Source organism: Nymphaea colorata, chromosome 9 (genome assembly GCF_008831285.2).
Source record: "Nymphaea colorata isolate Beijing-Zhang1983 chromosome 9, ASM883128v2, whole genome shotgun sequence".
Classification (NCBI taxonomy): Eukaryota; Viridiplantae; Streptophyta; class Magnoliopsida; order Nymphaeales; family Nymphaeaceae; genus Nymphaea; species Nymphaea colorata.
The window spans coordinates 909,082-1,053,260 of record NC_045146.1 but is presented as its reverse complement, the minus strand read 5'-3'; the positions used below and the strand labels follow the sequence as shown (position 1 = coordinate 1,053,260).

The following is a 144,179-nucleotide window of genomic DNA, read 5'->3' as shown; positions in this document are numbered from 1 at the left end:
GTGGTTGCCATTGTGGTAGGAGATTCACAATCAAATCTATAATTCATCAAGCTCAAGATATTTGGTCGAACTTAAAGGAACCACACTTGAGATTTTTATTCTGCTTTCTACATATTTGTGAAAGTCAAATCAAATTAGATCAAAAGGGAGATGCTTGATCTTAATTTGATGGTTCTGAAATCTTGATCCGGAGATTAGATAAGAGTATATTAATGGTAATCAAATGCTCTCTAATGTGGATTTATAAAGGGAACCTTTTTCCTTAGCCCATTGAGGGGAAGGGAGACCCTTTCACAAATATTTTGATGCTGTTTGGCAACTAAAAAACTGTTTCATAAATCTATTATAAAGACGGATTCACATAACACTATGGTACGGTCTTTCATGTATCTGCCTTAATCTTTAAGGCGAATTTATGAAACAATTCATTACTTTTCCACCAAATGTTTGGCCAGACGATGCATATTTTGGTGTTAATTCCGTGCTATTAAAACATATCTTCCTCAGATCGTCTTAAAATCCTGAGGACGTCAAAACCTCAACGTGTAACTACATCTCAGCATCATCCTGTAACAAAGTTTGGCAAATATCAAGTTTCTGACACATACATTTGGCGTTATTTAGTAAAAGTTTGCCAAACATTATCTTGCATGCATGCACAAATAAGGGAAGAGAGAGAAAGAGGGATAGCTATATATATATATATATATATATATATCTATAGAGAGAGAGAGAGAGAGAGAGAGAGAGAGCCGATAAAATGAGAAATATATAACAAAATTTGGGGACAAGACGTTCCCTAGATACAAAAGCAATCCGCAAAAACAAAAGCAAAAGACGAAATATACAATACAATGCACAATGAGAAAGAGAGAGAGAGAGAACTTATTGATCTAAACTCCAAAAAGAAAGAAAAAAAAAAGTTGTCATGCTTAAACTGTGTCATAGCTTGATTTTACTTTAAAAAGTAAAATTTTCATTACAACCACCCGCTTAAAAGTGCAGATATAAAGAGTGCCCAAACTATCCGTGCTGAAGTGACATCATCTCAATTTAATATTACTAGTTTCTTCCACAACCTTCTGTCGCCTCTGAACTATTTAAGATTGAAAGCTACACCCGAGAGTATCAACTTTAAATAGAATGTCCTCAAACTTACATGAAAAAAAAAAGGACCTACACTTGAATCTCTTCAAGTTGAAAGGTAAGAACATTCATACTGGCTGAACCCAAGGTAAGAACATTCATACTTGAAAAATATCACTTAGGTAAATATGGTTATTAGTGAAAGCTTAACTAAGAGGAGAAAGGCAAGGGGGAGTATGTGGAGATCCCACTTCTTAGAAGAAGGCAGGAAAGCCAGAAAGATACAAATATCTAAGATTTCGAATCTGCTGAGCCAAAAATATAGTCCCAATATGCACTTTAAATGGAAGGATGAGAAAAGCTAAAATGCTAGTGACGGGAAAATTGGGTAAAAAGGAAAAGCATGTGAAGTTGGAATACTTTTCTTAAAGGATTAGAGATACTCGTGACGTGTTTGCTATTTTTTCAACCTATTTCATTACTTGAGGAGGAAGGACAACTTTATATAAATACTGATCGAGTACTTTGTCATTCATATTCAACTTGTCCATGATAGTGAACGCTCTTTTTTGAAATCTTAGATTTTAAAGTCTTAGACTCTTAATCTCAACAAGAACCTTAAATACTTATTATTTACTTGCATCTTTAATCTATAGATATCAATAAAACCGCTTCTCCTCTTACTAAAACTTCATGATTCTCAAAGATTGTGACAACTTTGTATCCATCTTTTGAATTGCAGTTTTCCATGGATTTAAATTAGTCCCCTTGTTAAGGCCCCTAGTAATAGTCGTATAGATGCATTTTAATATTTTCTGTTAGGTTTAATTGCTCACATTAGTGCATTATAAGGTTCAAGTTTTGACATGATAAAAAAAGAAAAATTCATGTTGGCTACATGGTGCTTCACTGCTCACTACCTGGCTAGAACCTGGGATTTGATTGTGCCATGCAACTCAAGCCCAAAGAAAAGTGGGAGCTGATCCCGCGGAACTCAATTTTGCCGTGGTCACGTGTAATACTATCTTTAGTTGTCTTAGAGGCTGTTTGGGAACACTAACATTGTGTTACTATCTCTTGCATCTAACCCAAAAATTTGTTAATTCATTGGACACTTTTAATTATGTTTCATGAATCTGCCCTACTTTTAAAGGCAGACACATAGAATAATACATAATGTTACTTTTCCCAAACAGCCCGTTAGGTCTCACCCATTTGTAGCAGTAGTGCTGCTTATTAACTGGTCCGGCCCCTAGTAAACATCAGCTAGACTGACAAGAACTCGAGCTCGAACCAAATGGTACCTTACAAGCACCGTCGTGTCCGCCAATCAATGTCAATGTTCTTGCAAGACACTGTAGGAACCAAGTCATAGTGACCTATGTTGTTGTATCTACTGTAACATTTGTTAAACTCGACCAAAGATCAGTAGCATCATGAAAATTTGGTGAAAGTTTGTAAGAAACTGTGGGGTCATCCATGGATAGAGAAGTCATCTTTCTTTCATCATCCCATTTGTCAGCTTGTATCCTGACTGCAGTGGGGATTCAAGCAGCACTAAAACCTCATATGAAATTTTAACCTACATGAGACATCCAAGAATGATGTTTCATAGTGGACGGATCGAAAGAAACAAGTCAACCCCTTTTTGGATCCCCTCATTTTAACTCTGGAACTTGAAAGAAGGATGAAGTTTACCCTGGTGATTTTCACTCGTGTTTGATGGGTCGTCGTACTTTAGGGCTTATCTTATTGCCTAGATAAGTAGTACCGAAAGTTGAGAAGTGTGTACCTTACAATAACAATTAAAATAGTTTGATAAAATCTTTAGGCAGGTTCTTTAAATTTAACATTGCAATATATCTACAGACTTTCTGAATTTTCTAACGAACCTAAAAGGTTTAACACCCTGAAATCTAAAACTTTAGCTTCATATGTGGGCCAAACGACATGCTCCTAGAGATATTCTCATAGAAAATCCAAAACTTTTGATGTACTTCACTAATATGCCTTAGTTGCGGTAAAATACTTACTAAAGTTAGCCCCCTGACTTTTATTATTGAAAAATAAAAAATATGCACCCTAAAAAGGTCAAACCCCTTCTCCCTTTGTCAGAAGTGATATGCCAATCAACTAAAGTGTTATTCATCAAACCATTTGTAATCTGAGGTTTAACATCCATGAGAATCGAAATGATGACCAAACTTTTACCAGTCTAACTAGCAATGCTAACACCCATCCAAGACTCTTTGAAAGGTGATAATGGCATTAAATTAATGACATAGCTTGGTTAGAGAGCACATAGTAATAGCAATTATATAGATGAAACTTAAATATATCTAAAGATTATTCATAAAACACCTTTAAATGTGTAGTATAAAGGTCAATCACAATTTTTCTTACTCCACCACTCAAGCAGGTCAATCTCAATTATGAGTCGCCCAACTTAATCAACTTTAACTCTTTCTCTCTTTCTTTATATATATATATATATATATATATATATATATATATATATATATATATATATATATATATATATATATGTGATCTTCATAAAAACGTAAATATTATAGGACTTATAAATCCAACAATTTTAACACTATCGCAACAACCCTCTTTATATAATGTTGCTTGCACAACCCGCAAACACGATTGACTGTTGCAGACCACAATGTAGAGATTCAAATTAATGCGTGCCTGTTAAGCCTTAACATGTTGATGCTAGCTGTGAGCAAATTAATGGCGTGTTGATAAGGTGAACGTCCCCATCCCGATTTCACTCTCTCCGGTTGGGTTGGGTTGGGAGGACAAAGTCATCTCCTCCCTTTGTGAGATGAGAGGACAGCTCCCCACAATTTCGGGGCCACTTGTCAATGCTTCCTCATGGGCAACTATTCGACCCCACTTTTTAGACCGGCTCTCTACCTACGGATGTTATTATATTTCATTGAGGTACGATAAATAACGTTTAATTGGATTCAGATTTACATATATATATAAATATTCGATGAGATTAAAATATAAATATAAAAATTGTATTCAGATCAGATTCGAATTTAAATTAAGATATAAATTTTCAACCAATATATGAATATCCAAAAAAATGGATGTAATTAAAGATATATTTGATCAGTTGCCCAAGTTTAAGTAGGCAGGCCGGGTAACATGCCATCCTCCTTTTCGCCTATAGCTCTACTTGGTTAAGGCCTACATCCCGACGACCGACGGCATGACATACTGTTTTTAATGAAGGTAGAATCAAACACTTGATGGCAGGTGCCAAGCGGCGGTAACTGCAAGGACATGCGGCAGTAGGGTGGTGAGTCGACGAGGGTGAGTCACAATGAGGGCTTGTTGATTCGTTGAAGGGCAGTAGTCATGGGCCCGGGAGACGACTGTATTTAGTCAGATGATACACACTACCTAGCAATCCACCCGATGCTACATGGTATGCATATTGGAAATGTAGATAATTGTAATCATATACGTATGAAATGACAGCAATGGAAAACCAATCCTCGGGTTTTATTTGTAAAGCCTCTATTCCTTGGTAAGCATCCTTGGTAATCAAAGCCCAAAGATCTATGAACCAGCTCGTGTTTAACTAGCCAAGCGGATGAACTATCCTGCATCTTCTTTTTTTCTCTTCCCCCCAACCCCACATATTTATATGAGTATTTTACATTGAGGAAGATTGATCCACCGTTTGTTAATTGTTATTCTGCACAAAACATCGGAGGCAGGCACAACAACAGGCAAGGCAGCCAGTAGGTAGAGAGGCGCACGCCAGCGACAGTGGCAGCGGTGCCTGGTAGTGTGGTGATGGCGAACGACGACCAAGCGAAGAGCCAAATACATGAACGAAAAGTTTGAACTCTAATCAAAACTGGACTTCAAAAAAATAAAAAAATAAAAAAAAATTATTGGGCATATTTGGCCCCAAACGAGCCACTGTTTGTACCCGATAGTCGGCCTGTTTTATTACCGGGCTACCGGGCCAGGCTGGGCCTAATTTTGAAGCCCAGTTCAATAGGTTTAGTACGTGGCCCAACCCCCAACCGTATCGGGTACCCGATGGCGGCTCAACCCCATGACCAGGCTTATGGACAACCACTAGATATTAAATTTTGTTCGAATTCTTATCTGACAACCAATGCACTGAAAGTTAATGGTTAGGTCTACTTTGACATAATAATAAAAAATTTCAGGTGAGTAAGAAGGTTATCCACCTCTCAGATAAGAACAAAAGTGCCCTTGGCCACTTCCCTTGTTTTATATTGTTCAATTTGCACGTAGGACCAGGGACGGAGCTAGGATTTTTTTTAGGGGGGCTCAAAGCTCAGATAAGAAAAAAAGTGCTCTCTACCGCTTCCCTTGTTCTCTGTGGTTCAATCTGCACGTAGGACTGGGGGCGGAGCTAGGATTTTTTTTAAGGGCAGGCCAAACTAAACTTGAATATAAAAAATACATTACCCAATCAAAAATTTTAAATTTTTGTAATGTAATTTTTTTTAATTAGTTAGGATCTGGGGCCATTAAATTTCAGTGCATTAAATTAATAATGTTATAATTGATGAGGCAGGGAAACAAAAAACTTGAGAAGAGGATTAACCTGGTTTGATCTCGTTTTCATTCAACAGTTTGGGTCTCCATCATCTTTTCCTAACCAATTTTAGCTGCGGATCATCCTTGCCTAGGAAAACATTTCACACCTTTTTGATTTTTAGTTCACTTCTGATGTGAAGCTTCCGGCCATTTTCCTTGAGAAAGACTACTCTGAAGTCTGTCCCACTTGACAGTAAATTTTAAAATGATGCCTAAATCTGTGATTTAAAGACCAATGCTTTAGTTTTAATATGGAAGAGATGGGATTGGTTTGCAATAAAAAATTTTATTAATTTTTTTTTAACTGAACATATAGACATATACTTTTTGGCTGGAGCACCACAGCAGGTTATATGTTAATGACCCTTAACAAAGAACCATATATTATGTGTTGTAAATTATCAAAATACCCCTACTCGTTAATGGCAGACCACTCCTCCTACAAGGACAAAAACGAAATCTGAAAACTTTTTATCATATAAAATTATTAAAATGCCTCCATTGTAAAATGTGGAATATGCATGCATGTTAACGGCACAACATGAAAATGCCTTAATCGGAGAACACTTCTACATGAAATACAAAAAAAAAAAAAGATAGGTCCTGGATGTGCTTGTTTGGAGTAATCAAGGCGAATATATGAAGAAAACAGTATGATAATCTATAAAAGGTGAGGAAACATGGCAAGGTTAATAGTTCATCAATCATAACAACTCAGCATTATCACAAATATTATTCTTGGCAAAATATTGGTGAGGTTTTTCACGAAGTTCTTTTCCTTAAAAAAAAAAATCTTGAGAAAAATCTCGATCATTTTTAAAAAATTAAAAGAATCATAAAAGTTATACAAAACCTCAAATATTCTAAAAATTACAAAATATTAAAACATTGGGAAAAAGTCATGAAAAATCACAATATTTTCGTTTTGGCGAGATTTTCAAACTCTTACAACCTTTTTCCTGATTTTTTTTTTTGTTTTATTTGATTTTTCTCATACATATCGCGAGAATATGTGAGGGCGCAACTCAGTTAGATGTAAAAATTTCCTTTTTCATTATAATATGAAGGAGACAAGAAGGAAGATGACCAACGGAATTCCTGCAGACTTCATTTTTGGACTGCCATGTGATCGTCTACAGAAACAAACTTGCAGTCAAGGGGTGGATTCAAGAGGGCCGGGGCCGGCAGGGGCCTTGTCCCCGGTTGAAAAAAAAAATTATATATGTAAATTTTAAAAATTTCATTTATTTTATATAAATTTTTGAAAAACGATATTTTAGCTTTTGTGAAAATTTTGAAACCATAATTCAACAAAAATTTCTTACATAAAGGTGATCTGATTCAAATGAGCCTGACTAAAAAGAAAACCGGTGTGAAAACAACAGGGAGACACTAAGCCCTTGGAATCCAATCCAGCTGTGAGGAACTTATTCACACGAGAAAGCCTCTGCTGGCTGCTGCTACTTCATCTGGCTAAAGGAACAGAATGAATGGACGTGTTTGACAGACTTCACAAACGCATCGCCGGAAAAAGCGCGTAAATCACGATCGGGTGCCGGAATCCGCGGCCGCGAGATCTTCGAATTTCAGAACACGAGTCAATAGTCATCCTCCTGCGTCTTGACTGCTGTCCGGACGGCTGCTTTTATTTCTTCACGAGGAGATGAGGCCGAGAACCTGTGTTCTGAGAGCCGATTTCCAAGAAACATTGGGAAAGAACTGTTTTACCGTATTGGAAAATTAAAAAGGCAATAACGAAAAGGCCAAGTGAATTTTTAAAATTTTGCTTAAAGGTGGCTTACTCTTTCCGTTGATGTTCATAGAAGAAAGACCATGGGTTCTATTTAGGTGCTCTACCGTCTGTCCATGACTGTCTATATATTACCTTGAGTTTTAACAAATGATTTTTTGCTTTAAGCTTCTGTCCCAGGGGCACTTAAGGGGGTAATATAGGCCCTTAGGTGATCAGTATTCATTTTAAGTACTAAAATTTTTTGCTTTAAACTTTTGTTTCAAGGGGACTTAAGGGGGCAATACAGGCTGGTAGATGATTTGTATTCATTTCAAGTGCTAAGAACATCAACTTCTCATGCTACAAATGAGGGATTATCGATAAGCCTGGGCATCAGGCTCAGGTACCCAACAGGTACTCGGTACCCAGTTCGATTGGGCCCAGGTTTCAAAAAATCAACCTGCCCTGGCCCAATTTATTTTTTTATATTATATTTACTTAATAATAATATATATATTATTATTTACAATATATATTTTATATTTAAAAAAATTTGTTTTAACCAGGTCGGGTCGAGCCAAGCCCAGATTCGATTTTCAGGTGTCGGGCCGGGCCAGGCTGACTCGATGCCCAAGCCTAATCACTTGTCATAAGTTGAAGTAAAGCGGAAACAACAACTTGAAGCATCGAAAGCTGACCATGTACCTTAAAAAGGACAAACGGTTGGATGGAAGCTTCGGCTCTCTATCAAGAAGGGTTCGTTCACTCATAATATTCCATGGCAAGTTTTGGGTGGCTGTAGAGTTATTAAACTTTTTTGGAAAGTGAATTATAGGTTTGTATTGAATTCATTATAAGTCTGCCTTCTGTCTATTTTCGTGAATAGTGCTCCTCTTTTCTCAAAGAAATCATGCCTTACAAGGTCTGGATACTAGTTTAGAATAATTCGTTTAGTGTTTTACAATTTCAATTTCACGTAAAAAATTGCACATGATATCAACTCTGTTTGGCTTTTTTAAAATATTAAAGGGATGTTTGATGGTTTGCAATTTTGATTTCATAATCATAATTCCTCCTCAAAGTAAAATGGAATCAATAATTTAGGTTGTAGTTTTTTAACTCCGGAAACAAAATACCATGTTTGTTTAATAATTTCAATTTCTTAAAAAGTGAATATTTTGATTCTAAAATTCTGTGATTCTTGGCATATCAAATGCCCCCAATGGAAAAACTGCAAGAACATCTTTTCACTGGCCAAACCAAACCAAGGAAGGTATGCATGGTTCCCACTGCTTACAGTTTTTGCAAAACCTTATATTTCTGGCTTCTTCCACTTTTTACTTTTCTTTTATTCTCTGTCTAAGTTTGGATAGAGAAATCATTGATCTCCCACACCACACCGTCTCATGTAATCAGGTGATTTGTTTAATCACACATCGCATGATGCACTGCATCAAGCAGTTGTGATTGGACAGAGGCATAAATGGTTGGTGGATTTCACCTCTTCAGATAATGTCTGAACCAGAATTATGCTGATATAGAGTTCCATTCTCAAGAGTAGGTAACATTTTCTCAAGAAATGTAGAGTTAAGTTATGATGCAAGACAGACTAAGATTAACAGTCTTAACCCATCAGCACTCACGACTAAGTTAAAACTAAACTTAAACTAACTAAAACTCAAGCAAAAGAATCAACAAACAAGAAGAACAAACAAACAAGAAAACTAACAAAAGCTTGCATTTCATTTCTTTTAGACCTCCGACCGAACCAACACCCCAATTATGGTTCTCCGGCGGCAGTTCAGACAGAAGTCCCTTCCTATGCAGTGGCAACTGGTTCACGGCCCGACGTCCTCCCCAAGCGTCCAGCACTTTTCGCAAGGAGATCCGGCCGAAACTCGCCCTTTCCAGCTTCAACAGTTAGATGGGTGTCTACCACAACAAATCTCTAACGACTTCATGGGTTCTGTATAACCAAGCATAACATTTCCATGAGTTCTTCCATTGATCTATCCAAAGAAGCTTTCAATCCATCCGTTTTTCTCACTGTAGCAGCAAATCATTGTCTGATATAAGATAAATGTGATTCCTGCCTTGCTAAGGTTAGCAAGGTTTGCTGCACTTGGTCTCTCATGTTCATAAGAGCCTCGCTCTGATATCAATCGATGCAAGATGGATTAAAATTAATGAGTCTTAACCCATCAGCACTCACGACTAACCTAAAACTAAACTTAAACTAGCTAAAACTCAAGCAAATGATTAAAAGAACAAAGAAAACTAACAAAAGCTCATTTCTTTTCAACTTTCAACCGTCCTTACAAAATGAACCCACGTCCCTCTATATAGAGAAAGGGATGGATTTTGGATCTGGATTCATTTGCATATTTAAAATTATCCAGATCTGAATGCTCTGCATCATGTTATTTCCTTCCCAACCATCCAATCCCACATAATTTGAAATAATTCTAACTTTCATATGCATAGGTGAAATTAACTCAAACATGTTATATGTCATAGACTCAAACAAGGAACAATGTGTTATGACTTATGAGCTAGAAATTACTAAAATGGAAGTCCCTTTCCTATGAGGGCAAAAGTGGAAGTTGAAACATGTTTACCTTGTAAAATTATCAAAATGCTCTATGTTAGAAAGCGGGAACATGCCTTCTAATGTAATAAGAGAGCCTATGTAATAACAATTTTGACGGCATAACATACAAAGTGCTTTAAAATTCTTTAAGCATTAAGCATCTGCAACAGATGTTATATGTTCTCGCCCCGAACAAGAGACCTTATGTTATGGACTGAAAATAAGCAAAATGGCATTATTGGTTAAATGGAAGACCCTCCCTCCCCCTATAAGGGTAAAAATGGAACGCTTTTTTCCTATAAAATTACAAAATACCTCTCCAATAAAAGGTGCGAGCATGTCTTCTCATGTTAGGTGCATAACATCTTGATGGTTCAATTCAGAGAAAGGGAGAGTTGCTCGGTTAATCAAAGAAGCTTCTCAGTCTAAACTTTCTTTGTCAATCATACCACATGCCATCAGTAATAGATCGAACTTGCATGGTGCCTAGCAGGGACAACGACACCATTGCAAAGAGGCACTTTCACCGACAAGTAAGATAGACTGGGCATCAGGCCGGGTACAAAATGGAAAGTTTGTCGGGTACCTGACCCGACCCCACTCTTAATCATAAGAGAGCAGAAAAATAGAAGAACAATAAGGTAACATATCACTTAAAAGACATAAATTCATTAAGCAAGTGAGGAGAGTGGCCTCGATCACACAATTTTCACTTTTTTTTTTTTTTTTAAGGGTAAGTGGAGAGGTCATTGCCCCCACCTCCCAGTGCTCGTCCTTTGAATTTTCACAGGGACTTTTTATGGTCCAGAAGTAGAGTATACTGAGACGTGACAATGTCCACTCTAAAGCACGAACCTGAGTCCTTAGAGGAGCCAAACCACATTGCCGCTCAGTTTCACTCAATTTTGATGAGTGCAAGGTCAAGAGAAATTGACTAATTGGTTTTTTACCCACTATAGGCGCAAACCTGTATCATATGAAGTAGATTATTTGTAAATAATTAACTACAAAACCAAATGGCTGTGTGATCACGCAAAACTTCATTGGGCTATTATTGAGACGGAAATGCAACCAAAAAGTCCGATGTATAAGAAATGTACTAGGGCAAGTTCTTGAGCATAGAGTCTTTGACTTACCTTTTATGATTCAAACATGTTGAATTTCTAGTGTTTGTTTGGTGGACTTCAAGACATGTCCAACTTGTCTGTCATTTGTTTCAACCACAGAAAAAACACTAAGTTCTTGTCTACTATTCTATAGTTATACCATTGGAACGAACACGTAGAACGCCTGTCATGGTCATAAAAATAGAAAATATAGGGAACGTAGATATTATGAATAAATTTTTTAAACCAAATTTGCATATTTAAACATGTCATGTAATGCAGCTTTAGTGGTCAACGCTAAATTGAGTTTAGGCCAGTAAGGAGCGGTAACGAGAATCAAAGTGAACCCATAAGCAACACAAGCTCAATAAAAAAAGATTCTGTCAAGAACTTCCAAGAACACTAAACCAAATCATAGCCGTGTGAACAATTATCCAGCAACAGCAAATCATCAACTAGCGATCATCCATCACATCCTCAGTTTGTTCCTCGCAATTCCAATACAAATTTATGTACATATGAATGCTAATATCACTACAATGTTTTTGGGCATTGTCAATGGCTCAAACCGTCGGCAAAACCATCCCCTTCAAATGGCCGTTGGCAGTTCATTTGCCGGCCGGTTCCAAGGCCATCCGCAAAAAATCTGTAGTCCGAACAATTCCCGTGTGTCAATCTATAGCGGTGAACCCAATCATCTGTAAATGTTTTTACCGGTGACCACTCTATTGCTGAGCTCATCTATGACGTCGAGAGTGATGGGATTACGGCAGCGGTCTGAGTCTACTGTTCACCAGCGGCCTCTCCAGTTTGTGTGTGAAGAGGCAGCAGCAACACCAACTGAAATGGAAAAAGAGAAAGAAAAAAAAAATAGAAGAAGAGATATGTTATTCACCGGTTTGCTTATGAGGTGCAGGCTAGGATAATCTAACCATTAGTATTAAGTTGAAATTAGTTGGGCTTTTATAGACCGCCTCCAAAGGTTTTCCGATGTCCAGCAACGGTTACAGCTAGAGAGATTTGTAGTCAGCTTTTTAATTTAATAGTTAGAGAAATTTGTGGTCAGTTTTCTAATTTAATATCGGAATTGCAAATGGATAAAAATAAAGCTCTTATCCAACAAGAAAGAGGTATCTATACACTGAAATAATCTTACACGGGCTATATAGGGCTAGTGATTTGTTCACCGCTATAAACGCTTTCGTTCTGACTTCTACATAACCTGATGTTTGCCTGCATTATGTTGTCTACGAAAATGCGACTGCTGAAAAAAAATGGTAGCGAAGGGAATAAAAAAAAAAAAAAACTACTATTCTATCAACCTGCCAGCTAACAAGTAATGAAAAAGATCAACTGTGACTTGCAAGATAAAGTCTTATGAACATGCAACAACGAAAATCTGGACGAAATCATAAAATGTGCACTATAAATGATAGGCAAGGCTTGAAGCAAATATGCACAATGTGTGTATACCAAGAAGAATGTGTTTCTATAGATTAAAGTAAATGATCATTCTTGGTTCGCAGTACTCATGTTAGATGGTGCACAAAGAAGTTGCTTACAAGAGCAAAACATAAATGAGTTGAGTTCTAAAGAATATGCATATAGAAGTCGTATCAACATTTAATCAGATTTTCATGTTCAAGTCCTTGTCAATAAACCTTTAATAGATTCAAACCTCAACCATGATGTGAAATTTATAGAAAAATGTTATTTGTTCCCATGGTCTCAACTCTCAATCAGGTGATGATCTTCATGAGAAAGAAATAGATTAATTAAAAATTTCCTAATTATTTTTCTGGTTTTCACTTATTTTCAGGTTTCGAGAAGTCTGATTTTCCATTTGTCCATAAAAATGTAATGTTTGGCAAACTTCGGTAATGTAGAAAAACAAGATTTGGTTTCATTTTTTTTTCTTTCTGTTGAAGGTGTATGAAACTTGGAATTAAATAAATTTTTCCCTCGCTCCACAATAGCATTACTCTCTCAATTATACATTAGAGTGCACGCATCGATCCTACACATTTCTTCGACAGATCACGTAGGGAAACTTTGTCCAGTTCTGCCAAATTTCTTAAAGTCGATTCGTGATCACTTCAACTGCATTGGCTAATGCGAAAAGAACTGTGGGCCAAGTTACAAGTAAAAATATTCGAATTTTATTTGTAATGGGATTCAAAAAGTATCAGACATAATTTGGATTCTATTGTTGATTAGGTTCAAAATCTTTTGGCAGATAGAATGTTTCAGGTAGATCCAATATCGATCGACCTACGAACCATCTACATCCCACAATTTCTCTGCACGGAACCGAGTCTTCAAAATAAACCGCTGCGACTCGGGAACCGTCCAATTGGTCAACCAACTGGGGTACGCCCCCGCCACCCACCCCGCTTTCTTCCTGGTATATAACCCCAGACGCCCATCGCTAGCCGGTTCTTTTGGGAGGGATGGGGAGCGAGGGAGGGAAACTCCGATCTCTTATTGAGAAGGCCACGCATTCGACCTCCCGAGAAGTGGATGTCTCCATCCTAAGGTCGATAAAGCACATGGTTCGATCCTCAGATGATAATGCCCGTGCCGCTGCTGAAGCGCTACTGGAGATCATGAAGAAAAACCACTCTCAGGTATCCCCATGAAGTAGTTTATTTTAGGGAGAAAACCTTGGTTGGTTCTTAATGTTCTGCTTAAACTCTGTTTTTGGTGAACGAAATTCATCTATGTGCGTTTTTCTTTGCCTGTATTTGGCTGTCTGCGTGGTCTTATTCATGGTTGTGAATTGAATTGGTTAAGAAGAACTTGTGGGTGGCCGCTGTTTCTTCTTTTTATTCGTAAGCTTATCTGATATTTTCATCTTGATGAAGCAAAATTCGATTGGTGGAATGGTCTTCTTTGGTTTCTGCTTGTTTTGGATGGTATGCGAATAGATTGATGGGGGAACTTGTTAACAATTTTTTTTTTTATTACTGTGAATTTTGTCTAACATTGACGAGTTTGTTTTTCATGTTTTGCTTGATTTGAACTCTTATGAATTTTTTAATTTTGCTGGAGAAATTGTTTCTTTTGCGTTATCTTTCATGATGATGGTTTTTTAGGACTTTTTTGTGGTTAATGTATTTTTATTTGACCTACTAAGTTTATCTAAAGATTTATGGCCTTCTTTCTTTTTACCATTGAGAAGATAATTAGCAAGCAAGTGAACCTGGTCAGTAGCATCTGAATTCTTATGAGCATCATTGAGGACCAAAAACTGTTATTTTGAAGCTGAAGTGGGTAATGGAACTAGAATCTTAAACTGAGGGCATTCGTGACTGGCTGGTACTTAAGCTTAGGCGTTCATGACTGACCATTACCTTGTACTAGGTGGAGTAGACGACAAGCTTCTTCAAGATTTTTGCCTTTAATCTTTTAAGTTTTGTTTTTAATCATTTTAGTTGGATGATTGGGTGATTTTTCAAATTGTAATGGTATTAAGGGATGCTTTTTTCATAAGAGTTGTTTTTTATTGGACGGATTTTGGGACTGCTTGTGAGATATTACAATGAAATGTGGAAATGATTCGAACAAGGAAACCAGTTTCTTTTCAAAATAATATGCCTTCTCAATGGAGATTTCAGTTGAATGTAGGAGTTCATGGAATCTTTACGCTGTTTACTGTTGATTCTGTTAATATTGTTGTTTTCTGTAATTTGAGGTATTCAATTTCTTGTACTTTTGCTTTCTTTGCTATAGTGAAGCGTTTTCTTGGTTTTAACGTGCACCAGCAGAAAACAACAATCCAAGACTGTTAGTACATGAAATGGTTTCGATAGAGAGTGAATCAATTGAACGAGCTTATTATTTGATGAAGTTTTGTTTAGGTACTTTTTTTTCCATATGGGAGCCTTTTCTGCAGTCTTTTGCTTCATTTTACCTATTTTTTTGGGAATAAAATCTTGAGATTGTCTGGTAAAGATGAAGCTCGACACCTGTGACATATCTGATCAAAAGAATTTATCTTCAATCATTAAATAACTGCTGAGAACTTTTACTTTGACAAGCAAGAATTGTTGCAGCTATACTCGTTTCAAAGTTTCTGCCTTTTAGATTGGAGCATAATCACAATATTGTTGCCCGCTATTTGCAGGTAAGGTATCTAGCACTTCTCATAGTAGATGAGTTATTTATGCGCTCCAAGCTCTTCAGATCCTGTGTTGTGGTTGACTTCAATCAGTTCTTGAGCTTGAGTGTGGGTTTTAGAAGAAGTTGCCCCCTTCCTCCTCCGCTAAATGTTGCTTCAACTCTCCGGGCAAAGTCCTTAGAATTTTTAGAGAAATGGAACAATTCATTTGGACTTCACTACAGACAGCTTCGGTTGGGGCTTGATTATCTGAAGAATACATTACATTTCCACTTTCCTAATGTGCGAGAAAGAGCAGCTAGATCGCAACAAGAAAGAAGGGAGAGGGAAGCAAGGTCACAGGAGATTTTAAGAACTAAATTTGAAAATTTGAGGAACAATTACTCATCGATAACTGAAGAAATACAAAGTGCAATAGTTGAGATGGAAGAATGCATGCATCTTCTTCATGTCTCAAAGGTGGAAGATGGAGATGAATTTACTGATTTTCCTCACGATACAGTTGAAGAATTTGGATCTCTCAACTTGAGAAAGATTCGACTTGATTCAATAAAAGAGGGTAAAAGGATTTGTGAAGACAGTGATAATAGACCAATTTTTGATGCTTTAAGAGAATTATACAAGGTTCTGATATTAAGGCATTTGAAGACTGTGCAAGAATGGTTATCTGTTCTTGTACGAGTTGATGGGGTGGATGCTAGGTTCAGAGATTCTGCTTTGAAGCAGTTCATTGATGTAAGAAATTGTATGCAGACAATGAAGAAGAAGTGTGAAGAACTAGGCTGTGTTCTTCCTGATGTTTCTGATGTGGAAGATGGAATTCTGTGGGAAGAGGGCAAGATAAAGGCCGATTCACCTGAGGTTGAAACTGAAACAAACAGGTTACCTGAGAACTCATATGGTAGTCCTGCTAAAGAAGACATGGTTAGAGAAGAAGCTGCTAATGTTCCCAAAGATTCTAATGATGAAACGCTGAAGGAGAAAGGGGAAACATCTGACTCCACTAGGAAGAGACTATTGGATGAAGCTCCAGTTGTAAAGTGGGGCTCGTATTTGGACAACTGGGGTACGAAGCGTGATTTCCTTGCTAATCAGAGGGGGTTGGAGGTTGAAGGTCACTGGGGTAGGGTTGACTATGATGCAACTATTCCTGCAGAGAAAATTGCAGAATTGAGTGTTCAAGCTACAGTCTACAAGGAGGAACAAGTCCAAATTCAACCATGCCTTGCTCCATTGAAGAAAGGGGGCCTTTGCCAGAGGCAGGACCTGAAAGTCTGCCCATTTCATGGACCTATTATCCCTCGAGATTCTGAAGGGAACCCCTTGGAACTTGACCAATCAAAAGGCGATCCCATCAGTGACGGAGAAGGAACATCTAGAGAAGAAAGTCCTCTGCCAGTGAACATTACACCTGAACAAATTGCACGGCAAGCAGTGAAAAATGTGAGAAAGAAAGACAAAGAAAAAGAGAGAGAAAAACAAAATCAGCAGGCCCATAAGCGTGAAAAACTTGCAAAAGTACGAGAACACAATGCAGCAGTTCTAAGAGAGTTAGCTATGGCTTCAACCTCCCAAGGATTGGGTGAATCTCTTGGAGAAGATATAGAAGGTTTCAGTCATAATGTCGCGAATCAGAAAAGCAAGAAGGAAACACTAGCTTCAATGCTGCGTAAGAAAACAACCAGAAGAGATCGTTTAGCACAGCGGCTTCTGAATTCACAAGCAACAGATGCAACTATCAGGCAGATGACTGAAGCAGATGATGTGAGTTACAGAGAAGCATACCCAAATCAGTGGTAAACCATCTTCAGGGTGATGAGGATGATGATGGTGATGTGGTTATTACACAAGAAACTCGGATGCCACGGGTGATGAAGAATGGCCCCCCTTGACAAATGTAAGGATGATAAAGTTCATGTGGTCAGCAGAAGGTTCTCAGTAAGTGATGAATGGCCAAAGACAGTGCCATTTCTGAGATGTACAGATGCACATTTTTGTTGCATGGGATGATTTATGATATGATGGCATCCTGATGACTCAGGTGCTTTATAAGCTGCAAAATTGCAAATAACAGTTCAAAATAGCAGTCTTTCTGTTCACATTAAGATACTTTGAGTTGGAAAGGAAAAGGCTAGTCAGAAGCTAAACGGAGTGAAACATATTTGATCACCACTTAGTATAAAATGCCTCGCAGAATTCTGATGCGCTCGTGCACATAAGCAGAGACATTCAGAACCATATAAAGACTTGCAGGACATTGTTCTCCCTTTCCACGTAATTGCAGTCTGTTGTGTACTATGTACTTCAGATCATCTTTCGAGTTCTGATGTCTGCTTGCATTCATATCCACTCAAGCTGGTTATGGTCTGGTGGATAGATATACATGGTCAGGAAATCATAAGAATGTTGCATGTCAAATATATGTCAGATGGAGTGATGGTTGAAATACTAGTAGAGTTGATTGATGTGCAGAGAGTAGAGATCGAACTGCCATTTGGATGCTACCATGTACAGAAAGGAGTTTCTTTTTTCCTCCTCCTTTTTGCTTTTGAATATCAGGAAAATATTACAGGATACTAGAATATGTTGGATTACCTGCTGGTTTACCAACTGAAAAAAATCCATCCCTAGACTATCTTCATCCTGAATTGGAATTATGATCCACTAACTTTCCAAATGTGCCTCTCTATCCTTCTAGGTCTCGTTCTTGGCCCCACACTCAACACATGAGGATTTGGCTTCAGCTGTCTAGATGGTCGTGTGCCATCATTGACTATTTTTGAATTGTTTTTCGCAAGATTCAACTGCATGGTTGAATTCAAAATATCCAAATTTTTTAAACTAAATAAAGAATTATGAAAATCTGGTTGAGTTTACATTTTATAATGGTTTCAGTTTAAATACTTAGCCTTCCTTGGCACTCTAGCAAAAATACACATCTGGAGACATCTTTTACAAAAGTAACCAGATGTTTATTATATTCATGCAATGGCACGAGTATTTACACTTTCATGGCGAAGATCATATGTTAATAAGTTGCAGGAAAGCCAGCCCTTTGAAGCACCTGGCTGTATTCTATGAGTGTGAGAGAGAAATAGTATATACTTTGTGCACCTTAGTAAGGAAACGTGGCTCACTTGCCCCCTCCTACCTCTTTGTATCTTGTAAGATACAGTTGTAGAAGTAGCGGCATTCTTAGGCATGGATGGTCAAATAGTTGGATTGGTGAAGGAAAACATGCATCTCCAGGTCACCAAATATTATAGGATTTACCTTTACCATTACCAAAAGGGTTAAATCTATCAATAAAAAATGATGTATGGCATCCAACAAACTCAAATATAGGCTAGTAGATCTGTAGATGGTTCAGTTTGCCCTAGAAAAGCTTCACGATTTCTTAAATTTTTATGTTACGTGCGTCATATACTGATCAATGTAGGAGTGTTTCTCATTATTGTAATTAAAAAAACTGGTTTCCAAAGATTTTAATGTCTGGCTAAAGAATGATATGAATGGAAGTTAGGTTTCTATAAAAAAGTGAAAAACTAAAAGCACGGTAGATTTTATACTAGAAATTTTGTAACTCTGCAAAGATGGGGTGAAGGGGGTGGGTCCATTTAACCGTCTCTCGTCTCTCTTTTCTTCTACAGTGCCTTTTTTTTTTATTTTGTAGTCTCTCTGCTTTGTGCATAAATAGGTGATTTTGGAGCTATTATTTTCCTCTTATATGTCTGTCTATGCAGATTCAGATTCATTTTCCTCCTTTGTAGTTTTTGTTTTTTCTCTCAGTAAGATACTTACAAAGAAATTCAAGATGCACATTTTAAGATTCGGAGTTTCACACTCCACTAAGTTTGTCAAAATCTTTGACAAATTTTCTAATGTATTGGATAAGATATTATGAACGATAAATCTATCAAAAAAAAAAAAGCTTGACAATGGCATTTCTATTTGTAGACCGTGAGTTAACAAATTATTTGAACATTTCTTTGTAATAATCACACTTTTTATCAAATCCCAAATATGTCTTACACTTTAAAACTTTCTAATGAATGCCTTATCTTTTTTTAATGAGTGTCAAGAAAGGGGCTAAAAGATAATCCATATCGTTTTAAAAATGGGGAGATATTCTTGTACATACCTGGTGCTTCTGGAGAACGTTGAATCACTCTCCCTGGTTGGAAATAAGTCATCCGACCAGTTGCTGGTAATTTAGTTCTACAGCTATCGATGCGTAAGTTGAAGCATAGTAGGGGTGACAATATCGGGACATCCAAAACAGATCCTTTATCTTAGGGGATGAGATAAAGGATTCAGCCGTGACCCTGGCGATTTGGATAGTTGGATGATACACCAATTCAATTGAATCGCTAAAAAATAAGAGTTATTAAAGAAACATATGAACAATATTTAAAAAAAATTAAGAAAATTATTAAAATATTTTGAAAGACGCTTTTGAATGAGTCACTGGTTAAAATCCGCCGACTCAGGCAGAACAGTACCGGTTTTCATCGCACCTATCTAAAATTTGCATAGAAAATGGTCCAAATTAAATAATTACAACCTAAAATGATGCACCTGAGCTATCAATTTTAAATGGTGAACTCAGTTGCCGATTCAAACCAAGGTGTTGGATGGAGGGAGAGAGAGAGAAAGGAATAGAAATGAAAATCTTTGATGCGTTTGGAATGATTAATTAATAAGAAGGGAAAAAAAAGCTAAAAATAGTATTTGAGTGCGGAGGAAAGGAAAAGGAGAAGGAAGAAAAAAAAATGATTTGCTAATGTAATTCCAATCCCTTTAAAATTTGGGAGATTGAAAAAGAATGGAAGGGGTTTCTTTTTTTTTCCTTCTTCTCCTTCCATTTCCTCTTAGTTCATTCCTTTCGCTCTCTTTCCTTCAATCCAAACAATAAATAGTAAAAGCGTTCGTTACCGAATTAGTATAAAGAGTCGATCGTTGAGTGTCCCTTCTGAACCACGCACACCTGCTTTGAAAACATAAAATTTTTGCAGCTTCCTTTTTGTAACTAAGCATCAAACTCACCATAATAGTTGACATTTAGAAACACTTTCTTCTTTTCTCTCTCTTTTTTTTTTTCGGATGAACGGGTGCAAATCTCAATTCAGTGCCTTAAAAAAACTAACATTTGTGCAATTGTGTGGGCTGATGCCTACACATGCCCATATGTAGCTTTTCGTCTGTTTTCACTGCCTCAATTTATATGAGACATTTGAGTGGTAGAGCCATAAATTTTTCATGAAAAAGGTCGAATTAAAGTTTCTAAATTTGACTGGAGCCGAAATATTATTTTTTAAAATTTTTATATAGAACAAATAATTTTTTTAAATTTACAAATAAATTTAAAAAAAAATTAAGGTGGGGCCATGGCCCATGGGCCCCCCCCCCCTGCTCCGCCCTGGAGACATTTGGGGCCACATTCTGCACCCATCAAGCTGCCTCTCAGCTTTGCAATCCATCTTTTGTTATTCACTCTCTTTTAAAAGGTTGTGTTTGTCAAAATCCACCTGGAAGTAATTCAAAATTACCTCCAAAACTGCTTTTAAGGCGTCGCCCAAGTATACCTTAAATTGGTTTTTCTCCTTCAACTCTAGATTTAAGGATGACTTGGAGGAACATGACATAGCTGATCGGACCGATGACAGACAGCCAACCAAACCATTGGTTCAATTGCTTGAGAAGTTTCATCTCTTCGACTATCGCCCTTCAGATTTGGAGAATATTTCTTGGTTGAAACCATGTTTTGGTTTTCCCCAGTCCATCACTAGGCGCTTAAATTGGATCTTGACTGGTCACCAAATCTCTCTCTCTCTCTCTCATACATACACGTGATGGAGAAACCATGACCAAGATGAGAGACACAGCCTTGTTGGTTTATTTACAATTGCTTTGGTAGTAGTATAAAACTTCAAAATGAAGTTGAAGAAGACCTTGTTGTCCGAAGGAGCGTATCACAGTTGGTCGGATTTGCTTGCACGTTTCTTGCAAGTTGTCAATTCAATTCTTGTGAGTGTTATTCTTCTGAACTGTAAATGGTAACAAACATTACAGACAACCCAGTTGATAGGTGGATTGGGTTGTAAGTCCATCCAAATCTTAAAGCAACTATGAACGCCAAAGATGGAAAAAAAGAAGGTGATTTCGACCTCTCTAATCTGCACATGGTTTGCCTCGCACTGACACATTGGGACCTTTTCCCAGCTGCTTGGGTTTCTTCTTCTCAGAAGTATTAAAAGAATTTCCTTCTACAATCATAAGGCGCACTTCCCTTCTAGTTGTTTTGGACGCAAGCAAGGTAAGGACCTCGTAAGTACCACAGCCATCTCTCTCTCTCTCTCTCTCTCTCTCTCTCTCTATATATATATATATATATATATATATATATATATATATATATATATATATATATATATATATATATATTATATATTATATATATATATGTGTGTGCACGCGCACACCATTTTGTGTTTTAGCGGGTGAAACATTTGACACTGTAGGACTTAAAATTTAAACATCCGTGCAAATTTTTTACTAGAAATGGAAAATATAAATTGAATTTTCGTTTTCCTTATTTAATAAAAACTTGAAATGACACATTTGGAAATTTTCACTGTGCAAAGAGCTTTTAACTCTACACTTAACTGCCTTTTATATATATATATATATATATATATATATATATATATTCTGATGGACATTATTTGGACAATGGTAGTTCTCGCTTTGTACTCGTTTATTGCCCCATGTATCAGATGCACCTTAACGAGTGAGATTTTCTTTCGGAGTTTAAAAAAAAAACGTTAAAATACTTATGTACAGGGATTTAGATAACTAGAAACACACCTGCTTTCCAATGAAAATGTCAGCAGCGACTCATGTTTAAGGATGTCAATGAATGATGTTTGAATTTTTTACCATAATATTTGATGCATCAAGTGTTCACAATACTTGAATTTGGATTTGAATCTGAACGAAGAAAAATATATACCATATTTGAATGCAAATCAAAATTTGACTTTTGGATTCAAATTTGAATTTGAACCCGGCTTCTAAATACAAAACCAAATCCATACAACATTATTATATTTTAGTAACCCAACTTTTAAAATGTAAGAATACTGGATATAAAAATATTTATTTTACAACTGAATCTGAATTTGATCGGATATTTATGTACAGCTGAATGTGAATAAAATCGAATTGCATGGATATTCACATATTATTCACTTAGAATATTTTTCTCTCTTTTCCAATACATGGATATTCACATATTATATATAGTGTTGAACATGAACCATGCGTAAATTAAAAAGGTTTCACATTAAACAATTTGATTTAGACAAAAAAAAAAAACCCCGATTTCAATTCCTTTCTTTCAATTTTCAACATGATCAGACAATTAGTTTTGTAAAAAGTTGACTCGAAAATGCAACTTTCAGCTGGAGGGTCTCAAACTGCTAGTACAAATATGAATCTGATTTTTATATTATATCTGAATCCGAATTTTAAACCGAATTTTGCCAATTTTCAAAATTTAATAGTGTTAAATACAGGATATTTATCTAAAAGTGAATCTGATCTGAATCCATATTCAAATCCAAATCCAATCCAATATTTATGTATATCCAAATCTGAATCGAATGGGTTGCCATTTATTAAGATCCAATTTCTTAATAAGATGATAATTTTTTTTTTCATATTTTTCGGTTGGTTTCAATGGGATACCGGATTCAAATGGTATACATTGACATTCCTATTTCCTAGCGTCTTATTTGGACAAAGGCATAAATTTTCAAAAAACGTCAAGATAATCCTTTTTCACTTTTTGTTTTTGCCTCTTTACATGAAGTTAAAAGTATCTTATTTTCAATGCGAAGTTAATTATTTTGAGTGTAATTACAAAAGGCCCACTTAAGGACCAGCTACAAGGGGGAGCATACACAACATAAAATACAATCCTAAAGAATATTCATTTATGGGCCTATTTTTTCATCAGTCTCTCGAAAAAAGGAGCATAGACCCTTTATTATGTTCGCTTCTTAAGGTCTTAGGTTGCGTTAGAACCCGAGTAAGGTATAGTGTACCCATCAAGTAAAGTGTCTTGATCACACCACTTATGGTTCAACCTTTCAAAAGAGTAGCATCTATAAGAATCGAATCGACAATACACGCGCTCGCAAGTTATGTTATGTCCCTTGACACAAATAAACTTTTTTTTTTGTTATAAACTCTCTTTTTGTTCAATATTATTGTCAATTTAGATGCTTATGTGCACCACATTTAAATACATCAAGCAAAGAGGCCGGTTCAAATCTTAATAATTTCCTTTTTCTTTGTTTCTGCAAATCTAATCTAAATCAGTTTTAATTATTTTAAAGTAGAAGAATAAAAACCAAAAACTTGTTTTGACTGTTGTTCATAACTCCCAAACTATAATACAGTTTTCTATTAAATGCAAAAATACCTGTCGATCCAAAAGGGCAACGTCGAAATGCATAAGAATACTAAATGTGTTTCAAGGGAGTTGAGGCTCTTATGGCAGTTATCTTGAAAGCGAAGCTGACGTCAAAAATGTAAAAACTCCGATAAAAGCTCCGAGGCCATTGTAAATTACGGCAAAGAGGTAGGAATTCATTGAAAATTTTCCCTGAATAAATGAAGTTTTGCTGTATTGGTATCTCCTTAAGATCACATTTCTTCCGAGTACGCAACAATTACCAGAATCGCCCTTCTCTCTCTCTCTCTCTCTCTCTCTGATCTCCGCAATGACCAAAACCACCGTGCCCCAATTATGATATCATTCTTCAACGATTCCTTTGGTTCTGCTGTCATGGTGGGGAGGAGCAAGGGAGGAGGAGGGCGAGGGCATGTTGGCTTCTCCATAACTCTAGAATAAAAAGCTCTCAGCATCTTCCTTTCCTCTTTGCTGGTGGCTTCCGTATTCCCTCTTCCTTTTTCTGTTTTCCTTCTTTCATCCTCCCTCCTCTCCATCTGTATCTCTGCCTCGCGCTGCAATCTCGAAAAGAAAGAGGATAGGAGGAGAGGAAGGGGCAGACAAAGAAGGGAAGGGCAACCCTTTATTTATGAATGGAATTCGATAACATAGAGTGCATCTCGTCCTCCGATGGGATCGACGAAGACGAGCCGTCCTTCTCGAAGCCGCATGTCCCCTCCACGATCTCCCCCGCTACGAGCGTCCATGAACTCCTGGAATGCCCAGTCTGTACCAATTCCATGTACCCACCAATTCATCAGGTACCAATTATCTGCAATACCTTCTGATTCTTGTTTCCTTGTTTGTATGTGTTAACTTGACGTACTATTTCCTGGTGTTGTTATTATTATTTTTTCTGGGTACCGGAAAGTTGTTCGTTATTGGATGCAGTGTGGCCTTATTGTTCCTTTTTTATGCCGGAAAATTGGTGATTTTTTGGTGGTTGGTGGATTTGGACGATTGATTTGTCGAAATGTTGCTTAATAATTATCCTTTCTGTGACCTATTTTTCTTTGATTGTTGACAATGGTTGGTGTTGAATGGTTCAAGTAGTCGGTGTACCCTCAGGATCCCTCTTTCTTTTGTGGATTTACATCGTTCTATCGAGTTAACTTTAGAGAAGTTTGTTTCGGGTTTTCGTTTTTTATTCTCATTTAAAGTTCTGATTTAGGTTTTGCTCCGTTCTGTGGTTTAGTGATCATATTAGTTATTAACTATCCTATTTACATTCTTGTTATTGTTCTCTTCACTTGTGTGAGGTCCAAAGCTGCTTTTGTTTCCCTATTCTTCTCAAATGTTTGTTGGGACTGGCGATCGACGACCTCTCTCTCTCTCTCTCTCTCTCTCTCTCTTCCCTTCCGGCTTCCACCTATGAATTGGTGTTAAACGCGTTTCAGTTCTCAAAACTGAGGTAGGTTTTCTTGAATTTTTTTTTCTTTTGGGTTTGGTTTTCTCCCTGTTTTATTTTGTTTTAATTTCTTTTAGTAATACTCACGGGTTTGAAGTTTATTAAACTAAATAGGGTGAGATTTCCATCTCATTGCCCGTATTCCCTTTCGAAAAATATTTGCTGTCGCTGTTCTTTCAAGTTTTTTATTGGTTAAGGTTAAGCATTGTAAGGGTTCACGTATTTGTGTCAAATTGTTAGTCTAGATCTGTATTTCTCGTGATTTTCTTTATTACCATATTATATTAATTGGTGCCTGTCCGAATAGTTGCATGGGAAAAAGGAGGGAATTCCTGCTCTTTCTGAATAAAGGTGCAGAAGAAACGTGAGGTGTTACACCTACCACCATCGCATCTGTGGAGATGCAGATGGGAAAATGGAGGGGACAAGTGATCCCTTACCTTATACCCTCATTTGACTATGTGAACCACAGATTGTGCCTGCATTTGTGCCAGACTGCTTTAACATGGGTTTTTTGTTTTGGGGTGGGGGGGTTGCGTGCGGGCGCGGTTGCATGGCTTGTTAGCCATGTTCATGTGACATACTGTAGAACTCATCTCTGGAAACCTGATGCTGATCTCTGAATGGTATAAAACATCAGTCATTTCAGAAATTGGAGGTCCTGGGTACTAATGTGGAAAATTGGGGAAAAATTAGTTTCTTGTTAGGCCCTAAATCCTAATCCTCTTGAACTGAAGTATTAAAATAGCAATTAGATATATCTTACTTTCTCGGACATTTGAGTACTTTTAGTGGTCCATATTTAAACATCTCATGTGAAATGGTTGTTCTGTAGCTACAGATTTGTGAAGACACACCTTATAAAGGAAAAAAGAAGGATTGTGGGAAACAAAATATTCAAAATAACTGCATTAATACTGCTTCCTCTGAATGTGGTGGATGTAAAGAGATTTTAGGTGCTTCAGCACTATCTCTTTCTCCTTGTTGCAAAACTGTTAAATAATCAGAGATTTTTTTTTAAAAAATTCTTATCAAATTGCTATGCTTTCGGGAGTCCTGGTGGTTCAATTTTTGCACTTCACAAGTTGTTGTTTGATAATCAAATTCTCCATGGGTGCTTTTATATGTTGTCTAAAATCGGTAATGGCGATGACCTTTTTGGTAAATCTTGTATGACAGTGGTTGTCTTGTGCAGATAACTGTACCACACTTTACATGGGCATTTCACCAGAGCTCAAGTTAGACTTTTACAATTTGTGTTTTGAACAACAATTTCAATGTTATTATAATGAGAGTTATAGTTTTAATTTTTGTCACAACGTGCCTCCTCATTGTGGTCTTACATTGCTATGAGGCTATGAGCCTTTGTCAAAATGTTGGTCATTTCATGTTCTAAATCAGTGTAGCTGAAGTTTTTTGTGTTTATTCTCTTACAAAGTTTGATAAACCTAAACTATTTTCACCTTCTATTGGACACTAGATTCGTGTGATGGCTAATGCACTTTGGTTGACATACCAAGTGTTGTATCTGCATTCCATCATGGCGTGGCAATTGGGTTGTCAACTTGCTCCACTAGATCGTGTTATCATTAAAATTATGCTTGCCAAAGCTGCTTTGCGGTTGACTTTGTAGTTGACCTTGTTATGTTCTTTTTCTTTCTGCTTTTCTATGAAACCCAGTTTGTTCCCAAGAAATGCTATAGCCCATTAAGTTATCTTGGCTTATCAAAATTGAATACCCTTTAATAAACTTCGTCAGTTACCTCAATAGATTAGCTCGTCATATGTAAAATTTTGTGATATTACATATCACATTGACCATAATTCTCTTTGTTGCCTTCATATGCACATTTTTAGGTGAATCAAGATCTGACAATCTGAAATATTTGATTCATGGCATATGCTACAATTAATTATGAAATGCATGATGCTTCTGCTATTTTTTTGTGTTTATCTGGATGTTCTGTAATACTTTGTATTCTTTTGATATTCTCTTCGTCATGGCGTTTGGAAGAGTGTTGTAAAGGAAATGGGCAGAGGAGGCAATGCAAAGGAAATATTGCCCTTATTATCAGCCTTCAGAACTTGAAGGAGTAGTTTCTTCATAATCCAGTCCATATGTTGATTTTACTCCTTTGCTATAAGGCAAACTACACATCTTTCACCGCTTCAATCAAATTTTGTGCGTTGCTTGAAAATGCATTTATAACCTAACACGGTTTCTCTTGTCCCTCAACAGTATCCTATTTCTTGTTCTAATGCATAATTTTAATGATTTAATCTCATTATCCATAGATGCAGACTACGTTTTGCCTTTTGCTACCCCACAATATGCTTAGTTCATGTGGTTTTGTGGCTGGTGTGATGTCCATTTCTTAATAAGGTCAGTTCTTTAGGACCTAACTTATTTGTGAATGCAGGTTTTACTTTATGTTTCCTTCATTTGACTGGGACAGTATGTGATTTTAATATTCAGCGTGTAGCAACATGTACAATATGTCTTGTATTCCAATCGTCCTCGAATCTACTGTTGTTGCTTATTGGAGGTAAAGGGGTTGCTTTGGCTGTGAATGGCTCTTGAGGCTTCAACAGAAGTTGACTGGGCTTCAGTAACACATGCCCTCCTCTGTGTTGACATGATCATGATATTTCATACGCCTTTTTATTGTCCAAATGTTGCTTGTTCATATAGTCAAGAAGTTTATAAAGCTTTGCTCTTAACCATGAATACCTGGAATATGCATCATGAAAGATTCTTCCTGATCTCTTCAGAGTTCAAATAAACAGTCTGTTCTTTTCCTTTGCCTCTTTGAACTCTCCTTTAAGGGTTGCTTGCATCAGAGCTTTTGTAGTACAGTGACATTGAAAAAATGGTGAGGGCATTTCTATAATAATTAATTATAGACTAGAAATCCCTTCAAAATTTTGGTTAAGATCTTGAACCTTTAGAATCAATGTTGTAAAAAAACAGTAATAGCACTGTCACTGTTTTCTCAACCAAACAGCATTGTGGCTCATATATATTGTTACGTATTGGACCTGTATTGCGCTGTTTTTTCATTTATAAAATTTAAAAATAACACGAAATATTCTAAAATGGTTTTAAAATAAAAAAATAAAAACATAAACCTTTATCAGCCTTGTATCATGTTGGCATGAGGCTGATATGATAGTTATCAGTTGATACACAGTGTTATTGGTATCAGTGTTTAGAATCTCCATGTCATTCCCTTGCTATGTGTTGTGAAAGCTAGGATCTGGCAACTTTCTTTTTCGTGACCTATCAAATATCAATATGGGCAAAACAAGCGCAAAAAAATTCTTGTGTTTTCTAGCACCTTTAATAAAAAAGCATGTATGAGGATCTACCAAGTACATTAAAGGGATTATTATTATTATCATTATTATTGTTATTATTATTATTATTATTAGAGAAATCAACAAATGACCACTCAGCGTTTAGTGTCTACAAATAATTCCCAACATTTGAGAAGTATAATAACTACAAAATAATTCACAAACACAAACTTCATGATTGAAAATGTTAAAATATACTTAAAGGACTACTTTACCATTACTAAAGATGATAATTTGTTTTTGAAAAAATTTACAAGGTACACTTTTTAAGTTGAATTCTCCTTCTCCATAATTGTACATCTCTCTCTCTGCCTTTTTTTTTTCTATAATCACATCTAAAAGAAGGGTGAAGTCATGGAGAAATCGGCCAGAATAACATGGATTGTTGGAAAACTCTTTACCTAAAAGTATTTTCTTTTCTATTGGGGTTAAAATAATTTTTAAAGTTTACATTATCGTTTTTCATTAATCAAGCTGTGTGCTTTGTGATTTATTTATGAACTTAGGTGGCTATTTGTAATTTTACAACTGTTGGGAGGTTCTTTTTGAACACATCAAAGGTTGCTTGTTTTTCTTGTAAGTTTCACTTATTATTGTTATTTTTATGATTGCTTTATTAGCTGGACCAAGGGATACCAGCATCATTATGTGCTACCAAGTTAGTGGTATTCAAAAGCCACCTTTACCAAATGAGTGAAACTTGTGTAGGCTCAATCAAGGGAAGGTTGTTTGCAAGATCTGTATAAACTAGAAAATGCCTTACCAATGTAGAGCTTGACTGCCACACAGTGATGCATTACTGGTTTGCAAGCTTCTCTTACATATTCTATAATTTTCTTCTTCTACTTATAGAAGTAGTATTAGATGCACTGTAGCAGCATTGGTATTTCCATCAGCCTATCTCACTAAACATCGTACTCATTTTGCAGCCAAGTTGCTTCTTAGTAACTGCAACATGCAATCGATACTCAACATGAAAAATATCTATTACTTACTCCAGATTCTTCAATTTAGTTCACTTACATATTTTTTGCATATTTTTATCTACATGTCATTTTGTAGAAACTCGATATATATATATATATATATATATATATATATATATATATATATATATAATGGAAAGGCATTGTTTCCATCTAGTCATGGATGAACACAAGTGCGGTTACGGGATAGGACTTGGATATGGAAGACTCAAATTTGTGCTTTTTGGGTATATTTTGCTATATTTTATTAATATAAACAGTGAGTATATGTTTGTTTGCTTTCTATAGGCACACAGGCACGTGTGTGCAGGCATGTGCGGCTGCGTCCCCACAGCTTGGGTTGAACATCCAGCCCGGCAAACCCGGAAAAAGGCTACCTGGCCAGCAGCCTGGGCCCTGCCCACTTAGTTATTGCGCTGGTCCAGCTTAGTGCAGCCCAAGCTCAGGCCTGGACCAGCGATAGTGGAAAAAAAAGGAATTGCAGATGCTGGGGGCACTGGGGTTTTCTATAACAGAAACCTGCCATTTGGGATTCCCCCCCCCCCACACACACACACACACACACACACAAGCCCTTGGTGTCATATATATATATATATATATATATATATAGAGAGAGAGAGAGAGAGAGAGAGCAACATACCTAAGGGGAATCTGGAGGTTGGATGCGTGCAGCGGTCGGTTCAGTGCCAGTGGGGCATGAGAGGAAGAGAGAACGGGGAAGGAGAGAGAGGTGACAAAAGAAAAAAGGGAGGGGGGTGGGGTGTTTAACGAATCAGGCTGGATAGGCCCCCCGATACTTTGTTTGACGGTCTCAACCCAGCTCTGGACATGCATCTGGCAAGCCAGCAGACCACAAGTGCAGCCCAGGTTACCCAACTGCCCATGGGGTACCTGGTTCAGTGCTGAGCCTTACCACAACCATGTACATATATCTGAATTTATTTATTTGTTTATGAAATTATTGTATTATAACCTGTAGCTGCACACAGACTCATGTTTATTGTTTAGGACTTTAGGTTACCCATTTTTTATGAAATTACTGTATTATACCCTGTAGCTGCACTAATTCCTGTCTCGCATTGTAAAGGATCCAACTCCAATGCATGACAAATTTGATGAAACATTTTCCTACGTGACAGACTAGAAATGCATTTTATATTTTCTAATTCTTTTTTCACTGTGAAAGGTTATGGAAAGCATAAAAAAGTTGGCTCCCATCATTTCTTTGGTAAAGCTCAATTAGTCCTCTATATTGGCTTTCTGATAAATTTTGAAAACTTGAAGGTTTCAAACATGTCTTATTTATTTCTTAAAAAAAATCCGAACTCATCACAAACAAGCTTCAAAGGTAAGGTAGCTTATCTTTAAGTCATCTTCCATAATTAACAAAATTTTTTGAAGGAAACATTCAAATGTGGTATGGACACTTTCTCCAGTTCTGTTTTATTGACAAGATAATATCTAGTTAATAATACTGTATCCATCAAGACTATCAAGAGAGGAAAAAGTAAGGGCTTGGAAAATTTTCAAATACAATGCTTGCAGGATTTACCCATCTATTGTGGGTCTTAACACAAGTTGCTTCTGCTTTCTGTCCTCTAAGAAAACAATTTTTCCTGTATAGAGAAAAAAAATGTTTTTAGTCCTAAAAATTTGGAAAAGAGAATGAAAATAGGACTGGCCTTCTGCTGATTGTTGTATTTATTGTTGTTTCCAGTGCCACAATGGGCATACGCTCTGCTCTACATGTAAATCAAGAGTCCATAATAGGTGTCCGACATGTAGACAGGAGCTTGGAGACATTCGGTGCCTAGCTTTGGAGAAGGTGGCAGAGTCACTTGAACTTCCCTGCAAGTACTACACACATGGCTGCCCAGAGATATTTCCATACTACAGCAAGCTTAAACATGAAGCTCAGTGCAACTTCAGGCCATACAACTGTCCATATGCAGGCTCTGAATGCTCTGTTGTTGGAGACATTCCCTTCCTTGTTTCTCATCTGAGAGATGATCATAAAGTTGACATGCATACTGGATGCACGTTCAATCATCGCTATGTCAAGTCCAATCCACGTGAAGTTGAAAATGCAACTTGGATGCTGACAGTAAGTTTGTTGAATTCCTACATATCAAAAAAGCAGGATCTACCCTGGTCTTTCTGCGTCTGCAAAGTCCTGACGTGCTTGTGACCATGTGAATTGCACCTGATAACCAATTCTTGCATTTTACAATGTTGTTACTGTGTGTAATGCGAACAATTTTCCTTATATCCTCTCTCTCTCTCAGGTTTTCTATTGTTTCGGACAATATTTCTGCTTGCATTTTGAAGCTTTCCAACTTGGGATGGCACCGGTATACATGGCATTCCTGCGCTTCATGGGTGATGACAACGAAGCCAGGAATTTCAGCTACAGTCTTGAGGTTGGTGCTAACGGAAGAAAGTTAACATGGGAAGGCATTCCTAGGAGTATCAGAGATAGCCACCGGAAGGTCCGGGACAGCCATGACGGTCTGATTATTCAAAGGAATATGGCACTTTTCTTCTCTGGAGGGGATCGGAAAGAACTAAAACTACGAGTCACGGGCAGGATATGGAAGGAGCAGCAGAACCAAGATGCAGGTGCATGCATACCAAATCTCTGTAGCTAAAATTTTGATGCTTATGCAGTTGGTGCCTGATCATTTATGTATTGGGATCTATGTTGGATGAACCATGTAGGGATATAAAAATGTTCCAGCAAATGCAGTCAATATGAACATGTATTTATAAGTTTTTTGTGTTTCTGAATTCCTGTGTAATAAGGTGTCCTCTGCTTATGTTGCCCCCGTTTACGTAGTTAATACTACATTCGTAACGATATTTATATATACCTCTATGATTCTGCATAACAAGATCATCTTACAACATTGATTTGGCGTGAACCACATATTCTGAATAGTGCATGTACACGGTTGTTTTGTTTGAATAGGCCAGCAGTAAAACGGGGGACATTCGCTGTGGGGACAGTGTCCAGCTTAACGGAAGTTATGTGTTCTCCTGCCAGTCATGATAATTTGGCTTTAAAATCTAAGAAAATTTCTTTAAACGTTGCTGGAGCAGGATTGTTCCCGTCAACAGAACCCATTAAAATAATATGCGATTACAATAGTTTTTTCTTGCAAACAATCCTCAAGATTGAGCTTAATAAAGATAAATGGCTTAGTGCATTAAGATCATTGGTTAACGTTTCCCATGGAGTTTAAAATGGAGACCTGAATGTTTGGCTCCAACAGATAAACAAGTCAACTTGGAACAAGAGGCTACTAATTTTGAATCCCCAATTTGCCACACAAGCTTTGACAACATAAAGGCAAGCATGATGATTAATTTAAGACATGAGATTGTGATGTGGTTAGGCAAGATTTGCTTATGCCCATAACAAGAAATCTATCGTTCTGTGTTCAGCACACTTTTCTTATAATATATTAAGGCAAACGAACATTATGGTCTTAACATCTCTTGGGAGTTCCTTTGAAGTAAGTCGAGGATTCAACTAGGCTACTAGCATTAGGTCTCTTTTTCCTTGTTTTCTTTTCAACTGTCTATCAGGATTAGATCAAACAACCTTTATCAGTGAACTGATCACCTTCAATTTTTCTATATTACAGGATTTGTGGATTTCTCCATCCAAGATTGGATAAAGAAATCTTATGGTCTCTCATAGCAAACTAATGTATCAGATGGTGTGTTTAATCACGTCTGTCCAATGCATTGTATTGAACGGTTGTGATTGGATGGAACTTCAAATGGTCGAATAATTTCAACTCATATATATATATATATATATATATATATATATATATATATATATGAGTTGAAATTATAAAAGCTTTTCCTGTTTCTTTGTAGCTCCAACGCTCCAACCCTAGGAGCGTGTACAAGTAGACGCAATTTTGGATCTTCGACGTGCTCAGGTAAAAGTCGATTCAAATCCGGCTGGTTAAGTCTAACATCTTATAACATTTCGCCTGTTGGATTTAATTAATATCCGGAGGCATTTGGTAGGCAGCTCGAATCAAGTGAATTTCAATTCGGGTTGGATATCCAACTTGAATATGAAACGTCCGCATGCTTACATTAGTGGGCTTGACTTCAGGGTACGAATGATGGTCACCACATAAGGTTCTGAATAGGTGACAGAAGAGGCCTAAAACCCCTCAGAAAAACCCTCTCATCCTTTGATCCCTTCCTCCCCCGACTCTCCTCTCCTCCGCGCCACCGTCGCCAGCGCCGGTCCCGGCTCCACCACCATGTCGGCTGTCTCCAAGCCGTTCATCCACCTCAAACCCCTTACGCGCCACCACCCGCAGCACCACCGCCAATGCCTCCATCGACTCCTTCCCATCCGTCTCCTCTCCTTTTCTACTCCAGAGGAAGCAGCGGCAGATCGCCGTCGACGCAAGCGCCGCCTCCGCATAGAGCCTCCTGCCAACTCCCTCCGCCATCATGCTCCGCGACCGCCCCCCTCCTCGAAGACCGGCCCAAACCCTAATTCACCGAAGCTCCCCGAGACCGTCTCTGCTCTCTCCGGAAACCGCCTCAACCTTCATAACAGAATTCTCGCCATGCTCCGCCTTCATCACCACGAAGACGCCGTCCTGCTCGTACGCCACTCTATCTACTCCAACTGCCGCCCCACCATCTTCACTGCCAACTCCGTGCTCGCCTATCTCCTTCGCCATGGCCGCTACGCCGACCTCCTTTCGCTCCATCGTTTCGTCACGCAGGCGGGCATCGCCGCCAACGTCGTCACCTACAATCTCCTCCTCCAGGCGTATTGCGACGTCCGCAAGGTGGATATCGCGCTCGAGACCTACACTCAGATGATAAACGATGCTCCCTTTAACCCGTCCCCCACCACCTATCGCATCCTAGTCAAGGGCCTCGTGGACAGCGACCGCGTGGAGCGCGCCGTTGAGCTTCTCAGGGAGATGCAGGAGAAAGGGTACGCCGCCGATCCCGTTGTCTACAACCTTGTCATGTCTGGTCTCGTTAAGAACGATGAGTTCGATAGATTTTTAGAGTTTTACGAAGAATTGAAGGGGAAAACCAGGGTTTTGGATGGTGGAGTTTACGGAACGCTGATGACGGCGTACTTCAAGAGGGGTATGGAAAAGGAGGCTATGGATTTGTACAATGAATTTTTGGAATTGGATTACAAGGTCAGTGCGGTTGGATACAATTCTGTGCTGGAAGCTTTGAGCAAGAACGGGAAATTGGATTCTGAAGCGATCGGGCTCTTCGATTCAATGTTGAAAATTCACGATCCTCCGAAGAGAATTTCAGTGAACTTGGGGTCATTCAATGTGATGATTGATGGGTATTGTAGCGTCGGCAGGTGTGATGAGGCAATGCAGGTCTTTAGGGGGATGGGAGATAGCAAATGTAGCCCAGATACGTTGTCATACAACAATTTGATGAACCAATTGTGCAAGAATGGCTTGATTACAGCAGCGGAAGGGTTTTACAATGAGATGCTGAGCAAGGAGACAGTTAAACCGGATGAACTGACATATGTGTTGCTTGTTGATGCTTGTTTCGGAGCTAAGAGAGTGGAGGATGCGATTGGATACTTCACGAAGATGGTGGAAGCAGAGTTGAGGCCGAATGTAGCTGCATATAATAAACTATTCACTTGGTTGTTTAAGGAATCAAAGATTGACGATGTGAAGAAATTCTTCGAGCAGATGGTGGAGAGGGAACTGAAGCCGAGTGAGGAGACTTATGATATAATGCTGAAGGGATTCAATGGGGCAGGAAACTTGGATGAGATGCTGAAGGTGGTGGCAAGAATGCTGGAAGATGGCACCGGATTATCTGGGGAGAAACTAGACTTTGTTAAGGATGTATTAAAGGCCGAGGGAAAAGAAAGTGAGTTGCAGAGGTTATACGACGAGCAGGCTGAGAAGGAGAGGTTGGCCAAGGAGCAGGCAGAAAGAGAGAAGGCAGAGAAGGAGAGGGCTGAGAGGGAGAAAGCAGAGAGGGAGAAGGCGGAGAGGGAAAGAGCAAATGAGGCCCTAGCAAGGTTGTTGCAGTCTAAAGGGAAGCCACTTGGGCAGGCAGGAGAAAATGCAGAGGTTCCAGCAGCAGAGGTCGTGCCGACTGTGCAGGCTGGAGAGGCTGGACCAGAGGGTGGTGAGACTCAGGCAGTATCAGCATCGACAAATGGTGATACGATAAACGAGCAAGCTAAGGTTAACGTGTGAACCTGTCAAACAGGTGGGTGGTTTAGTGTCATCTTGAACTAAAGGGCTGAAGATGGTGATGGATCTGAACTCTAATATGAAAACAGCTTTTTGGTAAAAAAATTCAAACTGCTTCTTTTGGCAATTTTTACGATGAAAAGTTCTATTGTTATTCATGTTGTAGGAGCGAATCCGGGTGTGCTTACCAACGCCTGGGACTTGGGAGGTTTTTGGGGATCATATGTGTTAGGAACATAGAAATCACTTCATAATGAGAACCTTATAAGATTGATGAGTGTTTAATCATCAGCCATTATACTTACTTTCTTTTTCCTTTTCTGTGTTCCTTCCCCCGTTTCATTTGGTTCTTTTACAAAATTGTATTAACATAAGATAATGATGCATGTTGGCTAAAATTGATTCTTCTTACTTTCTTTTGAAATTTGCATCGTACATATATAGGAAATTCAAATTGAGCATGCTCTGTCTTTCTTTATTGGCATTTAGAGTTTAGTATGTGACGGGGAATCTTCCTTAAATTAGGCTAAGGTAAAAATTTCCCCCAACTTAGTAAAAAATGAAACTGTATGTGCCATAAAGACAACCTGTTTTCAGTGTCTCCGAAAAGAGAAATATACTTTTGTCCCATATTTGTAAAGTTCTGAGAAGCATTCCTACAGAATGTTTCATGGCAAGTAGATGCATCATTAGGCTGAAAGACTATGATTTCTGTAATCTGGGATGGTATAACCTGATAGTTGCCATTCCTGGTTGTCTAAGATGGGCTGCCTTATGGTTCTAGTTAGCCGACACATAATCTTTAGGGGATGTTTGAAGGATCCCCCAAAACTAATTTTTGGAGGTAAAATATGATTTTGCTTCCAAAATGTCATTTCAGGCACATCTGGATGATACCAAAAATGAGTTTCGCTAGAACATGTTTTTGGCAAAACATGTTTTTCAGAAGGGAGTGAATAACCTGACACCCTCTTAGGTTATTCACAAACAAAAAGGTCCTATTATCCACACTCAAAAAGCAAGTTTTCAAAACTGATTGAAAACCAATCTTTTACGAATCTAGCTTTTTCAAAACCAATTTATTTTGAGTGCGTCATCCAAATGCCGCCTTAGTCTTTACCCTGAAAGGGTTCTCTCTGCCGATCATCTGTGAATGAATTATGGTGCTATCTGTTTTTTACATTTTTTCTGAGATGGTTTGGCTTTATAAAATAAATGGCTGTCCAGTGATGCTTGTGATCTTAGTTAGAAGGACGGACCAGAGAGAGACAGATATGCCAGCATGGTGCGTTGATCTTCCATCTCATGAGTAGCAATAAAATCATAAAAACTAACTGATCTCTGTTATCTGTTTACTTATGAAGGGGAATTGATTTTTTATTTGGGGCAGTTTGATTATTCCTGAAATACTATCTCTCTCTCTCTCTCTCTCTATATATATATATATATATATATATATATATATATATGTATATATATATATATATATATATATATATATATATATGTATATATATATATATACGTGCTTGTGCCGTATGGAGTCTATGGACATGCATGTATGTAGAAATGTAGATGATTTGGACTTCAGTGGAATACACATTGTTGAGATGGTCTCAGCTGACTTATTACAATGAAGACCGGAATGGCAGCAATAATTATCATTACAGAAAGTGTTTTAGGCAAGCAGAGTGAGGTTATTTGGCTAGTGGTGATACCTGTTTTGAACAGGGTGACGTCTTGGTGCATGGTGTAGCCAGTGAGGTAAAGCCTAGGCACGTCAATTGCTGGTTGAAACTATTGCTGTGCAGTGGTGATTCAGAAGGTTGTGGGGATTCTTTATATGATAGTATTATAGGTGTCAATGACAGCTAAACACTGAAGTCCTGGTAGCATGATGTATTTTCAAAGTTTTGTAAATGTGCAGGATGTTACTTGAAACCAGTTTTACAGTGGGATGTGTGCCCATGATGATGGTGGATGAGAGTGTCTTATAGGTTTGTACTTTTCATGGATCATCAGTTAATGATCTGGAAATATATCCATTATCCTGCAAACTGAGTAATTGATTGAGGCAATTCACGGGTGAATTGCATCTCTATTTTTCAGCAAATTGAATAGTTGGTAGGGGAACTCAAGGATGTATTGTGGACGGGACTGGTAGCATTATATCTCCAGGTATTACACAATCATGAAGTTCATTGTTGCATCGAAAAGATACTTAGGGGGTTTAACTCTTACTGCGTGAGGTTAGCTTTTATTTTTGAAGAGTAAACTTTATAGGCATTGTGGGTCGTGGTTGAATATGTTCGTAATCAACTGAATGATTTTCAAATATTATTAATTTATACTTGTTCAAGGGGTGATCTGTCTGAAACGAAAAAAAGCAAGTGATGCGTGTTGGTAACTATGGTATATACTTTTTCATCCTGAGAGGTTTCTTATGTTTGAATTACATTTCAAGGCGATCACTAACTCGCCTGTAAACAAAAGAAAAACTGTTCACCTAACTGTCATTTTCAAGAAATTTCCAGTATCATTTATAGCTCTCTTGTGTGGTTTTTTTTTTTTTCCTTTGTGGACACGCATCCCTTTTGTCCACTGCCACCTTCAGAAAGGGGAGAGCTCTTCTTTTATTTCCTATTGGGAAAGGAAAATCATGTTAGGATGGCTATGGAACTCATTTTGTGGGATCAAACCAGGTCCTTACAACTTTGTGCGTCTCAATGCTTTTCATCTCTGTTTAGGAGCTGCTTGGTTACTGCAGCTTGTCCTTTCTGTTCTGCTGGTTTTTATCTATGGCCCTTGACGCATTGCGTCCTTATTTTTTACTGTAATATATTTTTTTGGCAGTGAAGGTCGAGATCCTACCTTCCAAAAATTCCTATTAGCAGTCGAGATCTCACACACCCCTCACGCATGAGATGAGGAATTACCATGCAACCTTTGTAAGGTGACATTAGATATAGATGAATGTTATGGACTTTGGTTGTGGCATATGAGTGACATCTGGTGCAATCATAAGTTGAGAAAGCCTGTGTTTAATCGGGAATTCAGGGAAGTAAGAAAATGGTTAAAAATCTAATACCATGTCTTCAAAACTATTTGGACGCTATTTGTTACAATCCAGAATTCCTTAACGATTAGAAACCATCAAAAAGGCACCAAAGTTTTGATTCTCGAGAAACAACAAACTGTTTAGAATTAGCTGTAAGTGGTACTTGTTTATATTGACTTGCGTGTTAATTTGTTATTTATTATTGGAATATGTAGACATTTGAACTTGATAATTATGATCAATTCTTAAAGGCAAATTGATACTTTTGCTACAACTTCAATGCTAAATGTCCTTGGAGATTTTTTATTAACCACAACAAATTCTTGGCGTACTTTTTGAAGTCAACGTCAAGGTGGTTTCAACATAACAGGTGGGTTCTCAGTTATGTTGCTTGCAAATTTGGGGTTTCTCTTTGCTTGAACTGCATGCATTTTCTTTGCCGTACTATGGAGGAAACATGCCTTTGTACTCCATGCGTACCTTTGTTTGGTGTCTTGGATTTTGATCCAATTGGTCGCCACATACCGCTGTCTTTGAACCTGATGCCTTTCACGAGCAAATTAAACTTGTTTGAGGTAAAAAAGTAGGTTGTGCTTTTGCCATCCGAACATTGTAAAGAACGGCGAGCGAAGCATTCCTGCAAGGCTGGGAATGGCAAAAATATCAATATATCAAATTTGGGTCGGATATGAAAAAAAAATTGGTATCATATTATGTAATTGCATCTGATTCAAATATAAGAAATGGCAACCGATTGGATTTGGATTCAGTTCAGATAAGATTTAGTTTTAAATAATGTCATTCAATATTCTTACCTTTTGAAAATAAACTGGATTTGGTTCAAAATTCAGATTCAGATATGAATGTAAAAAATTAGATTTGGATTGTGAAACATGATTTCGGGTTCAGATTTGGATATAACCATTCTTCTTTTGTATTTGAATTTGTATCCGAAAAAGTGGATATGGTTAAGAGTATATTTAAATTCGAATTCAATCCATTGACATCCCTAATTATACCATATTCATGCCGTTTTCATGTTATTTTGAAGACACTCTTGCCCTGAGGCGGTGTGTGGAACTGTGTGGCAGGCCGCGACCGCTAGGCTAAAATGGTTCGAAGCCATTGCCTTTAGGTGGCCGGCGGAAGGGTTATAACCCCATGTGGTGCCCATCCCATGCATAAGCTGAAGGAGGACGTAAAATTGAAGAAATAAGTAAGTTGCCCTGTGTTCAAATGCCTTATGACGGGGCTGATTACTTATAGGAGACACATAACTATTATGTGCTTATGATATCTTATTTAATGTTTCTTTGGAAATAAGAACCTTTCTTTTACTCGGAAGAAGTTTCTCAGTTCTTTTGACTTATGAAAATGCTGCAGTGAACTCTAAACTGGCTTCAACTGAAGGCTTTAAACTAATTAATATAATCAAGTCTCTAAAATGCCTGTCTTTTTGGGACTGGAACAAGACCAACCAAATATTTGAAAGCAAAACAATGCCTAGGCGGTAGACATCAGGCTTCTGAAAGGCATTGCCAGTAACTCAGGAAAGTGTAGAACACCTAAAAGAATACTTTGCCATTAACTTACCAAAATCAGAGAGAAGTGTCTGACTCTGTAGATTGTATGATATCACCAGTTATTGATGAAATCAATGCACCTTATATTGCTACTTTCTCGTGACAAACTTATTGGTGAATTTAATAGTTAGCGTGGAGTCCAGTAAGAGTATCAGGCAAGAATTGCACATATATGAACAAGTTAATCAAGCACAACAGTCAACATTTTAGGACGTGAGCGTAAAAACCAAGATAAAACCACACGGACGAGTCGCAAATCGCTCGCAGTTTTCACATTCAATATTTAAGGTTTTTCATGTTGTTGATGTGTGTGGATCTGCACGCAATTTATCAAGTATAAACGTTCTCAAATGTACTAGTCTAACAGTTGTGACAATTGTATATATGTACATGTACACAAAGATGGCTTTAAATATGACACAATTGATGGGTGTTAATATGGTACTGATGCATGAAATTGAATGTTTCTAGATATAATTAGTCAAGGATGATTGGAGTAGGATACACATAAGAGTTACGGATATTACAGAATGGTAACTATTATAAAACAAATAATAATATATCAACTTTGTAAATTTACAGCTTGACATGGAGCCCCAGAAAACAGTTCAAAGTTAAGTAATTTGAACAGCCACAACACACACACGCACACACACACAAATTTGTCAATGAAAAATATTACATAGACATGCCTACAGCCCCTGCCAGTCTAACAATAGACGCACACACAAATGAAGGTGCAAAAATATCGATAATCTTGAGTCACATCGATGTCTTTTATTGATGCACATCCCATAAGATAATTAATGATGATAAATGCCAACTTTTTAAGATTTATTTGGGCATGCCTATTTTGAAATTTAATTGAAGGGTTTTTATCCAATCCAAATCAAATATATTGATGTAAGAAGTTAGTCAAATCAGACAATTCAACTATAGAGTCGCTCATCCGATGGGGTGGACATTTTACATGGTTCATCATATACTGGTTCCAAATTGGGTTTCTTAAATTCTTCCCTTTATTAAACAAAACCTTCTTCCCCTTGTCAAACAAAACTTTCTGTTTTATTCCCTTTGTCTCTGAATAATTAATTTTAATTTTTTGAATGTTTTCTTTTATTTTGCGGGAATCGACTATCAATATTATAAAAAAAAAAAAACTACTGCTAGAAAAAATGAAAAGAGGGAGAATGGAAGGGGGGATGACGGGGGTACTATTCACAAAATTATCTAAATAAATTTCAAAATTATATTTGAACAAAGGCGTATGCGGCCCTTCTTGAATAAGAAAAACTATGACATAATTGAATGAAACAATGCTCCTTGTGTCACGCCTTTATGTCTAATATCTAAGAAAAACGTCATCATTTTTTTGAATAACAACTTATAGAAGAAGAGTACCAGTACATGATCTCCAGTAAATTTAAAAAAAAGCACAAGAAATGGCAGAACCATTTGAATGACACTTGTTAGTTTTTATTAGAATTAATAAGAAGTTGTTTCACAGAGACATGTACCGTTTCCCATGTAAGTCTTTTTAAATTGGTTTACAGTTAAAGAAAATTTTGTAGGTTCAGAATTTGAGTCATAGCCTTGTGTACCCAAAGAGTGTGTGGATGCAAACTTTATTGCTTAGACGATCATAATGACCGCAAAACTTGGTCCTAAAAAAAAGGAATTAGATTGCTGCTTTTTGTAGGAAGTCCGAAGCTGGTTTCTTGGTGGACGAGAGGAAGCCTTGAAGAGGTTTACGATTTGGAAGCCCGAAAAATTTGATGAGTCCTGTGATAGTGGTAGAACACTGCCCAGTTCAGTACCTATCAAAGGGAAGACAGATCAAGGTGCCATCTCTACCAATTACCATCTCCATTATTGACGAGTAAAATTGTGCTGTGCGCAGGGGGTTAATGCAAGTTGGATCCATGAAAGGCTGCAAAAAACTTTTCAGTAAGTCGAGTGGTGCTCTTCCTTCCGAAGGGAACATGGTTACCTTGTATGAAAGGCTGCACCTCCATTTCTTCTTTTTCCCCTCTTAAATCCATCCAATTTCTCCACTGGAAAAAAAAAATCATGGTAACTTCTACAATTTTTAGATAGAAAATAGTAATAGTTGATATGAATCATAACTCCATAAGATCACAAATTTTCAGTTGAAAGATCAAACTAGAGCTGGTTGATGATGTTGCAATAATGCATGTCAATTTGCCCACAGACGTATACAATGCATGTACACTGTGCTAGTACATTGGTATGTGATTTTCGCAATAATGCATGCTTGGACACACGCACACGCACACACATTGGGTTGCTTTCTTGAAATACATGGCAGACTAGAATAGGTGTGTGAGCAAATGCGCGTTGATCATAGACTGTGCAGCCTCGAGGACCCATCATGTCATAAATGATAAGGGTCTTTCATAGGGTTTGCTGCATCTACTCACTTCTTTGGGACCTGTCACTGGCAGCATGGATGTTTCTGTCGTGTCTGAATGCAAGAACCATCCAATTTGGTGATAGAGGAAAATGAAGAAGAGTGCTTCTGGTCAATATTGTTAACAGCCCTTATGCAAAAGAGACATCTCAGTTGGTGCCTACTACTTGGAATGGGACTCAAATTGCGCAGCGACAGTGCACAGCATGTCCTTTTGGCTGTGCCCACGTGATACAGTGTCCTCAGTATATTCTTGCGATCATGGAGTTGTAAAGGGGAGAGAATATGCATGCAATGGTTGGGCTTCAGTAGCCTACTCCTTGTGTCCTTGGCCTTGCCTGCACCACCCAGCTAGGGCAGTGTCTCTGATTGATTAGTACTTAGATGAGTACTGTGTCAGAGTTGATACCTGGCCTCTTTTAAGGGTAAAATTGAAGTTGAAATGGCGCTAACATTCGAATAGCTCTTTTTTTGCCCCCCTTTTGGGGCAAGATGGGGTTAGATAGGGCTCTAGCAGATTATGCCAAAAGGGAATTACAGGCATAATGCATTCCCAGTCCAGATGAATGGTTTGAACAGCAATTTGAATGATTGGTCTAATTCTACAACAATATTTCCTTCATTTCTGGCGTAAACTTTAGATTGTGACCTATTCCCACCAGGTGTTAATACTACTATGTTATGTACACTAAATATATATAAAAAAAATTTAGAAAGCAAAGCATATTCAAGGCTAGAAAATCATTCATTTTCTCATTTATAGTCTTTACAGGGCTTTATAGACACCTGAATGAAAGAAGAAAACTAAAAGAACCAACAAATTCCTTTTTTGTGTCATTGTTTCCAACACGAGAAAACCGCACCTAGAACATGAGAATTGCAACCCTCAAGGATGCCCCAATGATATTGTAACGCGCGGCGTTTGGGCGGAACGGGTCGGGTCAGGGTCCAGACCCGGACCCTAGCCCCACGCGAGAGGAGCCCGACGCTGTCCCTCCTCCCTCGCATTCTCTTCTCCTTCGCTTTCCTCTTACCGTCTCTTCCTTACCCACGACCGGAGCTCAGGGAAGAAGGCGACGGCGATGGCGGCGGCGGCGACGGCGGCGTTGAGGTGAACCCTGTCGTCCCCTGCCTCTTCCTCTCTTCTCTTTTCTTCTCCTTCCCATTTTCTTTCCCTTCTCCCTCTCCCACTGTCTCTCGTCTCCCCTCTCCACCGAACAACCCTCCCTCTCCCACTGTCTCTCGTCTCCCCTCTCCACCGAATGACTCTCCCTCTCCCACTGTCACTCGTCTCACTCTCCACCGTCTCTCTCTTCTCTCCCGTCCTCTCCCCTCACTGCCTTCTTTTCCCCTTTTGACCGAACCCTCTCCCCATTTTCTGCTCGTTTTCTATTTTTCTCCAATCAAGCACTTTCTCTCACTGATTTTCACTATGCTATCACTGTTGGATCCGTTTTCAGCTTGGGGATTTGTCTTCCCCCTCGTAACAGCAATTAGAGAAGGCCTTGGTAGTGGCGGCATTGGAGGATTTTAGCCGTTTGGGGACCACTTGGACGCGTGAGGTGGCTGCCGGGAGGATTACAGCAGTTTAGACCTTCAATCGGGGTGAGCAAGGCGAAATTGAACCTATTTTATGATATATTTCTCTTTGGAACGCTCATAATTATTGGTTGAGCATGCTAGAGCTTTGAATTGATTATTTGGAACACATGTTAGTGATTTCGTTTTTGGGGAAAAGCTTGCGATTATGTTGGGAAGCGAAGATTCATATTTTGGATGATCATTTAAGCATGATAGATTAATTTTCGAAGCATTAGGGGAGACATGGTAGAGTTTGTGAGGTTGTGGGGAAGATTTAGGACCGTTTTAGTGAGCCTGTAGCACGCGTTTTTGTGAACGGGTGCATCTTGGAGTTAAATAGGGATAACGTACATAAGTTGGAAGTATCTTTGGGGTAGACGCCTTGATTTAAGAAAAAGGGAATTTTGAGAAAGGCGTTAGTGATAGACGGATTGATGGCTTTGAGTTTTGGCATCTATTGGCACGGCTAGGAGTGGGAAGTGACCCTATTGGAGAACTTGTGGGTCGACACTACCCGTCGACACCCTCTTGAGGCGATGACGCATGCCTCAATGACCTTGTTTTGTTTTTGTTTGAATTGTTGAGGTTTGTAGTAGGAATCTTATCATGTGTTTGTGTCTGCAGGTTCACCGGGTACGTCCCGTCGACCTTGAGTTACCGGATTCGAAGCTCGAGGCATTTTGAAGATTCTTGTGAACGCGCCATAGGTATGGCGACATTCCAGGCAAATCCCTGCCTGGGCAAGTGAATGAATGTGTGTTCCTAGGATTATGGGATCCTAGGAATTGTGATATGAATTGATTGAGTGTTCCGTGAATGAATATGTGTATGCATGTACATAAATTGATATATGATATGAATTGTTTTGAAAGGCTTATAGTAATTGTTTTGATAATGTTACGCATTGTATGTGCATGCTAGAATTGATAACTGTTTAGGACAGATGAGGCGGGGTATCGAGTCGAGTGTCTCCTCGACCCCAATTGTGCATTAGAAAGCATTCTAGAATGATAACTGCATATGACAGCTACGAGCCCACCACAGATTGAGACTACTCTCTGTGGTTTGGCTAAGTTTTCAAAGATGTGATTGTTATGATGATGAATGTGAATGTTATGTTTATTGAATACTCATTGCCGCGAGCAATGATGCAAATGTTTGCACAGTGGGTAGTTGTACCCATATTGTTATGACGGCTAGCCAAAACTGTTGTGGTTATGTGTAACCCTCGTGTGGAGGCAATTGGAGGTGTGGGTTCACTCGTGAAGTGAACCAACCTCAGGAGCTAGCCATTTAAATGTGTTTGTGCAAGTATAAGTATAAGAATGAAAGAATAAGAGATGAGAGGCCAGTGGGATGTGACTATGTATATGGGAGTTGTCCCACTTTCGCCACTGGTCTCGCCTGTTCGGAGTGCAGGCGGTGCAAGGCCCCAGGGTACTGTTGTGTGATGTGCTTGGAGCGTAGGCTCCCGCCTTCCCAACCTGGGTGTCCTAGGGAAGGCTGAGTATCTCTCCTTGGAATTCACACATCCATGGATGAGTGCTCTACCGCTGCAGCGGATAGATGGATCCGTTCTGGGCCACCACAGGGGTTGTCTCTCGGCTGTGGGCCGCCCGCGGTGTGCACGTGCCTGTGTTTGCACCCACAGGAACTGTAAATTCACTGATAGTAATGAAACTGCAATGTATGTGATTGAAATATATAGGATTGTTGTGCATGTGACTGTTGTGCTTATGAATGCAAGTGACATGTTGATGATGCCTTGCATGTGATTGAAATTATGTTATTGTAGCCATTGAGTGGCGTCTGCATGTCGTGTCTTGACACGACATAATGATAGATTGTTCTGATGTTTGTTTGTGTACTGAGCCCGACCTAAGAGGGCTTGGACTTTTCCTGGCTTGTTGCCATACTGCGAAGGCTAAGCCTTCAGTTGTTTCCTTTTTTCAGGTTTTGGTGTACCCGGGGCAGCAGGCTGAGCAGATGGCTACACTCACGTCCTACTGGGGAGGTTTTGGGTTTTGTTTTGTTCTTGTAGTGCCGGCGCGTCGGGTTTTTGGTTTTACTGATGCCTTGTTTTGATGAGGCATCGATGTTGTGATTTTGGGGCATTTTTGTCAAATGTACAATTGAATTGAAATGCTATATAATGGAAAGCTTGCCCCATTGTTTTGAATTGCTTGGCTCATTCCTTTTTGAACTATTGTGTAGTCACACCTCGATGTTGGATGTTAGAAAAAAAAAATGTTTGAGTGTCAAAAAGGTCGGGGTGTGACAGTTTTGGTATCAGAGCCATGGCAAACCCCACTATGGATGTGAGTTAAAGCCTATTTGTGAAGCCGTGTTGCCCAGGTACGCATTCATTTGATTAGATTGTTTTTGTGGTTATGCTTTTTCACGTATAAGTACGTAATGTGATTTATGTTTTGAACTTCGTGCTAATGCACGTTGTGATTTGATTTGTGAGATTAGTCATAGACTGAATTTGAGATTAAGGTTCTTGTTTGTACAGATGGAATATCATCGTAAGGGTAAGAAGCGAGCTGGGCCGTCCATAGAGGCACAGAGAGAGCCTAGTCCGGCCCATTCTGATGCGCATACCCCACGCGACGACAGTACGTCAGAGCACCAGTATGCCCAATTGGGTGGGGGTGCTCAAACCCCACTGAGGCAGACTCCACCTGTGGATCAACAGTCTATTTTGCTGACCACGTTGCAAACACTGACCTCCCTTGTGCAGTCCATGGTCAGTAACCAGAGGAGTAATGCATCTCCTTTCGGAGACACCACTGCGCCACTTAAGGAGAAGGCATCAGCGGTGTCGTTTCAACAGTTCATGGCGATGCAGCCGCCTATCTTTTCAGGAGGGTGCAGTCACGATAAGCCAAAACAGTGGATTGAGGAAGTTGAACGCATCTTTGTGCTTCTGAAGATGCCTGAGGAAGACAAAGTGAACTATGGCACTTACCTGCTGAAAGGTGATGCCATGGATTGGTGGAAATCAACTCTTGAGATCCGGTATGCAGGCCAACCGTCAATTTCTTGGAAGCAGTTTAGAGATTCCTTCCTCAACACCTACTACCCAGTGCATGCTAGAGACAAGAACATGCAAGAGTTTCTTGATCTACAGCAAAATCAAATGAGCTTGGAGGAATATATTACAAGATATCGACACTTGGAGGCGTATTGCCCACACTTCTACACTACAGACGGAGCCAGGGCAGGCAAGTTTGTGCGTGGTCTGCGGGAGGGACTGCGAACCAAAGTTTTGACGAGCAGACCTCGTGACTTGGACGAGGCAGTCACTATGGCAAGATATATAGAAGAAGACTGGGCGAGGACACAGAAGGATCACCAGAAGAAAGCAAGCCAGCATTCACAAGGTGGACGAACCCAGGTGAAGCGCCACCACTTTGCAGGCAGGACAAGGCCTTATGAGAGGCGGGATGATCGAACTTTCAGACGGAACCAACCAACCCGTAGTGAGGCCACCCAAGGGTCAGTGGCTACTCCGACTTCTCAGAGGTGCCCTACTTGTTCGCGTGTGCACCCTGGAAAGCCGTGCTATCGAGAGATCGGAGCTTGCTTACACTGTGGAAGGATGGGACACTTTATCAAGGATTGTCCCTTAAGGAAAGAAAGAGAGTTGAAGAAGCCAGAGGCCGGTCCTTCTAGCGCACGACAGACGACTGGACGTGTCTATGCTACTACCGTGGAGGAGCTTCAGGCACACGACCTTGTTGAAGGTACTTTACTTGTTGGTTCTCATATTGCTAGAGTGTTGTTTGATGCTGGGGCGACCCATTCATTTATATCTAGTCGATTTGCTACTTCACTAGAAGTGCCTGCTAGGAAGATGCCGTATGTTCTGAAAGTTGTTAGCCCTATGCATGCTCAAGAGTCGTGTAGTGGGTATCTATCTGATGTGGACGTGGAGATCCATCAACATCACTTACCTGCACAGTTGGTGATCATGAGTTTTAACGAATTTGATGTGATTTTGGGCATGGATTGGTTATATGCACATTATGCTAATATAGATTGCAGGAAGAAGCAGATACAGTTGTTGACTGATGAAATGCAACCTGTGGAGTTCCATGCTCGTAAGGCCAGTCGAACTGATAAGATAATGGTGTCTGCATTGAAAGCTAAACGATTGATAGAAAATGGAAGTGTTGCCTTCTTGGTCAATGTGTTGACCAATGAGCCAGAACCGGTGAGGTTACCGGATGTGGCAATTGTGAGTGAGTACCCTGATGTGTTTCCGGAGGAACTGTCAAGTTTGCCTCCAACACGAGAAGTGGAGTTCAAGATAGAGTTGTCACCAGGGACAGCTCCTATTTCTAAGGCACCCTATCGTATGGCACCAGCAGAGTTAGAAGAATTGAAGAAGCAATTGCAGGAGCTCTTAGACAAGGGCTTCATCTGACCTAGTGTGTCACCATGGGGAGCACCAGTGTTGTTTGTGAAGAAGAAAGATGGGACAATGCGTTTGTGTATCGACTACCGCATGTTGAATCAAATCACCATCAAGAATAAGTATCCGCTTCCTAGAATTGAAGACTTGTTTGATCAGCTTAAGGATGCAAAGGTTTTCTTCAAGATCGATCTGAGGACAGGTTATCATCAACTCTTGATACGGGAGGAAGATGTTGCTAAGACTGCATTTCGAACCAGATATGGACACTATGAATTCAAGGTCATGCCTTTTGGGTTGACCAATGCTCCCGCAGCGTTCATGGACCTCATGAATCGGGTTTTCCAAGAGTTCTTGGACCGATTTGTTATTGTTTTTGTGGATGATATTTTGGTGTACTCAGAGAGTGTGACAGAGCATAGAGATCACTTGAGAAGTGTATTGGGTCTTTTGCGCAAGCATAAGTTGTATGCCAAGTATTCAAAATGTGAATTTTGGTTAGAGAAGGTAAACTTTCTGGGTCATGTAATCTCTAAGGATGGAGTATCCGTCGATCCGGCTAAGGTGTCAGCTGTGCAGGACTGGAGGACGCCATGCAGTGTAACCGAGGTTAGAAGCTTTTTGGGATTGGCAGGATATTATCGCAGGTTCATACAAGACTTTTCGAAAATAGCTACACCAATGACTAAGCTATTGAGAAAAGGAGTGAAGTTTATTTGGAATGAAGAGTGTGAGAGGAGTTTTCAAACTCTGAAGGACAAGCTTACTGCTGCTTCTATTCTGACGCTTCCATCAGGTCATTCGGGTTTTGTACTGTACACAGATGCATCAGGAATCGGTTATGGTTGTGTGCTGATGCAAAATGGCCTTGTGGTGGCTTATGCATCAAGGCAGTTGAAGACGCACGAACAACACTATCCCACTCACGATTTGGAGTTGGGAGCAGTTGTGTTTGCACTAAAGATTTGGAGGCATTATCTCTATGGGGCAACATTTGAAGTGTTTACAGATCACAAGTCTTTGAAATATATATTCTCCCAAAGTGATCTTAATTTGAGGCAAAGAAGATGGATTGAATACCTAAAAGATTATGATTTCACGATATCATATCATCCAGGCAAGGCGAATGTGGTGGCTGATGCTTTGAGCAGGCAAGCTAAGGCAACGATGTATAGTATGTTAGCATGTTCTTGGAATTTGTTACAAGATGTGATAGCATGGCAACCTTACCTTTGTGGCGAGAACAAAGCAATGATGAGTGCCGTGATACAACACCCTTTGATAGAAGAGCTTGTATTGAAGCAAAAGGAAGATCCTGATTTTGCTAAGAACGTGGAAGAGTGTAAGAAGGTAGATGCTTTCTGGCATCAAGATGAAGAGGGTTCATTGTGGTTTCGACATAGATTGTGGGTCCCTAGAGATGAAGGGGTGAAGCGACGGTTGCTTGATGAAGCTCATAAATCTAAGTTTTCTATACACCCTGGCAGTACAAAGATATTTCAGGATATGAAGAGAAATTTTTGGTGGCCTGGAATGAAGCGTGAAATTGCAGAATATGTGGCAAAGTGCTTGGTTTGCCAACAAGTAAAAGCAGAGCATCAACGGCCCGGAGGCTTGTTGCAGAGAATCGATATCCCGGTGTGGAAATGAGAAGACATTACAATGGATTTTGTAGTTGGATTGCCTCACACCCGAAGACAGCATGATGCCATATGGGTGATTGTTGATCGACTGACGAAGTCCGCTCATTTTCTGTCTATTAGAATTAATCAGTCTTTGGAAAGTCTCGCAGAGTTATATATTGGCGAGATAGTGAGATTGCATGGTGTGCCAAGGTCTATCATTTCGGATCGAGATCCACGTTTTACCTCTAGATTTTTGGGGCATTTGCAGAAGGCTTTGGGTACCAAGCTTAAGCTAAGCACAGCGTTCCACCCCCAAACTGATGGGCAATCGGAGAGGACCATTCAGACCTTAGAGGACATGTTGCGTGCTTGTGTCTTAGAGTGGAAAGGAGAATGGGACAAACATGTGAAACTGGCAGAATTTGCATATAATAACAGTTACCACTCTAGTATTGGGATGGCACCTTTTGAGGCTTTGTATGGAAGGCCGTGCAGATCGCCAGCTTGTTGGACCGAATTGGGTGATGGAAAAATCGAAAACCCTTTAGTTTTGCAACACTATACCGACCAAGTGCAATTGATAAGGAAAAAGTTGTTGACTGCTCAGAGTAGACAGAAAAGCTATGCCGACATTCGTCGTAGAGAATTGACTTTTGAGGTGGGTGATCATGTGTTTTTGAAGATTTCCCCTACTAGAGGTGTTTTTCGTTTTGGTGTGAAGGAAAAGTTGAGCCCGAGGTTCGTAGGACCTTTTGAGATATTAGAGAAGATTGGCGAGGTGGCCTATAGATTGGCACTACCACCAGACTGGAGTCATGTTCATGACGTTTTTCATGTTTCCATGCTTCGAAAGTACGTACCAGATCCGACACATGTGATTGATTTTCAAGGTATTCAGGTGCAAGATGATCTGACAATGGAAGAAAAACCTATTAGAATTGTGGATCGAAGAGAGCAAGTACTTCGCACAAAGAGAATCCCTTTAGTGAAGGTGGAATGGCAGTACCATGGATTGAAGGAGAGCACATGGGAACTTGAGGAGGACGTGCGGAAGAGATATCCGCACTTGTTCTTGCATTGAGGTATGATCTAATTTCGAGGACGAAATTTTTTTTGTTAGGAGGGTAGGATGTAACGCGCGGCGTTTGGGCGGAACGGGTCGGGTCAGGGTCCAGACCCGGACCCTAGCCCCACGCGAGAGGAGCCCGACGCTGTCCCTCCTCCCTCGCATTCTCTTCTCCTTCGCTTTCCTCTTACCGTCTCTTCCTTACCCACGACCGGAGCTCAGGGAAGAAGGCGACGGCGATGGCGGCGGCGGCGACGACGGCGGCGTTGAGGTGAACCCTGTCGTCCCCTGCCTCTTCCTCTCTTCTCTTTTCTTCTCCTTCCCGTTTTCTTTCCCTTCTCCCTCTCCCACTGTCTCTCGTCTCCCCTCTCCACCGAACAACCCTCCCTCTCCCACTGTCTCTCGTCTCCCCTCTCCACCGAATGACTCTCCCTCTCCCACTGTCACTCGTCTCACTCTCCACCGTCTCTCTCTTCTCTCCCGTCCTCTCCCCTCACTGCCTTCTTTTCCCCTTTTGACCGAACCCTCTCCCCATTTTCTGCTCGTTTTCTATTTTTCTCCAATCAAGCACTTTCTCTCACTGATTTTCACTATGCTATCACTGTTGGATCCGTTTTCAGCTTGGGGATTTGTCTTCCCCCTCGTAACAGCAATTAGAGAAGGCCTTGGTAGTGGCGGCATTGGAGGATTTTAGCCGTTTGGGGACCACTTGGACGCGTGAGGTGGCTGCCGGGAGGATTACAGCAGTTTAGACCTTCAATCGGGGTGAGCAAGGCGAAATTGAACCTATTTTATGATATATTTCTCTTTGGAACGCTCATAATTATTGGTTGAGCATGCTAGAGCTTTGAATTGATTATTTGGAACACATGTTAGTGATTTCGTTTTTGGGGAAAAGCTTGCGATTATGTTGGGAAGCGAAGATTCATATTTTGGATGATCATTTAAGCATGATAGATTAATTTTCGAAGCATTAGGGGAGACATGGTAGAGTTTGTGAGGTTGTGGGGAAGATTTAGGACCGTTTTAGTGAGCCTGTAGCACGCGTTTTTGTGAACGGGTGCATCTTGGAGTTAAATAGGGATAACGTACATAAGTTGGAAGTATCTTTGGGGTAGACGCCTTGATTTAAGAAAAAGGGAATTTTGAGAAAGGCGTTAGTGATAGACGGATTGATGGCTTTGAGTTTTGGCATCTATTGGCACGGCTAGGAGTGGGAAGTGACCCTATTGGAGAACTTGTGGGTCGACACTACCCGTCGACACCCTCTTGAGGCGATGACGCGTGCCTCAATGACCTTGTTTTGTTTTTGTTTGAATTGTTGAGGTTTGTAGTAGGAATCTTATCTTGTGTTTGTGTCTGCAGGTTCACCGGGTACGTCCCGTCGACCTTGAGTTACCGGATTCGAAGCTCGAGGCATTTTGAAGATTCTTGTGAACGCGCCACAGGTATGGCGACATTCCAGGCAAATCCTTGCCTGGGCAAGTGAATGAATGTGTGTTCCTAGGATTATGGGATCCTAGGAATTGTGATATGAATTGATTGAGTGTTCCGTGAATGAATTTGTTTTGAAAGGCTTATAGTAATTGTTTTGATAATGTTACGCATTGTATGTGCATGCTAGAATTGATAATTGTTTAGGACAGATGAGGCGGGGTATCGAGTCGAGTGTCTCCTCAACCCCAATTGTGCATTAGAAAGCATTCTAGAATGATAACTGCATATGACAGCTACGAGCGCACCACAGATTGAGACTACTCTCTGTGGTTTGGCTAAGTTTTCAAAGATGTGATTGTTATGATGATGAATGTGAATGTTATGTTTATTGAATACTCATTGCCGCGGGCAATGATGCAAATGTTTGCACAGTGGGTAGTTGTACCCATATTGTTATGACGGCTAGCCAAAACTGTTGTGGTTATGTGTAACCCTCGTGTGGAGGCAATTGGAGGTGTGGGTTCACTCGTGAAGTGAACCAACCTCAGGAGCTAGCCATTTAAATGTGTTTGTGCAAGTATAAGTATAAGAATGAAAGAATAAGAGATGAGAGGCCAGTGGGATGTGACTATGTATATGGGAGTTGTCCCACTTTCGCCACTGGTCTCGCCTGTTCGGAGCGCAGGCGGTGCAAGGCCCCAGGGTACTGTTGTGTGATGTGCTTGGAGCGTAGGCTCCCGCCTTCCCAACCTGGGTGTCCTAGGGAAGGCTGAGTATCTCTCCTTGGAATTCACACATCCATGGATGAGTGCTCTACCGCTGCAGCGGATAGATGGATCCATACTGTTCTGGGCCACCACAGGGGTTGTCTCTCGGCTGTGGGCCGCCCGCGGTGTGCACGTGCCTGTGTTTGCACCCACAGGAACTGTAAATTCACTGATAGTAATGAAACTGCAATGTATGTGATTGAAATATATAGGATTGTTGTGCATGTGACTGTTGTGCTTATGAATGCAAGTGACATGTTGATGATGCCTTGCATGTGATTGAAATTATGTTATTGTAGCCATTGAGTGGCGTCTGCATGTCGTGTCTTGACACGACATAATGATAGATTGTTCTGATGTTTGTTTGTGTACTGAGCCCGACCTAAGAGGGCTTGGACTTTTCCTGGCTTGTTGCCATACTACGAAGGCTAAGCCTTCAGTTGTTTCCTTTTTTCAGGTTTTGGTGTACCCGGGGCAGCAGGCTGAGCAGATGGCTACACTCACGTCCTACTGGGGAGGTTTTGGGTTTTGTTTTGTTCTTGTAGTGCCGGCGCGTCAGGTTTTTGGTTTTACTGATGCCTTGTTTTGATGAGGCATCGATGTTGTGATTTTGGGGCATTTTTGTCAAATGTACAATTGAATTGAAATGCTATATAATGGAAAGCTTGCCCCATTGTTTTGAATTGCTTGGCTCATTCCTTTTTGAACTATTGTGTAGTCACACCTCGATGTTGGATGTTAGAAAAAAAAAATGTTTGAGTGTCAAAAAGGTCGGGGTGTGACAGATATATTATTGCTTAAGTAGAGAATAATGGTTCCCATGAGATTAACATGAATTCTGTTTCTTTTTCTGTCAGTCAAACTACAAAGAAACACTGCTGCTCATGTTTTGTCCAGCTATCGCTTGCCTTGTTTTGTCATGATACTTCCCTAATTTCTTACTGTCATTTCACTGTAATATGCACTAGGATCATGAATTACTTGGTGTTCAAACTCCGTTAGTTCTGCCATTATTTGTTCAACTAATGCTACAATTTACACTATCTGGATGAACATGCAATTACAAATGGATACCCAGAGGTTCCGCTGGAAGTTACAAGAAGAAGAAGTCATGCTGAACATAGAAGTTTCACGAGTTCCGATGAGGTTTTTGGAACTTCAGCAATGCTAGGGAACATCAAATTCTTTTGATATATTCATCAGAAGCATATCACCATATGTTGGTCTTCATAATTAGAAGTCAAAAAGCCCTTTCTCTTTGTGAAGGTTTCTAATATCCAGTCTCCAGGAAAAGAAAACAAGTTTCCAGTGTTCCTTCTTTTACAACCAGCCATTGTTTGTCTACCTACCCAACCAGCTTTATTGTCCAAGTCGCTTTCAGGGATGACTGGTTGTCACCATCCTCTGGGGACCTATCTATCACAGGTGGTGGGTGCATGCTTACATAAAGCAGAAAATGTTAGGTGTATTTTCTAGACTTTGTAAAAAGCTGCAGACTTCTTTGAAGGACAAGTCACTTCACAGTGCTGATAGAAACATCTGCGAAAGGCAGGCCATGAAATTTTCTATCTAATTATGAAATCCTTCTGTCCGTCATCTTAAGATCTACAGTGTTAGTAGCAAAGCCAAAGCCTTGGATGTATTCACGCTTAGGTATATGCCCAGAGGAAAGTGCAGCATCTACTGTCAACAACAACGATCTACGACTTGTATTAGTCAAAAGATGAATATTCTGCCGCTCAAACTCCAAATTAATGTAAAATTTCATTATTTCTTTGGAGAAATCAAAAGTTTACTCTGTAATAATATCTAAAAATGCAGTAGGAGCAATTGGTTTTTTACCATTTTGTATAAAAAAAACTATTGTCAATGTTGAAATACTAGCTAGAGTTATCTATATATATATATATATATATATATATATATATATATATATATATATATATATATATATATATATATATATATATATATATATATATATATATATATATATATATATATATATCACGAACGAATCTAGAGAGTTTGATCTTTGAAAGACAGAATATTAAGAAAAATATATATATTGGTACCGTCATTGGTGATATATAGTACACGTTTTCTCTTTAAATATACACACAGACACATTTTGTTATGTTTATAAGGAACTTGACGAGAACAGCTTACCTTCATATATGATCAGGGACAGCACATATGCTCATGTCAATCTTGGCTTCTCAATAAATTAAATTATTAGACACTAACATATATAGCAAGAATGGTCCTAGCAGTGTTTCAAATTAGTGACTTAGAAGTTGTCTGATTTCATCAGATTTGCAGTACTGATCCATGTGACTGCATCCCTACTTAATGACCTGGCGATACCTCTCATGTTAAATATCAGAGGCAAAACATGCAATCTTTTGCTCAATACGTAAATTTAAAATGGTATATATATGTTACAGTGAGTTCAACTCGAGACAAACATAGAACAGGCAAAGTCATGTACAAAAATATCGATTTGACTTCTGCCCACGTATTATGATTAAATTATCAACCATGGCGGCCGCGGAATCGACTGCCAAATGGAGTAAGGTGAGCATTACTCTATGCTCTGACAACTTTATGCAGTGGAAGGAATTTTGCAGATATTCGATCAATCACTAGATTGGTTTTCCTCCAGGCGACTCTTGTCTGCAGCGATAATTGGAACGCAGACATGCAGAGCCTAAATCTTTAATGTGATGGAAAATCTCGATCCAAGTTGACTAAATCCATTTTCGATTTCCCCCCTCTGTAATGGATTCACTTTTTCTGTCATAAGCCATGCTCCCACTTCGAGAGGATCTGATCTCCCTATCGAAGCACTTTCTAATCGATACCTAGAAGACCCACTTGATAAGCCCGAAGCGTTCATGGAACAAGCTACCTAGTGAAGGCTGCTATAAAGCTACTGAGGTGGCCGAGAAGGGGACTGATCGTCATCTTCTTCCTATGGCCGGGAAGGGTATATGATCCTGCAATCTACCAAACTTTTTCTAATGAACTTTGTGTTCTTTCTAGGTAATGGAGAGCATGACAAGGGATGGGACAGATCTAGTGGAGTTACAGTCACAGATCCACGCATGCGTGTTCCCACCATGGAGATGACGTTCAAAAACTTTGATGGCCCCTTTCGAGAATGGTCAGATGTATGGCTGCCGTCACGAGCAGAGTCACTGATGAGTCGAAGTCGCCATCGTCTGTTCTAAATGAGTCAGCAACTCTCGACTTTTACTTTTCCTCTGAAAATATACGTCGCAAGTCAGCGACATTCCACAGAGAGAGAGAGGAGATTATGAAATTACTTATTCTATGATGGGAAAAAGTTTGATAAGTTTATGCCACAAATTCATGAGTAAGAAGAATTCAAAAATTTCAAAGTGATTTAGTCCAATAACGAAGTACGGTGAAATCAATAACTTAACAAAATCAAGCAAATTAAGGTGAATGGTATGGCGTGAGATTAGATTTAGATGCCACTAATCTTTGCCTTTGTGCTGCTATTGGTTCTGCATGTGAGTTCAATTCTACCGCGTTTACTTGTGGTCTGTGGATGTCCAGGGGAGCAGGATTTTGATTGAGTACGATTTAATCTTTATGGCACAATTTCAGGGAAGCAGAAGTTTGACTGAGTACTATTTAACATTTATGAAACTATGGCACAGTTTCAAAGTGAATTACGTCAAGTCATATATAATTTCGACGAGTTTGTCATCTTGTGTTTAGTTGTTTATATCATTGTCACGAATAAATTTACAGTTTTAATCAGGTACTACCGAACTTCTCTCGAAAAAAATTCTGAAATTTAAAAGTTTAAGACAGAAGTTGATGAGAAAAATTAAGCTCCGAATTTTCTATTATTCTTCTTATGTAAACAATGACAAGAATGCAAAAAAGATGGTAAATATAAAAAGAATTCAACTCAAAAAAATTAAATGGCCGCAGGAATCAATATTGCATTTTGTTTTTTTTTTTTTTCAAATATCTTGATTCTCTTACTTTGTTTCAAAAAATTTGTGTTTTTCCCTGTTCTTTCACATTTATTAAGCAAAACACCAATATTTGTGGCAAGGGTTTATGTCGATTAGTATGGCTTTTCTGAATTAATTCTTCTACTGTTTGGTTATTCATGCTGTAGAGAAGGAGTCTGTGGTAGGCAATCCATAGCTATTGTTGAGCGCATCAGAAATTTTTTTTAATGGGGTACTCATTCATAGATTTTCATATTTGAAGGGCACTCGTATATATAACAGAACAAATATATGATGAAGGGCTGGTGTGGGCGAATGGCCTTAATAGTACATCCCAATAGGGGACGACCATACTTGTTCAATTTATCTCTCTCAACTTGAATTCTATGAGGTGGACCCTGAAAAGTTTTAGAATAAGCAGGAGGGATTCTCAGATCCTCCAGACGTAGAGCTCGTAGGGCTTTGAACCCAAATACATTACCCACAATGAAAGTAAACATGTTAGTAACAGAACCTTCTTCAAAAAGGTCCAAAGGATAAGCTACATAAGCAATATATTGATTTTCCTATGTGGCTCCGCAACTGCTGACAACGAAATTAATTGGCTACTGCGCAATCGAGCTAAAACAAAAAACGGGTCGATAGAACATAGACCTAATTTGTCATTAGCAAACAACATAATGGACACACCAATAATTAAGATTAACTAAGACTGACCCAACTGGAAGAGGAACTAATCCGCAGAGTGATACCAACCATCGTCCTATTATGTTTCCGTTGATTGGTAACTAGCTAACAACTAGGGCTGGTTGATTCATAAAGCATATAAAGTGTGGGCTTCCTCTTCTTACTTGGCTCAATAATGAGTTCATCCATTTCAGATAATAGTCAGTGACAGTTGCAATAATGTCAAGCTAATGGACTAAAAAGTTTGAGAGATAACAATGATTATGTGTTTCCTTTCAAGATTTCTGTACCCATATGTGCAACATATTGGTAGTGCCCATTTTCGATCGTATGTATATCCTAAAAATACAATATTTGGTAAAGTATATATATTATGACAGAGATTTGAATGGTTAAGTATCGGTTATAAATATATGCAAGAGTTTCCGATCTACATATTGTCCATGTCATGTTTATTAAAATTGTACATAAGTTAAACTAAATTGGTCCTGATAGATCAGTTTTTCTTCTAGAAACTATTTCGGAATATAAAGAACACCTTTGATAAGCCAATTTGGCTATGCCTTGAGTTTAGTACGGGGCTATGTTGGCCTCTTGATTGAGCTTGTACTGAGCTAGCAAACACAGCCAAGGTTCGAAGAATTTAGAATTTTAGATACTAAGCTACGGTTTTTTCAGCTTAGCTTTACTCATAATTAAGGATATTAGGTTTATTATTATCTTTTGTTCGTAGAAAGGTTTATTACTCAAAAACAAGTTATGAAACTTGATCTTGATAAATAAACCAAGCCTGCAATTCATCATGAAGATCTTGACTCAATCAATTGGTGTTAGTTAGTCTGTTGAAGATGATCATGTGTGTGTGTGTGTGTGTGTATATATATATATATATATATATATATATATATATATAGAGAGAGAGAGAGAGAGAGAAATAAAGAGAGAAAGAGAGCCGATAAAATGAGAATGTATATCAAAGTTTGAAGACAAGAAGTCCCCTAGATTCAAAAATTGGGGACAAGAAGAGAGAGAAGGGACAGGAGGCGACAGAAAATTCTAGTTAAGGGGCACTAAGTATTATTTTTTTTAAGGGATACCAATATATAAATGAGAAAATTTGCTCAGAGTTATCAATATAAAAATAAAAAGTTTTTTAGGCTCTGCATGGGCAATTGCCCACACCTGCCTGCGCCCCTAATTTGCATGTCTGTACAAATTATTCAAGTTACGAACCTCCTTCCATAAGAGCTTGTGTTCCCTGTTTTTGCTTGCAAATAAGAACCATGAACATACCTGAATGTGCTAAAGTGACAGACAACAAAATTGAGTTGAAGGAAAGAGACATTTTTTTTGTTCTTCTACTTTTCTTGTTAAAGAAGAATCCAGTAGAGAGCAGTATTCTGCCAACAATTTCCATACCAAGGACTTCCACTATGACAGAGGAAGTTTTAGCAAAAGATGTTTTTGATGAAGATGCCATAACCATTTAGACTACTTTTGGTAGTCAGCCATATATATATATATATATATATATATATATATATATATATATATATGTTTCGTCTGTCGCAGAATGTTGCTGTTCCTCTAAGTTCACATATGTTGGTTTAGGGACAACTTGTAGCACTAGTGGATACCTGCAAGAATTTGCCGACATTCTAAGAATTCAGCAACAATGCATGAAATTTATCTTTATATACAGCTTTTTTTTGTCCGTGCCATATAAAAATGAGTAAATGAAATGCTGCCAAAAAATTCTTGATGGGAATTTCCTTTTTCTCAATTGCATTGCTCTAAGAGTAAGAAACTTCCAACTGTTCGAAGAAGACACTTGAAAAAGTGAATCACCAATATGTACATAAGCAAATGGGTGTGGGACACTAATATGTAAGTAAATAATTCATGTGGGCTTGCGTAGGTTTTGTGGGGTCAACTGCCCACACAAGTCCACATCTGCCTATCCAAGACTTCAATTCTCATGAGGGAGGCAAATAACTATTCAATGGGTACACATACCCCATTGACTCTAGGCTGATTTGGATTTGGCAGCACGTCACTTCAAGTGCAGCTGTATTCAGCTCAAGGTTACCTGGACGAGTACACATATAACAGCTATAACAAAATCAACAAGTCCTGTCTGCTTTCTTCTAAAGTTATAGTTCCATAAAGGATGGGTGCATTTGATTAATATACAGTTTCATGAATTTATTATAAAGATTGAAGCAGATTCAGGCAAACATTGTGTTCTATAGTTCCATAACTTTTTCTCAATTTCAATCCTTGGGGCAAATTCATCAAACAAATTCGTGAAACACAGTATCAGTGTTTCAGATGTGTCCTACAAAATATTTGTAGTGTTTATCTTTCACTATGTTACATTAGTTTGCCAAGAAACATTTGAGTTTTCATGTTCATCTTTTGTGCCAATGAGCACAACAATGTTGTGAGCGTCGGTTTCCATGCCTGTTCGATTTGCTGACCAATACAGTGTACTGCTTTAATCTACACGTCCTGAAATATCAAGCTAGCTTGAGTTCCTCCCAATCCACAGTACATTTGACAGTAACAAATTATTATTGTTCAGTAAAATTACCCAAAAAAATAAATGAAACCCTATAACAAAGTGCTTCATGAATCTACTCTAAATTTTGAGATAAAATCAATAAATCCAGACACGAACAACCTGTTATGAATGTTAAACTGCCCCTTAAGTGTGCTGAGGGATATCTTCTTAACTTGGTGCTATTCACAAGTCAAGTCAATTGTGCCTTTTCGACGATCGAATTCCTTCCAAGATATTGAGAGGATTGCAGAAGTGAAATCTTTTTTCCAAGTCTTTTTTGTTTTTCTTCAGACATTGGTCCATCAAATATTTTTAATCAGATGTTCGAAATAAAAATTTAGTTGTATTTTTACAATATTTGCTTGATAATGATCAATATCATAGACGTTATGGCTGTCACCTTCCTCTTCCAAATGGTTAATTTGTTTCTTCACAAAAAGATGAGAGCATTAAATGCTGTTGCCATGATCGTAAGAAGTAAAGTTTTTCTGTTTTCCACTAAGAAGGACAACATTAAATGCTCTGGGTCCTTGTTTGAAAGAAATTCATCGTTCATGTGGGCCACCTATTTGATTGAAGAACTATATTTAGATCATTGTTGTTCTTTTTTAATAACATACAGACCATGACATAAAAGCACTGTGCAATTATTGGGATACATTATTTTTACGTTTTCCCATAAAATTTTGGAAAAATACTGAATACTTTTGAAGATATAGAAACTACAAACGATATTACAAAACGGTATGCATAAAATCTTTTACACGCAGCAATAGATAGTAATGTAAATGGTTCATATATATATATATAGATATTCCCACTAGCCGGGCTTGGTCGGAAGAATCCTCCAGCTGATGCTCTGTTGCATGAATCAGGCGGCGCACACATGAAAGGAAGCCACCTGATGGTTTGATGGGAAGGGATCCCTCCTAACCTGATAGATCCACCCACTTTTACATATATATATATATATGTATGTATATTGTTATTCTCTTAAAAAAAAGTGTCGATAAAGAGGCAAAACCCTTACATGAGGCTCCGTTAAGACTGAACATTATGAAGACAATGCTATGAAAAAATTCAACGTAATGACATTAAAGTTTGAGACCCGTAGTGAAAAGGAAAGGGCACTCCGGCCAGCCCGCGGCTAAAAACACTACCACCCACTTAGATCGATGAAGCCAAAACCATGTTCAAATTTCAAAACCTACTTCTGGCATCAAAGGACTTATTTTGATGCAAAAGTTCACCGACTTAGCGTAATATGAGCAAACAAGTATTTTACTGATCAAAAGTTCGCCATTGACGAAAAGGCTTATACTTTAGCTTTTAGAGAGAACAAGTCATGAAGTGCCAAACTTAATTTGTTAAAGTGACCGAAATAAAGGAATACCTGCAAGTTGCCGCAGTGAGGCGCTTCACGTGAGCAGCATTACTCTAGCTTGGCTCATTAACTAAGTATACAAGACAAGTCAGATTGCCTTATGAATTTGTTTATATTCTGTATACAAGGAAGATCATTAGTCTAGCTTGGCTCATTAACTAAGTATACAAGACAAGTCAGATTGCCTTATGAATTTGTTTATATTCTGTATAAAGCAAATTAGCTCCTCGCTAGGATAAGTGAAAGATGACATCAGTGTGCTTTGTTTAGTAACCTACACCAGATGCTAACTACAACATGCACGTAGTGATTGCTAAATGGACCCAATGTTCTTTTCAAGTAGTTGCTTTTTCTCCAGTCTTTTATATTTCCACGTACTTGTTTTTCTTTGTTTTATCTTTTCCAAACATATATAGTACACACTCTTGTTTTATTAACTAGAGACAAATTGTCCTCAGCCTTAATTTTCTACGACTGAGGGAACCTTCCTCAGACCTAATTACCCCAGATGTTCTCTAGCCCCAGGCGGTAGTGGAGATACATAGGGTCTGGTGTGGGCCAGTGACCGCACGAGCCCATGAAATATTTTATTAGAAGTGTTTTAACATCACACACTATGATGATGACTCAAAAAGTACACATGGTGCCCACACTAAACATGAGCTTGTGACTCAAGTGCTCCTCAACCAAAAAATCCTAGCTCCGGCCAGTGGCCCAAAGGGTGTGATTCAGCTGTTTGAGTCAGCCACTTGGACCAGTGGCTGCTAGCGGCCACAAGCATCCTTGTATCAGATGAGATTGGGATTGAGTGATGCGGGCTGAATTCTACAACACTGGGAAAACATTCGCTTCCAAACAGTAGCAGAGCCAGAAAAATTCACTGGAGGAACACTTGTTTAAAAATGCTCAAATCTAGTGAGACACTTATATATATATATATATATATATATATATATATATATATATATAAGGATAAATATTTAAGATTCTCATTTAAAAATAAAGAACTTTTAAAAGACTGTTGTGGGCAGTAAATGTGGCTAGGCCACTGCTTCCAAACCCTGAGAGTGCTAAACCTTGAGTTTTTCAAGGAAAAAAAGTGCAGCACGGAAAAAGATTTTCGCTCAAAGTCCATGAGGGCGGCTCAGTTGGATGTACAACAAGCCATGTGGGATCCTCATTTTCCCCAGCTAGACTGTTGTTTCACCCGTTTGGGGGAAAAGTACTGCTATTTTCTTAGCAGGAAAGTGGGTCTTTTCTCATTGAACACAAGGGTCCCAGAGGTCTCTTTCAAACCAACTCCGTGGGACTTCAAACAGTCACCTAGCAATCAGTAGGCGGTTGAGGAAGAAGCTGGGCATCCCACAAAATCCTTTACTTTATTACCACATGTAGGTGATTTATGATACCTCACACCAAGCTTTTTGCAAAGAAAGTATATATATTATATGAGCATATTTGCAAACCGGGCGCAACTTTATCTACAACTGGACTTGTCAATTTTGTCAAGCGCACTTAAACTAGCATTGCTACCTTTCAATACAATAAGTTATCGAAGGGAAAAGAACCAACCCAAGATCTCTCTCTCTCTCTAAAACATTTAAGAGATATATTACTATAATGTAAAGGGAAGATGCATGCTATCTATACACCTTTATAGTTTACTATCACATTAACCTTAATTGTATTACTATTTGTTGAAGCTAACTTTTAGGGTCATAAGTATATACAGTAGATGCGTAGTTGATTAGGACATGGCTTTGAACTTTGAATGAGAAATGCTGATGATCAATCATCCTTTGCCATCATGCAACACATGCAACCTACGCTGAGCTCTCTCTCTCTCTCTCTCTCTCTCTCTACATATATATATATATATATATATGAACCATGTGACCTTCTTATTTCGGTTTTTAAAGTGTTTTTTGCAATCTAACCTTGGGATATGATTTTAAGAATGAGTTGATGGAAAAGATAGACCAAGTTGATGATTTGTCACACTTTAAGGGTGTTTTTATAATAAGAAAAAACGAACAGCTCCCATCACATGATAATAGAAAAATCAACATTTTTCATTAAAACAACTTGAATCACAGCATGTTTTATATGAAAATAGTCTTTATAAATATATTAAGATGTTTATATTGTATTTAAAATAGGTTTTGAACAAAAAAGCAACGGGTCTAGTTGTTATCCCAACCTAAGTGTTTGGTTTTACCAACTTCTCTCTCTCTCTCTCTCTCTCTCTCTCTCTCTCTCTCTTTATAGATATATATATACATATTTGTTATTTGCTTGTAACCTTAAAAAATTAATTGTGGATTAAACATGCTGCATCCACATTACAATATGTGAACCATCACTAATGAACAGATGGCTTATTGCGTTTTATCTTGTTGAACACATGTACACACTACAAGATCGGATAAAGAAGAACACTTTCAATTGTAAAATCTTTGCCAGATCCCGCGATACAAACAGGAGGATCTTATCTATCGTCCCCCTCTTTATTTGTTCTAGGTTTTGGTTAGAGGCATGAACTACTTTACCTTTTTCTTTATGAATATGATGATGCATGAAGGTGATGCGAATTCTTTTTAACATCTAGAAGCTCAGTGGCTTTGATGTGACGCGAGTTCGAGTATGATGGAGCAAACTAAGTTGATTCTCTTAGAAAATGAGAAGGCAGAAAGAAATGCTGTCGACGTGTAAAGCCTATTTGTTAATCCTTCGGTCAAATCTGCTCACTTTCATTCACATAGTAATGGGCTGCATGTGCTTAGAGATTTTTCATAATATTATGTACAGCAGGCAAAGGCAAAACACAATACATAAATTATATATATATATATATATATATATATATATATATACATATATATATATATATATATATATATAGATATAGCGATCGATCAAGTGTATGTAATTTCACTGCAATAATCAACTTAACTTTCAACAATTTCATGTATGTTATCACGACTGTTAAAAAACGTTGAAATATAAGACTTGGATTGCTCTATTCCAACATCCAAGAATGATTTTCATAACATGTAATCTTTTTTTTTTTTTGTCAAACATTCACAGAAGGTGATTAAGCAACGGCATTTCAGGTCTTGAAATATAAGTGAGAGAGAGTGTCTGACTTGATTAATAATGAGTCCTGCAATGTAAACATCCAATAATGGGAGGGAATGAAAGCGTAGTACTCACAGTTGTTATGTTTTATATATAGAACTCAGGATCTAATATAGGTAGAGAGAGAAAAATATATTATTAATAATTTGCGATTCTAACTACTACCCTTTTCCTTTCTTTTTTTTTTTTTGGGCCATATCTATTTTCTTGTCTGCTGGACCATTTCTGCTGTTTTATGTTCTTTACACAAATTCAACGATTCAGAAGAATCTAGAACAAATGAAGCGGAAGGACGGAGAAAAATATTATATATGTGGTAGGCTTGTGTACACGCCAGATTTGCCATTTTTTTTTTTAATTTAAAGGTCTAAAATTGTTCAAGTCCATAAAATCTTGTCCACACATCCAACTATAACTTTTATATGGTTTGCGGCCGGCAGGGAAGCAGCCGCTCGTTCAAATGTTAGCGGTGACAGCTTTATATGAAGGTTTCCATCCAGCTCTTTGCTCAAAGCCGTCTTAATCAAGTCATTTTATTATCTCTTTCAAGAGAGAGTAAGGAAGACTTGTCTCCACCACCTCATAGAGAGTGGAATATTCCACCTACCTAACCTTTTGTCACTTATGGTACAAGACCTACTTTCGGTGTCTCAGGTGTTATTTTCGTTGTATTTTGAACTTGTCATTGGTGACTCCACCTTTTGCAGAATAGAAAGTTGATGCCCTTAACATTTTAAATAGAGAGCCTCTATTCCAACCTGTTACAGCTACAAGAGGTTATTTTATTATTTATTATTTATTATTTATTATTTATTATTACATTTTAATATTATCTCCATGAAAACACAAGCGTCAGGTAATTGTATATTTATAGTTTGTGAATTAAGCTTTTTAAAACCTTATACGTTCTCATATTTTCTGATGATTTTTTATGGAAAAACTTAGAAGTTCATATAAGAAAAGAATTCCGATACAACTAATTGGCCAGTTATCTTTCAAATAGCGTTACGAGAACCGGCTTGGATCGGCATGAATTCAGCGGCTCTGAATTGAAACTCGTGGCAGATCATTAATTCAATTCGACGACCAAGTTTGAAAATATTTTGCTTTTAACAGTTTTTATACTTTTGGTCGCCTATTTACTAAATGATTTCTCAAAAATTTTTGCCAATCACGCGATCGGTAGCTTCAGAAATCGATCTTCTCACATTGCTTTCAAGAAGACAAAAAATATTCAAATAACATCAGATCTTAAGCTCTTCGGGCAGCTGTGAGCAGTTGACAACATCAGCATCACAAAAGATTTTTATTTTTTAATATAAAGGTCTTTAAATATTTGTTGATTTACGCATATTATTATCCTTTAAGATATGAAAGCTTTTGTATTAGTGCCTCTCCACCCAAATTTTCTAGCTCTGCTACCGACTCATCTTAGTTCTCCTTGCCTCCACATGTTGGAGGAGCCGAAACTGCCATTCTTTTATTAGATCAAGGGGAATTTGAGTGCTTTCAGCTAAAAATTTCTCGCTCTACTGCTGATCAACAATGAGATAGTCTGCTTGACTCAAACTCAACCAACTATACTATTTTTTGAGTAATCAAATCCTTATGGTCATTATCACCAAAAAACAAATTGTTTTAAGAATATTTTTTTTTAAGAAAAACAAGGGTGGGGGGTGAGCCACTTAATGCAAACCTTGGACCTAACTGTCAATGTAACTTTCACCAGAATCGAACTTGAGATGAGTTGGGCAAATGCCATGAGTCCAACCAGCTATACTACACACTACTTAAAAACAAGAAACACATATGTGCATGAGTTTTCATGCACTAGTGTGGTAGATGACTAAAATACCTTTAGTTTACTGTTTTCCCTCCTTTAGTGCGCACGATGCACGTAACTTTCTCTCGCCAAATGCCGACGACTGCCAAGTTGGCGGTCATTATCGAGCGGCTTCGTGCGGCTGGCGTAGGCCTTGTTAGATCTTAGCACCAAATTGGACGGCGGAGGACGAGAAGCACATTTTTTAGGTAAACAGTTTCTTCTTTTTTGAAAGGGAAAGAGCTGTCCCCAAGTGCTGCTGCCGCTGCCATCAGCATCAGCCAAACAGCTGAGTCTCTTTCCCTCGTCTTATTACTTCCCCGTTCACGAATGTGGGCGTCTGATTCATTACAATATTCCAATGACTCACCTGCTGTTTTCCATCTCAATTTCATCCATCGGACGTTTTCTATATTTTTCCCACAAGCTCTCTCTCTTTCTCTCTCTAGATGTTTGTCCACATTCTACTTCTTTCTTTGTTGGCAGTTAAGGCAGTTGGGCCAGATTCCTGCTGATTTTTTGGAGTTCGCCAATGTGAGTGGCCTCAAAATGTTCAAATCTGTCAGCATATAGAAATCTACATAAAAATTGATGAAAATTTATAATGCATAGATTTCAGAAGTAAGAGAGTCGAAAAATCACATCCACACATCGGATTAAGATGGCCTTCCTCCACATGCGTGCATTAGGACATAGATTGCATCTTAAAAAAGCAAGCGGTGTATATTTTAAGATGTCTACGCCCTTGAGTTCATATATTGAACATTTTCTTTCTTTATTCTTCTATGCAGAATACTATAGAAATGCGAGCCTCGTGCCAAATGAATATCTTAAGAATCCCGAAAAGATCCATTCGTGTTTTTTTAAGTGTATGAAAGGCTTCTAAATTTAACTTTTTGTCACGCTGAAGAAACATTATCTCTATGTTGATTTATAAGTTTAGGGCATCAGGATGACGTTGGTGTTATTAATTTAGCAAAAGGGTACTCAAGAATATTACCATGCAGTTTCATCCACAGAGTTCCACGCTCAAGTTGCATGAAGACTATATATATATATATATATATATATATATATATATATATATATATATATATATATATATATATATATATATATATATATATATTATATATATATATATATATATATATATATATATATATATATATATATATATATATATTACCTTATAGATAAATATGCTTCTTACTAGTACATAATTTGATATCGAACATATACAGATGAGGGAGTAGGAATAGCATTTTGTTTTACCCTTAAACAAAAGAGCCAAAGCCTCCACACTTTCTGTTATCATCCTTCACGGTACTAAACTTGCTTTCAATGCCTCGAGGTGACAACCTTCTTATGGATTAACTTGCATATCGATGCCTTTTTTTTTTTGCAGCACATGAAGCTTATTCACTATGGGGATCAAATGGAGATTAGCGGCCGGATAATCCCCGTCTAGTCTTGTCTATGGCACCAACCCCCTCTAAGATGATATCAAACAGGTGTTGATTCAACCATTCATAAATTTAAATGTGCTTTTTATTTGAAAAAAAAATATAGTTAGTAACTACCTATTACGAAAGAATTGAGCAGATATTAAAACTCTACTTGGAGAGTTCAGCCCCAAAGGAGAACACTTTCTTGGGCATGATGTGGGAAATATTGAAGGGGAAGGAAACTCCAGTTACTCCTTTCTATATGCTTAGCTTGCAAGTCAACTGCATTAGAAAGCAAGAGAGAAGCATTTTTATTTTAATGTCTATCCGTCAGCTTACGGCTGAGTGAGAAATATATCTTTATCTAGCCATAATTTTATTAGTACATACGTAAGAGTTGTACCTAGAAGACAAATCCATCCTTTAACTATGGTTGTCTTGTCACGTGAATAGACTCATATATACTATTTGAAAGCTCCTGGAGGCCAAGCTTTTGGTCATAAAATTTAAGGACCCCACATAAGAGTCAAATCCGAGGCACTCTAAGAAAGAAAAGAAAAATCCCAGGCTATCAAACACACTCTAAGAAAGAAAAGAAGGGCGTGTGATTACTTAGATATGAAATCATGGATCTAATGTAAATCTGACGTGGCATGTGTTTGCTGATGCGACAAGAGATCAACAGTAAAATCAATGGTTTATCATACTCCGGATCTTCTTACGTCATACCTAAGATCCACACTTAAAATCCTCATTTTACTTCTTCACATTGACAAAAGGTTAGATTTAATATAGAATGAGGGAGGTCCAAATCTTAAATCCAGGATTCTCAAATCTCAAGGATTTTAAATTATGGGCAATCAAACACACCCTAAGAGATCTGTCTACACTACTTCGGAATCCGTCAGGAATCCAACTAATTCATGTCCCTCTAAGTAAACACTTATGAATGTGCAAGTTCTGCGTTTTATAGTGGTTGTTCACTGTTATTTAATTCAATTTCACTAATGCTTCTAACACCTTAAATGAGAATTCTTTTGGTGACTATATATTTATGTGCATAGGTGTGTATGGTGCGCGCACGCCAGAATGTTGGAGGAATGGTCAGCATATTTGGCTCTGGAACCATTATAAACATAATTTAGCCAAAAAGAAAGGCACTGTGCATATATTCAGAATTCGAGGCACTCTAACCAAGTTAAGTACTGATTAAGTTAATAAAACTTGGTAAATCAGTAACTTATCTAAGTTACTAGGACAAATTGGTTTGACTCATTATGCCAACTCTACGATGCCATTTGATAAACCCACATTCGCACGTAGAATGCACCATGAAAAAACTTTATATTTTTATTTCAATAAACATAATATTGTTCTTAAGTCCAATTGCCACATGTTGGATACAATTACTTGACAATTCCAGGAACAAAAAATATTGTATTATTTAAACATATATTTAATCTTTGCAGTAAAAATTTAAGACTTTAACTACGGATAAGCAATCATGTGGATCATGCCTTTAAATCCAATGACGCAGTGAAACAAAGAGACAATATGCTAGCACATGTTGAAATATGGAAGCAAGACTGTAGTTGATAGAATTCACTAGCTGCATACAATCTTTACTTTTTGTAGACACAATATCTCTTACAGATTAAATTTTTGAACTCCGTTTTGTAATAAATGCAAGTCAATCTGTCACACTTTTTCCGAAAAATCGATCTGCTTTCATCGCTGGAGTTTTGACAGATCATCTCATAATGCCAACTTATGAATGTCACCAGTTAATTTGAAAGGACACCGTGAAGACAAAAATCTATGGGGTCATCTTATGCTATATAGTAATCTTGTATAATTTAATGAGAGCAACCACATACAGGATTCGTCAACCAGTGGTTCTGGTATTCGGGTCAATCACGATTGGTAATCACAAACTTAAGATAGTTTATTTTCAAAATGATTTGAAAAAGAAAGTAATACAAAGTTTGGTGTTTTCATAGGCACCAACTTTGGTATTTGTATCGGAACTTTACAGGAACCAATGCACTTTCTTAAGTTTTTTTTAACAAAGCTGGTAGGATCTGGGGGCGTTGGCTGGCACGTCTCTATTTTGAAGCCCATGAATGCTATTCTTCTAGACCATTAAAGTTGCGGTGTGCTCCATCGAGGTGAAGGCGGCTCGATGCCCACTCAGACCCCGATATAGCCTAAGATCATAAAGGCAAGTGGAATAGGAGATCCTTCGGGCCTCATTTGGGTGGTGGATAATCCCGCTGACCGGAATCAAATTTGGTTTATCAGTGTTGTCTTATATTTGTTGTGTTAGGTGTTTGATTTGTTACCCAACAAACATGAGGTTATAATAGAGTTTTTGTCCCTGTTTTCCTTCAATACTTTTGTTTGGCATTCTTTAAAGGATTAATGTATAGTCATCTCATAATTCCATGTTGAAAATGAAATTTAATGGGGACCTCTATGTGTGTGTGTGTGTGTGTGTGTGAGAGAGAGAGAGAGAGAGAGACCATGCACACCCGCAAACATTGTCATGGATCAAGATTTGTGGAAAGCCTGATTTCATAAAATCTAATTTGGCATGGAGGTCCTGGTTGATGCAAAATTTTGGTGTCCATTGAAAGGCTGCTGAAAGCCTACTCGTTGAATGAGTTTCTGGAGTATCTCACCATTTGAGTGAGAGCCGAAGCCACCTACCAGAGCAGAGGTGGAGTCAGAAATTTTTCATGATACCGGCCAATGTTGAGTCAAATGAGGAGTCTGCCAATGTCCAGTCAGTAATGGCAGACTCGGGCTTATTCTGAAAAAAAAAAGCAAAAATTCCAATATTGATAAGTTGATACGCCATTGTGCATTTTGTGGGGGCCTTGGATCCCTATCTTCCTTTTAGCTGGGTATCGTTTCAGTGCGTAAATTTTTTAATATCTTGATGCCATGTCTTGGACTCAAACAGACAAATATTATAAAAAATGGCTGCTATATGTAAAGAAAATACAAACTATACTGTACCACTAGCATCATGCACTGAAGACAGCAAACTTTGTTGGGTCCCATCATCATATATAACCAAACATATATGAGATTATAATCTCTTTACAAGTGAAGCTCTCATGGTGAAGCAAGTAAGTTGCAATCAAGTCAATGTAGAGCCACAAAAAATGGTTGTTGGCATCTCCTTTTCTTTGTTTCTTATTGCATGAAAAAGACAAAAGGAAAACAAAGACAGAACTGATGAATGATGGGGACTTGTTTCAAAGTGAAAAAGCTGTTACCACAAGAAACCCTCGCAGTCTTTCTTATTTTTTGTCTTCATGTTCTTCTACGGTTCTTTTTAACTATATTTCATGACTATTTGCTTAAAAGTGTATATCAGGTCACTTAGTGGGTGACATTGTGAAAGTAAAGCACAAACAGGATCCCCCACTTTCTTATTGATGTATACCTATTTTATATATATATATACATATAGGAAAAAGATGAGACAAAGAGTGAGTGAGAAGGTGGGAGGAAAAAGAGAGAAAAAAAAATAGAAACCAAAAAGATCAAAATGAAAGAGATCAAAAGTGAGAAACACATATGTGTGTGTGTGCGCGCATGCAAGCACGTGCCTGTGTGTTTGTAAAAGAGAATTTTCTCTTTAAGCCCCATTTGATGCACAAGAAAAATACTGTGTAACGTGGATTTTTTTTTCAAGTTTGTAAGGTTTTTCCTTGCATCATCAAACACATCATGTAATTTTACCATGCGCTTTTTATTGAATTTGGAAAAACTTTTCATGCTTTCATGAAAAATTCTTTCGTCCGTACAATGATAATTTTACCATGCAAAAAACTTTTTGTGCATCAAACAGTGCGTTAAGAATATCCTTGGTTCAGCGTGAACATGAGTTTTGTTTCGCCGAAACCAATGGACAAGTCAGACCCTAAACACATGGAACAGACAGCCTCAGAGTTCTGAATTCAGCATTCTGTAGGTTACATATGGCAGAAAACACACACACACACAACAAGCGAAGTAACTGGAAAAAAAACTAGCGCCGTTCTTCAAACTACGATTGTTGCAGGAGGACAAGAAGACGTGTTGATTCTGCCCATCCTAGAAACAGCAGAACAGAACACGTTGTTCTACCTTACTGAAAACAACCAGTAACTCATATTTTTAAGAAAAAAAACAAAAAAAAGCTCCCCGAGTCACATGAAACGTAGACCCAGCAGAAGCTCTCTATGCATCTTGTCATCCACTGCAGGAGGTCAATTATTTCCTTTTAGTTTCACATCCTGCAGAGATAGAGAGCCAGAGAGTTACTGATGTCAAGTATTACATAACAATTAGTCGCGTCCGTCACATCTCGCATCATATGAACCAAACGCCTAAGCATTAATCTTGCTGCTTCTTACTACCATTGTCAAACTATCACATACGTCACCTCTATATATATATATATATATATATATATATATATATATATATATAGAGAGAGAGAGAGAGAGAGAGAGAGAAAGAGAGAGAGAGAAAGAGGGGTGTCAAATGGTGTGTCACAATTAGTATAATGTCGGCAGCATTTCACATCACATTAGCTGATGGCAGAGTCTCTTTTTATGTTGACTAGTGCCTTTTATCATGTTCTTTCATTTATGATAATGAGGAGCATGGAAGTTAGAGAGAGAGAGATGTTGGTGCTTGCTCATTATGGTAATTATACTAAAACAGCAGTTTGGGTACAGTTCTTGATATGAATATCTAGGGTTAGGCAGATGTTTACCAAGATTATGTTACCCCAAGAAGGAAATTTAGTTTGGAAGTGTGGATCTTCTTCAACAAACGTCTTTGTAAAGCTCCTTTTTAGGTTAGTTTGGTAGCATCTCACATCACAGCTACCAAAGCTTAGGTAAGGATGGCCTTCGCCTTTCACTTTTCCCCTATATATTGGGGCTGTGTCACTAATTAAGCCTTCCATTTGGAGCTCTTTAGTTTATTGGACTTGTGAGTTGGTTTTCCATAATGTGGACTACAACATAAGTTATTCAGTGTGCTTGTTCTCGGAATTTTTGTTCGTTTCCATTCCCTTTATTGCTCAAAACTGGTTATATATGCCAGGTGCACAAAAATTTCCATGCACCTGTATAGTTAATGACGAAAATGCTTCTTGTTACTAAAAAAAAAGAGAGAAAACTTTTTGTTAAGACAAAAAAAAATTGAAAAAAGTGAAAGACATTGTTTTTCAATAATTCCAAAAATATCCTCTTTTTCTCTTACATATAACAACACATGCAAGTCAATTTCTTTTATTGCCATCGTTCTCTCAAAAAAAAAAAAAAACCCAAAAGAAAAATCTTCCATCTTTACAATTTTTATGGGTTAGGATTAAGCAACAGTCTTTCTCTTTGACTTTTGAAAAAAAAAAGTTACAAATTGGAATGAAAAAATGTTGAAATATCTTCAAACGTTAATTTTTTATAAAGAAAACGTTTTATTTGGTAAAATCTAGAGGCGCAGCGCTCGCCTTAATATCCAAATGGGCTTTCAGTGAGAATTCAAATCTGTCTAACAAAAAACAAAAATAAAGTAAATATGTGAGCATTGAGTATCTCTTTTATATGCGCGAATCTTTTCCTAATATTCGTCCAAATACTGAAAACTAAATTCCAGCTTTTTTCTTTCGTGGAAGTTTAACAATATCACGATCACAGGCTATAAATAAAAAAAAAAAAACATTAAGAAATCGTGAATACCAAATACATGAGAAAGGCCAAAAGATATACAAAATTTAGAAACAAGAAGTCCCCTAACTACAAGAACAAACCACAAAAACAATTTTGAAGAACAGAATATACAAGTTAGTAGCACAAAAAAAACATAATAAAAGGAGTGGAGAAGAGTAGACAGACGGAACAGCAGAGTCACCCAGCAGTAGACGAAAGACAGCGTTGTAGCCGCTTAGCAAAGTGGACATCTCCTTGCACAAGGTGTGCCACAAACTTCGACGATGAGAAGGTATCCTTAAAGCTGTTATTGTGCTCCTCCTAAATGCGCCGTCAAGAAAAAAACATTAAGAAATCGTGAATACCAAATATACGAGAAATGCCGAAAGATGTACGAAATTTTATGGAAAAAAAGAGCACGTCACTAGAGCTAACGAGATTATTAATCGTCATTTTTAGCAACAAGCAAACTTCACACGCAATAGCTGAGCTTTTTAAAACTAACAGGAAAAAAACGAGATCATGCTGACTCCCTCGATCCACATCAAGCTCCAGACAAATTATAGACTCAAATTTGGTGGCTGCCTTAACTAATCAATCTCTTTTTGGGCTTCAATTAATATAGTTAGCTGCAGTTTGACATGAAAAAAGCGGAATCTTCAAATAGGATTTAATTAGATGGAACTTTGCTGAAACAGGCTCATAATTAATTCATGTATTTATTTATTTTATTTAAGAACTCACAAAGCCTACCCCATGATAGTTGTTCCCTTTACCTCGTTGTCTACTCTTTGCTATTTGTGATGATGAGAAGTGTCAATAGCTTAACCACAAAGTTTCCTTTCATTTAGTTCGAGCAACCAGACACACATCACCAAGTTGACTAGATATTATGAATGTAACGTGCAGCAAGTACTGGGATCATACATTAGGGGTTAGGTTCTCGACCTTTATTAATAAAAAATTAACTATTTATGAAATCCCAATAAAGGGAAACTTCTCCGCTGTTCCCCTAAAAACATTAGTGGGCGGACTTCGGTGGCAGGCTGTCAACTAGTAGTAGTGTAATGTGCTTTGCAACTGCAGGGAGGGGCCGGAGGTGGCCTTCTTCTCCGGCCATTGTTGTCGGATTGAACCAGAATTTTCCTTGCTGCTTCCAGGACTACATGTACCCAATCATTTAGTGAGTTAAGGGCCCCAGCCTTGCCACAATGCATTATTTGCATCATTCCTATTGGCGAAGGCATAAGGATAGTTATCTTAATGTTCCTTGACCTATTTAGCCCAAATTTCGGGTTCTTGACCCAGGTGGCAACGCGGTTATTAGGCCCATGTTTCATCTCCAGCTATCTCAAAGGTATCGTTTGGCAACAGTAATAATATGTTTTATATAAAATGCTCCAGGAATGAGTTAGATTAATAAGACGCTTATTAATAAGGCTGGCAAGCTGGTAGAAGTCTGGTTGTTAGTTCGATTTTCATAGTTATTATTTTTTTTGGATTGTAAACAGTAAATGTGTGATACTTTAGTTGACGGATACACCACTAGGTTTGAAAGCAACCTTAAACTTTAGAAATAAGGAAAAAAAGAAAAATTTTGACCTCTTCATGAAAAAAAAAAAAGTTGAAAATACCTTGGTTTCAACAACTGATTAAACAAAACCGAATTTTACCTTGCAGGTTTTTTAAGCGATAAAATTGTTGAATGATCTATAACTTTAACCTTAGAAGAATCTTACAAATAAATTTCACGTGGAGCAGCCCGCCTTTTCTCCGAGGTGCGCCCCACTTTCGTGTTCCTTGTGTCTTAATTCAACATTTTTATAATTCTACAGCAAAAAAATAAGAGTAAACATTTTAGTTTTTCACGTGAAAACACTTAAGTATCATTTATCATGTGCTTAAGCACATCAGATCATATATTGGGTCCAAAAATGTACATCATGTCTCTTATAAATTAGGTATGTCTCTTATCAATTAGATAATGACGTATGCCTAGGCATCGGGTCGGGTATTTGACAGGTATTTAGTCTGACTCATGTATAAAAAAAAAAGACGTCAGGCCGAACTAACTAAACCGGATTCATCTCATAAGATATTTTCAGTATTATTTTTTATTGATTTTATATATAATTATAAATGTTGTATTATGATTAGTTATATTTATATATTATTTTACATTAAAAATATATATTTTTTAAATTTTAATCAAGCTGAATAGAACTATGTCCAGGCTTGGGTTTGTGGAGTCTTGACTAAATCCTACCCACGAAAATAATAATAATAATAAAGAAAGAGTTTCTTGATCAGATCCATGTCACCGTCGTATCTTATATGACTTGAGACTTTCAAAGATGGACGGATGACGAACATAGATAGACGTGAGCTACTCAAACTGCTGCAGCTTACAGCCAATGCCGGGCATGGATCGAGAGTCCATAGATCCAAATCCAAAATTATATTAGCAAGTTTAGTTTAAATTGGATTTGGCAACTTATAGTTGAACACTTTCCCTCAAAAGAGCCACAAGACAGCTAGCGACAGTGTAGCGGAAGAGAGCATTAAAAGCCTGAATGTACCAAATAAAGCTCGTCCGAGCAAATGAAGACTTTATTTTTATATTGATATTTCTAAGCATTTTACATATTAATACCTCTTAAAAATAAAAAAAATATATACCTAATATTCCTTGACCAAAATCTTGTAGTTCATCGTGCCCTTGTATATGTATATAAACAAAGCTACTCATATATATATATATGTGAAGAAAAAAAGGTTCTGTATTATCAAGAAAGCTACTCATTATATTATCTATCCCTTTTGTGTTTCCGATGGATCTCGAGCACGTGATGTTCCCTCGTTTTGGTGACGTTTTGTGGGCGGCATGCCACCAACACTCGAGTGGAGAAGAGGTCCGTTCGTGGGTCAACATTGGCTTTCAACCTTTTCTGACAAACACCTCTTTTTGGCAAGCTGGAGTTTGGCAAGCTACTGCCGCTTTTCCTGGCATACAGCCAAGTTGAGTGCATCATATTTTGGTGGCTAGTGTGAAGGTTTATGTTTTCGATACGTTTCCCGTTGGAATATTAGACACACTAGGCACTCCAAGTCACATAGTCTGCTTTATTTTGCGAGTTAAATGTGAATAAAAATATTTAATATTATTTAGGATTTTAATGTTAATACTTTGCGGTTAAACATTTTAGTAGTCGTTTTCAGCACCATAGGCAACAGGTTGATGAGATGACTCAGGTTGATGAGATGACTTTACTTACATCATACTGGAGAAGTTTTTGGTCATTCGTAGTGCTGACGCGTCTTATTTTGATTTTATTGATGTCTTGTTTTTGTTAAGCATCAATTATATGGTTTGGAACATTTTTGTCGTAGATAGATGTAATTTTATATGAACTCAAATTATATAAATGAAAGTTTGCCCCATTGTTTCGAATGACATAGTTCCCTTATTTTTGAATTATTGTGTCGTCGCACCTCAATGCTTTATGGTTAAGAAAAAAAAATTATTTGAGAGTCAAAAGGTTGGGGTGTGACAGATGCATAAAAATAACAAAAAAGCAAGTTTTCATTGTTACTTCAAGTGACCGAGCCAACAAGATACATGAGTCATCTAAATGACTTGTTTAAGACATAACAATGAACAAAGAACAACCCCTTTTTGGGTCTATAGACAAATGAAAATCACTCAATCAGTGTGTCTAGTTACATATGTTTCACTAAGAAATCTGAGTAACCCTCTATGTCCGCCATGATTGCAGTCTGTTGCTCTTGCACTTGCAATAACTCAATATCAAACTTGGATTTCACCTACAAGAGCAACGATAGGCATAATAAACCATTAACATTTCTATAACAAATCAACCTGTGTGTGCATGTGTGTCAAGGAAATTCTATAAAATGTTAAAGAAATGTTCAATAAATTTTGAGAGTTACTGTTATATATTCAATCTAACTTTCAACGTTTTCTTTTTGCTTTACTTTTTTAGGTTGATTAATATTGAATTAGCTGAAGGAACTTTGTAATACTTGTTGAACTTCAAAGGCCACGAATTGTGTCACCAAATTTGAGTTGTTCACGTATAAATGTAACTTGTGTATCCGTTGATCCTGTAATCAGCTTTTATAATTAAATGAATTAACCATGAAACAAACCATAATCAACATGTACGAACGTAAGGTTGAACTAATAAATCAATCACCTTCGCAATTCCTATGCGTATTCAATGAGAGAGATAAACATAATCAAATTTTCATACATTACAAAAGTAAAAAAAACGTAGTTAATTTTATATTGAAGATCGTCACAGTTCGGTCATCTTTTCTCTCTGAAAATTCAAAAGCGGCCTACTTTCCGGTGGTTTTGTTGGAAACTAACATTTCTCATGAAAAATCTGTTCGTCATTCCAAAGCTTTGCTGTTAACGATTTTCATGGAAATGACATGAGGCAGGGAGAAGTCAGCTCCGGCTTCGGTCACCGGAGTTCATTCAAACTGATCAGAAGATAAGCTAGCCAAGTCTAACACGGAAAAAATGTTTGCATCTATCGGTTACATATGCATGTTTGGCTGTTCACGAATTAAATATATTCTTATGTCACTGAATCCGTGAAAAAGAAAGCTTTTGAGCGCTTAAGAGTGCAAGTCAAATTAAGTTCTTTGATCACTTGTTGAAACAAGGTTAACTAGTTATTTTGCTTCCAATAACATACAACAATTACGAATGCCAACGAATCGGACTCGAATCAGATACGCTGTTATCCTTATCCACTTTTTCCGTTATATACATTCGGATTTGAATTCATGTTCAGTTAGCAACAAAGAAAAGTCGCATCTAAATCCGAATCCAAAATCCGATTTTTACAATTTGAATTCAATTTACAAATCTAAAGCTGAATTTTGAACCGAATCTGGCTTATTTTCAAAATATAAGAACATTGGATATAAAATACTTATTTAAAACTCTCATTCGAATCTGATAAATTGACACTTCTTAAATCAGAAACAACTTACAAACCAAACTCATTGAAGTTTTGAAATATGACTAAACATTAAGATAAATTAAGAGTATAATTTGTCCAGAAAATTGATATAGACGCGTTGCGTTCTAATTTGGATCTTTCAGGGCCTTGCTGGTTGGGTATCAAACAAGAAATATGATCCTAAGAGTGTTTTGGAACAACAAGGTCGAGGACCAAGTAAATATGGTTTATTATCGTTGAGTTTAACTTACTATCTTGTTCTTAAGAACCTCCTCATACCGTCACAAATTACTGGTACATAGCCTGATATGAATACTTTGACGGTCTGAACTACTTACCTCTACTTTATTTTGTATATTGCTTGGCAGCTTTCCAAAACTAAGACATCTCCTAGCGCATGTAAACGTTTTTCAAAGTTTTTTTTGAAAATTTTCAATATAAGAATATTTTCATGTCCTATCCCACACGCTTCATTGAATGGGCATTTACATGTGTGTGATAGATATCTATATATATATATATATATGTATGTATGTATATATTGTATTTATGAAGGCACGCACGCATGGTTTTATTTCTTATGGAAGCTTCAAGAAGGAAGGACCAGTAAAGGAAAAGAGTGTTTGCAGCGTCAACTGAACATAAAAATCTCCTATTTCTACAGTCTCCTCCTGCTCTGACACCACTTTCCAATGCCTAAACACTCCATGTTCTTCCTTGTCACCCTCCCAAGGACTGTCAGAACTCTGTCTTTCTACCTCCAAGTACTTAAAATGCACCACGGACAAATCTCACACACAAATTACCCTAAAATGCATCAAACTTTTGCTTATAAATGGCTTGTGAATAAGCAAAATTTCTTATTGCATATTTCTAACATATATACATATATATATATATATATATATATATATATATTTTGAAATAATTGCATAAAACAAGAAAAAAAATATTTGAAACATAATAAAAAATTCGTAATATATCACGTGAGGCAATTCCACTAGGCTTGCTGCTTGTTCGATTCTGATCGCATTGATGCCAACAAAGACCGAGTCCACCAAATGAAGGGCGGAGCGTCCTCACGTGCAAACCATAATCACGGCAGCCCGTGTTCCGACTTCCAAATTTAGTGGAGGTGTCATTCGAAAGAAAGCGTGAGGCTGTTCTGGTAAATTCGGCAAGAAGAAAATCTTTCCACGTTATCAAAATACGGCAGAAGTGGGGCGGATTTCTCCCACTGCTACAAGACAAGTGGGAGCATGCATAAAACAAGGCTTCGCGTCTGAACGCTTAGATTTGACTCGGCATCTCTTGCGTTTATTTGGGTGCACAAAATTATCAAATGATCCCGTCTTCATACGTGGCGACACATTGATGGGGGGCTTGTTTTTTGGTTGCAAGCGAGAAGCGAGGGAAACAGAGACGGACTCGGGAAGGAGAAGCTATAAATAAACGGGGGCGACAGATTGGCAGCGACATCTTCTCGGCTAGCTAGGCGGACGGGTGGAAGTTCGCCGCCTCGCCGGGTTTTCTGCCGGAAATCTCAAGAAGCCGACGGACTTACCTTCTGTTGTTTCTTTTTGCGGTTCAGAAGTGAGAGATAGAGTGCGGGAGTGGTCGGTCGACGGGGAGTAAGCAGGAATTTCTGGCGAGGGGCGAAAAGTTCGGCTCGAAACTTCCGGCTGAGAAATCGCCGGCCAGCCTGTGGAAGTTAGGAGGAAGAGGAGGCGGGGACCCGAAGGACCTTTTCTTTGTTTCGTTAACGCCGGAAAGTAGGGGTTTGTTGAGTTCCTCTGGTTAGTTCCGGCGCTTGACATCCTGTTTTCTTCCTTTTGGATGTCTTGCTTCGTCGAGGTTTAGCGGCGCTATTACGTTTTCTTGATCTTGTCCCGTTTGGACCAAATCGTTGTGTTGTCGATAAGTAATGCCGGAGGTTTTGCTTCGTGTTTGTCCTACCGTTCTCGTGAAATCTTCCTGCTTGCTTTCTATACTTCGTCTTCCCTTTTCTAGGTTGATCCTCAAAGACCATACTTCGTCGATGGCTATATTAATCTTTTGGGGGTTGATTTTATTGGCAGTTTTTCTGATTTATGTCCTTGTTGGACTGCGTTGGGTCTGCAATGGGATCTTCGTTGATCATGTGCAAATATATTTCCAAATTTGATTTGTAGATTTCTTTCCAAAAATCGTCCTTCTCATTATGGCTATCAAACTGGTGTTATCACCACGGACAGAGAATAGGTAGGTGGTGGGAGGGGATCTGTGAAGTGGGTCTTCAAGACCCTGGATCAACTCTTTAAACTTTTTTACTCTGCATCTTGAGCTCCTTCATCCATCAACTTCGTTATGAAACTTTTCCATGACCCTGGTAAAGTCGCCGCAGACCTTGATCTTCTTTCTGGTCTTAAAGGCGTGGATGTTGGGGCTCATTAAGTGGTCTGGTCCTTAGACGTTTCTGTCATGGAAAGGAAAAATACCACCAAATGTGGCGCTTGGATGAAACTTGGCCTCATAAAAATTAGCCGATTTTTTTTTAATGAAATTTTCCTTTTCCCGTCTTCCTGTTCATGATTAATCATCACAAACATTCTTTTATTGCCTCCATGAATCTGATCAACCATGTAAGTGTTCTTTGCCCGACCATCATCGTCATCGCCCATCGGCTTTCATCTTTTTTTTTTTGGGCATTTCAAGCTTGTCTTGTACACAGCGAGAGAGAGAGAGAGAGAGAGAGAGAGCTGGCTGCTTCGTCGAAGGACGAGTGTCAGACTGGTGCAGGGCCTGGAAGGCGGGGGTGTGAGTTGGTTGAGGGGGGAGTCACAGCGAGGAGATGAGCAGCGCGTGAGAAGGTGGAGGCCAGCTTGTTTACATTTAAGAAGCAAACTCTTGTTAAAAGCAAAAATAATAACAAAAACGAAAACGTGTCTTCCTGTTTGCTTCCGAGCGTCATTTGGAGGCTCAAAGTGGCATTCTGAAAAACGTCTGTTTTCGAGGATGACGACAGCCGAACAGTATTTCACCAAATTCCCAAAATCTTTCTTTTCTTAACCTTTTCTAAAACCAGCCTTCTCAAACCTTTTCGTGCTTTTAAATTACTTCATGATTCACCCTGATGGAGGTTTATGGTTTATGGGTTAAAGGTTAACACCCCCGCCCAGCCCCACCCGACCTCTCTCTGTCTCTATCTTGATGCTAATGCCGATGATATTTGTCGAGTGCATTTATTGTTTGTCCACTTCTGCTGTCTGTTGGTTTGTGACCTTACTAGTACTTATTTATCCTGGTTCTGGTTATTTCGCTTACGCTGTTAAATCCTTTTTGGCCTGTGATCTTTTTCTCTGATGATTCCTAGTTCTTTTCTTCGTCTATACTAGCTTTAGTTTTGAGAACGGAGCGGTGGTTTTAAGATTTCGTTTCTGGAACAATAAGGTGCAAAACTCTTCCACGGAAAGCCAATTTGACTGTGGGATTGTTGTTTTTTGGCCAATGATCCTTTGTTTCATTCTCTTTCGATCTAGTAGTCTGATGTAACTTCATTTGAGATGCTCGTCATTTAGCTGTAACACATGATATTAATAGTCACTTCACTATACGTCTGTCGCTTGAATTTCAAGGCATTTAAGTTCTGTGTTTCCAGATCTCATCATCGAGCTAATTGAGAATTATTTTTTCGTGTAGGGAACATATCCAATACAGCAATCTTCCGTTTGATGGTTTGTACCTTATGGGCTGTGTTGGGTCGAGGCATCTAAAAAAACCACCTGGGTATGAGCACCCTACTGTTCTTGCTGCAGAGACATCTTGTAAGTTGTAATCCTCCTCCTCCTTCTTTTCCTTTCTGGCAAATGAATAGGAATTATATGGTCAAATGTTCTCTTTCTACCTACGATTTAGAGATTCATATTATGTGCTTTGGCTTATGTATAACAAGTTGCGGGACATGTATCATTAGTTGCTCAATTCCTTTTTTCATATCAAGAAGGAATGAAGTTCTTGCCTTTCACTTCTAGTTGTTGTAGTTTGTGTTTATGAGTTGCAATGCTTATTGTGCACATGACCACTTAGTTAATTCACTAAGATTCAGCATACTGGTATAAGTTTCAGTTTTCTGGAGGTGTTAGTCAAATCTTCTGTTTCTCTAAATTTTTCTTATATTTGCACAGTTTTTCTCCTTGATGATGTTTAGAAGCTGATGTTATTGTCTTGCCTGCAGTTACTGTGAGTGAAGTAGAGGCCCTATATGAGCTTTTTAAGAAGTTAAGCAACTCGATTTTCACTGATGGGCAAATTCATAAGGTAGTCCCTTTTCTTTCTTTACCAGTGTGTACCGGAAAAGCGACAATCATGCATGTTCTCTTTCTCTCTCTCTCTCTCTCTCGCTCTCTCCCCCTTTCACACACACACGAACACACATATCTCAGAACTCCATCATGATAAAAGAGAAGAATGACCCCAAGCTCTTTCTCCTCTATTTGTTGGTGACTGTTCTCATCTCTGAACTGGCTTTTCAGTTGGTTAACTTTTAGTCTCTTAGTACCTTCTTGATCTTTTTTGGTGCACTGACTGTTGAAATTTCTTGTGTGTGTTGAAAAATAGGAAGAATTTCAGCTTGCACTCTTCAGAAATAGCAGGAAAAAGAATCTCTTTGCTGACCGTGTAAGCCTCTCTCTCTCGCTGTCTCTCTTTCTCTCTCTCTCTCCCTCCCTCCCTCCCTCCCTCCCTCCTTCCCTCCCTCTGTGTTTATATTGGGCTGCTGCCTGTGCATCTGATATTGGTTAATATTTGCAGGTGTTTGACTTGTTTGATGTTAAGCGCAATGGGGTCATTGAGTTTGGAGAATTTGTGAGATCACTGAGTATCTTTCACCCAAACACTCCACAAATTGACAAAATTAAATGTAGGTGATTTGATTGGTGCTATTTGTTTTTGTACTTTTTTAAATCTTGTAACCTAGATTTATACTGATCATGTGGGCAAACCTTGTGACAGTTGCATTCAGATTATACGATTTAAGGCATACTGGCTACATCGAGCGCGAGGAGGTATATTCAATTGCCATTAAATTTTTACCTATATTCAATTGCCATTAAATTTTTACCTACTGAAGCATTTGAGTTTACAGTTAGTTTTCCTTTGATTTATAGTTTGAAAAATCTTTGGCACAATTCATTTACTGCAGAGAAAACAAACTATGTATGGGCAGTCTGATTCTATCATTAAGCAGGATCTATGGAATGAATCTCATGATCCAATAAGTTATATTTTTAGATTGGAAACTTCTAGCCTGAAAAGTGATCCCTAAGCAGTACATGAGACACATGCTGCACAGTCCGCGTGCTTGTACCAGAATGCAGGCTAGGTTATCTCTAATGGATGCAAATGGTTTTTTGGATTGCCACTAACCTAATAAGCTGCTTTATAAGGTCAGCACAGGCTCAGTAGTCTTAATAAGCCCTTTGTGACCCTCTGCTGTAGATAACAACTAGAATGTAATTAAAACATGTAAGAAAATTCAAATAATTTTCACGTGTCGTTCGATGGCATATTAAATATTCTAATTATGTTTTGTGTATTTGAGCTTGTGGGTGAGATGCATATGTATGACCTTGCAAATAAGATGGCATATTTTAAAAGTGGATGTTTAGGATGACGTTAACGTTCTTTTCCTGTTGGAAATTAATGGCCTTTGCTTTCTTGCTGCAGCTTCTTATTGTGTTAGTTTCAATGTACTTATCATTCTTATATCTTTCGAGTTCCTTTTCCTGTCTCCATCTGCAAACCTCAGTAACATTCCATTGAGGTTCTTAACTTTTCAATAACTTATCACTCTTATATCTTTAAGGATCAGTAGTTTGAGTTGGTAGTTTTTTCTTTGCAGTTGAAAGAAATGGTACTGGCCCTTCTAAATGAATCAGATTTGCATCTTTCTGATGAATTCGTGGAAGCAATTGTTGACAAGGTAGTTAGTTGCTCTCTGGACCCCTTTGGAAATTGTATTTGTGATCCCCTTTTTTAATGGTTACATGGTTTTACAAATTGTGCTGCAGACTTTTGATGAGGCTGATGCCAAAGGTGATGGAAGGATTGATCTAGAGGAATGGAAAATGTTTGTGGGACGAAATCCTTCTTTGTTGAAGAACATGACTTTACCATACCTCAAGTGAGTAGTGCATGAACAGAGGCCTAGATTGCCTAGACACTTTAAGTAGGCACTCTTTTGTTATTGCTGGGTACAACTGGCAAGCAATAGAGATTGACACATCCAGATATGCCATTAGGAACCTAGCACTTTGAGGTGTGCCTAAACGTGCTAGATACTGCATATTGGAAACGCGACTGTTGGAGTTGAACACTGACATAAAGTGTACATATGACACTTGAAACCTCAGTGCCATTGTCCGATTCATGCTGTAATTAAATCTTTGGGCTAGAGCTATCCAGTTGATGACAGTTGTTGATAATTATTATTTTACAGTCTAATTCAAATGCATATATTTCCTTTATATTATACATATATGCTTCATATATATATATATATATATATATATACACACTCTCTCTCTCTTGCCACACCGGTACCTAAATTAGTAAATTCCTTTTTGGGAAAATTGTACACCTGTACTCACATATTCACCCGCACGTGCACTGTCATTCATGTGGCACCGGCTGCATCCCACTGTTACTAAGGTTATCAATTTTAAAGACACCTTCCCTGCTTGACTTCACGTGTAACTTCACCACATATGTTAGTGTTCAAGTAGCATTTATATAAGCAACTTTTATCAGACCATTAACAAACTAGCTCTTTCTGAAAATGACTTGATTCCTTGGAAACTGCTTATTTTTTACGGCAAAATTATTCATCTGCTTGAGGAATAGGTTGGTCTTTTTTATTATCACCCTGTAAACATCAGACAAAATCTTGAGTCCTTGTTTGCTAACAAGCAACTTTGGAGACTCAAGGACCCATTATTGTACTCCCTTTTGAGTGTGGCCTGAAAGTGACACGAACTTTTCAAGGTGAAATCGCTTCTTTAAGAGAAGCTTGCAAGCAGCCTTAACCCTTCAACACTGTATGACCTCATAATAGGACTAAGATATGTTGTTTATGAACTGTGTTTTGATATCAACAATGAAGACCCAATGAGCTGTTTTACTGGATAAGTGCTTGTGCTGTTTTTTAGTATAGTTCGATGGCCATTCCAGTCTTGGTTATCCTTTCTTAAGGATTTGGAGGGTAATGAATATTGTCCTCTGCAGGAAGCAGACCTCCCAAAACTATTAGGCATTGTCTGTTTTCCCAGCCTATAGCCTGCCCTCGCATCCTTCACTGGAGCTGAAAAACAGCACCGTTGAGCATTGCTTTTTATAGTTACAGTCATGACTAACAGCATTTGCTTGAGATTGCACTTTGGTGTCTAATTTGCTTTCTTAAATTGCTTGTAGGTTTGCATTACAGAGATAATATCTTTCTCTTCTGTTGTTTTATGCAGGGACATCACCTTAGCATTTCCTAGCTTTATTCTGACGTCTGAAGTTGAAGATTTAGAGAGTTGTGGATCTCCATGTTCTTAGAGAAGCTGTAAATTATATCATGTTCGTCTCCAGGGTCTGAAGAGGCTCATAATGTTGGCCTCTGATGATTAAGAGATGGCATTCGTTGCCAGTTCTCTTGAACCATCTCATGCTGGTCTCTCCGAATGCAAGTTTTGACTAGGGATCCAGCCATTTATATTTGCAAAATGGTGCTGATCTCTGCTAGCTCAGTTTTGTGCACTTGGGTCGGTATGAGGTTTACATCTTGCATCCTCCTGAATTGGGCTCAATCCATCTAAAGCTTCGCGCTTGTAGTGCTCCGCTTGTGGGATGGCTTCATGTGCAGAGCCTGTGATCTTTTGAAGCAAGTTGTACTGATGCAGCATGTTGAGGACACACTGATAGGAGAAATAAGTTAAAATATGCCATGACATCTTTTTGGTTCCTTTGTGTACATGTTTGTGAATTGAACTTATTGTATTCAATTTGCAAAACTGGACTGTCTGGTGATGAATCATGTCCATAGTTTGTATTCGCTTATTATTATTCACTGTGAAATTTGCGTGGTATACGTTTACAAACAGTTTATTATTGAGTAATAAAAGATATGTTTATTAGATGATGCTAGTTAAAATTTTGAGAATGATTCTACTTTTCTGCTTTATCGATGGTTAGCATAAATCTGTTCTTGACATTAAGAAGGTCCACCTGAGCTTCTTTGAGAGAGCGAGAGAGAGCAATATCTGACACGATCCAGTGAAGTAGCCGTGTGTGGACGTGGAAACCCATAAACCTGAATCAAAGTGGAGGGAAAAGTGCTCATGGTCAGAGATACCTATGCAGATCGACTCGTGACTTCCTAGTGGACCGCCAAAAGTGAAGGCGGTACAGTTGGGCTCTCATCTACCTTTCACGTGCCTCGTGGTTCGTTGTCCTCTCTCATGTAGCGCGTGGCTGAGTCATACATATATATATATATATATATATATATATATAAAGGAACGCTCAGGGTGATCCCTTTCTGGAACTCTGTTTTCTTGTTTCTAGCGTCGCCTCTATCGTTCATTTTTGGTAGTGTCGTTCATCTCTGTCCGTGCAACTCTTCATTGTTCATATAGCCTCAGTTCTTCTGAAGCCAAACCTCAAAGGGCAGCGGAAGCAGCGGAGCCGGTGCCCATCTGTTCTCCTCGCATGGCTGATAGATGGTACCCTCTCTCTCTCTCTCTCTCTCTCGGGATGATTCATATTTCTGTTTGCTATCTTTCAAGTCTTTGCTCGAATCTGTTTCTACATTTCGTCTGATTTAGTTTCGAGCCCTCTCACTGTTCCTTTTAAGTTATTTCGGGGCGCAGTGCATAAATTTGATCTTTGCTTTCATATTTTGCTTGTTTGGTGATGAATTTAAGCTACCAAGATGAAGATCCTTTGTTCTGTTTTTAGCTTCTTGGAGTGGAGGGGTTGGGGATGAGTTCAAGATGATCGGCTAAGGCTTCTGCCTTCTAGTTTTCACGTCCCTACCATCCATTATGTGATCGAACTTGTTTCACATCTTGTAAGCGTGTAGTAATCACAAATTCTGCAACCACAACGAACATTTCTTGCTCATTTTTAGTGGCGTAGCAAAAAATTCTGGGTTGAAGGGAGCATTAATGTAAACAATTTTAGATTCTTAGGAACACTAATAAAAGTTCAAAGTAACAAAGGAGCAGAGTGTTAAGGTACCAATAGTTAAATCATGGAATTCTATGGGCTGCCCATACCATCTCACTTGTGGCTCCGTCACTGGTCTGGTCATTTGTTATTCGACTTCGGGAAAAGTTTGAACTTGGATAACTACGCAAGGAAAAAGTTTTGAAAGTAGACCTTGTCTTATAATAAACCTTATGAGTTTTCTTGAACGATTTCCCAGGGTGTATTATATCTCATACTGTGGATAAATATGTAGCTGAGATTGCTAGATTAAGACAGAGAGAGAAATTAATTAATTAATTAATTAGTATTAAGAACTTTATTGTTTCAACCCTATCCAATAGCTGGATTGGCAGTGTAGGTTTGTCTGCAGATTCAGAACCTTGCCATCATTTCTTGTCAAAGTTCATTAGAATAAGAAAACTCTTTAAAATATTTAAAAGGACATGTGGTGCTCTGAGTTGGTTTGCCACCAACTTGATTAAAAATAAGTTTGCCACCAACTTGATTAAAAATCGGTTTGCCACATACTCTATGCAAATTGACTCAAGAGATGTAGCATAACTGGTTGAGCTGGCCGGCAAGTAGACGGCACATCCTTGGTTCAATTTTTCTGTGAGTGCTATTTCCTTGAACTGTAAATGGAGGTTTAGGTCCCCAAGCAAGCCTTGAACCCTAAAGGCAAGGGGTATGGTAGGAAGCCTTGGGTTCTCGAGTATTGCCGCCAAATACACTATCCAAATCGACAGGTTCTGGCCCATTTTGATAACGTGGTTAAAAACTTTTTACTGACTTTTTCCTATGCGGATCAAATGGGCCCTAAAAGGGAATTTGATCAGCCAAAATCTGATGTGATATGATCTACAAACCTTTATAGTTGAGCTCCATCTTCCTATCTTAGATCCAACTTCTCAAGTTATGGATGTTAATAATGCCTAAGATTAAGGGGGTGTTTGATATACCTAGAATCATGGAATTGTAGAACCAAAATGCTCAATTTTTAAGAAATTAGAATGATTAAACAAACAAGGTATTTTGTTTCCAGAATTAGGAAACTAAAACCTGGAATTTGGATTTCATTCCTGTTTGAGGATGAATTATGATTCTAGAATTTTCATTCTTAAATCAACATTCCAAACCATCACATGCCCCCTAAATGAAACTTCCCGACCCGAAATTTATTATATGAACACAATAACTAATTAACCAGTCTCTACCAATATTCTAATCACTTAGTCTGGCTCTCAAGAAAACCTACAAACCACAACACAATGTATTAGTTAGAGATACAAAAATAAGTTCCTGACTACGACTTGATTTTTATGAGGCTAATTTCAATACATTCTGATGTATAATATGTTACAAACAAATGATCCGAAACCTAACACAATCACTTGACTACGACTTGTTCAGATGTGCACATACTTTGTTACCATAAATCTGGTAAACAAATGATTATTCACAAATCATGATTTTGTTACCGCATGAAATCCACAGATTGAGATAGGAAACCTTAAAACCTTACTTCGGATATTAAATCCAAGGATTTGATGTGGTTGAGGCTTCACATCAAAATCTGAACTTTGTCAAACCCAAATTAATTTTTTCCTGCAGATGTCGTTTAGGAATTGTTTGATTGACTTGTTATCATTCACTCCTTTCACCACATTCATACAGGTTTTAAAAAAAGTCCGGGATTCCTTTCACCACATTCATACAGGTTTTAAAAGCCTTGAAAACAAGTGAAGAAAGTCCAACGAAGGATATGCGCGACTTTCTTGACTCAGTTTTGGGATGTAAGTACACCCCACTGCCTGTACACGCAGGAAACACTGTCCAATCTAGAAGAACTTTTACTCCATTCAGGTCTCGATGCAGTTCAAGAACATAAAAACATTGTTTTTCTGGGGGGAGGGTATGTTTTCAGGTTTTCTCCGGGCTGCTAACCTCCTGTTCACCTGAAGGAGGTAGCAAATTTGAGGACATCAAATGCTTCATGTAGTAATTGAACCATGATATGCTTGTTGGCAGGGGCGGAGCCAGGATTTTCTTTAGGGACGGGCCGGCAGTCTGACTTTTGGATCCGGGTAGAACCAAACTGAATTCTAATACAAAAAATACATTATGCAATTAAAAAATATTATTTTTTAAATATAAAAAAAATCATTGGCTGTGGTGGGGCCATGGCCTAGGCCGGCCGCCCCTTCCCTCCGCCTGTGCTTGTTAGTGATTGAGCTCAACTAAAAATCTTATGATCTTCAAGATATTAGGTCCTTAGGAGTGTTTGGACATCTGAAGGTTTGATGTTGAGTCATCTGAACAACTTGCTTAAGAGATCCACTACCCTAGCTGGGCAGGCGATGGTCGGGGATGCTCCACCTCTCACCATCCAGCAAAGGCGACGGTGCCAACACCGTCGCCATCACCTCACCTACTTGGGTTGACTTTTCGCACCGTTGCAAGGCATTCCCGGCCCTCGTGGGGCAACAAGGTCAGGGCATCCCTGACATGCCCTTGCTTAATGAAGGTTATGAGCACAATTCTTGCTGCCCATGAGCCTTATGAGCTGTTCAAGCGAGGGCGATGGTGCCATCTAGGGATGTACCACAGCTCGATTCGAACTCACCCATGTAAGCTCGAGCTCGAGTTAAAACTGGAGTTATAAATGAGTTGAGTTCGAGCTACACGAGCTCGACTCATTTAAACTCGACTCAGCTCCCATCTTCCATGTTTGTTAATTTACATAAGTATGTTGGTGATTTTTATTAATGCTAACACCCTTTCATTTTCATTATCGCCACCACCGTCGCTATTGCCATAAGGGGAGGGTCAATAGGATGCGAGGTAGCCCCACCCACTCTCATCGTCCAATGAAGGAGATGACATTGTCACCCCCTAGCTGGACAGGGTTGGAAGGGTAAATAAGTACAGTATTTTGATTCTTTTAACAGTTTTAAGAAGGGTGGTTATTCGTAAATTTACTAAAAAGGTTGAGCCTCTTTTTATTAGGTTTAAAAAGTTGGGCGCTGTCAGTTGTGGTTGGTAGGGCAGAGTTTCAGGTCCGGCCCTTTTCATTAGATTTTAAAAGTTAGGTGTTATCTGTTGTTGCTGGCAGTCAGTTCGTCCCTGGAGTTTAATAAAAAAATATTTAAAATATATACATTTAATATATATATATATATATATATATATATATATAATCAGGTCAGGTTCGGTTCGATTTGGCCCTACTTGAAAAATTGTCGAGCAAGACCTTTTTTTTGGTCAAACAGGCCGAGTACCGAGTACCCGATGCTTGATGCCACTCTTAGGCAGTGGTTTATATATATATATATATATATATATATATTTCCGCCCCTTGGCATATAAATTTACATGGTTGCACCCTCTCAACTCGAATTTTTCGCTCTGCCACTGCCAATGGCGTCCACATCATATATTCAAATCGGACGTCTAGATATTTAAATGCCACGTCTAGTGAATCCTCTGATCTCAGACTTGAAGGGATTAGTGTTACAATTATTGCAGCATTACAGCTAATTAGTGATATAATCACAAACCTTGTCAAGTCCTTTTAGCCGCCCTATGTCCTTGACTTTGCCAATATAAAGAAATAAATAAAAAAAGAAGAGGATTTTATTTGCGGGAAATGGTACATGATTATGTTAGATATGTCAAGATAATGCATACGGGTGATGTCATTAAAGTATCTTTATAAATTATGTAAATGAGTTGAAGACTTTCATTCATGAACCTTGGGCTATTGTTTGGTTAAATGACAAATGACTTCTCAACTTTTGAAAATTTTATAAACAGGGACTAACATTGTCAATAATTTCTCAAAGAGCTCCTGCAGCTTCCTAAAAGAAAACATCAATTTTTTTGGTCGATATAAATAATAGGAAAACCGTTTTAAGAATAAAACTTATATTTCTTTTTCCAAGCAGGAAATGGATTCATAAGTGTTAGTTTATAATTTTATGTCAAAAACTAACATTAATTTCTTTTACAAGGGGCTATCTGAGAATTCATCTCAAAGTTTAGTGCTTATTTGTTACTTTTCAAATTTTGAGTGGTGATTTTGTGATTTAACTCAGACTTTAGGCATCTTTTTGTAGTTTTGCCTAATAGGTATAAGATATGTCTTTATGTAGTTGCTGGTTGTGACTTGTTCATGTTTTCTTATTTTATTTTCAGATGTGTTATTGTATGAAAAAACATGTGATCTCATCTACAAGTTTGAAAAATTCCAAAACTGGAAGGAGAAAAAAATAAGTTTGAAGAAATTTGAACATTATATAAATGGTTAAATCAATCTACGCATAAAAAACATGACCTTGTTTAACTCCAGGTTTTTCAAATCTGGAAATTACTGATTAAATTGTTGAGTTAATTGTGTACCATGATCATTTTGATTTTTTCTTTTTTAGACTAAATTTGTATTGATTTGTTTAAAATTAGTCGAGCTTGAATTGCTTGACTCATTGACAGCTTTAATTGTTATTAGTCAAACACGTAAATGATCTACAAGGTCACCTTTGAAGTTAATTGGGTAGGGAGATATCCCCAAGGCCAAATCGGAGTTAAGTGAGGATTAAGAAATCCATCAACTAGGAAAAATGAGTAATACCTACAGGAATCAAACTAATGATCGACCTTTCACAGATCTGTCAGTCCTGACAAACCGTATTATGACACATTTGAAGTGAAGCATGTATATAAGCATCATTTTCTTTAAAAAAAAAATCATAACCTTTTATATTGTCTGAAAGTGAAAGACCCTCAATCTTTCTAGTCAAGAGAAATTATTTCACGAATGCATGCGATAATTGTTTGAATTAAATAAAGCCTTAACAATAAAAAAAAAATATGTGGGGAAAACGAAAGCAAGCAAAAAAATGTTATAATACTTTATCTTGCTCAGCTTTCCTTGTTTAGTATCTTAACCTTCCTTTCTTTCCCCCTCTATGGTCAGGCATGATGTGGAAATCTTTAGCCCTTTAGTCTTTTCCCTCAATTTTAATGTCCAAGTTGGGTAGTTGATAAGGGAAGGACTTAGAAGCAAACCTAACTATATTCATGCAACTAAAACTATAGGTATAGTTTGATTTTGTAACATTTCCTTGAAAAATTTAGGGTGCTTAGTCATCATCTAAGGTTGATTTGCATGTCAGCGATGAACACGAGGGTTGTTTAGCAGTAGGAACAATTTTTTAGTGTTACATGAATCTGACCTGAATATTATGACAGATTTATGAAACACATATTTTAGTGCTTCATGAATCTTCCCCAATCTTTAAAATAGATTCATAAAACATTCACATAATGTACGACTTCATAACACGTTATTGTTATTTTAAAGTGGGAGTCGTTGTTTTGTTATTTCTTTTAGTAAAAAAAGACATTTTAGTCATTTGCGTATTTTTTTTTTTTTTTGCCCTTAAAGGGGAGCCTTTCTTTTTCAAACATGAAAGAAGGCATTTGCTTAATTTCAATGTCCAACTTAAGATACCGTTTGGTTGCAAGGGCAACCGTTCTTAGGATACTTGTCCTTAGAACAAGTGTTCTAAGAGCAAAGAGTCCTTGTCTATATAGCCAAGAGTTGTAATTCTGTCCAGCGTTTGTTTATAAGGACAAAATTTTCAACTTGTCTTGTCCACCGTTTTGTTTAAATACTTAGACAACAAGTTTAACATTGCATTTCTCTATCTTTATATATCTCTCTCCATCTCTAAAACACATGATAAAATAAATGAAAGACATATGAATTAATAAAAATACTCTTTTTTATCTCAATAAAAAATTAACATATGACAAAGGAAAGTACTTTGAAAAGCATGTTAAAAATACAAACAAATAAAAATATTTCGCACTCTTTTTTTTTTTCTCTCTCTAAACAAATGAAAACATATTTCTTTTTCTTTTTTATGAGAACACCGTGTCTTTGGAACAACGTCTTACTCAATCCAAACCCCCTCTAAATTCTAAAAGCCCTCTGTCCCTTTTAATAAATTGCCATATGACGTAGATAGTATTTAGGATCTACGTACGCATCCAATATGTCGCCAACTTAGCTAACACTACCAAATAATATATTAAATTCTCTTGAAGTTTATCCATTTTATGGCTAACAACCAACAGCAAATAAATTAAATTCTGAAGGGCAAAAGGAGAAATGAGTACTAACAAATTTGGACTTGCTATACCGTTTCTTGACTAAATTTTGGATCTGAACCCAATATCCGATTGGGATCCAAAAAATATGTGAATGATTACATACAAGTCTCAGGTCTTATGTTAATCAGATCCGAATTCCATTTCAACTTCAACTCGGAATCATAATCCAATTACATAAAATCTAATCAACAGAATGAATTGGGTGAAAGCCGAGTCCATCCCAAATCCAAATTATTTGCATCCCTAGTTGAAACCTTACCTAACAACACCTTCTCGCCGATCAAGGAGGAGCTCACTTTAAGGAGGCGTTTGATTATTTTGGATTTGAAATCTATGGATCTGACGTAGAACTGATGTGAGATGCTTTTGTTGATGTTGCAATCGGATCGTAGGTTTGAACTAAGATTCATACTTAAGATTCTTATTTTACTTTATCGTCTTTATGATTGAAAGGGTGAGGGTCCGATTTAAGTCTACGGTTCAAGATTTTAAATTTGAGGCTATCAAGCGTACCCTAAAAGCGCGTCTCAAAAGCCAGGAATTTGACATTTTCTTATCACTGGAGATTTAGTTTATTTTGTAATAGAAAGCATGCTTTTCGTTTAATTTATTGCTTTTTATTTATAGAGAGCATGATTTTCGTTCAAGTTACTATTTTTCTATTAGTTGACTCTCTCTCTCTCTCTCTCTCTCTCTATATATATATATATATATATATATATATATATATATATATATATATATATATATATATATATGTTGTAGGGAAAATTTCTTTCAAAGGAGCAACTTTTGGATAAAAATTCAAATACAAGCCTTACATTTTCTACTTTTCTCATAGGCCTCAATTTCACTGGAAAGTATCATATAAATATGAGAGCAAAAATATAATTTCGTTTTTATGAATAAGCACTAAGAATCCAAAATATATACAAATTTGCATCCCTAATTAAAGCTTAGATGTTAAAACACGACATTTGAAGTCCTTGAGGGGATTGGTGCAACAGCTGGGGGGAATGGTGCAACAGTTGGCGCAAAAAAAAAAGCTAAAGCACAACGAGATAACATCAAGACACAAAAACAGGTCATGTATCCTAAATTTTGAGTATATTCATGAAATACTCATACATTGTTAATGTCAAACAACTCTTAAGGAGTTGAAAGGTTAGTTGAAAGCTATGTAACTGTGGTCATGAATCTATCTTAATTTAGCATATTCATGAAATACTCATACATTGTTCCGAATGTCAAACAGCTCTTAAGGATTCAAAGGGTTAGTTGAAAGCTATGTCACCTGAGTACGGGGTGCGGGTGCCAGAGCGGCACATCCCAAAAAATTAAAGTGTAGCGGTGCGGCGAAGGTATTTTATTGTTATTTTTATTTTTAATTTATTATATATATAACAGAATAAACATGTATATATTATTATTATTATTTAGTTATTAATGTATATAACATACTTGAATAATTGTATTGCATAGGAAAATATCAGAACAACATATATTATATAAGTAATTTAGTAATATGACATTCTAACTGCGCTCGGGTGTGAGTAAGAGCCGCACCTATGTCCGGTGCGCACCCGACTCGGTGCGACTCGGGTGCGGCGGTAAAATGGAAGAGTTCGGGTGACTTAGGTTGAAAGTTTCGACTCTTCTCTAGATAATAAGATGAAATACTCCTCCGCTCAGTCAAAATATGTGACATATAAAGCAAATAGATTTTGGAATCTTCGATTATAAACACTAAAAGATGGTACTACTGCATTGAATTAATGGTTGGAACCCATTCCACCCAAAATAGAATAGTAAATAAAATCGGTCCCGGACGATGGTGTTGGAATATATTCCACAACTATAGACTTTAAATGCCACATAAGAAGGGCTGCCCAAAGTCAGTGGACTATTAAATTGTTTCTATTGAGAAACTCGAATGATCAGCTGCCATAAAGTCCACAGCCCTGACTTCTTTTTTTTCTTTGCATCTTCCGTACTTCAGCTGCATTAGTAGGGCTGGGTGGCTTCATGTGCTGAGGCAAGCGCCAAAGTCTCTCGGCCGAAGCGTAGAAGGAATGAACGGAGATAAAATAATGGAAGGCTTGGCCGCCTAGGACTTTACTTGTGGCAATTATGATTGCGTAAACTGTGTAAAACTCTAACTTGAATAATGCTCACAAATTTTCGGAATCTATCTTCGCCACAGGTAAGCATTGTGGTTAGAGTCGCAACCGTGATGCCAGAATACATATTTTGCTCGGTAAGAACAGGTGAAATTGTCATGATATAAATTCGAACTTAATTGGCATTCATTTCTTCATTTATATGCTCTTGATTTCGCGGCTTACTTTTGCTTTCTCCATATCTTTTCGAGAAAGCAGCTAACCAAGTGAGGTTGTATCCGTGTGGTATCAAGGGCGAAACTAGGAATTTTTTGTCTTAGAGGTCAAACTATAGATTCAAAATTTTAACTAATCTAAACTTTCATTATATATATATATAAGTTAAAGTAAAATTTTTAAATTTTACATGCAAAGGTTTGAATTTTTAAAAATTTGAGGTGGGGGCCATGGCCCCTGCCAGCACCCCTTGCCTTTGACCCGTTTTGCTGTACTAAGATCTTGCCATGCCAAGAAAGAAAGGTTAGGGTTCAAAGAAAAAAAATTAAAAGATCATTTAGACTCAGTTATTAGTAGTCCTCTCACGACAAGATGGGATTCTTCAAATTGGTCTCATATTAATTTTGGGATGGGTCATTATATTAGATGATATATATATATATATATATAGGTGATTTTAGAGTCACCATTGTTATTCTTATGAAAGCATAGAGAATCAAAGAGGCCCTGGTGGATTTTTTTGTTTTTAACTTTCCTCTACCTCCCCAACCATCATCAGCAGCCCACTTGAGCTATGCCGGAGAGAAGGGCAAGCCCCGGCAGGTGCCTCCCCCTTTTCCATTGTCCGAGCCCCTAGGTGTCGGCAATCCAGGGAGGAGCCACTGGGGCTCCCCAGTTGCCGGCAGGGAGAGAGAGGAAGAAAAGGAGAGAGAGAGAGAAGGGGGAAGAACTGACTGTTTAATGAGATCGAACAGTTCAGGTTTGAAATCCCCCAGTATCTACTAAATGTGGAGCCGCCAATCAATCAATCAATATATATATATGTTTATGAAATCCCCCAGTATCTACTAAATGTGGAGCCGCCAATCAATCAATATATATATATATATATATATATATATATATATATTAACACTTTTTTTATTGAATGATCGAAGGTTTCATGCATCGTTGCTATTAGGTTATATATATATATATATATATATATATATATATATATATATATATATATATATATTAACACTTTTTTTATTGAATGATCGAAGGTTTCATGCATCGTTGCTATTAGGTTATATATGACCTTTGAACCGTAGATGATTCTATTTCTTTAGTGTTGCAGTCTAAACTCTCCAAATGTAATTTAACCAAGTCTGGAATATTTAAATGGCTTTTAAAATATACTATTACAAAAATGTGCGAAATTTTGATGACCCTTATATTAAAATTTCGGAAAAGGAAACCCTGATTCAACGTTTGACCTTTAGAACACATTCGCCTCCCCATACTGAATCCACAAAACGTCTGCCTACCATTCTAATTCAAGTATTCCATCATCTTCCTGGCGCCATGAACAAAGACCCCATACCCCGTGCCTTCTAGAATTCTGATACGTCAATCAGTTATTTATATGTCATGGGCAGGTGTGTACACTCCAATTAGACTCCGAAGCATCAATCAGTGTGCCTGCAGCGAGACTGGTGCGAGCCAAGGTGAAATATTGGTATCAAAACATGGTTTCATGGAACACAGTGTAGTTAGTCAGATTGGTAGAACAACAAAAGGTTGGTCATCAATTTCATTCTTGTAAATAGTAGCTACACTACACAACGGTTACTTGACTGGTGTTCTGCTTTTTCCTTAGTTTTTTAGACAGCTCTAAACCTTAGATAAAAGGAAATGAGAAGGTTTTTCACCCCTGTATGTTCCCCATATCCAAGAAAGGAACAACATGAAACTATTTGTCAAGTCTAAATAGCCTGTTTTTTCCAAAATTAATGTTTAAGTTAGTCAACTAGACAACTGTTGCAAACTCAGTGATGACCAGGTTAATTGGCATATTCTCTGCAATCGAGGAAAAATCCCTAGCAAACGGTAGATCCTAAGATTACGTGTTTGTGGAATTACCATACATGAAAGGCAAGGCCAACAACCGAGAATCAATGAAAATATTCTTCTGGGGTAACCTTTTTTTCTTTTTTTTGAGCCTCACGGTCTTATTGGTAATCTCAAACTGGACATGACAATTCTTATTATTGGACCTTATTCTTTGCTGACAACTGCCGTAAAAAAGCTTCATGGTCGTTCTTGTCATGCTGAAATCCGCGTAGTTTTACGACTTGTTCTAACGTTGAATACATTGGATTTCCTTGTCTGGTTAGTATGTTAATCAGAGTTAGATTGTTAGAGGAGAGTGGTAAGGAAAAGTTTCAGTGAAAGTGAAGCTTTTTTGTTCAAAGAATCAGAAACGTGAGGCTTTCGTTGAAATTTTGATCAACCATTTTTCTAGCTGCCAACAATTTCAGCATTTTGTATTTTGTTTATTGTTTCGTATGTGGTGCACCGCGTGAATATTATGAATGAAGGAATAAATATGACTTTTTTGGAGATTATTATTGAAGGTGACTTAAGTTCGGATTTGTCCATGGGTGTACCTGTCAGATGATGACGCACATGTTACCAAAAATATATATAATTAAATTCATGGACGGGTAAGGTTATAACTTATAGTTGCCATGCTATATAGATCTGATACACCGACTCCTTTGTGGCCAGAGAAAACTGAATCAGCAGAATGGCGTGCAAGCATTCCTTGTAGAGGTTGGAGGTTCTTCCTACACATTGAGTCTCCCGAGGGAAGCTCCTTGGATAAGTAAAGGGAAGACTGGTCTTTCAGTTTTTCTGCTCCTCCTTTTCTGAATTTGCAACTCTTCTGCTCATTCTTCAGGAAATAAAGAGAACAACTCCCGTCAAAGGTAGAAAAGTGACAAGTTCAAAAACCTTGCACGAAATTTCAATTCTGTTGCTTGAGCTTTTTCTAAGTTGGCAGTCGGGTTTCACCTTGAACAACGGAAAAGAAAACAAGAGCTTCCATGTCTCTCTTTGTTTTGTTGGTTTTGAATTTTGAATCCAACTGTTTGTTCATGCATAAAAGCAAGCAAGAACAACAAAAAATGAAAAGGGCAATTCTTTTGGGACCTCATTGAGCGGTTTTGGTGTACTGCAGAGGCCTTACGCTGCCTCTGAAAGGAGAGGGCTTTCATGGGTTGTTTCCTGACGAAGCCTGTGGAGAGGCCTCCTGGTTACGAGGACCCCGTTGCTCTTGCCTCGCAGACTAATTGTGAGTCGACTTCCTTCTGTTCTTATCCGTTTTGATGTTGTCTCTTTATACATTCGTCCTTTTGACCACCTTTTGTCCTCAGAATGGTTGCCTCCATTTTCTTGTAATTTCATCACTACCCAGTTCTTCTTTTCACTTCCTACTAAATATTCTTAAATGCTGTTGGCACTTGGCAGTTACCATTAGCGAAATTGAAGCATTGTACGAGTTGTTCAGAAAGTTGAGCAGCACCATAGTCGATAATGGGTGCATCAACAAGGTGAAGTTCTCATAATGCTTCTTCTTGATAACGAAGAACTTCTATATTTACCTGGATTGATCATTTTTGTTGATATGCTAGCTTTTGCGTCTCCGTTTCAGTGCCAAAGCTTGATATGTCTAGTGATTTATCTGATTTTTCCAATGGCTTTTGGAGTTGATAGTTTATTTTATTTTATCAGGAAGAGTTTCAGCTTGCTCTATTCAAAAACAGCGAGAAGCGCACCCTCTTCTCAGATAGGGTGAGTTCCTATAGTCTCTCTATTTTATGTTTTTCTGTTGAAAGATGCTTTTCTGGGAGGTGAATGGAAGATCTCAATTTTCCATCCAGGTGCTTTTGACATTTCTAGAAGAAGATAACACGCTTCTTGTTCTCTTCCTCTTTAGATATTCGAGTTGTTTGATTCAAAACATAACGGTGTAATTGAGTTTGGTGAATTCGTACGTTCATTGAGCATCTTTCATCCAAATACACCTGAAGCAGAGAAAATTTCATGTAAGGGCATGCAAATTATCCCAAATTTAGTACAGAATCACTTCAAATCAGATGCAACTTTGTCACCGTTTGTGATTTTTAGTTAATAGAGGTTGTTCATGTTGCAGTTGCCTTCCAACTGTATGATATATGGCACACTGGCTACATTGAACGTGGAGAGGTAACCTTCAGCGCCTGCTTTCTTTTCAAATTGATAATCAGAAGCTAAAAAACTAATCCCTAATAAATGTCATCCTGCCCACATCTTATTAAAGGATCACGACTTTTTATTGGACTCCACAGCTGTTAAATCCTTATTATAGATGCCAATCGATGACTGCATATGCATGTTTAAGCATGCATATACACTACCCTGATTAATTTTCATGTCACAGATGAAAGAGATGGTGATGGCACTAGTAAGTGAATCAGAAATGGATCTCCCTGAAGATATTATTGAGTCCATTGTTGATCAGGTACTTAGCTTTTGCCTGCGTCATAGCTGTAGCACGGTTGGGAATATGATTCTCAGATTTATTTATTCTTTGAGCAGTTCTTTGGCTGACACGTCTTTTTTTTTTTGTCCAGACCTTCACAGCCGTAGATTCAAAGGGTGATGGAAAGATAGATCAAGATGAGTGGAGAGAGTTTGTAGCTCGTAATCCATCTTCAATTCAGAACATGACTGTTCCATATCTAAAGTAAGCTTCTTCCAATTAAATCAAGTATATAGTTTTGACATTCCATATCTTTCTAGATTCTGAAGTGACCTGAACGTGGTTAAAAATTTTAGGTATCTGTGTTTCAGTATTGTAAGTTTAGGTGAATTACATGCTAACGACTTTTTTTAGTTTTAATATGAAATGGGTAGAACAAGAAGATATACTGTGCCATTTTTCCATCCAAAATCAGATGTTGAATGCCAAAGAAAGTAAAAGATGACAGAAGGGTGGCCACTTAGAAATGGAGGGTGTGTTGGATTACCTCACATATTAGATCCGAGGTGATATAAGATCTTAGGATTTTAAATCCAAGGATTTTAGTCATTCGGTCCTTGACATCTAAAAGTTATCTGAAGTTATGTAACTGACAGTTGCAAGGGTTACACCATAGGTTTGTAAACCTTTCACCTTGAAATCCGTGGACATCAAATCAGACCCCCTCCTTCAGCTCCCTGGTTCTCAAATCTACAATTTGTTGGAACTTGGAACAGTGGATTTAAGTTCATATCCTTGTTAAATCAGACATTGGATCTAAGATCCTATGTACTCAGATGCCACTATAGTGAATAAGGAAAGGAATTTTGCGAGTGCACAGGTGATTCTAACATCAAACTTATGAGCTCAACGCAGGAAGGCTGTAAAGTAATTATAAAATAGCACCCTTTTTTGGTTAAAATAATGTCTCAAACCTTGTTAGGATATATGGATATGAGAGAGAGAGAGAGAGAGAGAGAGAGAGAGGAGGCTACGACAAAATCCTGCAAGACTGAATCCAGAGCATCCTGAGCTGAGACATGAACACCAAAAAGAAAAACTTGAGGTTGAATATCCATGGCTAAAAGAAAACTCGAGCTTCAGGACATGTAGTCATTGTGCCTCCAACAAAAAGTCAACTCTGTCTTTCTATACTATTCTTGTTCTGATTTGAAACTAACATTCCCTTGGTTTCCTATACCAAGTAATCGATATATTTTCTCATATATAGAATGAATTGGCATGTTTACATGATTTTGTGTTTGTTGACAGTCTATTAGAAGTCCCTTATGACTCTCCTTGAGCTGGTTGTACAATCCAATGAATAGGGAATAAGTAAATTCTTTTCTTTTACCAAATATAGAAGATCCGGTCATCTGAGTGCATCTAGACTAATCTGGCTTCCTTTACCATGCTTGCTAACTTGGATTCTGAACATGTGTCTTACCCTGGTGATTTTAGGAAAAGGAGATCTTGTTTTCTCCAGGATTTTCATAGGGGATTTTTTTTTCTTGGTTTGTTGTACACTTCATCAATTCAAACTGCAAAGCCTTGTAAAATGAACAAACACCAGTCACCTGTCTTAATTCTCAAACCATAATCTCCCGGGGCATACTGTGGTGAATCACAACAATGCAGTTTCAAATTAGAATTTCATGCTGTCAAGATAGAGGTTTCAGGATACCAGTATGGTTGTTTGGAGATCTAGGTGGAGCATAATACCAACAGTATTAACAAATGATGTTGCAGAATCTCTATTTATGAGATTTTGTCCTACAGAGTAGGTTGACAGCTGATCCCTTGCATTAGTTAACTAACTACTGGTCACTTTAGACAGGTTGAAGAGATAATTGAAACATGCATCAGGAATGCTATAAAACGATTTGTATGCATTGCCTAGCTGGTTTTCAGTGTTGTGCTAGGAACTGTTGTGAGATGATTTTATGTGAGTCATGATTTCGTGACAGTTTGGTTTTTGGGTATTCATGACATTATATAGCAATTCTGTCACAATTCTATTGTGTAAACATATGGTCATAATATTCTCACTACATAGACAAGCATTGAAATGATAGTACCATTGCATGATTTATGAATAGGGATTTAAATGGATTGAATCTGGTTCTACGATTTGGTTTTTTAACTTTTTGTAGATGTTCGGAGTTTCAAAGGCAGCTGTCTTCATAGTAGTTTGATAATTTCACTTTTCTGTGAAGGACAAATATTTCTTGCACTTCAAACTTGTGTTCCTGTACCCCCCAGCATTAGCTTCTTCTTTCTTACACTGTTAACTTCATGGAACAGAGCACTTCCGATGTCATAATTTTTTGGCAGGGAAGGCAAGGGCTTTTGCTAAAAACACAATTATGACATAATCCAACTCCATAATAAGAATATCGGGTGTGCCAAAGTCAAATATGAACATCTGTTGACCAGCAGAGAAATTTTTGGAGAATGTTACACAGATTTATGATGATAGGAGCATCTTATTAGTGCTAGATTTTCAATCAAGATCATTTTACAGAAGCTGTCTTTTGCAGGGGAGACATCACGGCTGCCTTCCCAAGTTTCATCTTTAGATCAGTGGTGGAAGATCGCAAATTATGTCAAGTGGTGAGAAACTGACCTACTAGAAAGAGATCAACGTCTCAGCATATGGTACAACACTAGCAAATCCTCAAACTGTAATGAGCTCGGAAAATAGAAGTCGATCTTCTGTTTCAGAATTTGTGCTTTTTTTACAAATGTCCTGTAAATATGCACGTTTTTATGATTTTCATGTTGCTTGCTTGCCGGGCCTACACTAGACACTGGAAATACTGTTGTAAACAACTGACTACTAACTTATGAATTACAGCAATAACAGTCAATAGTATATAGACGCTTTCAAACAATATTACAATGCAATGTTACCAGGAGAAAATGTTGGTCATATTCTGAAGAAGTACTTTCAAGTCCCAAGGGACAATTATTCCAGGGTTTAGTCATGAGAGAAATACCGAATCCTCAAAGGGTTGATAATGAGGAGTCAGCTCAAAGCCATGACGTCAAATCTGTGAGCTATTTGTCAGGCAAGCTTCCTTTTGTCTGCACATCTGTGTATTCTTGTCGCTTTTGCTTTAGGTAAGAAATGGTTTAAAGTTGTAGGCCATTTAACTCTATCCAACTTCATTCAAGAGGCTTCCTGTTTTCTTGCTGATTCAAATCTAACCTGTTTATACACCTATTAAATGGTGCTTCAGTATATGGTCTACTGAGCTAGTTTTGGTAGACCTTAGTGAGCGAGAGGATTATGCCTGAGAAAGAGCCAAGGATCCAAGAGTGCCATAGTACCTGGTGAAGAGATAGTGTAGGTATCGTGCTCTGCCTCATATTGCATAGAGGTATAGGTATAGCACCAAGAGAGAACCAAACAGGTAGAAAGTGTCATTTTAGCACCACCAGCTCGATCAGCTATGCTTGGGTGGCCATTAATTACAAGCATTTTCATGCAAAATGTCAATAGCCTTATGAAGACTAAAACATTGAATTTCCCAAGGGCAAGAAATGCCATAGTTTAGTTGTCTAACCACAAAAGGCTTGTTTCCTGGTTTTGGCATCAAAACTAGTTGTAGAGCACTTGGTTTAGCATGAAAGTCAGGTTTTTGTCCTGGCTTTAATGTCAACCAAAGAACCATAAAATGTTTGTAATTGTTCCATGAATTTGCCCTAAAAATTGTGGCAGATTCATAGAATACCTTTTAAGGTGTTTCATGAAACCGATTCCTTGGGCCGTATTTATAGAACAGTTACAGACGATTCCATTTACCAAACAAGCCATAAATGGTCGTTTGGCATCAAACACTAGGGCAGATTCAGGTATTTTCTAAACCAGGGGCCTCAGGATGGTGCAAAATGATCTTTTAAAGCTAGCTAGAGACCAGATTTAGTAGTAGAACTTAGTGCTAGAGTTCTCCTTTTCCCCTGTTAAAAGCACCTCTCATGTGAGACTCATACACCCATTCCTTCTGCTTTTGTTGGAGAATAAAGGTACTCGAACTGCTCGGTTCAAATAGTCTAACCTTTCTCTTTCTGGTGATCATAGAGGTCCAGATGAAAGGAACAAACGATATTTTGGTTTTGCATCGCTTTCATTAGGGGATCACAAAGTTGCTCTACTATGAAGTTATAAGGGATGTTGATGGATCGGGTGTCCAACCCAACCGCATACTAAAAGTCGGATATGAAAAAAAATTTAATTTTTAATTAAGAAATAGAAAATGACATCCATGGATTTGGATTTGGATTTGGTTTTACACAATTATCCAATCAGATTTTGCATCGGACTTACTTTCAAATAAATATTCCATGCCCAATATCTGTATATTTTCAAAGTGGGTTTTTAACATGTCATAATGCAGTTCGGATTTGGTTGTGTATTTAAAAGTCGAATTCAGTTTCTGACATGAAAATAAAAAGTGGACTTGGATGATATGAATTCTAAATTAAAAAATTGCAATTTGGATATGGTATGACTTTTCTCATTTGGATTGGAATCTGAACATGTGAATCTCCAACATGGGAAAGGGTACATCCTATTCAAATTCAATTTGTTGACATCTTTATATGCAGATCTGAGGTCTTGAAATAAGGTTCATATCCAACTACCGATGCCCTTTTGTTCAAATTTCAGGTTCGGATCCGACAATAAAGAAAGTTAGATTTGACTGAAATGGGTACAAGAAATTTGGACCTTCATATACTCATTTGTGCCTGGTCTCAGGTCCAACTTTGGGCAATGGTAACTGACCCAGTTCTATATTGGATCAGATAGGAACAACCTACCCAAGTCCTATGGGAATTACATATGCCCGAATCCATATTAGAATAGTTTTTCTTGGAACTTTTTATGTTGGAAATCTATCAGGATTAGTTTAATTATTGTAATGCTCAGAACTATATCCAGATCCATGTACATGTTGATTCTATCCTACATGTCAGACCCGAACTTTTTATTTGAATATTTTTTTTTTTTACTGTCAATCCTGGATCTTATCATATTCAATATGTATCGAGACACATGAATCGTTTTTATCAGAGATATTAAGGGCTCGTTTGGCAGTAAGAACAATATGTGATTGTTTCATGAATCTACCTCAAAACTAAGGTAGATTCATAGGACACTCGTTTAAGTGTTCCGTGAATTCACCCTAATTTTAGAACAGATTCATAAAACACTTACACCAAAGAGCCCCTAAAGTTGTGAGCATTCCTTCTTCATCTAGTAAGGATCCACTAAGAGCTTATCTAAATGACTAAGATTTCCTTGAATCTCAATTTATTAAGAAGTTATAGCGAAGTTCGATCATGTAGGAGCGATCTACTTTTTGTTTAATAAGAGTTTGTCCATTGGAAATCGCATTTACGTCCGTCCGTCATTTTACCAAAACAACTTGAAACTTTGAGGTGACCCCGATGCATGTTAACTACCCATATCCCTGATGAATAAGTTCCAAAACAAGACTTTTTGCATTTCTTTTGCAATTTGTTCTCAAGTCCTTAGATTGTAGTTGGTTCGGAAAGACAGGGGATCTCCTTGTGTTCATAGCTGCACTAAAGCTTTAACATTCCAAAACAGACATCTATAAAATGTACTGTTTCCCTTCAAATATATATAGGAATATAGGGCAATACCTAAACAGTGAGAAATTATAATATCAGTACGTTTGAATGCCACAAAGCTTGAATTTGTTAACTTGTTGATTTGACGGACTTAGAAGATGTGTTGGAACCTATCATCATGTTCTAAAAGCATACAAAATGAATAAAGAAAGATTTAATGTGGTTTGGTTTAAGATGGACTTACCAAAGTAACCGGAGAAGACCCACCACCCAGCAGAGAGCCGAAGTTTCTACTTGACCCCTCGTCCTCCCTCCCCTCTTAGGATATAAGCCTTGCTTGTAGTGCCTCAGGGTGCTGCCTCTGCTACATTTTAACTTGTGCATCGGTCGGTGACCTTTTTTTAGTATAAAAAGTTGATGCCTTTGACATTTGAAATGGAGACTGACTGCCTACTAGCCCCCCACCGCAAGCCGTTGCGCCGACCGCTTAGGGACTTACCACGGAGTTGCACTCATGTTTCTAACAATATCTTTCTTTTGTTAGATATACATGAGGATTTGCACTTAAGAGTACTGTAAATAATATGGAGATCCTACAACACGATTTTCATGCGTGGATTGACATTTTCATATAATGCTGCTCTTGGATCACTACTTATCATTAGCGACGCTTTCACAAAACCAGAAGAACAACATGGTTCATTTTAAGTCGAATTTGGAGTTGTGATCCTAAGTCACCATCACTTGTTAGATATGCATGAAGGCTTATACAGTGTCTCATATATACTATTTCATTGTCTTTCATAGGTCTTCATCTCTGTGTTGCATAAATATCGACAGACTTAAAAAAAAAAAAAGTGTATTACCAACTTTTCTTAGTGATTTATTATGAACTGAATGTTCAACCCAATAACTTGCACTTGTTGTGAACTAAGAGTACGTTTGATAAAAAAAAAAGCATCATATATCTTCTTAAAATATGTGCTCTAAGAATGCCGTGTTATTATCTCAGGAAACATGGTATAAATTAGGTCTAGCATTATTTGACCATTGGATCTAAAAGTAATATCTTTAATTGTATAATATTTTCTGAAACAAGTATGTGTTCTTGGTCCCCCAGGGATTGGCACAATAGCTTGGGGTGGGGGTTTGTGCATTATTTTGAAGTGTGAGCTGGTCAGTCTTCATTTGGAGTGTCAGGAGTGTACGGAAGGAGTTCAGCGAAGTGCAAGTTGAAGTAGAGTGAGATGGCACTCTGAGGCACCAAGCCATGTATCCTACTAGGACAAAGGGTTGAGTGGAAGCTTCGGCTCTACGATGGGAAGTGACACCCCAATCATGGGTTTTATAATTATGTAATTTGAAACTCAATGTTCTCCACCTCTCCTTATCAAACACTTCCTAGAAATAGCTACTTCTTGAATTTGTTACCATAGTTTAATTTATGTACTTAGGCAGCTGGCAACAATTAGGGCTGTTTATGAGAGAGTTTGAGCCAGCTCGAACTCAGCTCATTTGTCTTGAAAGGAATTTGAACTCGGCTCGAGCTTGACTCGAGTTCTATTTCATTAAATTGAGCTGGACTCGGCTTGAGTTCTTAAAACTCGAACTCAGCTCGATTATGCTCGAGTCGAGGATTGGCATGAACCGAACCAAGCATTTCATGAAAATTACATGTAATGACTTAAAAATCACCTACTGCTTCCACAAGAAACGGAACCCAAGTTATGGATCGTTGTCCAAAATCTTTTAGCTGCGAAAAGATTTCATTCTAATTATTTTTTATACAATTTTTTCAATTTTTTAATTTAAAGAACACTGGTTTTGAACTACCTTAGTTCACAAGCCTTTTATTTCGTTTGGCTCGTTTCCTCAAGGCCAGATGATTATCGGATCGGAGCGAGTCGAGACGAAGTTAAGCTTGGTTACGAACCGGGTTGATGCAAGCAGCGAGGCTGCAGGTGTGAGCGAGGAGCTGCGTCTTTGGATCGCGGATATCGGACCAAACCAACAGCTTATACCCGACCCGATAAGGGGGGTACGCTACGATTTTGGTTTTGGATCTGATGCCCAGATCATATCTGATCCGTTGTATAGGCTGTCTCGTGAGCAGAACAGGGACACGAAGGTATAAAAACTTACCGGAGCATTGCCCGGTGAAGGGGGATATCGGATTTCCAGAAATTAAAAGAATCCGGCAATCTCCCAACGCGGATCTGTTCAATGGCTCTCCGCTCGTGAGACCAGAAATCCCTTCTCCCCTCCCACTTTTTTCCCGATCTTTCGGGATCCGGATTCTCTTCCTGCTCGCCTCTCGGTTTGGGTTAAGCCAGACGGGAATTTTTCAGAGTTTCCCTTTTGTATGATCTTTAGTCCGTGGCCCGGTTCAGGAATTTCGCTTGCTCTTACTGCTTCCCGGGGAGGAGAGGTTGTCCTGTTATAGAGAAAAACTCGGCAGCTCCATAACTTTGAGGATATTCTGATTGATTGATTCCCTCTGCTTGTGGACCTGTGGTGAATCGCAAGTGAAAAAAAACATGTTTTTGGTTTAACTTGTACGTTCCGAAGTTTGAAAAACCAAAATTTTAGTGACGGGGCCGGTTTACTGTCTTAGTGGCGTTTTGTTTAATTTAGACATCTCGAACTTCGAGAGAACCGATTTTCTCTTCTTTCTTTGTCTTGCTATCTGATCGAATTTTGCCTTTTTTTTTTCCTCATCCTGGACGGAATTATTAGTTTGGCTTGCGTTAGAGTTTCTTTTCTTTTTCTGCAGAGTTAAACCCTAGAAAGATACTTCTCGATCAGTTCTCAGCTTGAAACTTCAAATTCGTGTTGTTGTTGTTTCTTTTTTTTTTTTGGCGTATTTTGCTGTCCAAAACATGTTTGGTCCCTATATTTTTCCAGTTCAGTAATTTTGCTTTCTTTCCTCTTAAATGTATTCCAGTGCATGGAAAATTTTACATTTTTTTGAAGATCATATGCCCATTGCCATTAGGAAATCTTGAATTTTTTTTTCTTCAAAATCTCCCCTTGGATTTCTTCCACCGTTCAAATAGTTGAAATTTTTCTATAGACTTGCAAGTTAGGTTATTCTTATATCTAGAGAAAATCTGGTTTTGTTGATAAATGTGGTTTTCATGTTGGGTTTTCAATTTTCTTATAACTGTCGTAGAAGGTTGGTTTGAATTTTTATAGCTCTTCTGGAATGCGTGCGAATTCGAAAAGGAAGCTCAAGCGATTGAAATCATCTGAGACCAACATGCCTCCTACTGATCATTCTGCTATACAGAGCCTAGACGAATGCTTACTCTTCCCTGTTGAAGAGATTGTCCAGTACCCTTTGCCTGGCTACATTGCCCCGGTCTCTGTCAGCTTTAGTCCTGATGATAGCTTGATTTCGTTCTTGTTCTGTCCCAACAATTCTTTGAACCACAATGTCTTCGTCTTCGACCCTGCAACACAACAGCAAGTGTTGGTTTTTAGTCCACCAGGTGGGGGCCTGGAAGAAAGCAGGCTGTCTGCAGAAGAGAAGCTGAGGAGGGAAAGGCTAAGAGAAAGAGGGTTGGGAGTCACCCGGTATGAATGGGCAAAGTCTTGCTCTAAGCCTGCCAAAATCATGATCCCTCTGCCTAGCGGGGTCTGTTTGTTTTTTCTTTCTTTCTCTGCTCCCTTTCTTCTTTGCTCTGGCTCTGTTTCTCAGTGTCTCTAATGTGTTTTCTCGCCATGTATGCAATGCAGCTGAAAATTTTCATTGTGCTAATGTATCTGAACTTTTGAAGCTATTCCGTGGTTTTAATGGAGTTTAATTGTCTTTACGCTTTTAATGATGTTTTGCATGTGCATCCACACATTCACGAGCATAAGGCGCACGCATGTGGCCATCTCCATTCTTTATGGTATTATGAATGATGTGTTAGTTCATTTATATGTTGCGCGTGCATATGTTAATTCATTTAAATGTTGCGCATGCATATGTTAATTCATTTATATCTTGCGCATGCACATTTGTGATATTACATGTTTGTGGTCATTTCCATTTTTTAGGATGCTCCGTTGGAGTATATTTCCGATTTTCAAAAGAAGGTTTAGATAACGTGGAAGCCCCTTTTTCTTACATTTGAAGTTTACAAAATTGGTAGTATTCTTTCATTCTGTTTGATCAAATACCTTTCGTTGTAGAGCACAAAACTTTATTGGTTCGAAGTATCAAACATGCTTCTCATGTGGACTAGGAAGCTTTTGCAGTTTTTCCTTGACACTGGAAATAAAGTGTTTGCTCCATTGCTGAATCTTGGTTCTTGAAGCATGCTGATATCCAACAAAAAATTCATAATGCATTTACTTTCATACCCCAGTATGTTGGTGTGTCTAATCTACAGTGATCTGCAAATGCAAACTTTTAATCTATCAACTTATATGAAATTAGGTCTTGTGCTTGATCCATTGGTACATCTGAGAGATCCGAGTACTCTTTCTAGATCACTCACATGTGGCTACTGCACTCTGGCAGTGACCAACAATTGTTGTGCTTGCTTCTGGCTTCACCTACCACGTCCTCTATTTTTCCCAAGCAATCTGGGTCTGTGTTGGTTGATTTAAATGGCTTTGGATTATTTCTGATCTTGCTGTCTTCTTTTTTACGTGATAACCATTGTATCATAAAATGATTATATTGGTGAATTCATATCTGAAGAGTGCTATTTACCTTCTGGCTACGGTAAAGTGGCCATGAGTGACCTTACAACAATTTCGCTCTTTGAAGCATTTTTCTGTTTCAGGCTTGTGCTACACATGCACATAATCCATACAAAGAATTGGTGCTTCTCTGACTTTTCCATTTTGGGTGATTGTTATTTTTCTTTTCTTTTGTTGTTTAACTTAGTCCACATTGATGTATTAAGAAGCTGCTTGTGCTGAATTTGATGGTTTTCTTTTCAAACAGATCTATGTTCAGGAAGTTCCTGGTCTGGAGGCCGAACTTAAGCTTCCTAGTACTTCTTGCTCCCCAATAATTGATCCTCACCTCTCTCCAGATGGATCTATGCTTGCGTATGTAAGAGATCATGAGCTATACGTTCTAAATTTGTCAAGCGGTGAATCCAAGCAGTTAACATCTGGTGCTAAGGAAACTGCAAAGGTAAATGATAAATCAAGTTTCTTTATCTGCTGTTCCAGGTGAGCAAAGTATTCTAGTATTGGTGAAGATCCATTGCATCCATTGCTCTTTTCCTCTTTAACTGCAACTAACATCATGCTTGCACTAGGCTTATGAATATGTTCACTCACGACCCCAGAAAGCTTATGAAGCTGGAAAATATGTAAATATTGTGCTAACCATTTACTTTGTTATGATAGTGTTAGACAATAAAATATAGGGAAGAAAATATATAAGAAGTCATGGAATATAAGATCATGTATCACACATACAAGTATGTTCTTAAAAGGGTATGTCGATGTGCAATTCTAACATTGCTGAAATCTGTATGTTGCTGTTTTGCAGACTCATGGTCTTGCTGAGTATATTGCACAGGTAAGCTTCAAATTTCTCATTCATTTGAAGTTGGTAGCTGTTCTTAAAAGGGTAAGGTCAAGCCTATGTGCTCTTCTTATCAATGATGCAGGAGGAGATGGACCGAAAATCTGGTTTCTGGTGGTCATTAGATGGAAAACACATTGCATTTACGCAAGTTGATGCAACTGAAATACCACTTTTCAGAATCATGCATCAAGGTAAAGATTGTGTTGGCTCTGATGCTCAAGAAGATCATGCCTATCCATTCTCTGGCACTTCAAATGTTAAAGTGCGCCTTGGTGTTGTTTCGGCTTCTGGCGGTGAAATTACATGGATGGACCTTCTTTGTGGCACACAGGATAAAGACAGAGATGATGAAGAGTATTTAGCAAGAGTCACATGGATGCCTGACAATGTTCTTGCTGCTCAGGTTCTGAATAGATGTCATTCTAAGCTAAAGATAATTATGTTTGACATCAGTACGGGTCATAGGACACTCCTCTTGGTGGAAGAATCTGATGTCTGGATTAATTTACATGACTGCTTTATGCCACTCCACAAGGGTGTCAACAAGTTTGCAAAAGGCTTTATATGGGCTAGTGAGAAGACTGGCTTTAGGCATCTTTATCTACACGACAGGAATGGTAATTGCTTAGGCCCCATTACTGAGGGCGATTGGATGGTTGAGCAAATTGCTGGTGTAAACGAGAATGCTGGACTTCTTTATTTTACTGGGACCAAAGATGGACCTCTGGAGTCCAACTTATACTGTGTTAGCTTATTTCCTGATTGGACCCATACATTACAGATACCCCAGAGGTTGACCCATGGGAAAGGGAGACATGTGGTTGTCCTAGATCATCAGATGCAGAGGTTTATTGATATTCATGACTCTCTCAATACACCCCCCAAAGTGTTTCTTTGTTCACTTCTTGATGGAAGCTTGTTGATGCCCCTGTTTGAGCACCCACGTACTGTTCCTCGATTCAAAAGGCTTCAACTAATGCCACCAGAAATTTTTGAGGTCCCAGCAGTTGATGGTACTATACTTTATGGTGCCCTGTATCGACCTGATAGTAAAAGGTTTGGGCCTCCACCATACAAGACCTTAGTCAGTGTCTATGGTGGTCCAAGTGTCCAAATTGTTTATGATTCATGGTTGAATACTGTTGATATGAGAGCACAATATTTTCGGAGCAAAGGCATCCTAGTTTGGAAGGTTAGATACTTTCACGTTATTTGTGTTTAGGAATATACTTTGACTTGAATTTACTGTTTTTTACTTACTAAGATGTTAGTAATTGATTAGTTGTGAAATTCATCTTTTTAGTTTTTGCTGCTCTTTTAACACGTGCTGTTTTGTTGGATCTGTGTCAGCTTAAGGGATTCGAGGTAGTACCAACTACCAAGTAAAGCTTACCATCTGCATGTAAGAATTTATTGACTGGAACCTTAAAGAAAATTAACCACAAGGTTTAAGACTGTTTCTTTATTGAGTTATTTGAAATTTTGATCTATTTTGGTCAGATTGGTCCTCTGAGATGCCATATGAGCAGCAAAGAAGTAATTCTAAATGAACTTTGTGCAACTTAAACTGTAGAGTATTTTTTTGCTGTTTACATACTGTGAATACCACAAGAAACAGCAAAAGATTGCAATTAAGGTTTGAAATTAGCTCGCCTATTGGGTGAAAGAGGGCCTGGGTTTGAGGCCTTCTTGCCATCCCAGCTATCGAACATGTTGCTGGCTGATGCAAAGGCAAAAGATAAATTTGTTGGTTGTTTACTTTTAGTGTTCGTTCCCATTGCTGATCCTTGAAGGTTATTTCAGTTTTACATGTTGATTTTTTCTTTGCCTTCATTTCAGTTGGACAATCGAGGCACATCACGACGGGGACTGAAATTTGAAGGTGCTTTGAAGCACAACTTTGGCCGCATTGATGCTGAAGACCAGCTTGCTGGTGCAGAGTGGCTTATAAAACAAGGACTTGCCAAGCCAGGACATATTGGACTATATGGCTGGAGTTATGGTGGCTACCTGTCCGCCATCACCTTGGCAAGATTCTCTGATACCTTCTGCTGTGCTGTCGCTGGTGCTCCCGTTACCTCTTGGGATGGTTATGACACTTTCTACACAGAAAAATATATGGGCAAACCGGCAGACAACCCAGATGCCTATGAATATGGGTCTGTCATGTATCATGTGGATAAACTCAGAGGAAAATTGTTGATTGTGCATGGGATGATTGACGAGAACGTTCACTTTCGGCACACAGCAAGGCTTATTAATGCGCTCATTGATGTTGGTAAGCCATATGAGCTTCTAATCTTCCCTGATGAGAGGCACATGCCTCGCCGGCATCAGGATCGGATTTATATGGAAGAGAGGATATGTGAGTTTATTGACAGGAACGTATGATAAGTAAATGGCTACCTATCTTTTTGTTTGCGTCTCCATTAAGCCTAGGTGGCAAGGTCTCTTGGTCGTGCTGTCTGGTGCTTTTAGTTGGAACTATGAACGAAGTCTGTCTGCGTGCCAGATTCTGTATCAGAAGAAGCTTTCTAGGAACAATTGGAAGATGAGAAGATTTGTCACTTGGTGCAGTTAAAAATTTTTTTATTGTTAAGCAGTCAATAACATCCAAAGACGACACGTCAATCGAATTCATTCCCAACTCTCAATATCAGGCAAGTAACCTCTTCGATAGTTTTGATTTTCATAGCCAATCACCTGGCATCGTGATCCTCTGTTCGAGGTAGCAGGTTGACACTTCCATGTTTTTATTCTGCTTCCTGTGTTACGCCCAAAAACCAAGACCAATCTCTTCGGCCTCTAGGGTAATTGCTTCGTTATCTTTACTGAATTGCTTGTTTGCTAAAATATACTCGGATCGGCCTGAATCAGATTCTGAGTCTGACAAAGGTAGCAACATGATCTGATGCATTCCTTGTTTTTGACTTCTGGGAAGAAAGGGAAACAAGGGGATTCTGGGCTAAGATGTTGGTAGATCTTGGTTGAACGAAGGCTATTTCTACACGGCCGGTATGCAGATTATGAACTGGAATGTCAAGAGGGCGAGAAAATGTTGGAAGATAGACAGATACGAATGGAACTATTTTAAAACAATGATGAATCACCTGTGATATGAACCTCTGAAAATAATCCAGAAACCTATGGAGCTCAGTGATGCTGACCATGGTTTAATGGCTGTTCATATGTCCTCAATCATCAGGGCTCAAGGGGCCCTCATCTTGGAGCTTTACACTAGAGATTATAAATATGTCGGAATAAATTGGTGCAAATTTGACTAATATGGCTAGATCCTTATCCTCCTTAGGATGTCAACGGATCAAATTTGATTCACATTTACTCTTGATCATATCTGCTTTTTCATATGTTCACTTATTCAGATTTGAATTCAATGTCATATGCAAATGCGAAATCTGAAATCCCATGATTTCAATCTAATTTGAAATTCACATCTAAATCCCAACTTCAGACTGAATATGGCTTACTTTTAATCTGGTATTGAATATAAGATATTTATTTAAAACTAAAATCTAATCTGAGTTTGAATATGATCAGATATTTATTTATATCTGAGAGTCCGAATCTGATCGAATAACATCCTTAAATTAGAATTCGATCCTATTTCTTGATTAGATATATTTAGTTTCTACGTCCAACTTTTTCTGAATGGTTGGGTCAAATATCTGATTGTAATTGAATACATTGACATTCCTATTCTCGGTCAGGGGAAGTAAAGTTAATCCAAAGTAAAGTTAATCCAAATGAAAGTTGATACACAAGTCTCCATATGCACCTTAAAGAAGTAAGAAAATGGACCATTTCGCCTTGACCATTAGACTGCAAATGCATTCAATACTTTACATATATGGCTATAATCCATTCTTCTATACAGTTCGTTCCTGGAAAACTTACTAGAACGTTGTGTATCTTCTAATCGGCTTGTAACTGTGTCATCACCGCACACTTTCTAATTTCATCAACCAAATTCGAACACGATCTCTGAATCTTTGTCAACAAAATAATCCAACACAACTTCCAATTACCACCCGGACCATGTTCTACACCAAGTCTAATTAAGAAGAAGAGGATCCAAGGAACCATGGAGGATCTTAGGATGGACCATGATGTATATCTACTGTAGAAGAAGGATAAGGCCCCATGGATGATCTTAATCATTGTCTATGTCTATGGTATCTCTCTTTCCTTCTCTCTCTTTCTCTCCTTTTTACAACTAGGCATGGATTATTTCTCCCAAAAGATGCAGTTTGTGGGGGAGAGTTTCGTTTATAACTTTTTATATTACCTTCATCAAACTGTTTAGAACTTTTCCTATCTCCTCAACTTCTTTAATCCAACTTGAGCCCCTGGTTCAAGCCTGCACTTGTTGTCCAGCACTCGTCTAGGTATTCAATGTTTTACAAATTTCAACAAACAATACGATCTCATTCGTATTTAGACTCAAATTGTTTTTTACTCCAACCAGACCTCATATTTATTAAACAACACAAAGATATTAACTGCATCCAAATCTCATTTTTGTAAAACAATATGAAGATATCCTAGATTCTGCATCTGAATCCCCCCCCCCCATGTTGTTTCACTTAAGTGAATAAAATTTAATTATATTTGAAATAAACCATAGTGAAATAAAATTAAGTTCAGCTAATAATGCAAGCAGAAAGCTAGTAAAGGAATAATAGAAACAAGTTATGTACATGCGTTGATGCATTTCGACGGTGCAAAATGAGGTTGTGTTGAAATAGGTGTACAGTGATTGATGCTTCTTCTCTTAAAACTATGGAGATTTATCATAGAATAAGGGAGCAATACTATATTTTTTTTTTCTTTTAGTTATAGGTTTCAGGAGAATTCCATTTTAGGGTCTACTTTTGTCCATAATTCTAGGAAAGGAAACATGATTTACATATATTGTAATCGATTAAAAGAGTTTACATATATTTGAATGCTGGGGAGGTGCATATATTGACATTCAAATGGCAGGACATAGGTTCAGCTATTTAAGGCGCCCCAACATTGGTTCTTCTAGATTCATTTCCGTGACTTAAAATTATAATTAATTACTTCGCTTTAGTTGGTAATAACATTTTTAATTGGCTTTGCCATCACCAACTCCATAAAAGATGGGCGTATCAATAATAAAAGAAAATTTTACCTGCCACTCTCCGATTTGGAGCACTGGATTTTTGGATCTGGATCTGAGATCCGACCAAATAAACGGAAAACCAAAAGGCGGGGGCGCGTGGTTGCCTTGCTCAGTCCAGGGAAGGAGCCTCTGCCGTTACGACTGAACGAAAACCGTTGGGGTCGGCCGTCAGTGGGAAGCCTCAATCCCCTGTTGGGGGGCACCGTGTCCGTTCCGCAGCTAAAATCGGCAAAAAGAGCGGCTTGGCCTAACTTAAACTCGCCAATTCCTCGGCCCTTTTCTCTCTCTCTCTCTCTCTCTCTCTCTCTCTCTTTAAAGAGTTCATTTTCTCCTCTGCCCCTCTCTGATTCTTTCCTTGGTAAGAATCCAATCCCCTTTGCCTTCCCCTTCCTCTCTCTTTCTCTGCAATTTTTTTTTTCTTTTCGTGTGGTGGTTCTGCGCAACGAAGCCTCTGAGACTGGTCTTGTTAGTTATTTTGATATGGGTTTCGAAGATGTAATGCTGGTGGCACTCGATTAGGAGTAATTTTTTGTGGGTCATGGTTCGTTTGCGTCTGTGATTAGAGCTAGTATTGGAGTCTGAGGTGTTGTGTGTGTGTTTCGAGAATAAGGGTGGTGTTCTATCTATCTTTTCGGAGGGTGGTCTGGTCCTTCTCCCCCTTCTGGGAGGAAGGATTTGAGTGTCGCTCTCTGACGGTGTTATAGTGCGTTTGGTGTTCGATTCGTGGGTTCTTCCTTTGACGTGGAGGGTTTCTTCTTTACCTTTCGTTTGAAGGGGGAAGGGATTTCTGCAATTTCTTCATGATTGTGTGGTGCGTCCATTTTTAGGTTGTTTGTTGGGTCTGTGGAGAAAGGTTTGGTTTTTGGGTGTGTATGTGTTTTTTTTTTTCCATGGAAGAATCGTGGCTGCATTCTTGAAATCCTGGAGTTCTAAAGTTTGATTTGGAGCAGCTTTGTTATTGCGGTTGTGTAGATACGGCTTAGGGTTCAGTTCGTCTGGTTTCTGCTACGCAGTCCGCAAAGATGTCGAGCTCTGCCGGCGTTCTCAGGCCAATCGACGACGATCTGACCCGTCTTGATGGGTTCATCCGCCGGAAGGATCGACTATTGCCAGACGAGTCGATCCTCATTTACCTTACCCTGCCTGATTCCGTCGTCCCAATGCGGGTGATGGAGTCCGATTCGATTGCCTCGGTGAAGCTCAAGATCCAGATGCTCCAGGGGTTCCTAAAGAACAAGCAGATGTTGGTTCATCGTGGCAGAGAGTTGGCGAGAGACGATTGTTTGATCAAGGAATATGGAGTATCGGACGGCAATGTGCTTCACCTGATCATCCGATTGTCCGATCTCCAGTCAATCACGGTGAAGACGGTCTCGGGGAAGGAGTTTGAGTTTCAAGTCGAACGGTTCAGAAACATAAGGTATCTCAAGCAGCAGATCGCCCGAAAAGGGAAGGGCTTTGTGGATCTTAGAGAACAGGGGCTCATCTGTAACGGTGAGGAGCTAGACGATCTTATCCTTGTCAATGATATCTGTAAAGATGGGGAGGCTCTGGTCCACTTGATTGTTCAGAAAAATGTCAAAATTCGAGGCAAGACAGTGGAGACAGACTATGAATTGTCGATTTTCGCGTTGAATTTGAGTGAGAAACCACTTACTGAAGGCGGGGATCAACGAGAAGTAATCAATAAATCTGAGCCGCAGGCGATAACTGGGAATGTAGTTGATAGAGATAATTGGTTGGAACCTATCACTGTGAACCCTGAGGCTGCTTTAGGTGGTGTTCTCAATGACCTCGTTGAATCCACGGTCGCCGGATTGGCCAATGGTTACTCGCCGATCAGGTCTTCAGAGGGCACCGGCGGCACCTATTTCATGCGGGATTCGTCGGGGAATGGATACGCTGCTGTTTTCAAACCAATAGACGAAGAGCCTAAGGCTGTCAACAATCCTAGAGGTCTCCCAATGTCTTTGGACGGAGAGGGGTTGAAGAGAGGGACCAGAGTTGGTGAAGGCGCATTCAGAGAGGTTGCAGCTTTCATTTTGGATCATCCAAAAGGCAAGAGGCGACTGCTTTTCGAAAACGAAATGGGCTTTTCCGGCGTGCCCCCGACGATGATGGTCAGGTGCTTGCATGGAGGTTTCAATCATCCAGAAGGATTTGACCGATCACTGAAGAATGTGAAGGTTGGCTCCTTGCAGATGTTTGTGAAGAACTATGGCAGCTGCGAAGATATGGGACCGGAAGCCTTTCCTGTTGAAGAGGTTCATAAAATCTCCGTCTTGGACTTAAGGTTGGCGAATGCCGATCGGCATGCCGGAAATGTTTTGGTCTGCAAAGATGAGGGCAAGACTGTTCTGATTCCTATAGACCATGGGTACTGCTTGCCTGAAAATGTAAGTAAACGTGCTTGTCTTTACTGTTTCCGCAGAAGGTTATGTGATGAACAATTACACATTTATCTTCGTTCTGAATAGAATATCTGTTACAGTTCACACCTCTAAGACTTTGTTCTGTGGAACTGTAGTTTTCTCGTTTCTTCCGCACATTTTCTTTCATAGTGCTTTTGAAGTTATTTTCCATCTCCACTAGTCTTAACATGCAGTAATTAGAAATTGAGCTTGTTAGCGCCTGCTGAAAATTCTATTCTCATTTCCTTGTTTAGTTGAAAAATATGGTTATTCATCAATGTCGTTTTTACTGCCACAGTTTGAAGATTGCACTTTCGACTGGCTTTACTGGCCACAAGCTCGCAAACCTTACAGTGCTGAAACAGTTGACTACATTATGTCAATGGATGCTGAGTTAGATATTGCGCTTCTAAAGTTCCATGGTTGGAAATTATCGCACGCTTGTGCCCGCACACTTCGGATTTCCACCATGCTTCTGAAGAAGGGTGCACAGCGTGGGATGACCCCGTTTGCAATTGGAAGCATCATGTGCCGGAAAACCTTGAACAGGGAGTCAGTCATTGAAGAAATCATACGTGAAGCGCAAGATGACATGCGTCCAGGCATTAATGAATCTGCATTCTTGGAATCTGTTTCCCATATTATGGATCGCCGCCTTGAAGGACTTAGTTTTTAACAGAAAGAAGGATTTGATGGTCTTTTTTTCTATGATCCGGAGATGAAACTAAATACCAAGTATATTACATATGTACACATGCACGTATGAGTGTATGCATGCACATATATTTGTATATATGTACATACATGCACGTACGTTTGCATATACAGTATGGCAGCTAGAACGGCCCCCCTTCTGTTCTGTTTGTATTTGTCTTTGCAACAGTAGGAAGGTGAGAGGTTGTAAAAGTTCATAGAGACTTGTTTAAGTTTCTGCCTTCTATATATGCTCTAAGGGATGCCTTTAAAGAGCATCAACAGGACTGCCATTGCATGTTCTCTTGGATGGCTGCAATATAATCTAATATTCCACACCATCGGTTGTTAGATGGTATTATATGATATTTTTGATCTATTCTAATGCATGTCTCTTGCGTGTTTTACATTCAGTTATGACATTGATGTTTCTGTGGATGAAAGAGAAATATGGCTTGTTTCCTTTCATGTGTCGGTAGCTGCAATCAGTATAATTGTTCAATTGTGGTGTCTATGATGTGTTTCTGTGCGCCATTTTTGTTCTTCGATTGTGGTTATTGTTTCCACACTTTCATGTGAGAAAACTTCCACTGTGGTTAGCTAGCCTGATGCAGTCGTCCAGCCTCCTATTATCGAGTGGAAATTCCAAACTAGTGGTTTGGCACAATTTTAAGAATCAAGACTTGTGTGACGCTCTTTGTGATTTTGGTTGGGTTACCAATTGAAATTGTGGTTACAGTTTTTGGGACTGTTAATTACTGCAGGTCACATGCATAGGACTAAGATAAGCCTAGTGACTCCAATTGTGGTCATAATCTTTGGGATGGTCAATCACTATGACTAACACATACACTTGCCTTGTGGTTAACCTAATGTAGTTGCCTAATCACTGTTTATGGGTATTTGGGTTGTGGTAGGCCTGATGTCACTGTCTGGCTTCCCAATTTAGCAATGGGCATTCCAGATAAGAAGTTTGGAACAAGTAGAAGTCATGAATTATTGGAATGCTTGTCATTTTCTGGATCACTTTGCAGGCCCTCAAGAAAGGACAGGCTTCTTTTCCACAACCATGTCAAAGGTGATACGGTGGAATCTTATATAGGTTTGCAGAGTGAAAACTTTCTGTCAAGTGGTAAAGAAAGTTTTCATGGGAAACATTTTCACATGCTAGTGATTAAATAAAGCAATTCTACAGTTTCTCTTGAATGCATTTTACTGCAACTGCATGTGCGCACAAGCAGATCCAGCTACAGAAGAGGTTGATTGTTTCACATGGGGTTGATAGTTTTACCTGTTTCAAATGGGTCATCTCGTTCTGTTTTCAAAGATTCACCAACTTTTGAACGCTGGCCATTAAAACCTTCCTTGTTTTTGAAGTTTAAATTGATCAACTGCAGATGAAAGATGTCCTTGGCCACAATGATGAAAGCACCAAGGGAACTATCTTCTGTAGCTTGAGGGGCTACCGTCGGTGTGGGGACCTAGTAAAGGGTAAAACAAGCACGAACCAGGTATATCGTGCCTAAAAGCACTATGAATCATTGGTAAAAACACCAAGAACTCTTTCTGCATCATAAATCATCACTAATGCTTATGTAACAATTGTTTTTTAGTGAGAAATTTTTAATTTGTAGCTATTCGGTAGCATCTGGTACATCCTACCATAGAACTCCCCTATGTTAGATTGATTCAAATTGGGACGTCTGGCTGATTTTTATAACCATGGTTATTACTTCTTTTGTTCATCACTGAAGCACAATATGCCTAATTTCTCTACCTGTAATTTTAGTGCATGTATGAAAATATCATCCATCTCTCTGTTATACCGACAAGAATTCTGTTTATTTGGGTTAGGGAGTCGGGCTAAACCAAGTTGAATGATGTCATAAGTTGAACAGTAAAGGCAACTTATACAGGCATATCTCTTTTAAGTGATTTTCTAAATTTTCAGGCCTGCGTCTACAGAAAATCATCATAGCGATAAAAAGGAAGCAACAAGAAGCGGTCTATTGACCTGACAATGATCCATATCAGATTGTTAATGTCCCCTTGAAACCTGGATCTCATTTGTTTTTTACAATCGATTTGAAGCGATGTTGGGATCTATAATGTAGGGAGGCAGGGGAAGGACGCCTTACATCTTGATGCTATCACATGCCCCAAAAAGTAGGTGAGGATGTCATTGGATCGGATATTTGCTCGAATTCAGACCAAGCCATTTTCAAATGAGTCCAAATCCGGGTAAAGTTTTGACCCCCAAAAAAAAAAAAAAAGATTGGATGGGATTCATTGGAAATGACATCTGACCGGATTCACGTTTTGAATCACTTTTATGTTAAGGACGTCATTGGATCGGATATGAGTTGGATCAGACCAAACCACTTTCAAATCAGTCAGAATCCGGGAAAAGTTTTGACATCGAAAAACATGATTGGATGGGATTCACTGGAAAATGACATTTGACCGGATTCAGGTTCTGATCCACTTTTATATGAGCATCCAAATGGAAAATCGGGTACCATCTAAAATATGGATAGTCTGAGCAATGCTTTCCCACAACCATGCTCCCAATTCAGATCCTGACCTTGTTATCAAGTGGAGATACCATTGATCCATAATTCGGAAAGTCAGATTTGGATTTGCAAGTTGTGGATTTGATAGTATAACAAGTTCACATTAGAAAACAAATATATGTCAATCTTATTGGGAAGATTTGGAAGTAGGTACATTACTTGACATGTCTAAGAACGTGCTTGCATGGTGGAAAAAGCTATGTTTGAGAGAGACATTCCGTCTCAATCCTACATTTGATACTCAAATACCGAATTATTTAGCTATCTTAAGCACAAATTCGGTGACAAGTACGTGTACATGACGTCCCTAAGAACGTGTTTTAACGTTGGAGAAAAATGCATGAGACAGACATTCTATCTCAAGAGTACACTTCTCCTTCAAACACCAAGGAGGATATCGTGACACATTTTACCATTTTCTTGGAAAAAAAAGAAACAGAGGTCATTTACTTTTTAACCAATAAATACAAGTTTCCATTTTATGTCAGAACATAACGGTAAGTTATATCAGCCCGCCTTAATTTACTAACATCGGTTTGCATCAGACATTTTAAACAAATTTTTTATGATTCAGTTCAGATGTTGGTTGATTTGGGGCGACATTGGCGGATATAACTTCATTCAGCTTTTCATATGGACAAATATTCAAAAAAAAATGTGTGGGCTCTTACATGGTACCAGATGTCATATCGACATGATTATATATAATTTTTTTTGTTGCACTTTCAATTGTTTAGAAGTAAAAACATTTTGCAAGTATCTAAGGAAAATTTGTTGAGAAAATTGAATAAATTTGCTTCTCATATATTCATGAGACATTCACAAAATGTTCTTACCGTAAAAGCCATTCTTAGGAGGCTGCTTGACACTAGTAACAAAATATTATTGTCTAATGAAACAATAGAAAATTGAGCACAATTCATGGAACCCTATAACTTAATGTTTTATAAATTTATCCTAAATTTTGGAACAGAATTAATGGATAAACAAGAATATTAAACAAGAGAATGATTCTAACTTTTTGTCTAAGATGCTCTCTTGCACATTTCAAAGATGCCTTAAAAGTAAGCGGCTTCCTTTCTCATAATAAGAATTAAAAAACGACCGAATTGAGTCAAGTTTCACCAAAATTTAACATGCGATTTGAACAATAAAAACCATCTTCTCAACTACAGGTAGCCCTAAATTAAATTCATTCAAATGCAGCATCCTGTTCTTTCTTTAATCAGTTTGAAGGGAATCCTAGGCTTCCTTCAACTCTCCTGCATTTGCTGATGTTAGCATGAACCGATGCGAGTTATCCACTTGCCAATACGAACCGGTACAATTTCTCTCTCTTTCTTTACTACATAATCTCTCTCTTTTTAATTGTTTAATGAACTAACTCATTTTTTTTTATCAAAACAGAAAAATAAGCTTATTCACAGTCAATTTACAGTACAAGTAAAACTTGCTTGTCAAGCATGAACCCCATTCAACTTCTTGTCTGTTGTTCCTTTTTAACTTTTCATATTCACCTTTACAGGAAGCGCAAATGTACCCACCAAAGGCAAATGACTAAGAAGAAGACAAAGAGGAGTCACCAAATTCTTCCTTCCTCCTACAACCATCCTCCATCCATCTTCCAACTTCCTTCTGCATCGCGTCCACTCTCATTCTCCTTCTTCCCCGTAAGAAGTGAAACGCAAGAATACAGTAGATCGGTAAATCAAACAGTTGGTGGCATTCCCCAGAAATGAAGAGGGAGAGAGGGGGAGGGACGGGAGCGAACTTGGCGTCCTGCCTGGTGGCTACCATTTTCCTCATCTTCTTCATCCTCGTCCTGCTCGTCGTCTTCTTCACCCTCTTCAGGCCCGAGAACCCGACCATCAGCGTCAGCACCGTACAGGTTCCCACCTTCTCCATCTCCAATGGCACCCTTTCCTTCACCCTCTCCATCTTCGCCGCCGTCCACAACCCGAACAGGGCCAGCGCCTTCGACCACTATGACAGCACCGCCCTGCTTCTCTACTCCGGAAACCAGCTCGGCTTTATGTTCATTCCCGCCGGCGGCATCGATGCACGACGCACGCAACTCATGACCATCACCTTTTCCGTCAAGGGATTCCCACTAGGCTCTATCGGACTCCGGGCCGCTACCACCGTCGCGGCGGTCCCTACCACCATTGAGGTCGAGGCGAGGATGAGAATGACGGGGAGGGTGAAAGTGCTGCATTTCTTCACGCATCACGCCGAGACGACGGTGGATTGCAGGATTGCGATCGATTCAAGGGATGGAACGGTCCTGGGGTTCCACTGCTAGAGAGAGAGAGAGAGAGGGTAGGTTGGGGGTTCTCTACTGTTGCTACGGATGAGTAGTTGGAAGTGTTTAGTTTGGTTCTGCAATCACCCTAAAGATTTTGGGGGAAGGTTACATGGTGCAAGACTGGATTCGACTCTGCATCACTTTGTGTAGAGATTTGGTGGGGGGAGATCTTGGGAGAAGGTTACAATGTGCAGAGGTTGGTAGATCAAGTCTCTCTCTTTCTCTCTCTCTCTCTCTCTCTCTCTCTATCTATCTCTCTCACGCACAAGTTTGTGAGGGACCATTGCAGCATTTGGAGTTCAGAAGAGGACGTTTTCAGATCAGAGCTTGATGGTGAGCTCAATTTACCAATGTATGCGTTAGATCTAGGACTGAACTATGTAGTTTGGTTTCGAGAATCAACAAACTGGTTGTAATTACTCTTGTTATATTAGTAATAATGATAGTCTGGATATCATTGCAGAGCTTATTTACTGATTGGGTTTGTGAACATCTCTGACAAGCCAAAACCAAGTTCTGCTGTTGTGAAGTTCCCTGCAAGAGTATGAGAAACATTTATGTCATTATTTATGGGTTTCTGAAATGTTTTCCCTTGGTCTATGAAAATTAAGAGGTGTATTGCAGAAAATCTGGTTTCCTGCAGTTTATCTAAATGCACTCTTCTCTTTCTGAACATTGTGGGATCGATTTTCTGCCAATGAAGAGGAGATGCAGTAAGGCAAACTTGTGGTTCTTTGAAGCCTTATCTAACATTTTTGAAATGCAAACTTGATGCCGTTCATGGCGGATTAGAGTATTTCGAAAGGGTTTTCCTGCTATTGTGAAAAGTGAGTTGTCTTTCTATTATGTTCAGAGTTGTGAACGTTTGACAGTGGTGTATTTGCAGTTGATGTAAGGCTTTTGGTACACCTTCCAAAGAGGGTTGATGAATCTAATTTGATGATGTTTGAAAATTATACATAACATGTGTTCAGTTCTTTGCTTTTTTTTTTTCTTTTTCAGTCTTATGTGCATCAATTCCATCTAAAGACATTGAATGCTAATCCTGTTGTTTGGCAGTTGAAATGGAGATGGAATGAAAGTGAAAATGGAATGAAGAGGGAGGATGAAAATGGGAGTTGATCTGTTAAATCCTACAAAAGAAACTAGTTAAAATTGGTCTGTTTTCACGCTTGCTTGCGTGAACAATTGATATCCCTCGTGTTCATGCTTTCAAATAGTTGATAAACAAAAGTAACGAGTGAAAGGCATTAAGATACTCGTTAGAACTCTTTGAACCATCCTTTTATTTATGACTCCTAACTCAAAGATTTAAGTCTGATTTTCTTTTCCCTTTTTTCATTTCAATGAATCCATAAATTTCATACTCAGCTAGAAAGAACACTTTTAAATCCGGATTTGCATGTGTGTTTGAAAAGAGAGTGGATAATCTGAAAAATTTTGTAAATCGAAGATCTGGTACGTCACACTGTTGTCCATAGCAGTTTCAAACGCCATCTTGGCCTATATGAATCGGCTCATATCGACTCATTTTTTATTGTTTATTATTTAAAAATAGCGTAAAGTATTTTAAATTGGTTTTTTTTAAAACCAATTTAATGTGGCTCATATCGACTCCTTTTTTTTTCTTTTTTTTAATATAAACATAGTGTAAAGTATTTAAATTGGTTTTTTTAAAAGAACATCTGTCCTAGATACTGGAGCATGAACATAAGAAAGATAGTCTTTAGTTTATTAATGTGGATAAACTAATTCCTTTCCTTCACAGAAAACACATATGATGCAGAGGAATAGCCCCTCAGAGTTAGGTGCCATATCATCAGGATCCTCTTTTCTGACTCACACAAGTCACAGGCTGTGCTGGCACAGTGCTTGTCTAGTCACTTGGTCACAACTGTGACTAGGAACGCTTTTGCTCATTGATCTCTCCTTTTAGAGAGAGAGAAGTTGGTGGGTCTGATGTGTCTCCAGTTCGATTCCCATGGTTGATAAAAGTTTGGCTTGCCCTAGCGGCTCAAGCGCGATCTTATCGGCTCAAGCGCGATGAGGGTTGTGACTTGTGGTGGTCGGTCTTCTCTCTCTCTGGCTTTACTGTTAGCTGGCCCTTTTTATTCTTCTTTCATTGAAGTACAACTTTTGCAGCCTGTTTGCATCAGCTTTTAGAGTTTTACAAATTGAAATAGAACTCTTTCTTCCCTGGCTAAAGAAATATATGAATCCTAAGCAGGCAGATCAAGGCATGGTCCAAATCTGTGGTTCCTTTCTGTTCTTCTTTTTTTTTTTCCTTTGGGTGTCTCTGTCGGAAAGGGAGTGCTGGTGGTAGATAAGATCTGGCTTTGAGTGATTGGATCACCTTTTCAAAGCGTTCTTACATCTAAAGTGTCTCTGCTGCTCTCAATTAAGCATTTTGCAGTTACCACCACGAAGTCCAGTGTTGTTGAATTTGCAGAGAATCTGCCGGTTTCGATTGAATCGGCACGGCGGCGTTCCGATCCGATACACTCTCTGATTCAATGGATACACATGGAATGCCTTTTTTCTAGTAATTTCTTTAGAATTTTAGTTTGATCCTGAGCAACAAACTATTCCGGTTCTGATTCGACTCGTCCAATTCCTCTTGCTGACAAGAGAATGTATCAAACTTGGCGCTCCCCACAAGGAGCAGTTTGGTTTGAACAAAATCATCTCGACTTTTCAGCCTAAACATTTGTAAAGAAGAGAAGGCTCTATAAGGGAAAAAGAGGGCGGCCTTCTAAAAAGAAGGATTGGCACGTCGGTGAGATCTCGGAAGTAGAAAGTTGTAACGAGGGCTGGCAATTCAAATCAGGATGTATAATAATAAAGCAAAAGTTTGCCTTCGGTTGTAAAGCTTGTTTTGGATGTCAATATCAAGCAAAAGAATGATTCTAATGGGGCGGTGGATGGACAGATGCTTCGAACCATTCTCGGTTAAGAAAAGTAAGCATTAGGCCCCAAACCCTTGTAGAAGAATCCAAATAAAATATTTCTCAACCAAAGCACCGCATATATATATATATATATATATATAATATATATATATATATTATATATATATATATATATATATATATATATATATATATATATATATATATATATATATATATATATATATATATATATATATATGTTGTGTGTGGACCTTGTACCTTCGTATTTGTGTGTGTGTGTATATATATATATATATATATATATATATATATTGAAATCAGCCTGTTGCCTCCATGGCTGAATAGTTGTTTTTTATTTTATGTTGCTAAAAGCCATCACAAAAGATGTATTTGGGACATATTGCTTAACCACGGTTTTTAGTGATGGAATGCATTTTTTATAATAGTTTTTAGTGACACAAAATGAAAATAGCCATCCAGCCATAGATGTAGCTGGCTGACTTTTTTATGTTATAAACACTAATTTAATATGAATCATGTTTTAATTCAAGTTATTTTTGTAAAAAAAATTGATCTTTTATACTATCAAAACTTTTTATGTTATAAGAGCAGCTCATTTTTCAATTATTAAGATGTCTTTAAAAAGTAAAAAATTACTAACTTAATAAATATTTCTGCCAAATCACTCTTAAGTTCATATCTATAAGATTAGATTGCAAAAAAAAAAAAAGAAGAAACTTTAATAATTAAATTTAATGGGTCTGGTTTTGTCACTTCCCTAAATGGTCTGACTTTTACCAACTTGCATATATATATATATAAACAATGGTGTGTTCCTTGCTCTTAAAGTTAAGAGCAACCCTCTCCTCAATCCACAATTGTTTGTTGGGAATCATTTTTCCAAAATAAATTGATAATATTTATGTAAACTTGATAGATTCTCATATATTGTCTATCATTGGTTTTCTTGTCTACACATCAAACTAATCCATTTCAAGTGTTATCCCATCACTTTCAGTCTGTTGCCTATAGATACACAATATATAAAAACATGTTTTCAATCTATGATGAGGCTTAATCTCTTTGCCAGTATTGAAATAAAGAAGATTCGGTGGTCTGTTGTTGTTTAATTTCTTGGTGCATAGGACACCATATTGGCTTTATTAGCGTCAATTATCCTCACCAATCTCATCTGATCTTTTAGGGTATGGGAGCAAACTGCAGTTCACTTAATAGGAAGGGATTTCACCTATGAATAAGTTGATTCCTACAAAAAATCAATCATGGATTTCTCCACTACATTTATGGTTTGAGTTGGAAATTGAAACCTGACTTGTATCTTATGAAAGTACCCATGGATGCCTTAAGCAAATAGCCTATCAGCATGAGAGAGAAACTTTGATTTGTAGAGGACAATAATCTTCGTGACTTTGTTGATCAAAAGGCCAGGAAGAGAATTGTGAGGTCACCAACAAAGAAGCATGTAGAGGGGGCAGTACCTTCACCTGGTGATGGAGATTCATTCAGTTCAGTGGCGAAGTTAGAAATTTCTAGCTAAGGGGAATTAATGGTTTAACTTTTAATTTTAAGAAGCAATCAGATGAAAATAAATGAAAAGTTAGAAAAGTGTCAATATAAAATAAGTGAACTGGTGTAGACAATCGCACGCATTAGCCCACATGTGCCACAACTATGTTTCAGATTTATCCGGGTCAAGCAAATCAAATAAAAAAAATTGAATTTATATTTGTTGACAAATAGTCTTGCCAACTCTTCCTAACTAAAGATAACTTTCATATCAGAATAACAAGAAGTGGGGTGCACATTGTCAGGTATTAGGATGTCATCAGCAAAGATGATACACATTGGTGTAGGAACTTCTTTTCTAATTTAAGAGTGGTAAGGGATTTAGGATAAAATTTCTCCATTATTAGTATGTAGATAATCTCCATTATACCAATGAAGAGGATGGAAGAGGGGGAATCACTTTGTATGAAGTAACTTGAGTAGTGAAACAAATTTTCAAGTATACCATTGATTGAAACTGATAGAGAGTCAATGGTGTTGTAATTTTTTTATTTTCTCTACGCTAGGTTGTATCTCCCACAAAGGTGAGTACCCAAAAGGAAAACTCAAATGACTCTATCATAAGCCCTGGAGTGCCCAAAAGGAAAACTCAAATGACTCTATCATAAGCCCTGCTAATAACAAATTTGGCATAAAAGAAGGTCAAGCCTAACACATGTAAGGGAGTAAAGAATTTTGTGGGTAGCAAGTATATTGTTCAAGAGATATCCCTTTGAAATAAAAGCTCAATGAAGATCATTAACAATTCTATTCACCACTTTCCTTGTCCCGTTGTAATTCGGCTACAAGATAAACATGTAGCTGGAGTTACATAGGGAAATGAATTAAAGTTTGTTGGCCTAAATGAGACCATACTCCTTGGGAATGAGAGCAAGCGCTGTATGGTTTATTTTCTTCGTAAGTCTTCATATTTTAAAGAAGCTCTTAATAGTTGAATAGTTGTTCTTCGCAATTATATATTAGAATTTCTTGTGTATGAATAGTAGAAATTTGTGATCAAGCCCTTGGGTAGAGTCCGCCTCCGACTTAATGACTTTTCTTTTATTTCCTTATAGATCACTTTCCTTGATAATTTTTATTTTGTTCATCATTTAGAATAGGCAAGACTTCAAAGAGAATAGAGAACTCCCCCATGGAAGAATCAATCTACAAGAGCCTCAAGAATTTTTTCGGCACCTACTTGTAATTATGTGAGAATCTGAAATTAACCTCCTATCCACTTTGAGCCAATTAGACTCATGTTTCAATCTCCTAACTGGGATTGAAACATGAAAAGCTATTATAAGAGTCCCCCAACCAAATTCATTTGGCTTTAACTATTTGTCTCCAAAAAATCTCTTCTTAAGGCTGTTTTGAACTTTCATCTTGAGAAGCATTTGTAGGGAGGATCTTGAAGATTACCTTCCTTAATTTGTAGCTATTTGTACATTTTTTTAGTTCAGATCTGAGAACATGAACTTTCTCAGGGTTGATAACGTAAATACTATGATTCATTCAACTAATATTTCTTCTAGCTTTTAGTTTTTTAATCAACCTGATCATCAAGTAACATGTATTTCTTATGTTTTATCTATTAACAAAGACATGCTCACATTTCTCAAGTTCAACCCAACATTGAAAAGATATGAAAAGCCCTAACCCCACTCAGAACTTTTCCTATACTGAGCTTTAAAAATAGTACTATATTGTCTAGAGAAAACTCTTGGTAATATACTCGTAACCATGTCTAACATGTTTGATTGATACTTCTAAAGCTCATCAGGGAAGACTTTCTTTAGTTTACAATATATATGCTCCTCCAACTAGTAGTTATTTGTTACAGGTTTAATGCCTTGTTGGGTCTAATGCTTTTTTGAAGACCACAATAGGTGATAAAGGCATTGAATATATAGAAAGCTTCCAATTTTATTTTTGCTGTCTCTAATAGCATTAAAATCACCTCCAAAGATGGTGAGAATGTTCAAAACAAGAAGGATAGAACAAATATCAAATAGCAAACTATTATGCATTATTCTATTAGGAAAACTTTCATTATGTAATAAAACTATTAAAAGTACATCCCTTTGACTAGCTAGCAAACTATTGGACACATTCATCAATGTGCACATTTCAAAAAACATTGTCTTTCACCTAGTTCTAATGTTTCCTTCTATAGGTCACTCAATTTTTATTTATTCATTAATTTATCTTCAATCATAGTGTGTCATCTCCCTTTTTGAAGTTGAGCTTTAATGACATAGAGACACTATGGTGTTCTCTTTAACTCTTTTGATAATGGTTGGACCTCCTACTCTAACTAGCGAAGGAGGATGAGATTGTAAATAGGAAACAAAGGGTTGTCTTAAACCCGGGAGGTGAAAGCAGACCAAGTCATTCAGATGCATTGTGGGGGCTAATTGAACAATGCTAGCAGACTTCTTTCACAGTTTGAGACCTCGTGAAAGACATATTACTGGAGTTCATCTGTTAACCCCAATTGAAACGTTTTTTGACCTTTTTGATTCACTAAAATTTTCGCAAGAAATATACCTAACCATGTTTGTAGAGCTCTCAAATAAATGGAGAATGTTGGCATCATGCTCTTCTCACTCTCTCTTTTTCTCCAGCTTTACTGTTGCCTGACCTTTTTTTTTTTTACTAATGTATGGCTTTTGTAGTCCCTTTGCATCGATATTAGAGTGTTACTCTTTCTTTTCATTCTAAAGAGATATGGTGTCAACTGATCCTTGACATGGCATGGTAACTTCCATGCAAGCTAATGACCCCTTATCATCTCTCCAAAAAAGGCAGATGAAACATGAAGCCTGAATAGGTGCACATCAATTATATATGTAATACACATGGATTATAGATCCATGAACAAGCATGTCAAAGTATATTCCAAATTAATGATTCATTTTTGTTTCTTTCTTTTTGTTTCTTTCTTTGGATTGCTATGTCATAAAGGAAATCATAGTGGTTTCATCTTGCTTTTGACAGGCTGATCACATTTTCAAAGTAAACATCTAAACCTAATATTCTCATAAGTTTCAAACTCAACATAAAGGATATTTCTACTTTGAACTAGTGCTTGAATGTAGTTTTATTTCTTAACCGTCATTGAGCTTGATGTTTAGCAGTGGCTTGAACACAAACAACCGTCATGCTTCAAGTTGTTGTTGTCCACAAATATGAATTATTGTTTCTTTATTCCTCTCTTTGCATGTGCTTGAGAATGAGTACATCGATAGCTTCCCCACACGATCTAGCTCACAACCTCATGTTCACGGTAACTCTAATTTCATGCTCATATCTAATTTAAATTTCATGTCCATATGTACTTTAAATCAATGGCTTAAATATCTTCATTCAAATAGTTCAATATTTGGTCAAGATTTAAATGCCTAAGGTATTATATTAGAATTGAATGGTATTCAACTTGTTGTTGATATACCATTCATCATAGTCTACCAACAATTATGGCTCATCATATGGCTACTCGCTCTGTAGATAAAACAAGGATCCTGAAAATATTTCAATTGCATGGTCTTATATTATGGCCAGCGAAGCCAAGAGCTATGCGGAAGCTAAATTGGATCTAAGATGGCAACTGAGCTTTTTACAAGAACAATATGTGAGTTTTATCATCACTACTTTGTCGTTCGATGTTATATGCTATAAATGAATTTACAAAATAAAAAGGAATTTTAATATATCATAACTAAGTATAGGGTCAAACTCATAGCCAAAGGCTACAGTCAACAAGAAAAAGTTGATTATTCATAAACATTTAGTTCAATGGTAAAACTCATTATTGTCCATACCAATTCTAGTCACTGTCATACCTAAAGGTTGGACATTAGACAATTGGACATTAACACATTCTTGCATAGAATTTTGAAGAAAAACATGGTATATGAATTAAGCATCAAGAATTCGTAGGTAAGACTTGACTACAACATGTCTGCCTTCTTCAGAAGGCAATATATGACTTAAGACAAACTCTCAGGGCATGGTTCAACATACTCTACACTTATCTTTGACAATAAAGGTTTCATGAGTTTTTATTAGACACTTCACTCTTCATTTGGAAAGCGATACAAGTCTTGTTTATATCATAATTATATAAGCAATATAATTGTCGCTGAAAGTTCTAGGGCTAGATGCAGTCAGAGTAGGTGGAAACATGTTGTTAACTCAAAGATAGCATATTGCAGATCTCCTCAAATTAGCCAACATGTTTGGACATAAACCTACAAACACACCTATTGTTGTCAACACCACTTTATCTAAGTATGATGCAAAACCATTTAAGTAAATACTGTTGGAGATATGTCGCTTATGTAGTCAAGAAAGCATAGCAATACAAGCAAAGTCCATCTCAGATCCACTAGAGCTATGTAAAAGGGATCCTACAAACAAAGTAATATTGCTTACTTTTAGTAACAGTTTTCTATGGTGCATATTGGGTAGATTGCCCCACAAACAAGTGATCCATCAGAAGGTATGTGGCATGTTTTGGAAGCAATGTTATGTCTCAGTCATTATCTAAATGAAAGGCAATTGTTCGGTCATCAATAGCAGAATCAAAGTACAAGGATTTTGGTGGAACCCCTTTAAAGCTCTTTGGCTAAAATCTCTTTTAAAGAAGTTTGCCATAATTATTACCTCAAACTCGTTCTAAAGTGTGAAGTTTAGGAGCCAGATATCGAGTTATGAATACAGTGTTTCAGCAAGAACCAAACGTATGGAGATCAACTATCATTTTCTTAAAGAATAAGCAGCCAAAGAAGAGATTCAAGTTGAATACGCTGGAACCAAATCATAGACTGCATACATATTCACCAAAACACTACGCAAATCAAAATCATGAGTCTCAAACCAAAATTCAATCTTAGAGAGATTGGTTTGAGGGGGAGTGTTGGCTATCAAATTAAAATATTGTATCACTATCAGAATCAAACTGAAAAGGTTAGGGATAGAAAGAAAATATTACCATCTAAAATTGTTGTAATCAAGATCCACTGAAATTGGATCTAAATGTAATTTATTTTCTATACAAAGAAAACTCCTTCACTAGATTTTATTATTATTTTTCACTAATATATTGTTTTTGAAGCCAATTTATATTGGCCTTAGGGTTTTAGTCTTTCTTCTCATGCTAAAGAGACATTTTGTCTACTCAATTTTTCCTTGGCATGGTGGCATCTATACATGATCAACTCATTACCATCTCCTAAAAAATGGGTAGAATATGCATGAAACATAAACATGTGAATATAGATTATATATATCATATGTCTGGACTGGAGATCCATGAACAAGCAAGTCAATGTATGGTCCAAATAAATGGTTCCTTCTTGTTTTTTTTTCCTTTGGGCGGTTATGTTGGAAATAAATTGGTTTCGGGTTCATCTTGTCTTTTGTCAGACTGGTAACCTTTTAAAAGGCATTTCACATCATTTTATTTAGCTGCTATGCTTTAATCATTTGCAATTTCGTGTACAAAGTTGAGAACCTGAGGATTTCAATTGAATCGTCATGATGTACGCATTTTCATTCCATACACATTATGACTCAATGGATAAATGCGGACTACCTTTTCCATTAATTTTCTTTCAAATTTTTGACAATCTTTTCTAAAAGAATAGAATTTGAATGCGATGTCTATGATCAAAAAACTTTTCCAGTGTGGATTCATTCCGCCAATCCCTTCAATCTTTTGGAAAGCATCTTTGATTCAAGACATGGTTCAATAATGCAGGCATGATGATGCTAGGTAATGCCTGTCATCGTTGTTATCATCAAACCCTTCCCTCACGTTTAAAACGAAGTAAAGGTAAAAGGAAGGTGCTTTCCTACTCCATTGACAGGTTTACAGAGCGTACTTTAAAATAAAAGGAAAAAAAAAAAAAACCTTGACTTATTCTTGGAGAACTGCACCTTAGCTATAGGTTGTATTTCACATAAAATTTACAAAAACATCACCAACTTTCATTTTGAGGTTGCTGTTGCTCACTAGGGAATATATCATTAATCTGAGACCTCACCAAAGGAGCTGTTTTCCTAAAGTTTTCGACAAACCTTCTCGTTCATTTTAGCTTTCACATTAAGGACAAGATAGGCTCCCATTAGATCTCCTTGCTGATTGGCTCGCTGCCTGCTAAGATTACTGTCACCTTATATTATTCTGCACCATTTCCATCGTCTCAAACTGGTGTCTTGTATAGTGTGTATCCATTATGGCTCTCTCCCAATATGTTATCTTTTTAAATGACATCAAAATTCTTGCAATCATGTTTCAATATGTGTGTGTGTGTGTCTAGAAGGCCACATGTTATGTCAAAGAAACATTTAGTGACACATGATTTGTCACTAAAGATGCATTTAGTGAAATTTTATCCAAGTTATTAAGAAGTTGTTTGGCATCATAGATACTACCGGGCGTCCCACAAATCTGACTCGACCTTAAAAAATGGGGCAGATTCATAAGACATTAAACTAGTAACTCATAAATACGTCTCATTTTTTTAAACAGATTTATAAGACACTCTCATAGTGTTGCTGCTACCAAACGACCCTAACTGTTACTGCTCTTGTTCGTATGTAGTGATGGTTTCTTTATAATGATATTTGTTTCAATGTTTGTGACTCACAAAAAAATGTTTGAGATATTTGCTTGTTTAACTTGTTACTCCATGGGGAAAAGTCTCCACGGAAAAAGATGGAATTATATATATATATAAAAAAAACTTGTTTAGACGTAAAAGAATATCAATAGAATAGAACATTCCAAATCGCATGAACCACGTTTTGCGGCACAGAGAGACGAACTTTTAAGAGATGCTCTGGTGAAGATTTTTTGGCACATTTCAAGCAATCTTAAGGTCATGTCGTTTTAAGGAATCATGTGCTTGTTTCACCACGGATTTCAAATTTATATTGATCTGTTGAAATCAACAGGATTTCATTTCAGATTCAAGGATTATTTAAGGTCGCACACTACCCCCAAATCTGAAGTGCAACGTTCTTTGAATCATCTAACGTGTGCTCTAACTTGATCCAACTCAGTTCTTATTTTTCATCATCTATCGTGCTCGTCTCTTTGCCGGCATGAATTCATGAAAAGTTAGGAATCAAAGACACCAATCACCAATAACAATGATAGCATTACCCTTTACATCAGCATGTAAAATGCCTGTCTTCATTGCCAAACAGTTACAAAACAAAAGAGAGACAAAAAGAAAATCCACACCCAAAAGATGCAAAAGTTCAAAGCCTCGTTCACAACATGAATATTTGAGACCAGCTATATGTTTGGCCTCGAACATATTCGAAGACCCTTAAATCTTCTTTTGCAGTAAGCTCCCGGCATAAGACATGTGTTTGGGCCGAACATATAAGCAGGTTTGCAAGTGAAAAAGTAATGTTTTATCTATTTAATTAGGGTTTAAAGGCCAAACCTGGTTATATTGGTGAACTAAATTTTCATGCTTCAATGATTATGACAAAAATACTGTCCTTCACACCCAAAAAAAAAACTTTGGAAAAAACAAAAATTATAAAAGACACATTTTTTAAATTACTAAAATGTCCCCCTACTCTTAGTTGCGTGCCCATAAGCAACTCAATCTCCTTAAAAGCAGTGGGTGGGTGGGTGCGCATGCACACAACACACATAAAGGTAGATGTGAGGGTATGGATAGCTCATTCAAAGGGGCCTTCCCCCAGCCAGTTGCCTGGAGGATCGTAGCTGCAGATGATGAAGACTCCGCCGCCGTCGCATTCCGCGCGCGCGCACCCGAGCCGCTCGGTGTCCCTCCACACCATCTGCGTGTAGTGGCCGCACATCTTGTCCGGCCAGCAAGTGTTGGTCGTCGGATCGTAGAACTGGTACTCCGACAGCCACATGTTGACGGCGTCCACCGGCCGCCAGTCGTTCCCGCTCCCGGTGAACAGGTTCTCGCCGTAGGGCCCAAGCGAGTGCTGCAGCGCGCAGTCGCCGCGGCGGTGGTTGGCCACCCGCCGGGCGTAGCGCGCAAGGTCGTGGCTCCAGCGGAGCGGCTGCTCGCCGAGGTGCGCCCGGACGACGTTGTGGTGCAGGAGGAACTCCCTCGCCGACGGCATCCTCGCTCGGCGGCCGTCGTCCACGGGCGGCGGCGGTTGAACGTCGTCTCCCTGCCCGCCGCTGCCCCCGAAGAAGCCTCCTCCAATGCCTGGAAACCCTATTTGGATCTCTCCTCCGATGCCGAGTTCGCCATGGACGCGGAGGACGTGAGCGCACAGGTGGACGACGGCGACGACGAGCAGCGCTGCCCATCGCTCGGCCATTGTGGTCGATTGGATGGCAAAACAAGAAGCGTCTGTGGATTTCAGAGGCTTAATCTGCACCGAAGAGCCTTGTGCAGGCCAGTTCAGCGGTTTTTTCTTGTTACTATTGAGACGTGGGCCTGAAAGAATGGGATGGCATTTTTGTGAATTTTTTATAAGGGAGGGAGCAAATAGGTTTTTCACTCTTATTTGATTCAAAACCGTTACAGGGGCTCATGGCGGAGAGTAAGTTGTGTGAAATTCTGTGGTCATTGAGTGACGAAATTTTTTTGTGGTCGTTATATCCGGCCGTCTTCAACTACTCTCGTGTTAATTCTGAACAATTCTGGTGTTGAAAAAAATATGGCATCCGATTAAGGAGTCAGGTTGATCTAAATTTAACAAGGATTTATGGTTGAATTCAGATTCTGTTTTAAATAAATATCTGATTAGGTTTCAATTGGATTTAGTTGTGAACACAATATCTCTTCTATCCACATATCCATATATTTGTAAAGTTGGTTTTTCACATATCATAATGTGGTTTGTGTTTTTTAAAAGTCGGATTCAGATCTACCCAGATATGATAATAGACTTTTCTTGATTCATACTTGAACAAATTTAGATTTTAATATGTTAACATTTGATATGGTAAAGGGTACATCTTTTTCATATCTGATCTATATATTTTTCAAACAACGTTTATTATCATGACTCAAGCTCAACCTATATGATAATTGAGTCGAATTCGAACCAAGATTTTAAGCTCAACTTGCCATAAAATGACTTCTTGAAGCTCGATCGAGCTAATAGATAGGCTAATGTGTTTAATATACCTAGCAAGGCAAGGCTTGGTGGAGAACCACTGGTGCCCTTTCTTCTCTCCCTGTGAAAAAGAAGTTTCAAATTCAAAACTCCTGCTAATACTTTCTTTGTAGATCATTTCCAAAAAACCTGATTTTTTTCCCCTAAAGTTTACCTCGACTTGGCTCAATCGATCTCGAACCTGGTTCATCCCAAATGGGCTGTGCCGAAGCTGTAAAACCCAAACTTGAGCAACCCCGATTTGGCTCGAGCTGGGGATGTACAATGAGTGGAACCAACACCGGATCGACTCGAACTCGCCCAAAAAAACTCAACTTGAACTTGACTTTAAATTCGAACTCGAAATATTAAATGAGTCGAGTTCGAGTTGTAAGAGCGTGACTCATTTGAACTGCCTCAGCTTAGCTCGACTCGACTACGTACACCAGTTCACCATAGTTGACATAGTTAAACAAGTTAATGAATTAAACGAGTTCACGAGGTAAAAGAAATGTGACAGTTTAACAGAAACAAGTTAAACGAATTAAGCGAGTTGAGCTCGAGCTGGACCCTGTTTAGTCGAGTCGAGCTCGAACTCATTCCATGGAGCTCTTGAGCCGATCTCAGAGTTTTTTGGGTCAAATCAATTAGGCTCATATGCAGCTCTTGGTGCACATGTTCTGCCTCTAACTAGAAAATCGATAAGCTAACCAACCATGCGTCCAAGCTTCGCATGCACTTGCAATGAGTTGAGTCGAGCTCAGCTTCATTAAAAAAACGAAGTTGATTGGGAAGCCGAGCTTCTCGATTTGAGTTGCGGCTGAGAAGCGGAGCTTGGCGTGGCTCTTTTTCGAACAAACTATTGAAGCACTTGAACATAAACCTGTTGCATGGAATCTGGACTGTAAAACTTATTTTACTTTAAGACCACACTCCATCGAGTTATTTTACATGCATATTGCTACATTTAAAAGCTTTCAAACAAGAACTTCATTTACCTAGCTAGGGTTGTGATGCAGAAGCTTATGCCATATGAAACCTGGACCCATTAGATCAATTTGGCTCTAGAATTCACTTTTAGAAGTCTTTTTTAGTTTAGAAAGCATTCATTAATTTTATTGATTACTCAATTGATTAGGATAATTGTTGCCTTATTTGCCTATTTTCTTTTACAGGAAAGCTATATCTTGTTTCATTTCAGAAGTTCACATGACCCTACATTTTTATAATCTTGACAATATGAAACCGAGGCCTTATTTCCCTTTGATTTCCAACGGCATGTTTCTCTGTGTTCATAACATGGTTTCAAGGGCAGACATAGCTCTTGCAGAGAATATTCATAAAAACATGTACAAGAAGCAGCAGAACCATCTGCAACACTTTGACAATCTGGGATCCTCGTGTATACGTGAACCCGAAGGACAGGCTTGGTAAGCCTTACATAAATTAATTACTTTGAGAAGACGATGAAAGGGAGTTCGAAATTTTATGAATCCGCTGTCTGCATAAGCAGGCAACAGTAGATGCCATGGCATCAAAGCCATGAACAGTACTGTGCACGATCATTTCGATCGGTCCTTTCTCACAGGCTCTTATGACATGCAATCCCAGTCAAACAGAGTTGGCGCTGACCGACCCAAGAGTACCGAGCAAAATCATTCATGGGTTCCTACGAGTGGAGCCAGAAAATTTTGACCAAGGGACACTAGTTACGTAATTTTAACTTTTTAGATGCATTTGTATGTAAATGATAAGAAAAAGCTGTCATGAAGTTTTCTTATGAAAATAAACACTTTCTGTTGGCCTGTGCGGGCAATCGCCCACACATGCCTCCACCCCTGCGTAGCTTCCTGACTCTAGTTGATCATCAGTTAGCTGGTGGAATGAAATTGATCACTGCTCATCAAGCTTGATTGCCTAAGCACTACTATTGTTCTACATGCTTGGGGCTCCAACGTATAATTAATAAACTTTAGATAATGGTTGGTGAGGCTTGGCAGAGGGGTGCTCAGTACTAGCCCGACAAGTTGTTGGGCTGTCCAAGCAACTTAGCCCCTTAACTTATATTTAATTTTTAGTGTTTTTATACTTGATTATATACATTTTATTATGATTAAATACATTATTTTGTATTAAAATTATATTTTGTTAATGTTAATCATGTCGGGCCGGGTCTAAGCTCAGGTTTTGACTAGTCGAGCCAGGCCCAGCTGCAGTCGTGGGCTGTGGCCTGGCCTGATACCTAGGGACACGGCAATTTTTGCTCTATTAATAAGTGTGGACCAAACACGGCAAGTTTTGCTGCGTTAATTAATGTGATTTAGTGTCAAGTCAACGGCTTTGGTTTTGCTTCCAAAGAAGGATCGAGCATGGACTTGTTTTTAAATTTTTGGCCCAATAGCACTCAGTAAGGCTGAAGCCTCCTCCTCCTTTCTCCCGTTTTCGTAGGGTGATGATTTTTCGGTTATGCTTAACCTTACACACTTGCAGTGCAAGCTAAATACCAAATTACATGTCAACAACTGCAAAGAAATTTTTTATGTTGGCAGAATATCTGACCAACATTGACTGGTGCACCAACCTCGTTTCTCGAGGTCTATGAATTCCCATTCGGAATTCTTTTTTTAACCTGATGCTTGTTTAAAGAGTAAGTAAAAGTGGTATTCTTCTAATGCCTGCACTACTAGAACATATGGTGACGTCCATTGTTGTGTTACAGTAATGAACATAAGACCCATATAATATGAGAGCAAAAGCATTAAGCCATTTAATTTTACCCACATGCAGAGCAGGGGTGCCGATTCGGAATTGAATGGCCTGAGATATTTATATGCTTACGTTATTACTAGTTTGGAAGGAAATAATCTTGAAGTGTAAACTTTTTATATCTCAAAGTTAAGCTACAATTAGGCTGCCTCAAAAGGCATAGTGTAGCTGGTCGGGTTAGAGACCTGTACAAGCACGTCTCTAGTTCGATTTCTATGGACATTATATTCATTTGTTTTAAGGTGGTAGGGTGCAGCATTCAAGCTGATGGGTATACCGTTTTATCGTTGACACCAACATATCTCAGGACTCTAAAGGTAGGGAGAATGAGGGGGACCTTCGAGCCTCGCTTCGAGCAGTAGGATGATCCTTTCACTTGAAAGTTATGCTACCATGGGTGGCTAGCAATTAAGTGAGTTAAAAGAAACATGACATGCTTAATAGCAACGAGTATGAATTGAGTTTGAATTCAATGTTGTATCGTTGAGTCAAGGTGAAGCCTTTTCTATGGTGCTCGACTCAAGTGCTCGACTCAAGTTCTTGTCAAGTTCAAGCTCGAGCTTTCAGAGTCAAGCCGAGTTCAACTCGGAGCTCGTGTGCCTAGTATTGTTGGGACTTTCAAAAAGAAATGTCTTTTTGGACTTTTAACTTTTCACTATCTTTTTTTCTCCTTAAAAAAAGTTTTTTTTTTTTTTCCAACCAGGGGGATAAGTCATTACAAATGGTAGTGCAAAACTTCTTTGTCTACCAAGGGTGCATGTAACCAGTTTTGGTGAATAAACTGTTTCAACTTTGAGAAGTTAGATGATTCGTGGGAACTAAATATTTCAGTTTAGCTGTCCATGGTCATGGTGTCATATTATATCAAAAGCTTGACTTGGTTGGCAACATAATCACAGAGTTAGAGGCAAACTCTTTCCAGCCATAGCCTAGTAAAGGGCCCTTTCATGCTTCCTGCAATCGCGTTGCCTCGGCCTGGAGTCCTAAGAGATCAGGCCTCAATGTTGACTCTGTAACTATCATCGACCCATATATATGAGCAATTACAAATTAGGGGTGGGTATCAGGCTGGGCTGAGCCAAACCCTCATCAATATTAATAAAAAAATTTAAATTATTTATATTATATGTATAAAGAAACATATATAATTATATATTTAAAAATATACAATTATTTTTATCGGGCCCAACCGATGCCAATCTAAGCCCAACCCAATGACCCAATTTGTAGTCAGACCCAGGCTGGCCCGAGGCCATTTTCACAGCTCGGGCCCGGCCAACTTGGGCTGGTGGCCCAAAAGCCAAATGGGCACCCGGCCAAATGCCCAGTATTAATTACAATGTCTCGCGGCATGCATGACGAGATTATGAAAGGCTCCAAACTTCCATGGTTTAAAAATGGTTTCTTCCTTTATGGGTAACTACATTCTGCAACAATGATATAACATCATACATTTATGATTCAACGAAGAAATTAGTAACTATAAAAGTGTTTTTGTCTACGTATTGCACACCTGAAATATGAATTCTAACACAAAAGAACAGAAAACAGATCTGCATCAGAACTGTTTGTTTGGAAAAAAACAAAGGATTTACATCTCGAAATGCACGCGTATGGTAGTTACTCGTGAATGTTGCCAAGTCGATAGAAGGTCATGACTTAAAATATCAGGCATACGTCTCTTTCCATAAGCATGAAGCCGCAGGTAGTCTCAAGTAAGCAAGGAACAACTAGTCTCAAGACTGGTGGGGGCGGGTTAATGGGTGTGGGCCAGGGAAGTGGCGGTGGAGAAATTTCAGCGGCATCCGAAGGGAGCGTACACAGGCTCTATCCACAGTTCCCTCTCCAACCCATCCATTCTTTTATTGACGAGGGGTTTTAGACAGAGTATCGTAGATACCCTGTTTGAGCATTCCAAACACGGGGTGTCAGCCATGGTTTGTCCAAGTAGAAAAGGCATCAATAAGTCCCATTGTTTTCTTTCAGGTGAAACAG

General features: G+C 38.2%; 9 protein-coding genes across 14 annotated transcripts; 8 read left to right on the top strand and 1 right to left on the bottom strand.

The window, feature by feature from the left end:
- The first annotated feature begins 13,566 nt into the window (after positions 1–13,566).
- LOC116261487 (UV-stimulated scaffold protein A homolog) lies at positions 13,567–17,824 on the top strand. Its single transcript, XM_031640267.2, has 2 exons — positions 13,567–13,749; positions 15,249–17,824. The coding sequence occupies exons 1-2, from the start codon at positions 13,573–13,575 to the stop codon at positions 17,040–17,042; spliced, it is 1,971 nt and encodes a 656-aa protein (XP_031496127.1). The 5' UTR covers positions 13,567–13,572; the 3' UTR covers positions 17,043–17,824.
- Positions 17,825–23,978: 6,154 nt separating this feature from the next.
- LOC116260316 (E3 ubiquitin-protein ligase SINAT5-like) lies at positions 23,979–32,389 on the top strand. The gene is made up of 3 exons (XM_031638564.2): positions 23,979–24,521; positions 31,232–31,618; positions 31,800–32,389. The coding sequence occupies exons 1-3, from the start codon at positions 24,354–24,356 to the stop codon at positions 32,160–32,162; spliced, it is 918 nt and encodes a 305-aa protein (XP_031494424.1). The 5' UTR covers positions 23,979–24,353; the 3' UTR covers positions 32,163–32,389.
- A 1,327-nt stretch (positions 32,390–33,716) lies between these two features.
- Positions 33,717–36,060, top strand: LOC116261345 (pentatricopeptide repeat-containing protein At3g49240, mitochondrial). The gene has a single exon (XM_031640062.2). The coding sequence runs from the start codon at positions 33,804–33,806 to the stop codon at positions 35,757–35,759; it is 1,956 nt and encodes a 651-aa protein (XP_031495922.1). The 5' UTR covers positions 33,717–33,803; the 3' UTR covers positions 35,760–36,060.
- Positions 36,061–80,944: 44,884 nt separating this feature from the next.
- LOC116260342 (calcineurin B-like protein 7) lies at positions 80,945–87,627 on the top strand. Of its 2 annotated transcripts, none has more exons than XM_031638599.2 (9): positions 80,945–81,268; positions 83,151–83,275; positions 83,686–83,768; positions 84,069–84,128; positions 84,261–84,369; positions 84,462–84,514; positions 85,351–85,431; positions 85,520–85,632; positions 86,966–87,627. In XM_031638599.2, exons 2-9 carry the CDS (start codon positions 83,197–83,199, stop codon positions 87,045–87,047), a joined length of 660 nt encoding a protein of 219 aa, XP_031494459.1. In that variant the 5' UTR covers positions 80,945–81,268; positions 83,151–83,196; the 3' UTR covers positions 87,048–87,627. The 2 variants fall into 2 exon arrangements, with proteins under 2 accessions (XP_031494459.1, XP_031494460.1); XM_031638600.2 differs by lacking the exon at positions 80,945–81,268 and adding an exon at positions 81,280–82,901.
- A 402-nt stretch (positions 87,628–88,029) lies between these two features.
- LOC116259907 (calcineurin B-like protein 4) lies at positions 88,030–104,412 on the top strand. Of its 4 annotated transcripts, XM_050079389.1 has the most exons (12): positions 88,030–88,213; positions 96,130–96,235; positions 99,764–99,808; positions 99,936–99,963; positions 100,215–100,328; positions 100,505–100,587; positions 100,769–100,828; positions 100,974–101,082; positions 101,190–101,242; positions 101,457–101,537; positions 101,650–101,762; positions 104,078–104,412. In XM_050079389.1, the coding sequence occupies exons 5-12, from the start codon at positions 100,250–100,252 to the stop codon at positions 104,160–104,162; spliced, it is 663 nt and encodes a 220-aa protein (XP_049935346.1). In that variant the 5' UTR covers positions 88,030–88,213; positions 96,130–96,235; positions 99,764–99,808; positions 99,936–99,963; positions 100,215–100,249; the 3' UTR covers positions 104,163–104,412. The 4 variants fall into 4 exon arrangements, with proteins under 4 accessions (XP_049935346.1, XP_031493760.1, XP_049935345.1 ...); XM_031637900.2 differs by having other exon boundaries at positions 99,764–99,963; XM_050079388.1 differs by lacking the exon at positions 96,130–96,235 and having other exon boundaries at positions 99,764–99,963.
- Positions 104,413–109,295: 4,883 nt separating this feature from the next.
- LOC116260340 (uncharacterized) lies at positions 109,296–115,261 on the top strand. 2 transcript variants are annotated; one of them, XM_031638594.2, is made up of 6 exons: positions 109,296–110,775; positions 112,081–112,275; positions 112,639–112,668; positions 112,760–113,869; positions 114,028–114,079; positions 114,517–114,655. In XM_031638594.2, the coding sequence occupies exons 1-5, from the start codon at positions 110,344–110,346 to the stop codon at positions 114,061–114,063; spliced, it is 1,803 nt and encodes a 600-aa protein (XP_031494454.1). In that variant the 5' UTR covers positions 109,296–110,343; the 3' UTR covers positions 114,064–114,079; positions 114,517–114,655. The 2 variants fall into 2 exon arrangements, with proteins under 2 accessions (XP_031494454.1, XP_031494453.1); XM_031638593.2 differs by lacking the exon at positions 114,028–114,079 and having other exon boundaries at positions 114,517–115,261.
- Positions 115,262–118,168: 2,907 nt separating this feature from the next.
- On the top strand, positions 118,169–121,316 carry LOC116260857 (phosphatidylinositol 4-kinase gamma 4-like). Its single transcript, XM_031639377.2, has 2 exons — positions 118,169–120,240; positions 120,554–121,316. The coding sequence occupies exons 1-2, from the start codon at positions 118,867–118,869 to the stop codon at positions 120,929–120,931; spliced, it is 1,752 nt and encodes a 583-aa protein (XP_031495237.1). The 5' UTR covers positions 118,169–118,866; the 3' UTR covers positions 120,932–121,316.
- A 3,747-nt stretch (positions 121,317–125,063) lies between these two features.
- On the top strand, positions 125,064–126,283 carry LOC116260828 (uncharacterized). The gene has a single exon (XM_031639342.2). The coding sequence runs from the start codon at positions 125,257–125,259 to the stop codon at positions 125,821–125,823; it is 567 nt and encodes a 188-aa protein (XP_031495202.1). The 5' UTR covers positions 125,064–125,256; the 3' UTR covers positions 125,824–126,283.
- Positions 126,284–137,480: 11,197 nt separating this feature from the next.
- Positions 137,481–138,760, bottom strand: LOC116261125 (pathogenesis-related protein 1-like). The gene has a single exon (XM_031639747.2). It carries the CDS (start codon positions 138,633–138,635, stop codon positions 138,012–138,014), a length of 624 nt encoding a protein of 207 aa, XP_031495607.1. The 5' UTR covers positions 138,636–138,760; the 3' UTR covers positions 137,481–138,011.
- Positions 138,761–144,179: the final 5,419 nt, after the last annotated feature.

Excerpts from the sequence above, each read along its gene's own strand:
- LOC116260340 (XM_031638593.2), top strand. The coding sequence starts at position 110,344 with ATGCGTGCGAATTCGAAAAGGAAGCTCAAGCGATTGAAATCATCTGAG. Across the intron at positions 112,669-112,759 it reads TTGCTGAGTATATTGCACAG|GAGGAGATGGACCGAAAATC; the intron begins GTAAGCTTCAAA and ends TCAATGATGCAG. Across the intron at positions 113,870-114,516 it reads AAGGCATCCTAGTTTGGAAG|TTGGACAATCGAGGCACATC; the intron begins GTTAGATACTTT and ends CCTTCATTTCAG.
- LOC116259907 (XM_050079390.1), top strand. The coding sequence starts at position 100,250 with ATGGGTTGTTTCCTGACGAAGCCTGTGGAGAGGCCTCCTGGTTACGAG. Across the intron at positions 101,243-101,456 it reads GCTACATTGAACGTGGAGAG|ATGAAAGAGATGGTGATGGC; the intron begins GTAACCTTCAGC and ends TTCATGTCACAG. Across the intron at positions 101,538-101,649 it reads TTGAGTCCATTGTTGATCAG|ACCTTCACAGCCGTAGATTC; the intron begins GTACTTAGCTTT and ends TTTTTTGTCCAG.
- LOC116261487 (XM_031640267.2), top strand. The coding sequence starts at position 13,573 with ATGGGGAGCGAGGGAGGGAAACTCCGATCTCTTATTGAGAAGGCCACG. Across the intron at positions 13,750-15,248 it reads TGAAGAAAAACCACTCTCAG|GTAAGGTATCTAGCACTTCT; the intron begins GTATCCCCATGA and ends CGCTATTTGCAG.
- LOC116260828 (XM_031639342.2), top strand. The coding sequence starts at position 125,257 with ATGAAGAGGGAGAGAGGGGGAGGGACGGGAGCGAACTTGGCGTCCTGC.
- LOC116261125 (XM_031639747.2), bottom strand. The coding sequence starts at position 138,635 with ATGGCCGAGCGATGGGCAGCGCTGCTCGTCGTCGCCGTCGTCCACCTG.
- LOC116260342 (XM_031638599.2), top strand. The coding sequence starts at position 83,197 with ATGGGCTGTGTTGGGTCGAGGCATCTAAAAAAACCACCTGGGTATGAG. Across the intron at positions 85,432-85,519 it reads TGGAAGCAATTGTTGACAAG|ACTTTTGATGAGGCTGATGC; the intron begins GTAGTTAGTTGC and ends ATTGTGCTGCAG. Across the intron at positions 85,633-86,965 it reads ATGACTTTACCATACCTCAA|GGACATCACCTTAGCATTTC; the intron begins GTGAGTAGTGCA and ends TGTTTTATGCAG.
- LOC116260316 (XM_031638564.2), top strand. The coding sequence starts at position 24,354 with ATGGAATTCGATAACATAGAGTGCATCTCGTCCTCCGATGGGATCGAC. Across the intron at positions 24,522-31,231 it reads TGTACCCACCAATTCATCAG|TGCCACAATGGGCATACGCT; the intron begins GTACCAATTATC and ends TGTTGTTTCCAG. Across the intron at positions 31,619-31,799 it reads ATGCAACTTGGATGCTGACA|GTTTTCTATTGTTTCGGACA; the intron begins GTAAGTTTGTTG and ends TCTCTCTCTCAG.
- LOC116261345 (XM_031640062.2), top strand. The coding sequence starts at position 33,804 with ATGTCGGCTGTCTCCAAGCCGTTCATCCACCTCAAACCCCTTACGCGC.
- LOC116260857 (XM_031639377.2), top strand. The coding sequence starts at position 118,867 with ATGTCGAGCTCTGCCGGCGTTCTCAGGCCAATCGACGACGATCTGACC. Across the intron at positions 120,241-120,553 it reads GGTACTGCTTGCCTGAAAAT|TTTGAAGATTGCACTTTCGA; the intron begins GTAAGTAAACGT and ends TTACTGCCACAG.